This window comes from Lepidochelys olivacea (assembly GCF_965140295.1).
Source record: "Lepidochelys olivacea isolate rLepOli2 genome assembly, chromosome: 6".
Taxonomy (NCBI): domain Eukaryota; kingdom Metazoa; phylum Chordata; order Testudines; family Cheloniidae; genus Lepidochelys; species Lepidochelys olivacea.
The window spans coordinates 22,304,181-22,438,203 of record NC_140416.1 but is presented as its reverse complement, the minus strand read 5'-3'; the positions used below and the strand labels follow the sequence as shown (position 1 = coordinate 22,438,203).

At 43.9% G+C, this 134,023-nt stretch overlaps 1 long non-coding RNA gene across 9 annotated transcripts; it reads left to right on the top strand.

The window, feature by feature from the left end:
- The first annotated feature begins 31,694 nt into the window (after positions 1-31,694).
- Positions 31,695-124,259, top strand: LOC311522041. 9 transcript variants are annotated; one of them, XR_014712032.1, is made up of 8 exons: positions 31,695-32,647; positions 83,702-83,802; positions 87,474-87,593; positions 93,344-93,522; positions 106,730-106,777; positions 106,911-106,944; positions 122,141-122,260; positions 123,176-124,259. It is a non-coding gene; the product is annotated as an uncharacterized lncRNA (long non-coding RNA). The 9 variants fall into 9 exon arrangements; XR_014712031.1 differs by lacking the exon at positions 83,702-83,802 and having other exon boundaries at positions 31,695-32,617; XR_014712037.1 differs by lacking the exon at positions 31,695-32,647 and having other exon boundaries at positions 83,460-83,802.
- The last annotated feature ends 9,764 nt before the right edge of the window (positions 124,260-134,023 follow it).

The window sequence follows — 134,023 nt, the reverse complement described above, 5'->3', positions numbered from 1 at the left end:
ACTCTAGGCCCCTATTCTGCAAGAACTTAGGCATGTGCTTAACTTTTCAACCTGAGTGTAGTTCCATCAACTTCAGTGGGATTACTAATAGCGTGGAAAGGTAGGCATACGCTTTTGCAAGATTGGGGCCCTAGCATTCACATCAAGGTTTGTGTGTCATTCATGGAGTCTTTTTTGGTCTCCCTCTACCACTTTCTCTCTGAAGGCTCACTGAGGCCCCAGAGGCATCCAGTGGGACTATTCCCATGTTTGAAGTTTGGCACAGTATCTTGCTGAATCAAGGCCTGCATGAGTTTCCTCAGAAGCAATAGCTCCATGACTGATCATCTCCTTATCCCACTCCTTCCCTTGCCTCCTCCCTTTTCAAAAGGGTAGGCGCAGACTCTACTCCACTGTGATCCTCTTACACCATTCCAGGACAGGTGGGCAGAATGGTCCCTCAGGGAATATCTCCAGCCTAAGGGGTAGAGCTGGCAAAATGATTCTGTACCATCCTTCCTAACAAGCCTGGTCTAGGGAGGATGGCATAGAGAGGCTGCAGTCAAAGCTCGCTACATTCTGGTTATTTTCACTTTAGGGGACCATGGAAAGTCTGAGTGTAACTTAGAGCACTAGGCTGCTCTGATTAACACTGGAGATGGGGCAGACCCCTGAGACAGCCACATAATTCCAGAGGTGCAAAGGTGTTTTTTGCGCCTACTGCAGAATCAAAGCTGATGCCTAGGAGGGAGAGGAAAGCCAATTAGCTTGCCGAGGCTCAACACCGGGGTGAGCAAACAGGTGTGTGAGGTGGGTAGAGGGCTGTAAAATAGGTTGGTTTAATATATATAAAATCTCTCTAGGAACCATAAAAAGGGGGAAATCAACTAAATTTCCCTCTGATATACTCTCATTTGCTAATAAGATGGGGACACTCTGTTAACCAGTCCTGTACTTGCTTTGCCTTATATAGCCAGACATTTAAAACATTTTTTTTTAAAAAAGAGACTACTTGAATTGTATTCTATTTTGTGGTTTTGGGGAGTGAGTGGGAGGGGCTGAGAAGGGGGAGGATATTAATGTATAATCCTTTTGTTTATTAATATTACCTTGCAACGTTGAGCCATGAAGCCTTTGTTTTTAAAAAAATGGCACTGCAATATACAACAAAAAGCAAATCCTTTATTTATTTTATTATTAAATATATATGAAAGAAAACTAAAATTGGTCCAAATTTAAATGGTGGTCTGGGAGTGGGTGGGGAAGGCACAGAGCAAAGAACTGATTTTTCTCTGTGTGTCTTTTTAAAAACATAGTTTTTATTTTTAAAAAGAGGGGGAAATGGAGAAAAAAAAAAAAGCTTTCCTGGATGCTTTGTACCAAAAATAAATATTTTTCTTAAAAGTGGAAAATACCTATTAAGCAAATAAATATCCATCTGGAATATGAAGCATGCCTTTTTTCTTTTCACTTTTATTTATTTTTGCTCTTGGGGAAGGGGTGGGGAGAAAGTTGTGCCAAGGGACAATATTCATAAAGGCACAGAGGAAAATTCTTTAAATATCCTCTCTTTTGGCTCAATCCTGCAAGATACTACATATACTCTGGCCCTGATGTAGCAAAGCACTTATAAGCAGATGAGGAATCCAACTGAAGTCAATTGAACTCACGCATATTGTTATCATATGCTTATGTGATTTGCTAGATCCCTTTGATAGGTTTTGCTAGGGCTCAGCGCTTCACAAGTTTTGGCCCTTTCTAAGGACCCAGTAATAGCTAGAGTTCTGGCTTACAAGAAAAGATAGGCCTAAGGCACCAAAGTTCAGACTAAGATTTGAACTTCCACGTGATTTGGGGTCTTGAATATTGTGGGCCTCTCTGCAGTTGTGTGGGCCGAGTTCACAGGTTGCCGCTTTGCACCTTGTGTAGGCATTTGCACCAGTGCAAAGTGGAGGTAAAATCCTACCACTCTCATTTGGTTGCAGTTTCTACCCATGCATAAAGTGTATGCAGATGATGATAAGAGCCAATGGTGCACCAGGTCCTTGGGTCCCAGTTCAGCAAGATACTCACACACATGCCTAAGTGAGTGTTTGCACAGTCCCTTTGACTTCCGTGGCACTACTTGCATGCTTAACACTAAGCCACTTGCTTAGGAGTCTTGGTGAATCCGGCCCTCAGTCTCCAAGTGGAAAGGCTCATGAACTTCAAAACTGAAGCCAGCAGTTGAAGCACCAGAAAAGGCTTTTATTTGATTTTTTTTTAAAAAAAATATGCTTTAAGAGTGGATTTTCTGGGAGGTAGTATTCCTCTTGTGCTTTATGAATATTCAACTGGGTTTTCATTGACATTCACCCAAGAGTATTCTGAATAGTTGCCTCCCTCTGAACACTTATTTTGCTGTCTGCACAGGGAAAGGGGGTAGTTTCAAGACATTTGGTTTAACTGTACCAAAAGATATTTCTAAAGACTACAACGACTCCTTACTTGGTTGCTGTTCCTTGTGTGAGCTGCCACAGGCTCAGTCCCTCCATGTTAGAGGGACTTTTTTAAGGCTTCAGTGCTGAAACTCAGTAGCACTATAGAATTAGCGTAGCGCACAGACCTCCTCTCCTGCACGGTATGGGCTGTTTACTCCGTGGTAGCTCTAGGGAATAAGGGAAAGTTTTAACGCTTTCCTTGCTTCAGAAAGAAGGCTAAGGCATCTAGAGATGATACAGATAGAACCTAAAACGTCAACCAAACCTTTTCCTATCTGCGGTCCCTGGTTCCCACGGGGAGCATAAGCAGAAGTGCTGGAAATACCAAAAGAAAACCCTCTCATGATGTTTCCAGCTCTGTATTGAAGATGCGAGAGGTTTGGTTCAGGTTTTGAGTAAGCATTCAAATTCAACCTTTGAAGTTTGGCCCATCGCTAATTGCATGTAGTGGGTGGAGCTGTGACGTAACACAGGAACTAAAAGGGAGTCCTGCAGCCATAATTTGATCAAAGTCATTGAGTTAAACAAAGTATCAGTAGGTGTTTCTCCTTTTGGCTGGTTCACTTCACTTGGCCAGAAAGACTGAACGGGTTAAGCTCCATATGGAACTGGGCAATGCCTGGTATCTTTAAGGAATGAATGACTTACCCTTTTCTGACACATTATGTTGCTGGGGGCTTCTGTTTAGGGCATTGGACCAAATGGGCTAAGCTACAGAAATATTTTCTCATCGATAGTGTGGATGGGGTTGGAGTCAAGATCCTGCAAGTGAGAACGAGAGGGATTTCAAACACTATTTAGAAGTTCTCTTGTTAGTCCCACTATCTGATTCACCTTATCCCTATGCCTTGCAGAGCACTGAGGTCTGCTCCAGGTTACATTGGTGTAAATGAACTCAATGGATTTATACAAGTAGAACTGATCAGAATTTGTCCTTGTGCTCCTCTGTTAACTAACTACAACAGTTATAGATCTGGTAAGGGGCCACATTTGCTTGTGTGGAAAGAACCAACCTAGTTAGATGACTAAGAGACTTGAACACCCAATTCCCATTAATCGTTTGAAAATCTCTGACCAGAAACTTAACCCAGTTGGTCCAAGTCTGTCGCACTGATGACATGTCTCACACAGACTTTCCGTGTGGAACTGTGCTCGTTCAGACAGTGCTTCAGAGAGCAGAGGGCAGGGGAAGGACAATTTTACAGCTTTTTGTTTCAGCACAGCATCTGAAACTGCCAGCACCCTATGGGCTTCATGGAATTCCTCTGGTGCCACAGAAATAACCACAAAAATCATTTCTCTCCTCCTATCCCATTGCCATTCTGGGTGATGATTTTAGGTATTGCTTCTCTGTAGGTTTGCAGGGGGAAGCAGGGCCAGCTGTTTTCACACTAAACATCTTTGTTGGCATTCATTTTCAGCATCATACACTGGGATTTTGGGGGTGCAACTCATTTATGGAAGTGGCACAACTAATTCTTTGGCTGCAGTGTTTAAAGCGTATAAGTTAGTGTCTCTGCATTTGGGGAAAATCACTTTTTCTTCGTATACATTATTTTATGGCTTGTTTGCTGGTAAACACCAGAGCTGTTCTTCCAACCTTCTGTGCATAGCAATAGCACTTTAGGGATGGAGCAGGGCCCCCAACTGGTTCCATTGTCTTAGTATCGCACAATAGCTTCATCCACTTCATCCTGCCTGATCTCAAAGGCTCAGTCTTTTGGTGATGGACCTAGCTGCCTCTGCACTAAATGAAGGGAAGAATTGTATTTGTTGTTTAAAAAACTGGTTTTGTCATTGTATGTATTACTGTCCGCTCATGTTTTATATGGTGGGGGATGGGGTGGGGTGGGCTGGGAAGGGTATTAATGTATCTTGAATCATTTCACTTGTGTGCACTCAGCCTAATATGCAAGACTCAAACTGCCCGGATTCTGCACCTATTGTACTTTTCATTTGTATCAATAAAGCAATCAGTTATAAGGTCCCCTATGGCCTCTGGTGTCTGTTTCATTTTTAATGAAGAGGTACAAAATATCACTCCCAATTCTGCAATGACATTCGTTCCGAGAGATCTCTGCACTAGTATAGAGACCCCAGTGACTTCAAGAGTGCTCAATGCAAGCACGGGGTGAGCCCGCAGTGGCGTCAGCATAATACAGCCTGCCATTAGGTACGATGCAATCAGCCAACACTTATTATGCTTACATAAGAGACACTAGTGCATCAACTTAGTTCCAGGACCACTCTATATAATGACTTCCTCACTTTACCCTGGTCCCCAGTGAAGAAAGGGTTAAACCTGGCTCAGTTTCTCTCTGCCTTTTGCAGAGGATGAGCAGGAAAAGGGTTGTAAGCATGGCTTCTGGGGGTAGCAGAAGAACCGTAATGCCTTTGGGTGGCAAGGCTCTTCCCCCAGGTCTGGGTTGAACCTCCAAGCTGGGGCACCCCATCTCGCAACTTCACATTCTGCTGGCTCACTTATTTTTATTTGTTTGAAGCATCCCTCAAAACAAGACCTTGTGGACTGCAGCTGTAATTTTCTGCTGAGTCCATTTCACTTGCTTTACAAACCCCTGTTGCCCCATGCTTGTGTGTGCGCGTCTGATTCCCAGCCCATGAGGGTCCTCTCAGCTGGCAGATTCAGAGCTTTGGCCCTTTAGCTCAAGCTGTACCAGCTCATGCGTTTACCTATGGAGGCCCCCGGTTCATTCTCTGGTGTTTTGGCCAAGATGGTGGCTGTCACTGAAGTCAGAGATCCTGCAGAGAAGGAGGGAAAATGGGAGCCCTCAGAGCCAGTGGAGGTGTTGAAGAAATCTGCTGGGGTGCAGTGACTATTATATGATGGATGTGCAGCAGTGTCAGCTTGGGAGACCCCACGGCACAGGGCACATTCCTGGTAGGGTTAGTGGTGGTGGGGAGGCTAGCTAAAGGGAGGGATAGAGGGAGGGAGAAGATTGGGAAGACCATTCAGGGTGGATCTGTGTCCTGGCACTTCTGTGCCCTTGCCATGGCCCATACAGGCAATATGAAGTGAGGGCTACTCTAGCCTGAATAGAGGAGGTACGACCTACCTCCGCTCTGTCCCCGCACCAGCAACAGGAATGCATCTGGCCCCCTCCGCCTGCATTTTTTTTTCTGCTGTGAAATCGGGATCGTTAGAATAATTTCCACTTTACAGGAATTTAATGTGGAGGTGCTTGTGAAAAGTCTTCTGATGGAAAGCTTTAGAGAATTGCTAATATTGTTTATGCAGGAAACACAGCAGCACCTCAGAGTTACGGACACCTCGAGAATGGAGGTTGTCTGGAACTCCGAAGAAGACTTCTGCCACACAGGGGATTGGGTCTGCAGCTGCACGGAGGGGGTCAAGACTCTGGGTGTGGGGGAGGGGGAGTTGGGGCGTCTGACCCTCAGGGCCCCAGGTGTGGGGCTTGGGGCTTCTGCAGGAGCACTGGGGCTCAGCACTTTAGACCTGAAAGGAGCGCTGGGGCTCGGAGCTTCAGTCCCACAGCTCCATTCCCCTGGCTTCAGCCCTGCGGGGGGTGCTAGGGTTCGGGCCCCGTCTCCTGTCCCAGCTTCAGTGGGGGACGGGGCACACCAGGGCTCAGGGCTTTAGCTATAGGGGGAGTGCTGGGGCTGAAATCAGTGCTCTCCTTGTGCCTAAAGCCCCAAGGCCCAGTACCCCCTGTGAGGCTGAAGCCAGGAGCAGAACTGTGGGGCTGAAGCCCTGAGTCCCCCTCCTACACCGAGAGCCCTGGTGCACACCCCCTGACAGCTGCATCCCCAACCTCCCGTGGCTAAAGCCCCGAGGCAGTACAGTATTTGTTTGTTCTGGGGGCTTTTTGGTCTTTGCTGCTGCCTGATTTAGGCCTTCTGGTTCCACAGGGTGTCCGGTTGAGCAGTAAGTCCGTAACTCTGGTGTTCATATCTTTCAGGTTCTGCTGTATACACTACTATTTCCAAGTGCTCCACTATTTAACAGAGGAGACTCCAAACATATTTGTTGCATGTGCAATTCAAAAAATGACTCCCAAGTAGTTCCAAGAGAGAAACAACAGGATCCTGTGTCCTAGGATAAAGGCTTCCTTGGCGTTTTGAGGATTCAGGCTGGCTGCTGCTCTTTTTGCTTTCCCAAGGATTCTCTGGCTCTGGGTGTCAGTGGGGAGTACTCTGCAGCAGACATGACTTCAACCTGCCGGAAACGCATTGGCCATTTAGGAATCTTGGCCTGGTTCTCTGTTGTGCTACCCACTGTGCATATACTTAGAAATGTACTTGCTCATTAAATTCATGCCAGCATTTGCAGGGAGCCTCTCGAGAGCTTCCTCTATCCCACTGCCCCTCCCTTCTGTTTCTTCTTGTTTTGGCCAACAGCGAATGGCAGGCTGAAAGTTCCAACTTGCTATGCTCTTTCTCGACCACATGATGTAGGCTTGATACAGGAATTCAGGAGTTCAGACCAGATGACCATAATGGTCCCCTTCTGGCCTTAAAATCTATGAAGTTTGCTCTCACTGCATCTTTCCAGAGCATTCATTCCACAGTTTAGTGCTCTAGGATGAATAGTGTGAGATACGGGTCAGATGTGTCTAATGAAGAATGTTGCATGGCAAGTTGAGCTGGTTGGACAATGTTGAATGTATCTCAATTTTGACAAAGTCCAGGAGGAAAGAATCATGAAAAATGCCCTGGGTTTTGGCCAGCTCTAATGGCAGGGTAATTGACACATACCAGTACAGAAGAAGGAGCGAGATCAAGTTCTATCCGTCACGCCAATAACAGAGTCCCAGCACCTTTTTTGTCTGGGATTTTTTAGTGATACTAAATAGATGTGGTCAACATTAACAAAGTGTCCGTGACAATTTCATGCACATTTTCTAACACATTTCAACTCATGTTAATAAAATGTCTATTCACAAAATTGTACATAAGAATTGCGGGCATGCATCACACACCCACTTTCCCCAGGCAGAAGTAATGGACTGTTACCTCTCCTCAGTACCTCCCTAGCATCATGTCCATCATCATTTTCTTCACATAGTACGTGACATCCTTGCCCTGCAGTTCTTCACATCTTACACAGCATCCTTCAGTTTTCTCATAGATATTCCTAGGAGCAGAGGTCTCGCATGTCAACATACCAGACCTTCTGAGTTGGGGGCCCGGCAATTTTCCACCTGTTGGATCAATCTCTTTGCACAAGCAAGTGCTCTTACAGGCCATTTGCTCAAGTATGGATGAAAAAAAGAGTCTTATATCAACAAAGTCCTGACTTGGCAATGATTGTCTCAGACAAGAAGTCCTGATATGATCATTCTTTGGGGGAAGAGATTTCATGCTGATGCAATAAATGCCCTCCACAGTCACTCAGCAGGAATATTCCTTTGTATTATGTTGTTTTACCCCCCCCCCCTTCTCCGCATAGAAGAAGGCTGAAATTTTATAAACAGACTAAGGGAGCTGTCTAGGTATTTGACTTCCTTAGGTTCATGTGAAACTCCCAGCCCAAACTCTGTAAAACCACTCTCCATAAAGAACTCCATGTTGGTGACTGATATTATTGTTAATTATCCCTCCCCAGTATAGTTTTTTTGCAAATGGGAAGGCAACTTCTCCAAGATGGCACCTCCAAAACCATGAGCAACATTTCACAAACCACCTGTGAAATGTGGATAATGTAGAACTGGTCAAAATTTGTCAAACAGAAATTGTTAATCAAAAATAGCCTTTTATAAAAAGGAAATTCATGAAAAATTAAGAGGGTATTTTTTTAAAGTTTCACTGGGGGGAAAAAAGCCCTAGGAAACTAGAAAGTGAAACATTTGCAGTTTTTTTCCTTCCTCCTCCTTTTACAGGGGCAAAAAAAGAAAAAGTGGGTCAAAACCAAACAACAAATATTTTTTTCCAAAAAATTTTCAAATAAACCAAAATTCATTCCTGATAGAAGCCCACTGAACAAAAAAAAAATCTTTAAAATTTTCCACACAAAATATCGGCCATTTTTGGACCAGCTCCAGGCTAACAATACTCTCTCACCTTTTTGAAAGACTTAGGGTGTATTAAGAGCACGAGGCAGGGGTCAGTTTTTATAACTGTGACTTTACTAATTGCTGCAAGTAGATAGCATAAGGCAGCATGGGCCTGTGACACTCCTGAGGGGTAGCCCAGGTTGTGAGGCACTTCACCATCACCTGCCTGTAGCATAAGGCAGTTTTGTCTGCTGTGGATTAGCCCCTGAAACCACCAGCCTCAGGCACCACAAGCACTGCCTTCCAGGCCTCTGCAGGCCTCTCTCTCTCTGTGCAAGTTAGCGAAAGACACACACCAGTCCCTGAGTCTTTGGAGCATGCTGTGAAGTGTCCAGCTCCTTGTCCACTGAACACTCACATAATTAGCAGGCTGAGGTTGAGAACACACCAGCTTGTAAGGTTCCACGCAGGATCACCACTTTGCTTAAAACCACAGCAGTTAGACATATTTCTAGTGAGAGTAGGAATAAGTTTATTACCAAAGAACAGAGCTCCAAGTGATAGTGGGTAAGAATATTGGAAACATATGGTTACATACAAAAAATCATAACATGCTTTCTGGAAACTAAACTTTGCTAACAAGTTACCCTCCTATCTATAGAAGTTTATCTCACCCAAAGTTCTCTCCTGCATTTTCAGCCAGGCCTGGCTGAGACCCCATTTTCATGCAGCACACTTATTGTCTGTTTACTTCCTCAGTGAAGGATGCCAGGGCGTCTTCTTTGTCCCCCAGATATATTCAAGCAAAGTTGTGCACCTCGAGACAGGGGTCACCCCCCCGCCCACCTGCTACTGATTGTTACTTTTCTCTTCTGTCTTTGAAGTTTTCACAATCTTTCATTAGCAATAAGTTCAGACTGGTGCGAGGAGACCCCTTGTGAACCATATAATACGTAACTGACATGTGAACAGCCAGATAGATAACATTTCTTGGCTGGCAGAAAACCTGTTTTTCACCTTTGCTGGTGACCAATCCCTAAACACAGACCTTAAGAACATAATTTTCAGTGTATATACGTAACTCCTTACATAACATGCATACACGTTTCACGGCAATATTAGTGACTAGTGAGACACCGGTTTTTATTTGAGACCTTTCATGACACTCTTTGGTGAACTAGAATGTACTTGCCAGACCCAGGAGATCCCGATGTCCCCTCCGTGCCCCCTTGCCAGAAGGCATTAAGAGCTTCTTGGGTCAGAGTGTCCAACCTCCCTTGTGCTTGTCAGCCTTCATAAAAATTCATTGTGAGCAATGTATATGGCACAGCAAATAGCAGTAGCTAGATGAAAAGTTCAGGGTTATATAGGCATTCTCCAAAATTACACCTGTTTCTGTCCATGGATGAAGCAGTGTACCATGGGATGTAAATATAAAAGATCTTGGGAATGGCAAAGGAGCCACTCACTGGAACTGGGAGATCCCAGTTGCCATAAACAGAGCTGTCCAAATCCCTGTCATGACCTGGCAAGGCATGAGAAAAGCTACTATTTTCCCCAGTAGGGGAGAAGGTCCATTACAGAACTGGGTAGTGGGAATCTAGGACTGAATGAAAGTTGGAGAATTACTAACACAAGAACAAAGTAACTCCAGTTCCAAGTAGAGTGTTCATTGTTAAAACAGGCTAGAACATGTCAAGATAGAACTTAACCAAATTCCATCGTTCACATGGTCCCTCCAAGTTAGAATTGGGTTGTATTAGAAAGAAACCCACAGAAGAGTATAGCTGGATTGAGGCAAATTTGGGTACAAAACTAGGGCAAACTGGTTCACAGTGCCTGGAAAGCTGATAGCACACCACCCACACAATATTTTGCTAAGGAAAAACAACAACAAAACACAGGTGGAGAAATGAGTGTGGGGGAATCAGAACTGGGGAGAAGGTATGGGCAGAATGGCCTGTGTTTGATTCATCATATGCATATGACCCAGCCAACCAGCCTCTGGTAATGACTGAGGGGAGCAGTCTTCATAAAGAGAGACAGTTAGAAGCGGGAGCATTGGAACAATTTTTAGAGCAGGGGTGCTGAGACCTATTGAACCAAACTGTAAGCCCTGTGTATGATGGAAACCACTTCAAGCCGGGGGGTGCGGCAGCACCCCCAGCATCCCTAGTTCCAGCATCTATAGTTACAAGCATGACCCTGTTCTTCAAATGGACATGAACCTGAAGTGCTCTTTGGGTTTACCAATCAGTAATTGGAAATCAGTTAGATTTACTATCAATGATTCTGCACAACTTCCGTGTGAGTGTGTGTGTGTGTGTGTGTGCACACATGCACACAGAGTCCTAAGAGTAGCGAAGGTTACAAGTACATATTGCTAGGGCAGAGTTCCTCCCCACATCTCCCTCAGTAACAAATCTGACCATGGGCAGGAATTTTTGATACTTGATTCGTCAAATCAGAAGGGATACACTGGCAAAGGTAATCTTTGTTTTCTTCACAGCTGGTGCCTAGCTAAGGGAGTGAGGTGATTAATACAATAATATACTAATGCTTCATCTTCCAAGATGCTGTTGCTTCTTTTCTGCCTCCCTTTCCCCTATGCTATCTGTGCTTAGTGAAGAGGCAGGGATGTAATTTCTCAAGGCCTAGACGTCAATATGCAGGGTATTTATGTATGAAATTGAATCTAACAGCGTGGGAGGTTAGACTGGAGGAAGAGGGATCCACAGAACTCGCCACTGCCAAGTTATAATACAGCAATAGCCTCCCAACATTCTTCTACTCTCTTTCTATGTTTGGGATAGGGTGCCCAGAGCTTGTCGGGTGCAACGAGACAGAGAAGGGATGCTTGCCATTGGTAGACTGCAATCAGAAGCACCAAAGAAAAGGTGCAGTAAGATTACTTTGTAGCTAGTGACCTAAACTGGTAAGCAACAAACCTCTGCTTCTGGCTCTGGGAAAGTCAGCTTCATTGCTACCTTCCCAAGGGCCTGATCCAAAGCCCACAGAAGTCAATGGCCATTGATTCAATAGGCTTTGGAACAGACTTTAAGAGTGCTTTTATCCTAGTTAATTCAGTCTTCACCCAAAAGAACGACAGGTCATAAGAAATTCTACCTTAATCACTGTTTTTTCCTTCTGACGTCCCTTAGTCTCCATCTGGCTTTAGGGTTCAGGGGCAGCAGTACAAGAAGCCCAGAAGTTAGTTAAGCTGGAGACTGACTTCTCCTTTTAATCTCAGTGGAGAGATTCCTCCAGGCCAGAGATTTGGACCATTGATGTCACAGTGTGTGGAAGCTCAAAAGGTTAAAACCAACTAATTAGACTAATATCCTCTCTTATCTGTAGGAGACATGTCCTCCCTGGGTTAGGATACCCACTAATGCTTGAACATGGGGAAGCGTGGTATTAAATTAAGAATGGATCGTCATTTCAGCTCCTTGCACAAGACTGAATATGGACATAAGTTTCTTCTTCCTGGAACTCCTCTTGCTCAGGTGAGGTATTGGACGAGAGTCCCAATTTTCATTACCACGGTCCCTACATGAAACAAAAGGCCTGTCTTTCAGAACTCATTTTTGAAGGGTCAGATTGAATGAATATGATAAATATATAAAATCTTCTCACCCAGAAACAGACAGTCCCTTCAGATCCTGGAATAGTACTGGGAATCTCAGGAATAAATTAAAATAAAGGCCAATTCCCTTTGTTTTTTTCCCCAAAGAGGCTGATTACTTCAGGTTAGTGTTGAGGTCTAACACTTGCAGTGGGATGAGGGGAGGAGAAAAGCAGGCTAATATGAACATGGGAGCCAAATTCCTCCTCTCACTGCAGCACTCTAGGCCTTTCCAGTCAAGGTAGAGCTTCTATTGTTGGAAAAGTGAAGAGGGTGATTCACTGCTCAATGATCATAGAAACTGAGTTCCTCTGCCATCCCAGAGGAAAGCCTTCTGATTATGTCTGAGGCATAACTAAGGAATCCAGCACTGCATACCTTAAAGTTATTTACAAAAGCACATTTCCAGGAATTCCAGTCCTGATTTCTGCCTTTCTATCACAAAGAAAAGGTGATGCCATAAATTATCATTTGTTGCCAAGACTTTGTTTGTGCCCCTGAATGTGTTTCTTGCTCTTATAAACAGCATCAAGGTGACGGCCAGACCCATCTTGCTGTTTACCCAAAATAAGGGAAGACAGACACGTTCCAGAGATCTGTTTACGAGTCAGGCCATCTATAGTTATGTAATTATACAAGCCTCCCTGCCAACAAATTGTTGCTTGGTGGAAGACAATTAGATCACGTCTCAGGGCTGCAAAGTTGCACAATACAGGCTTTGTGCCACTGTGCCATAATCCTGGAATGTGGCGTTCATGGCATGTGAGACTGAGCCTATTTTATCAACCATCTTGGGAGGAAGAGCCAGCAGCAGAGGAAAATGAAGGCACAATGGCAGAATGCCAGCTCCTCATACTTGGTATTAGTATTAGTTAGAACAAAGTTAGCCAGCCCCTAAAGGCACATACTAATAATGGAATTACCATTAAAGGATATGGAGTGGTTTTGGTTCTGGATCTTGTATTGGAACGTTTCCTGTGCTAGAAGCAAAAGAGAGGTGGTAAATTGATGCTCATGCCCCAGGGCAAGGACAGTTTTGACCCCTCCATGAAAATATGATGGGAAGTTTAGATGTTTCACTTCCTGCATTTCCTGGCATGCTGACAGATTTAGGATTTGCTGGAACTTCTCGGGGAAAAAATATCCAAAGTCTGGAAATATCACGCCACCTTGGAAATGCATTCATTTGGAGGGGAAAGGTGATTTCCTGAAAACAAATGAAGGAGCTGGATGAAAGTTAAAGATAGAAGCAGATTCTTGAAAATGAGGACTACACCCTGTTTCTGAGTGTCATGTCTCATGTATGGCATGAACTTTAGCACTGTCCATTTCACAAATGTACCTTGGCCACTGTATAACAGATTACCTTTGGTGGTCTGCAATCTAAACCAGTAGAATTTCATGCCAACACGAAGGGGAACAACCATCAACCTTAGGATTTCTCCTTCACTAAACTGATGCAAGCAGGAGTGTTCAGGGAGGGTGGAGCTATACCTGAAAAGCATTCTACAGGAGGCAGGGCTACATGAAGCAGAACTGGGTCCCTGGTTTCAGACAAGAATGAAGCACAGAAAGTAATGGTAATAATAAACAAAGTACCTGATCTCCTCAATTTCAAACAGGTTAATTCACTGATGAGGAAACTGCTCAAGGCCACAAGGTATTAGTGAAGCAAGGAAATCCAGAAAAGGATTAGACATGTATATGGGGTCCCAGGGTGCAACATGTACTGTGTGACCACTGAGCCTTCTGTCCCACTACTGTGGGCTCTCTCTCACATTGTGATGCTGTTGGCAAGCTACAAACCTCTGGCAGGTACTGCACTTACACAGACATCTACAGGCAGGGACACACCCAAATGAGTTATATGAATGCTTCTCCCATCCACTCATGAACCAACAATAGAGAGGCTCTAGATATAGGCGCTCACTCCATGGGTGCTCCGGGGCTGGAGCACCCACGGGGAAAAATTAGTGGGTGCTCTGCACCCACCGACAGCCAAATTCCCCTGTTTGGCAGCATTAGCATGCTCTGGGAAGGAGGGAGGAGCAGGAACATGGCACGCTCAGGGGAGGAGGTGGGGAAGAGGTGGGGCCGGGGTGGGGATTTGGGGAAGGAGTTGGAATATTGGCGGGGAGGGGGTGGAGTTGGGGTGGGAACTTTGGGGAAGGGGTTGGAATGGGAGCAGGGAAGGGGTGGGAAGAGGTGGGGCCTCATGGAAGGGGTGGAGTGGGGGCAGGGCCAGAGGCGGCGGGGGAGGGGGAGTCGAACACCCACAGGAAAGAGGGGAAGTCAGCACCTATGGCTCGACAATTCCCCCCAGCTCCCCAGTCTTGCACCCCAGAACTGTATCATCTTGCCCAAGACAGAAGCCTGACCAGTGTAAATTCATCATCCAGCCCGCACCTCCCTTGATGTGGAGAGGACACACGCTAGCCTTTGTAAATGGAGCTGAGATTTCCTAAGCACCTAAACCAAAAAATACTGTTTTAGGTAAAATATAAAACAGATTTGTTAACTAGAGAAAGATATATTTTAAATGATTATAAGCAGAAAGTGTAGAGATCAAAGTTGATGACCTAAGAAATAAAAGTAAATTCACAATCTGAGTTCTATAAACTAAACAGGCTTTGAATCAAGTAGTATCTTACCCTGATAGATGGTACAAACAGGTCACAGATCTTCAATACACAGGCTGGAACTCTCCTCCAGCTCGGGATCACCCTCCCCAGTGCAAAGTCTTTCTCCTCCTTATGTGTTCCCAGGTGTTGAATTGTAGGGGAAGTGAGGCCAAGTCATGATGTCACTTCCCCTCTTTTATAGTTTCTTCCAGCTTGCTGGAAAGATCTATGCTAACGATGTGGGAGTCTTCTCCCATTGGTCAAGCATTCTCTGTTATCTATGTGCTCTCTCTCTGAGATGGTAATTGGGAGACTGGATTCCATCCAATAGGCCATCAGCGCATCTAGCTACTTCATTGTTGTACCTGAAAGGCTGTTTGTGGGAGTTCTCAACCTCACAACATCTCTCAGTAACACACACATAGCAAAACTTCATAACTCCACATAAAATGCTAGCACATACAATCCAACAGGACATTAAAGTTCAACATATCAGGACTTTCAAAATGATACCTCACAAGGCATACTTTGTACAAAACATATCATAATGATATGTCAGTGGTGAATATGGGGATTCCAGGGTGCTGCTTCAAGTACAGACTGCCATAATGATTAACAAGAATATTAATCATTACATTATGTAGGAGAAACATGTATAAAGGATGGAAGCTATCATGCTTCAGGAGCAAAGCCAACCACTAGCTGCCTACTCTTCAGAACAAACTTCCTCCATAGGCATGTTAGTTGCTCACATTGGAGATTTTACACCCTCCTTTGAAGCATCAGGTATTGGCCTCTGTTGGCAACATAATATTTGACTAAATAGACCATTGATCTGAACTAGTATGGCAATTCCTATGTTCCTATACTTTTTTTTTATTTGGATAAAATTCTGTCATGGTGACTTTTTACCATTAACAGGAAAACAGGTGTCTCTAGTACTAGAATAACAATTTGATACAGTTCCACATGATAAATTATTAGCTAAATTGGAGAAGGTGGGGATTAATATGAAAATTCAAAGGTAGATAAGGAACTGGTTAAAGGGGATACTACTGTGGGTCATATTGAAAGGTGAACTATCAGGCTGGAAGGAGGTTACTAGTGGAGTTCCTCAGGGACTGGTCCTAGGGCCAATCTTACTTAACATTTTTATTACTGACCTTGGCACAAAAAGTGGGTGTGTGTTAATTAAATTTGTAGGTGAAACAAAGTTGGGAGGTATTGCCTATCTGGAGGAGGACTGGAATATCATACAAGAAGATCTGGATGACCTTGAAAACTGGAGTAATAGAAATGGGATGAAATTTAATAGTGCAAAGTGGAAGGTCATGCACTTCGGGATCAACAACAAGAATTTTTGCTATAAGCTGGGAACTTATCAGTTAGAAGTGACAGAGGAAGAGAAAGACCTAGGTGTATTGGTTGATCACAGGCTAACTAGATGCTGCCAAAGTGATGCATCCGTGAAAAAGGCTAATTCAGTCATAGGATGCATCAGGCAAGATATTTCCAGTACAGACAGGGAAGTGTTAGTATTCCAGATGAGGTCTCACCAGTGCCTTGTATAATGGTACTGTGTGCAATTCTGGTCTCCCATGTTTAAGAAAGATGAATTCAAACTGGAACGGGTGCAAAGAAGAGTTACTAGGATGATCAGAGGAATGAAAAACTTACCTTATAAGAGGAGATAAAGAGTTTGGCTTGTTTAGCCTAACCAAAAGAAGGCCGAGGGGAGATATGATTGCTTTCTCTAAATAAATCAGAGGGATAATTACCAGGGAGGGCGAGGAGTTATTTAAGTTAAGCACCAATGTGGACACAAGAACAAATGGATATAAACTGGCCATCAACAAGTTTAAGCTTGAAATTAGAAGGTTTTTAACCATCAGAGGACTGAAGTTATGGAACAGTCTTCCACAGGGAGTAGTGGGGGCAAAAAATCTAACTGGCTTCAAGATTGAACTTGAAAAGTTTAAGGAGGGGATGGTATGATGTGACTGCTGGCAGCAAACATCTTCAGTGGCTGGTGATGGGACACCAGCTGGGGAGGGCTCTGACTTACTACAGACAGTCCTTTCCCAGGTGTCTGGCTGGTGGGTCTTGCCCATATTCACAGGGACCAACTGATCGCCATATTTGGGGTCAGGAAGGAATTTTCCCTTAGGTCAGATTGGTAGAGACCCTGAGGGGTTTTCACCTTCCTCTGCAGCATGGGGCACAGGTCAAGTATAGGTTTCAAGGAGTAGAAATGGCAGATTCTCTGTAGCTTGAAGTCTTAAAATCATGATTGGAGGTTTTTAATAACTCAGACAGAGGTTATGGGTCTATTACAGGAGTGGATGGGTGAGGTTCTGTGACCTGCAATGTGCAGGAGGGTCAAACTAGATGATCATGATGGTTCCATCTGACCTTAGAGTCTATGAGACTAATCATGAAGCTTATTGGAACTCATAAAAGAGTGCAGCCGCAGTGCAGATTAATTCCTTCACAAAAACAGTACATTCATGTTGACCAATGGAACCAGGGATAGGATAGCTGTACCCCATTCTTCTGATTACATATATGTTTTCCTCTCAAAACATCCCAACCACGCCTCCAGTTAGTGTGATCAGTGCATCTCAGCCAATAATTCATTAAAAAAAATTAAGCCTCTTTTTCTGATTGAAATTGTCCGAGCAGTTTAAGGTTTTGAATATAGTATACAATATTTGCCATATAATTTATATAAACAATTCCTGGCCTATACACTGTTCCCAAATAGTTCATTGCAAGTACTTACTAGTTCACAGTTGGAACTGTTTTAGTTAGTTTTGATTGGACAAACAGTTCACATGATGTTTTGTTCCCTGATTGGATGCGTTTTAACTCAGAATTATATTTACAGTGCTTTGAAGAGCAGTGAAATAGTTAATAATGATACAGTTAAAGTATCACCTTTAGCATCTAAATTAGCTCCCACTGAAACTAATGGAGCAGTTCACACCTTGGATGTATTGTTTCAGACTCTCTGCAAACTCAAGCAGACATTACTTCATCATTTATACTTGGGGCATGTTTTGAAGGTTTTCTTTGCAATCATAAGAGCTAGAGATTTACTTTTCAGAAAAATGAATGCTAAGACTCTGCAGAAGAACTGAGAGGTCTGTCAGTGCTCCATTCACACACCCTTCCTAGCAGTCCTTTGAGCCTCCCCCTCCTAGGGGCTCATACCTCACACTTAGGAAAACATTGCATTGAGCCATCAGGTTCCAGAAGAGTAGGGATATCTGAAGAGTACGTTAACAAGACTGAGATGAAAAATGTACATATGGAGTTAATTTACACTGTTTCCAGTTCACAACAGGGTAGAGTTTCAGAGTAACAGCCGTGTTAGTCTGTATTCGCAAAAAGAAAAGGAGTACTTGTGGCACCTTAGAGACTAACATCCATGAAAATAACTATTTCCAATCAGTTATGAATTTCAAGCAGCTCCCTATATATTTCTGGGAGCTACGTACAAACTACTCGGTGTTGAAACAAGCCTAATCAATTGGCATGAATTCACGTGCTCTGTTTTCAGTTGTGCATGATTATTAGAAGGTTCACGGCAACACAGAATTTGCTGGATCAGAACTGACCATCTTACTTTGCGATCCCATTTCTCACACTGATCATGCATTCTTTAGAATGTGGTTAAAAAATAACCATGCTGCACCCAGAAAGTTTTGGAAATGTATTGCTGGGGCGATGGGTGGAGATGGATTCTTGCCGTATGCGACAATCAGCTTGTTGACAGTCTTTGTCATTTTTGTTACTGTTAGCGTAACTGCAGATGCTATTCTTAGCAATAAGGAGTCTAATCTTTGGGGAAAAAAATCTTATTGTGTTATTACTACAACAATAACTTGTAGCAGGGAGGAAAAAGTGCAGGCCAAAAACATGCAGTCCTGTTAGCCAAATAAGGACCCTTCCAAAAACAGCTCTACATTTTGGAGGGCTTAAGGAAGTGCTTGGGGGTGGAAGGGTGAATCAGCACTCACATGTCACACCCACATGAATAATACCCTCTCACTTTCCTTCAATTGTACATTGTGATAAAGACTAAGCTGCCCTTTTTGGTATTTCAGTGCCTGCCCAAGAAAAATCAGAGACGTGAAGTTATATTTCCTGAACCTTCATACATTAATTTAATTCAAACTAAACATGCGAATGTGGATTGGCAGGAGTCAAGAAGTTTGCTTTGATGGGTTTAGCTTTTTACTTTGTTTGTTCAAATACTCAGAATACAGACTAATTTTGTTTGCGCTATATTTATTATTGTTTCCTCTACCTCTGAGTGCTTTGATAAATGGATCGAGGAATTGTCTAGTATTACTGCATCACCTGGAAGTCCCTGATTCAGCAAAATCTTAAAACATGCTTCAACTCCACTACCATGAGCAATCCCATTGATTTCACATGCAGAGGTAGAGTTAAGTATAGGTCCATAAGTGTATGCAAAACCAGGGCCTAAATTTGTAACTTGTGAGTCTCAAATTGTGCTCTTCTGAGTGGTCCAGGAAAGTGTTTCTGTAACACTGCATAAGCATCTGCTCATATACGTGCAGAACACCCTCATTGTTGTATCTTGTCCAGAATTTGCAAGATTTTTGAAGGCCGTTTTGACTTTCTGAATTATAATCACCCGCCTTCAGGCTCTACTTGGCACAGCTGGCTCACAGCAGGACAGAAGCAAACTGAATAAGTGACAAATGGATGTTGGAGCAGTGGGGACTGTTGGCAATAAGAGAAGATTAGTTACACAGAGAGAGAGAGAGAGAGAATTATATACCAAGTAGAGGAAATAGGGGGATCACCAAAATGGGGAGATGTAACCAAGCAGCAAACACTCATCGTATGAAAGTAAATTTATTTTTCATCTGAGATGCTTCATACTTTTTTGACTCCATATAAGCCAAGCATCATAGCTACCTAGACTGTGTGGAATCAGGTTTGAACATCTGGAAAAGGAGACCATTAGTATATTAAGGAGTGACCCACCAAGTATGACATGTTTAAAGATCTACTGAAGTCCGCTTAGTATCTTTGACAGTCCTGACTGAACTTTCTCACTTAGCTGAGTCTGGTGCTGATTGTTTAGATAACCTAAAACTAGAACAACCTGGAACACTAGCATTAACCTTAGGTCATGGGGATGATGGAACATTGGTGCCATTCACATATTGCCCGCATTTTTCCTTTTTGACATTAGATTAGGGTTGCACTATGAATGTTACTGATCTAGACTTCAGTTCAGGAAGGCAAGGTGTTTTGCTTAAGTGCTTTCATGAATGGGGATGAGAATAAGTGAGACATTGCTGTTTTCTAAGGATTCATCTGCATCAGGGAAATTGTTCTAAGGCATGTTACCTAAGGTTTAGAAACTTATTTAGCTAAATGGGTTCCTTGGTTTGAACACTCTTATTTCAGTTAATGAGTGCCTTTTGTAGGCATGTCCACACAAAGCGAATTATACTGGATTATTTAAATCCATTTCTCAACCCATTTATTTAAATCAGTAGCTTTTTCTCAAGCAGATAAGGCCAAAATCCAGCCATAGATTATCTGGAGTTTCACACATACCTTGTTTCTGTTGTTGCAGTCTGCTTGGCTGCAGGCTCATCGGGAGCAAGTGAAAAAAACTTTAATTAGCAAAGTTGGACTAGGGGAGGACAGGGGAGGACTCCCTTGGCCTTTATATTCATTGGAAAGTAGAGGGAGAAAGGCCACTATTAGATTTTGTTTTGTCTTCCTTAGAAGGAATCTTGGAGAGACACAGACCACTGGGCTGCTGTTAACACAATAGTTCTGTCTTTTTAAACTCCTAATGTATGAATTAGGTTTAGAGCCCATGCAAGTGAAGAAGCGATGCATCAGTTACCAGAGTGACAGACCTGAACCACATGAGGTATATGTGCCCACTTAAAATTAAATACATTCAGGAGTCAATTCACAAAGAAGAGTAGGGGTACTAACCTGGGTTTTAGTACAAACCCTCAGAAGGCGGGGGGAACCCTGCATTTCTATGCCCATTTAGAATGGGCTGTAGGAACATTCTGGGGACAGAGAAGAGAAACACACCACCATGCCCATTGTGACTTAGGGTGACCAGATAGCAAGTATGAAAAATTGGGACAGCGGGTGGGGCATAATAAGTGCCTATATGAGAAAAAGCCCCAAATATCATGACTGTCCCTATAAAATTGGGAAATCTGATCACCCTATTGTGACTAGATACCACATTGTCTTTCTATTTTAAAAAAAAGCCAGTTCTACAATTTTTTTAACACAAAACTGGTACCTAGATTTGGTTTACAGACTCAAGAGTGGTTCACTGTCACACTTCAGAGATCCTGGTATGTGATGAAAGTCTTTCAAATCCCAGATGGAGTTTTAAGGGTCACCACCAACTTTCTTCTTTTTCCCTTTATTATTCTCCAAACCCTGACTCTCCTGGAGGGATAGCTCAGTGGTTTGAGCATTGACCTGCTAAACCCAGGGTTGTGAGTTCAATCCTTGAGGGGGCCATTTAGGGATCTGGGGCAAAAATTGGGGATTGGTCCTGCTTTGAGCAGGGCATTGGACTAGATTGACCTCCTGAGGTCCCTTCCAAGCTTGATATTCTGTTCTATGATTGCCAGAACAATGAGATCTGAGCAAAGATTTCTTCATATTTAAATGATATATTTGAGGAAGGGGGAACATTAAAAACCTAGTTTGACCTCTGATTTAAAATTCAAAACCTTTAAATCTATCCCCACGCACATTTCTCCAGCCTCCATTTCATTTGATGTTGTGCCACTTGGCTAATCAAGAGGCCAAACGGCTTAGATTTTCAACGCTGGGTTGTCAGCCATTTTAAGGCCTCCAAGTGGCAACTCAATAAGCCAATGCCACCACAAAAGGAGACACTGAGGGTAGGTCTACACTGAACCTGGGAATGAGGCTCTGAGCCCTGGTAGACAGACTTATGCTGCCAGGGCTCGAGCTAGCACATTAAAAATAGTATATTTTCCTATGGCAGGGGGGAGTTCAAGGTATGTCTACACTGCAGCTGGGAGAGAGCTTCCCAGCCCAGACTTGCACTAGTGAGACTTGAGTTAGCTTGTTGAAAAATAGCAGTGTTGACGTTGCAGCTTGGGCTGCAGCTCAGGCTCTCAAGCCAAGGGAGTCAAGTGGGCTGCCTACCTAGGCTGAGAAGCTCTATTCTAGCTACACTGGAGACATACCTTGAATTTCCACTGCCATAAGGAAATACTGTTTAAGTATTGACATGGGCCCTGAATGAAGCAACCAGGCAGGACATCCCCTAAAGATGCATCTGATGGCATATGTCAACTCAGCTGTGATAGAAACAGAGGTCATCTGTCTACCCTCAAGAGAACAAATGCAAAAGCCCTGAAAAACGTTTACTTCATCATCAAATTAGAATGTCACCACTTCTGATAATGAAGCTGAACATTTTTTTGCTTTATTATCTCACCTGATTATAATTAACGATAAAACTCCCAGGTCATTTGGTGACTGCTGCTTAACATGCTTACCTCATTGTTTTCTTGGTCTTCCCCATCTGTGCCGGTATCCATCTGTTCTCTCACCCAACAATTAGATTGTAAGCTATTTGAGGCAGGAAATAATCTTTCTGTTCTGTGTGTGTACAGCACCTAGCACAATGGGTCCCTGATGAATGACTGGGGCCCCAACATACCCCAGTAATATGGGCTATTCATAATTCGCAAGTGATTCTCCTCAACTAATTGGAAGAAGATGGTGTGGTTCATACACCTCTTAGCCCCCTCCCATTCCCCGCACTTTGTTCTTCTCAAGATTATATGTTAAAAATCTGAGTTATGGAGAAAGGAATAAGTACAAAACAATCACAGGACTGCTGCTGGGATTTTATCCTGGTGCTGTCAAATGAAAGGAGCTGGAGAACAAGACCAGCTACTGATGATTTCCTCAGAAGTCCTGGAATTAGAGTGCCATGGGACAGTGGTTGGTGCTTCTTTCCGCATAAATGATACCCAAGAGTCAGTCTCTCTCTCGCACCTCTCTGCATCATCAACTCCCGTCACACATTGATATGAATGTGAAACATTTCTTTTACAAATAATTCTTCCTAGCTCCAATGCTTGAGTGTAACCAGTCTGAGCATGCTCTGTAAAGACTAATCAAAATGCTATTGACAGGTTTCCAGGTCTTTTCCCTCTCCTCACATCAAGGGGAGCCCACCTTAATTATTATTTAGGGAAAGACAGCTGCTTCTTGTTTGTATCATTAATTTATTCTGTTTCCTGAAGGGAAGCTTGGGTGAAAAGAAGCCATAGATAGCTGGAATGCCGCTCAATGCCACTGACTGTACAGTCCAAGGTTAAATACAATAGCTACGTTTATTTTTAAAATTATTATTATTACTGCTAAGCTCATGCAAAAGGTACAAAGTAAGCCTCCTCTAGTACAATGTAACTAAGCTTTTACAGTAAAACTACTCTTCATCACAACTTTCTCCTTACCTCCCACACATGAAGGGATGAAGTATTAACTAAAGATGCCTAAAACTAAAAGCTCAACTATTTCAGTCCATTTCACATAAAACCAAGGAGATGTGTGAGGAAAAGTGGGGTTCTGTTTCTAGCACTTCTGACCACCACACATTTTGGTGACCCTGATGCTAACACCAAAACAAAACCAAAACAACCTCATGAGCTCCAGGAATGACTGGGAACCTGGAGCCCAGTGCTTTGCTCATTAATGTCATTGAATGTGTGAAGCAATAAGTGTCGAACTCCACCTCACAAGCATTAAGACTTGGTGGTTTGGGAAGTTCAAAGGGAAATGATGTAGGCAAGTTCCAAATCGCCATTTAAAAGGTTTCTTGAAGTTATGTTATTTAAGCAGCCTAGCCCTTTTCGTCAACTTTGTCCCTTTTCTGTGATTTCCACATTTGAGTTAAGAGGGATAAAAATAAGGCCAATGGTATTTGATAGTTTCATGATCAGCAATCAGCTTGTATATCTTCTTATCCACCAGGTTAAGGTGATGGCCAATGATTAGATGTTTGCCCAAGTTTACAACACATATGATGAATTTCTGCCACATCTCAGGAAAGGGTTCTTTTGCGGGGAAATGATATCATGTTACCATGTGTGTTGATTAGCGTGGTTTAACTCAGCATACACAACGACCATCAAGTTTAAAATTGTGTCATCTGGTTGTGATTAAGTTTAAGGTTCTCCCTAAGTCTAACCATTACCTGGTGACAATTTTAAACATGACGGTTGTTGTTTACACGGTACCCAGTATAGTGCCAGTTAACACATGCTATGACACAATGGCATTTCCTAGTGTAGAGAAGCCCCAGGTTTGCACTCCATTGCTACAGCAGTGTGAGGTGAAACCCTGGAATTCCAAGAGGTACATTCAGGGACGAACTCCCTTCTCAAACCAGGAGAAGGTTGGGGGCCTTTTGATGGTACCATTTCCTGTTAAAAGGATAGGACTGTGAAAGATAAACTAAACTGCCCACTCCGTCAAGGAGGGAACAGTCTTGGCACCGACTGCTGTGCTGGGAAGCTAGGAGTGTTCCCAAGTCTATGTAAAGCAAGGTCGGCAGCAGTCTCCAAGATATTAATCTTTCACCTTTCATTCTGTGCCATGGATAATTAATCATTTGATTGTGTGACTTCTTGTAAGACAGGAAAAATAGGACAGCTGCTGCCAGAATTTCGAACAAAGTTATTATTTCATGTACATTTAAACTTTCTTCCAGTTCTTTGTGGGGTTTGATGGCATTGAATGAATCTTATCCAAACCCTTCCCCACCCAGGAAGAAGTAAGATGATATGGAAGTGCTTGTAGCTCCAGCGTGATACTAGCGTAGGTGCCAGTGATAGGGTAGCCACCATGGCTACAAACACCAGAAGAGCTTTGCAGTCTCTGAGTGGGAAGAGGAATTTGTAGTATGAAGCAGAGCAGCTCGTTCTAGAGGAAAAAGCTGAATGTGGCCCACACTTCAGTGGTGTTACTCTGCACTGACAACTGTCTATAACTGCAAGTAGAATCTGGCCAATTTACTGTTAACTCCAGAAAGCTGGAACTCATGCTGGAGAAGGAAATGCTGGAGTTAAGTCCTAAAAAGGGAACATTGTTATGCAAGAATTCCCTGGGAAATACTCCTGCAATGCACCCAGCTGTATTAGATCTTTAAGAGATGAAATTCATATAAACCTTTAAGGGCTGTCAAACCAAATGGATTCCTGGAACAGCTGACTATAAACTAACCTCACCTCTAATACCTCATGCTGTGGGGACTTACTTAGACTTCTAGGGATACATTAAGTGGGAAAAAATGATTTAAAGAAAAATTAAACTTCTGTCATATGAGGTAATGAAAAATGAAATAAGATGCCCAGCGGCTCCCTTGGGTAGTCTCTGGTGTTTCAGTTTGTCCAACTTAGTCCCACTGCATTTCCCTGCACAGTCCTGTAAGCCCAGGCTACCTGGAGGAGAGGCTGTGTAATACCAATAAAGGTACCTTCTAGCAATGTGTACATTTATACTGGAGTATACTGGGAAATCCCAGAGCTTCTAGGTTGGCTGCCTTGGATTTGTGTTCTTTATCTCCAGTCTCTTGGTTCATTTTCAAGGTGGGTAGGGGACTAATCTTTTATAATGCTGCACACACTCACTCTTAATGCACTGCAGAAGACCTAGGAGACAATGCAACGTAACAGCTGAGAATTCAATACCGGCTCACTTTCTCCCTCAAACACTTCTGAGCATATTCTCCTAAAGCCAAGTCTTAGAAAAGTCATAAGAAGTTGATGACAATTTAAAAACTATATAGAGAGGTTGTGTGCATTAAGTCAATTCCATATCTGGTCACCTGTTTGGAACAAGGCTGGACTGGAGAGAAGTGGGAAGGAAAACGTTTTAGTTACAAGAACTGAAATTTGAACCAGTTTACAGATACAGCTAGTATTGTCTAGTGGTTATAGCAGAAGACCTGGCTCTGCCAATAACTCACCCTGTGACCTCAGGCAAGCCATTTAACCTCTCTCTGACCTTTTGTTTCTCCTTTTGTAAAAATGGGGAATTAATGTTTATCCGTCTTTAAGTGCTTTGAGATCCTCAAGTAAAAAGTATGAGAGGTACATTATTTAGCCATCCTAATTCCAAAGTTTTAAAGGCAGTGCCACGTGAGACATTTAGAATATTGGCACAATGAAATAAAGTGTTCAGAAGCTACATTTGCTGATGGAGACATTGCTTTTTGTGGCACAGGAAAAATGGAAATCCCGTCAGCATTCAATATCCTGCACACAGGCTGGCGCTGCTGGTGTGGTGTGGTGTCTTAGTTACGTTTCTTCTATTCAGAAGAAGACTGATGGTTCCAGTAGTTCTCTGGTAAGTAATTGGGAATCTCACCTACAGTAAGAACTTTCAAAAATAGAAGGGCGACTAGTGTTCAGTGGGATTATAAAAGTCAATACTGAGTGAGAGTCAACTTTTTCATTCATTCTGCCAGGATATTTGTTTTCGGTTTTTAATTTTCTCCTCCCCACCCGTAGATCTTCCAAAGGATGAAGGCTTTGAAATTTGAACTCTGTCCCCAAGAAAGGGCATTGGCAACCAGTGGTAGTAGATGGAGGCTCACCACCTAGGGAAAGGAGGGGAAAGCCAGATCATTCTACACTGTAGGGCCAAAACCTGCTGGGGGCACGAGGGGCAAGGCAGCCACACTGCAGCAAAATAGCGGGGTCATTATCAGTGGATTGCAAGATCCTTCATTATGAAGTCATCGTCGAGAATACATGAAGACAATGTTTCAGTGACACCCCTCATGCTAGGGGTAGTCAATGCTGAGGATTGGGGGTTTTTGTGAGAAATCGCTTGTCTTTTTTTCTTGACCAAAGCTCAGCTCGCCTCACTGTCAGCTACCTTCAATGTAGTTTAGGAACAAGAGTGGTGTATTCTGCATAGATATCCCAGCAAGCAGGTCAGTGGTCTAAAGTTTATTTTAATAGGATGTCACTGATGATACCTTTTACCTTATCTTCCCTTCCCCTCCCCCTGCGAAGGCTGGATCTTGAAGACCAGTGGCCAGGATGTGAATGAATTAGCCTGCCAGGGCAAAGCACAATTTAAAATGTTTGCTTTGTATAGTTTCTTGCACATCAAACATTCCATTTTGACAGAGTAAAGGTTAAACCACTCTGGATCATGTGGGCACATTTGTAAGAATATGTGTATGTGTGAGGGAAGGCAGGAGTTGTTAAGGACAGCATAATTAGGAAAGCTAAAGGTTGCATAATGTCTGGAGTCTGCAAGTTAATACGGTACTGCAGCAGCCTCATGCATTATAAATATGCTGAGGAACTCTGTAAAGCATCAGTGGGGGGCAGGGCTAGATTTCATTTCTGTTATTTATAGCTTTATTTCTACTCTGGTCACCAACGAGGCAATCTGCAGCATTGGTAAGTAGCCCACAGAGTCCACAGACAATACTCGTAGTCCAGAAGCAAGAGTATTCCTGAAGTCCCTTTTGGGGATAGGGAATCATAGAATCATAGAATCATAGAATATCAGGGTTGGAAGGGACCCCAGAAGGTCATCTAGTCCAACCCCCTGCTTGAAGCAGGACCAATTCCCAGTTAAATCATCCCAGCCAGGGCTTTGTCAAGCCTGACCTTAAAAACCTCTAAGGAAGGAGATTCTACCACCTCCCTAGGTAACGCATTCCAGTGTTTCACCACCCTCTTAGTGAAAAAGTTTTTCCTAATATCCAATCTAAACCTCCCCCACTGCAACTTGAGACCATTACTCCTCGTTCTGTCATCTGCTACCATTGAGAACAGTCTAGAGCCATCCTCTTTGGAACCCCCTTTCAGGTAGTTGAAAGCAGCTATCAAATCCCCCCTCATTCTTCTCTTCTGCAGGCTAAACAATCACAGCTCCCTCAGCCTCTCCTCATAAGTCATGTGTTCCAGACCCCTAATCATTTTTGTTGCCCTTCGCTGGACTCTCTCCAATTTATCCACATCCTTCTTGTAGTGTGGGGCCCAAAACTGGACACAGTACTCCAGATGAGGCCTCACCAATGTCGAATAGAGGGGAACGATCACGTCCCTCGATCTGCTCGCTATGCCCCTACTTATACATCCCAAAATGCCATTGGCCTTCTTGGCAACAAGGGCACACTGCTGACTCATATCCAGCTTCTCGTCCACTGTCACCCCTAGGTCCTTTTCCGCAGAACTGCTGCCTAGCCATTCGGTCCCTAGTCTGTAGCTGTGCATTGGGTTCTTCCGTCCTAAGTGCAGGACCCTGCACTTATCCTTATTGAACCTCATCAGATTTCTTTTGGCCCAATCCTCCAATTTGTCTAGGTCCTTCTGTATCCTATCCCTCCCCTCCAGCGTATCTACCACTCCTCCCAGTTTAGTATCATCCGCAAATTTGCTGAGCGTGCAACCCACACCATCCTCCAGATCATTTATGAAGATATTGAACAAAACCGGCCCCAGGACCGACCCTTGGGGCACTCCACTTGATACCGGCTGCCAACTAGACATGGAGCCATTGATCACTACCCGTTGAGCCAGACAATCTAGCCAGCTTTCTACCCACCTTATAGTGCATTCATCCAGCCCATACTTCCTTAACTTGCTGACAAGAATACTGTGGGAGATCGTGTCAAAAGCTTTGCTAAAGTCAAGAAACAATACATCCACTGCTTTCCCTTCATCCACAGAACCAGTAATCTCAACATAAAAGGCGATTTGATTAGTCAGGCATGACCTTCCCTTGGTGAATCCATGCTGGCTGTTCCTGATCACTTTCCTCTCATGCAAGTGCTTCAGGATTGATTCTTTGAGGACCTGCTCCATGATTTTTCCAGGGACTGAGGTGAGGCTGACTGGCCTGTAGTTCCCTGGATCCTCCTTCTTCCCTTTTTTAAAGATTGGCACTACATTAGCCTTTTTCCAGTCATCCGGGACTTCCCCGGTTCGCCACGAGTTTTCAAAGATAATGGCCAATGGCTCTGCAATCACAGTCGCCAATTCCTTCAGCACTCTCGGATGCAACTCGTCCGGCCCCATGGACTTGTGCACATCCAGCTTTTCTAAATAGTCCCTAACCACCTCTATCTCCACAGAGGGCTGGCCATCTCTTCCCCATTTTGTGATGCCCAGCGCAGCAGTCTGGGAGCTGACCTTGTTAGTAAAAACAGAGGCAAAAAAAGCATTGAGTACATTAGCTTTTTCCACATCCTCTGTCACTAGGTTGCCTCCCTCATTCAGTAAGGGGCCCACACTTTCCTTGGCTTTCTTCTTGTTGCCAACATACCTGAAGAAACCCTTCTTGTTACTCTTAACATCTCTGGCTAGCTGCAGCTCCAGGTGCAATTTGGCCCTCCTGATATCATTCCTACATGCCCGAGCAATATTTTTATACTCTTCCCTGGTCATATGTCCAACCTTCCACTTCTTGTAAGCTTCTTTTTTATGTTTAAGATCTGCTAGGATTTCACCATTAAGCCAAGCTGGTCGCCTGCCATATTTACTATTCTTTCGACTCATTGGGATGGTTTGTCCCTGTAACCTCAACAGGGATTCCTTGAAATACAGCCAGCTCTCCTGGACTCCTTTCCCCTTCAAGTTAGTCCCCCAGGGGATCCTGGCCATCCGTTCCCTGAGGGAGTCGAAGTCTGCTTTCCTGAAGTCCAGGGTCCGTATCCTGCTGCTTACCTTTCTTCCCTGCGTCAGGATCCTGAACTCAACCAACTCATCGTCACTGCCTCCCAGATTCCCATCCACTTTTGCTTCCCCCACTAATTCTACCCGGTTTGTGAGCAGCAGGTCAAGAAAAGCGCCCCCCCTAGTTGGCTCCTCTATCACTTGCGCCAGGAAATTGTCCCCTATGCTTTCCAAAAACTTCCTGGATTGTCTATGCACCACTGTATTGCTCTCCCAGCAGATATCAGGAAAATTAAAGTCACCCATGAGAATCAGGGCATGCGATCTAGTAGCTTCCGTGAGCTGCCGGAAGAAAGCCTCATCTACCTCATCCCCCTGGTCCTGTGGTCTATAGCAGACTCCCACCACTACATCACTCTTGTTGCACACACTTCTAAACTTAATCCAGAGACACTCAGGTTTTTCTGCAGTTTCGTACCGCAGAGAGAGGGAAGGTAGCTGTAACTGCACCATAAGGTTTGTTTCTGGCTGTTCCATGAATTATTAGATGCCCAGAGAGAGAGTGTCATCTCCTGTGGTGGTGTAATCCTAGCACATATTTTATTGTTATTTATTTTTCACCTAGGACAGTTGCAAGGAAATCCCAGATGACTAAAAAAAAAGCCAATCCTGTTGCTATCTGGTTACTAAAGAGTGGAGGGCAATCTAATGCCTCAAGGCAATTCACTGCTCTGGCAACTGCACGTCAGATGCACTCGATAGAGGGAAAGGTCAATGTCTTAGCTAGGTCCTCAAATTGTTTCCCTCTCCCAAACTCCATGATTTCTTTCTCCCCTGGTTCGAGCCTCAGAGGGATATTTTTCATGCTCTTGCTGGCATTGTGCCATCTGTGTGGTGGTCTTGGTCGCATCAGCTAGGAAGGATAAGGAGTGTCATCAGCAAGCTAGTGACACTGCAGCCTATGGCATTGGTAGCAGGTCTCCCAAGGAGGTTTGCACACATACAGAAAAGTAAAAGACACAAGATAAGGCCTGGAGGGAATCCACATAGGAAAGCTGTTGAGAAAGATTGTTCATCCTCCAAACCAGGATGTGAATGATGTCGATACAGGACAACTACCTCCGTAGAGCAAGAACTTCACAATGAGATGTTACAATAACAGCCACTGGGTGATGTGGTGACAAATGCTGCTGGTGGTACCATATCGCAAGGCAAAACCTACATCTAGCAACTTTATTTAACAAGGTAGCCTGGGATTTCCATGAGTCTTTCCGTGTCTTTCCAGAGGCACCTATGGGTAATTTGGTTCTTTTCCCTGTATATCTCAGGCCAGAGTGTTCCTAGATCCCAAGGCCAGAAGGGACCATTGTGGTCATTTCATCTGACCTCTTGCATAACACAGGCCATAGAACTTCCCCAAAATAATTCCTTTCGAACTAGAGCTTATCTTGTAGAAAAACTTCCCATCTTGATTAAACAGTTGCCCATGATGGAGAACCCATCACAACCCTTGGTAAATTATTCTGATTGTTAATTACCCTCACTAATAAAAATGGACATTTTATTTCCAGAGAGAATTTGTCTTGCCTCAATTTCCAACCATTGAATCTTATAATACCTTTGTCAGCTAGATTGAAGAACCAATTATTAAATATTTGTTCCCCATGTAGGCACTTACAGACTGCGATCAAGTCACACCTCTACCTTCTTTTTATTAAGCTAGAGAATTTTTTTTATTTGGGTGAATTCAATGCATACTAGGAATTTGTAAGAATTCAAGGAACTTTGTTCAAAAGGAACATGTCACTACAAAGATGTCAGTGCACTGGGCTGGGTGGGTGAGCTGAAGATTTGGCTCCCAATGCTCAATAACCAAGAAGAATCAATATTTTGGTTAGGTAAATTTCAGGTTGCTTGCTTGGAAACACTAAACTTCCAGTATTTTGACCACCTGTCATTAACCCTCTCATCTGCCACACCCCAGCCCATACTCATGGGAACTGGAGACCCAGTCTGAGCTGATGATGGAGTACAGCTGTGGAGTCTAAGCTGGCCTGCAGTGGTGAACTTCCCCCCGCTAGCTCTGCGGTAGAGCTCCCTGCTAGTGGAATTTCTCTGATACCTCAGCAGCAGGGTCTCCAACTGGCCAATGCCCCTGGAACTATTCTGTTGGCTCAGGGGCATAGTGTTTACACAATGTAATGTATTCTGCTGACCAACTTGACCTTTACAGAACAGCCGCTTCCTGTCTGCAGTGCTGGCAGCTCATTCACAAGCTGGGAGAGACAAGCCTTAGAAAAAAAAGTTTGTCTTTTGAACCAGAACTTTGGGTAGTTACTTTGTCTTGCAAGTCATAGAACTGTGACTCCAATCCAGGGGAGACTAGAATCTGACCTTAACCTTGGCACCAGGCTTCTGAGGTCATATCCCACCAGCTCTTCAGGGTGTGGTGCCTTTTGTTCCATTTCTTCAGATGCCAGGAAAAATGGAGGCAAAAATGGAGGAAAAAAAAGGTATTAAACATGGGATTTTGCTGCCATTGCACCTTGCCTCTGAGCTGCTGTGGGATGAGTGGGGAGAATGAGATGTGATGGCGCCTTTCTTGGATCAATATATAGCAGCACATTTTAAAGAGTGAGTTTTCTTTTTACCAAAGAGAAGTATCTGTGACTGGGTGTATAAACACTACACCAGCATGGAAGGGGTTCAGGAGCTGCTTTGGGCTGGAGTTGCCTAGCCCACCACACCTGCAAGTCATGCCAGGAATGGAGGAGGCGTTCAAAAGGAGAAAGCGCCACTTGGCCATGGACAGCCCTGGGATGGAAGCAGGATGTTGAGCTTCCCAGCCCCCAGGAAGAGGCCTTGTGGCTAGCAGAGTATTTGCCCTCACAGAAAGCGGGGATAGATCCCCTGTGCTACACAGGGGGGAAACAGACTAAATCCTACAACTTGTGCTGGAGGCCCAACAAATTTGGATCAGATTGTGGCCCATCCAGGGCACCTCTGAAGAAAGACAGGCTAATATGCTGGCTAGAACTGTCTACAGGTTTCTTTTTTTCCCTTTGCCCTTTTGTTTAATCTCTTTTGCGGACCTTGGTTTGTTGGTTTTACTTGGAACTCTGAAAAGGGGAGAAAGAATCTGATGGCCTCAGCGGGTGAGCTGAGAGTCTGTCATTGCTAGATTTACGCCAAATGCTCCTGCTGGAAGGACTGGACTTCTGTGAGTACACTTTCCATCTAACACCCAAAGGTAATGCTTTAATGGTGACAGATCCCAGACAGTGAACCTTTTTACAAGCCCTTCTGTTTACCCTGGGTGCTAACACTCATATACTGTGCAGTTCACAGTGCAGGACACATTACATGGTAAGCACCTTAGGGCAAGGACCGTGCCTTCCTTTTTGTCTTGTATTTGTTTTTAAATCACACTGCTGGTGTTTCATTATGATCTACATGCTAACAATCCACCTTATGGATTAATGATCATTAAGTTGTTATTTTCAATCAAATATTGAAAATATTTCCCTCAGCTATAGAAACACAATCAGGGCATCTGCTGCCACAAAGCTTTTATATCTTTTCGATTTCAGAAAAAGGCTGAAAAGTGACCAATGTCAAAAGAAAAATCCATTTGATTTTATTTTCAAACAATGGTGTTAAAAACGCTTTTATGCCCAAGGAGACTTCAAATGAAGAAATTTGGCACAGAGGGAAATGTTAAAGGCAAGTTACAACTCCCTAAAACTAGAATATAAGCTTTTATGGTCCTTCCCTCTCCACCCCAAAATGGTGCAAAGCCACCCCACGCATATGCATTTGCCATCTGACTCTTGTCTGACTTCTACAGAAAGGCTTTCCACCAGAAGGGGCACATCTCAGTCATAAGCCAGGACCCCATTGTAGGAGCTGTATATTTTATGAAATTTGAAATAATAAATTTGCTTCCCAGCTCTCCATGCCGTGACAGATTTTAATCTGTCTGATTTTATAAAACTCAGGGGGAATGGGGGAGGAGATAGTCATTGGGTAACTGTACTGTGACCACATCCAAAATGCAGATTTTCTACATCTTTAGTATCCAGTTCAGGTTGTGCTAGAAGGTGCTTTGAGAGAAGCCTGTTGGGAAAGAGGACCTGAAAAGAACACTAATGCTATTGCTTGTCTGTCACTTTGAAGTTTTATTGGGGCCATCCCATCTACTTTGGAATGAATGGTCATTATTAACAAAGCAATCTGCTTCTACCAGCCTTTGGGCATCTCAATGCTGCCATATACCTCTCTCTGTGACCCTTGTAATTCCCACCACACAATGGGTGGTGTTTAGACTGATTCCACAGAGCCACGCTGTATTATGATCTTCACTTATAGGCCCGTGGTGACCAAGAGGCAGCCTTTGTATTTTAGTATAGAAATGTAGCCTCTACAAGGTGCCACTCCCTGTATGCCAGGTTATCTGGATTGAGATGAAGCATACTTTGCTTCATTTGGAGACCTTTGGATGAGACCTGCTTCTCCACTTCATGCAAAGCAAACTTGGCCTTTGGCTGATGTCCACTTCCTACAACAGTGCCCCCATTACCACCACCATAGACCAACATGTCTGTGCTGATATAAGGTCAGAAGGAGGTTAGAAACCTAGGCACACAGAATTGAAGAAGTAGCTATCACTGTGGAAACAATGGGCTCCATTGTAATAGGCTCAATGGTAGCAACAGGCTTCTGGCATTGTCACATCCATTGTTGTTATAGCTCTCCCACAAAGATGGAGAGAATCCAAATGTATCTCAGTGAGGGTGGTTAGGGTGTCACTCCGTGCAGAAGTCACTGTATGCAGAAGGAGCATCAGTGTAGAATATGACAGGAGCTGCTGGCTATAGAACAGGGCCCTGTTGTGCCAGGCATTGCATAAGCACATCGTACTGCCCCTATCTCCAAAAAGCTTAGTTTAAATAGACAAGACAGAGAAGAAGTATTATTTTCCCCATTTTGCAGAGGAGGCGCTGAGGCCCAGACACACCAAGATACTTGCCCAGGGTCTCCCAGGATGTTTGTGACAGGGCAAGGAAAAGAACATGGCTCTCCTGTCTCCAGCTTGGTGCCTTGACCACCAGAGCATACTCTTTGCAAGGGATGCAGTGGGTTAGGACTGAGCTGGGCCAGAAAAGCATGTCCAGTACTTTCCTATGCACTGACGTGCCATTGGTGCCATGAAGCAGTAAAACTACAGCAATGTTTTGAGAGAAGGTCTGAAAGCAGTGTGTGTGTAAGGCAGAGAGAGAAAGAGAGAAGGTGGGTGAGGTAACATCTTTAATTGGAACTACTCCTATAGAAAACACATTGGGTGATGGAGCTGGGATTGTCTTTACTTATCTGGGGAAATCTTGATTTCTGAATACACTTGAGGTTAGGACCCTGACTTGTTTATCACGTAACTTTTAGTGGTGCTACCTCATCTAGTTTAGCATGAGTCACCCACCCCACCCCCAGTCAACGTTCTGCTGTTCTAACCATTCTGCTCTTCCAGCTCAAGTTGCTGAATCTCTTTCCCGTTAGAGAAGAAAGTAAAAACCTTTACAGAGTCTTGAGCAGCTTTAAACCATCCTTCTGGAATTGATGATTTCCCCCCTTCTAGTGAAACAGACACAAAAGCAGCCAACAAATAGAATGAGGGCAGAGTAGGAAACGTGGGGCGGGGTGGGAGGGGAGCCCTCAAGGAGCTGAAGTCAGTTCCTTCTTTCCAAAACAATAGAAATGACAAGCACGTTCCACAATTATTCTCCCACTGCATCAAATGAGGGTGCTTGGAGGAACATCAGATCGTGTGCCAGGATAAACTGGTCTTGGAGGGCTCAAGGATGTGACAGGAAACGTCGAAGGTTTCACCAAGGGCAGTAGAGCGCCAGTCGTGTTAAAAATAAAGAGAGACTCTCTCTCTCAACCTAAACATCCCCTGTGGGGAGTGAGAGGAGGGATGTCAGAGACAGACAGTAGAGGCCACAGCTGCTCCTGGAACTTCCTTTCTGCCTCTTAAGTGTTTCCCTTCTATTTTCTCATTTGCTGTAAACAATTAATTTTGTTCCACTTTTTTCTGTCACCCAGCGACAATGACTTCCCCTTGCTCAACCTCCCTCCTTCCTTGGAGATGGTAGAATTTTGCTGGTTGATGTTAGCCAGTAAAATTGCTGCTAGAATTTTACTGGCTAACATCAAGCAGCAAAATTCTGCAAACAGCGTTTGTCCAGTTAGTTCCCCATTCTGGCGAAAGTGGGATAGAGAAGTAGGAGGAGCGAGAAGAGGACCTGATGCTAGCGGAGTCAACAGCATGGCAATGATGCTTGAACCCAACTTTCCATTTTTTCGATCTAATTTGACATTGCATGACCCAGGGGTGGATGTGGTTTCCCAGTGACCTGTGTCTGGACATGAGGTACCACCACGCCCAACCACTCAGGAAAGAGTTCCTCCCACCTTTAAGGTATAGATTACAAGGCTCCTAAAGTACTGTACAAGGTGTGGAGCAAATTCTACCCTCAGACTTTGACAGAGTTGCACTAGGTGTAACAGAGCAGAATTTGGCAGAAGGCTACATATGTGAAGGAGACAGAGTCCCTTCAACTGCTACCGAAAACGTTTTTCCCCCAGTGTTTGCAAATTTCCTTGACTCCCCTAGTGGAAGAAGAATGTTTGCTGTCTTTAGAGAATGGAATTCCCTCCCACCAAATTTTGAGCAAATCACAGGGCATAACCAAATCCACCATAATGAACTGTACCCACCACACTGGCCTTATTGCCATCAGCAATAAACATGGGGGGGGGAAGGGGGCGGGGGAGAAGAGGTTCAGTTCAAACTTCCCATCTATCATCTCCTCCTGCTTCTGCAACCGGTGTGATGTTTGGAAACTGCACGTGCACCTACTGGATGCTGCTATCAAGCTGGTGGCCTCCACCTTTCCCTTGCCCAGAGCTGACCTGAGCCTAGGTAGGACCCATGTTTTGCTCTGTCACCTCAGTGCAACTCCAGTGGAAGAGCAATGTGCTGGCCCGATGTGTCAGTGGCCTAATAATTGGCCCACATGCCTGCTATGATTGTGAGGTGAAATGTCTTTTTTCCACATCCCTTCAGAGGCGTGCCAGTAACTTGAATGCCAGCCCATTGTATCGGCTTGGCAATAAACAAGAAGATCATGGAATTTAGGCCAGGATCGGCAGGCAGGAGCAGTAGCATCACCTGGCTACAAATGCTACCAGCAGCAGGATCAAAAGAGCAGGCAGCGTTTAGACGAAGAAGTATAAGCAGAATTGCCCAAAGAGGACAGCTGATGCACGTATACCAACAGGAGAATTAGACCCTGCTGCCTAGTGCCCAAATAGCATCGTCCGTGGTCTGCATTGCTGGTGTTATGGAGTCTGAACAGTGCACTTGCAACCAGTTAACTAACAACAGGGACACCTGTGCAGCTTCAGCCCTTTTCCAGCGTGCCGTGAACAGGTATGGCAGCGTCAGTAGTGACAGAGGCGAGAGAAAGCAGTAGCGTCTGCAACAGTGGTCGGAGCAGTTGGAGTGTGATGGGGCTGCTCCATCTCCTGAGCCACAGAGCTGCCTCCCCTGACTGAGGTGGCTTCACTTTCACTCTCATCCTCTTGCTGGTGGGTCACTACTCCTTTCCATGTCCTCTTGCTGCTGCCCCCCTCCCCGCCGCACACTGTTATTCATGGACTCTGGGGCAGGTGAATTAACAACTCATCGGAATTCTTCTCTCCAAATTCAGCATCAGAATCTGGGAAGCAGCCTTAGCCTCTATATTTGAGAAATCTACAAGTGACTGCTTGATTTATCCCCTTCCTTTGTCCTCTGAGATCTGCAGGTAAAACTCTCTTACTGGAAAGTGGCCAGCACCGAGGGAGGCTATTCTATATCTTCTGCATCTCATTCTTCACGTGCTGCTTGAGCTTTCCTCTGGAGAAATGCCTATTCATCTAGAACCACTGCCGCTCCTGACCACCTTGACTTTTCATATGAGTACCCTGCTGCCACAGGAGACACTAATGAAGAGGGAAAGGATCCTTTACAAAGGAATGTGGAAATGATGGCTAAACTTCCAAAAGGCAACCATCCTCCAACCCTTGCTGAAGCAGCTGTGGGAAGCGGGAGTTATACGACCACACCAGAGGCTGAAAATCAGTCATGGTCCTGCCTCCAGATGCCACCATTTTGGGGCCAAAATTTTGCTGCTGGGGTTTGGGGACCCTTGCTGAGATATTTGCTGCTGAGTCTCCTTCATGTGAACTGACTCCCAAGAACTTTGCTAAGTGATTAAGCAAGTTCATTGCTATAAAATGGACCAGGACAGCATTGCTGTTCTTCTTAGAATGGCCTAATAAAACCTGGGAATCTTGGCAATGGAGAAACTTGCATTTTACATTAATGACATTCACCAGAATTTCTTTACCACCCATTTATTTATATATAAAATAGCCTGTTGGAGATCAGTAACCTTAATATTGCCCAACCTTGACCCAAGCAGTCCTTTAAGTATGAGAAGAATCCCTATTACATGACACTGAGGGCTATGCATACATTGGATAGGTCTATAAAATAAGTAGACAACAATAAGTCTAATGCAATTAAATACTATGGTATTGGATGCTATAGAGAAAATGGAGATCATGGCCTCCAAAACCAGCCATCCCTTGCCACCATTGCAAGGTTTGAAGTAGAAAATGAGCTATTGAGCTGCCTGCAATTTCCACTTCAGTATTTTATTAGCTTTAATTGTGCTGTTTTTTGGTTTATAAATATGCTTACAAGACAATAGACAATGGGAGAAGTGGCTTAGGGCTCCCAGTGGACTTATGTTGACAATGAATGCCATTGAGGGAAACACAACCTACGTTCCCAGAATAGCAGAGGAGAGCTCATCAGCTGAACCATGACATGCTGGAAACAAACGGCTATAGCAGAGTTGTCTGAAGGACTCAGACAATGTCAGCTTGGCCCAAGAAGACAAATTTTCCAGAAATCTGATCACTTTATGTATGTAAGGATATGACATGTTTCTTCCATTGGTAATGCTAATGTCTATGTGAAGGTCTCTTTAGTCATAAATGTAAAGTCGTTTAAAAGTATTTGAAGTTTAAAGAGACAAAACCACTCTGGATTTCATGGTGTTGACTAGATTCCTAGGTGCTACTGCAATACAAAATAATAAATAAGAGACTGCTTCAGAAATGCCTGGCTTAACATCTATATCCAAACAGTGCGATGAGTCCATTTACTGAACGTGCTCAGATGCTGATGAACCTTGGTCTGGAAATTGTATGCTGAATAGGTATCAAGATGGGAACTCTTCTTCCTTTGGGTAGGAAGGTATCAGGAAGGGAACTTTGACTATCCTTGTGATGGAAAGGTATTGGTGTCTAGAGATGACCAGTTGCTTTATTTCCTCCACCTAACATTTATTTCCTCCACCTAACCACCTTTATTTCCTCCACCATCATGCTCCTCTCTTTTTACAGTTTTGTTTCTTAGATTTGTCTATTGCTTGCTCCAGCTTGATGCTTCATATACAATTTTTTTAAGTGGGATATTTATTTGTATAAAGAAACATGTTTACTTGTCACCAGTTAGTAGCTCTCCTTCCCCACTAAGTAGAGGGCCTGTGCTTTCCTTCATCTTTCTCTTGCTCCTAATGTATTTAAAGAACCTCTTCTTATTGCCTTTTTTGTTCCTTTCTTGGTGTAAGACATTTGTGCCGTAGCCTCTCTGATTTTGTTCCGACATGCTAGTGCTATACTTTTGTACTCCTTCTTAGCAATTATTCATGTTTCCACTTTTTTAAGGATTCTTTTTTGATTGCCAAGTCACTAAAGAGCTCCTGATAGGAAAAACAGTAAGATGCCAATCTGACTTTATCTTTCCTTTGCGTCGGGATTGTTTACTGTTGTGCCTTTAATATTATTGTTTCCTAGAAAAACTCCCAGCTTCCCTGAACTACTTTTTCTCCTCAGATTTTCTTCCCATGGGAGTTTACCTACCACTTCTCTGAGTTTGTTAAAATTGGCTTTTTGAAGTCCATGTTCCTTATTCTGATGCTTATTACCTGCAGCTTTTAAGTGCTTTCTACATAAAAAGATACAAACCCAACAAAAGAACCCAGGCTAAACATGCAGCATATCAGCCCCACCCATCCAGCCACGCTTCAAATGAACAGCCAGCCCCATTCTGCCATTGCTGCCCTCAAACCAGCCCATGTCCTTCTGGAGAATAAGCCTGGGTCTGTAGTTTGTTTACTGGACCAAAAGGGCACCATCTAGGTACCTCTAGAGACCCTATCATCATGGTTTCCAAGTCCCTCACAACACTCCTAGGATGAGTATTATCTCAAATGGGAAACTGAGGCATGGAGAAATAAATGGTAAAATGGGAAGTCTGGGCAAAATGGGTAATTTAAACCTTGTCTTCTGAATCACAGCCCAATGCCTTAACCAAAAGACTGATGATCAATTGAAATTCAAGCTAAGAGACTGGTTCTCTAAGTCCTACGGCATATTTCTGCCTCAAGGATGGATGAATGTGACCCTGATTCAGCCCCAAAGCTGGTACAGTGCAGATTTGACATTTGCTCTCTGGACATTCTTCAGCATTGTGGTTTTTTTTTATAGTTTGCCATTTCCATAATATCTTTTTATGAATTTTCCTGCTAACAGCTGAAAGGTGGGATGGGTATTTTTCAGAATTCCAAGTGATTAGTTACAGAAGATTGTTTTAAGTATTTGCCGGGGTCAAATGACAAGCCTGTTTGCTAAACAATGTTGCTTGGATTTGTCTTGTCCTTGTTTAAGTCTGAAGGAAGGCCATGCTGCTCAATAGAATCTTTTATTTAAATGAAATAATGTTCAAAAATAATGGCCTTCAGAATAATGAAGAGAAATAGCAGCAGCAGAAAAGCAGTTACTGTCAGGCCTCCTACTTTTCCTTACTCTAGGGAACCGTTTTTTGCAAGATTTTAATAGCCTACTGGCTGTTTAATAAGTGAACATACTTTGTGGATGTGAGAATGAGTTGGTCATGTTTCCTGTCTGCTGCAAGAATCCTTTGTATTCTAGGCTTTGGGAAGTCCTTTCCTTTGTAGACTGTATGACATAATAGTCCATTTGATAAGGAGCCTAATTCTGCACTTGCCCCAGTATAGTTCTTTTTGCAGTCTATGCCCTATTTTTCACTTTGGGATGTCTCCAGGAACACAACTGTGTCCTATCTAACCAGGAAAGGCTTTTTTTTGGGTGTGTGCATTTTCAATTCACTGGTTCTCAAGCCAGCCACAATAACGGGAGGTGAGGTGCAAGCCTCCCACTCCCTGCTCCAGCTTTCCTGTGCACCTCAATTCAAATCTGCAGCTCCCCCTGGTTTTCTGTCACTAAACTCCTCTACAGCTCTTCAAATTCTGCCCTAATCATGCTGTAGAAAACGGGCACTACCCTTCCGCACCAGCTGAAAATGCAAAACTCCAGAGAGTCTCCAGTTTACTTATTTTAACTATGTCATGTCAAGAAAACAAACATCAGTGTAGAGAGACTAACCCAAGATCTTAAACTAAAATAAGAAAACTAACCAAAACAACGTGCCAAAAAATACAGGTAGCCACTATTAAGCATAACCTGGAATAAGCTAATTGGGAATCTTCAGGAGAGCTTTCTACAGGTCTGTCCTCACTCAACATCTCAGCCTAAATAAAAGCAGTGGGTCTATGAGAGGGCTTTTTTAGCTAGGTAATTGCCAGCATTCACCTTTTTAAAGGAACCATACCCTTTATTTGTATACATTAAAAAAACAAACAAACGGAAAGACCTCTGGTTTTGTAAGGCTCAAGACTGTGTGTCAGCTGTAATAAAATTCATGCCAGTAGGGTCTAGCTTGTGGCCTCCATGGATCCTGAGCTGCGGAAGCCACAGCAGAGCAACTTGTATCCACCACAGTCTCAGCCTCTTGCTAAATACAGGCAGTTCTCAGGATTCCACGGGCCTAGTACCTAAAAGCAAGTGTTCCAGCCTGCAGCAGCCTGGAAACTTGCCACTCACCCTAGGTTTCTTTCGTTATCTCCCTCACGTTTTCAGACAGGACATAATGAAAGAAAAAGAGGTAGGTGAATTGATCAGAGCTTTCAGCTAGAAATATAAATGGGGGCAGGAGGAGAAGGGGGAAAGAATGAAAGAAAGCTGGGAACAGAGCATCCCCTGACACCAGCTTCCCTCTAAACCGGAAAGAAATACACCCTATGCCCCAAGGATATGCAAAAGCTTTTGACACGGTCTCCCACAGTATTCTTGTCAGCAAGTTAAGGAAGTATGGGCTGGATGAATGCACTATAAGGTGGGAAGAAAGCTGGCTAGATTGTCGGACTCAACAGGTAGTGATCAATGGCTCCATGTCTAGTTGGCAGCCGGTATCAAGTGGAGTGCCCCAAGGGTCGGTCCTGGGGCCGGTTTTGTTCAATATCTTCATAAATGATCGGGAGGATGGTGTGGATTGCATGCTCAGCAAATTTGCGGATGATACTAAACTGGGAGGAGTGGTAGATACGCTGGAGGGGAGGGATAGGATACAGAAGGACCTAGACAAATTGGAGGATTGGGCCAAAAGAAATCTGATGAGGTTCAATAAGGATAAGTGCAGGGTCCTGCACTTAGGATGGAAGAATCCAATGCACCGCTACAGAATAGGGACCGAATGGCTAGGCAGCAATTCTGCGGAAAAGGACCTAGGGGTGACAGTGGACGAGAAGCTGGATATGAGTCAGCAGTGTGCCCTTGTTGCCAAGAAGGCCAATGGCATTTTGGGATGTATAAGTAGGGGCATAGCGAGCAGATCGAGGGACGTGATCGTTCCCCTCTATTCGACATTGGTGAGGCCTCATCTGGAGTACTGTGTCCAGTTTTGGGCCCCACACTACAAGAAGGATGTGGATAAATTGGAGAGAGTCCAGCGAAGGGCAACAAAAATGATTAGGGGTCTAGAACACATGACTTATGAGGAGAGGCTGAGGGAGCTGGGATTATTTAGCCTGCAGAAGAGAAGAATGAGGGGGGATTTGATAGCTGCTTTCAACTACCTGAAAGGGGGTTCCAAAGAGGATGGCTCTAGACTGTTCTCAATGGTAGCAGATGACAGAATGAGGAGTAATGGTCTCAAGTTGCAGTGGGGGAGGTTTAGATTGGATATTAGGAAAAACTTTTTCACTAAGAGGGTGGTGAAACACTGGAATGCGTTACCTAGGGAGGTGGTAGAATCTCCTTCCTTAGAGGTTTTTAAGGTCAGGCTTGACAAAGCCCTGGCTGGGATGATTTAACTGGGAATTGGTCCTGCTTCAAGCAGGGGGTTGGACTAGATGACCTTCTGGGGTCCCTTCCAACCCTGATATTCTATGATTCTATGATATAGAACCCTAGCCAGGGAAAATGAGGGCTATCAGCTTCCCTCTTTGTGAAAAACTCTCATGACACCCTGGAGGGATGAAAAAAACAAACAAACAAACCCACCCTTTATTAAGTGAGCTAGTTGAAAAAATTCTGACAAAAGAGTTTTTTGTCAGAATTTGCTGATTTGTTGAAATTGAAATGTTTCCCCAGGAAGGTTCGATCAACAACGTTCCTCGGGAAACCAAGCAGCATTCAAAAGGATTCTGATAGAAACCTGATTGCTTTCCTCCCAGCTCACCCACACAGCTCCTGAGCAGCCCTGGGTGTTGGGCGGAGCCCCCTTCGGGGAGGCGGGTCCCCCTGACCGCACCCTTTCCACTTGAGCCCCCTGCCCCCGCACAGCAGGAAGACCCCCGGGCCGGCTGGAGCCCCCCACAGCTGCGCAGCACCTCCACTCCTGAGACCCCAATGCGCCCTGTGGGAAAAATCTCATGTCTCTCCCAGAGAACCTGAGCTGATGAACCCAGGAAGCTGAATAGCACATACCGCCTCCTCAGCCGCCCTGGAACCTGCACGGTGCATGAAAATAAGCAAAAATTTCCCCTTGCAAACCCCACAACTGGCAGCTGGTGGCTGCAACTGTGCCAGGGGAGGCTTAGCCTGCCCTGGCCTATTACACCCACCACCTATGTCAACAGCCCACCTGGTGACCTGCTGGATCCCTTGGGCTTCCAGGGTCCACGTGGACTGCCCCAAGATCAGGGAACCAGGACTTCCAGGATCCACCGCTTTGAGCCAGTCAGCGAGGCCAGGGACCCGAGGGTTTCCAGCGTCTGTGGCTTTGGGACTGCCCACCTAGTGGATTGACCTAGGGCCAAGCCTCTATCCCCTTTCACAGAGAATTCTGAAATGTTTGTTTTCATTCCAAATCAGAGGAAAACCAAATTTTGAAATAGCTAAATCCTCCATGAAACAGAATTACCTTTCTCCAGCAACTGCTACTTATTCTTCAGTTTATTTGCAGTGCCTAAAGGCCCCGTTGTGCTAGGCTCTGTACACACACACATAGTAAGAGAAAGTCCCTACCCTGAAGCACAATCTACATAGACAGGAGAGGCAGAGAGTGGGAGGCAAAAAGAGGTGAGATGGCTTGGCCAGAGTCACATGGCAGGTCAGTGGCAGGGCCAAGAGAAGAACCTAGGTCTTCTGAATCCCAGGGTGTAGCCATACCCACTGAGCTATGCTGTCTCTCGTTGCACTTGGAGGAAGCTGGTGATTCTCAATGCCCACACACTGGATCCTCCATTTGGATACTAAAGGCTTTTGATTTCCACTCTCTCCAGTTCATATAACGATACCATGGAAAGAATATGATAGATCCCAAGACAGGGGAATCAGACAACCTGTTACATCACCTCCTAGTCCTGGGCCCTGGAGAGTACCAGGGACATTGGGTTATATGATGTTTTGGGGAGGTAGAAAAACAATCTAGGCAGTAGGCTGAGAACACAAAACTCACTTGTGATCTAAATTAGATTTAAAGGCAGATCTCCCCAGTAGGGAAAAATGCAGGCCCTGGTACACCAGCTGGAGCCTTCATGAACAGCCATTTCACATGGCTGGTTGAACAAATCCACAAGAAGAACAGGAAATCCAGCCATTAATTTCCCACTTGGTTTTCTGGAGGGGTCAATATGTGTGTATCCCATAACATTCAGAGTCCCCAAAAGCACCTTTAGCATCAGTGGCTCAGGGGAAAAGAGACAAGGTGGGTGAGGTAATATCTTTTATTGGATCAGCTTCTGTTGGTGAGTGAGACGAGATTTCTCACCAACAGAAGTTGGTCCAGTAAAAGATATCACCTCACCTTGTCTCTCCAATATCCTGGAACCAACACAGCTACAGCTACACTGCATTAGACAAGGGAAAGAGAGAACTTTGTGTTTTCAGGTGAAGAAAAAAGGGCTCATGCTTGTTTGCAGCAGGGAAATTAAGCAAGGACATTTTTCATCATGAATGTGAACCATGGGGATGTGCTTCTGTATCTTCCTGCATCAGAATTACCGAACCAGGAAGGGTAGGTCTGCATTCCCCTTCCTACCACAGAGGGGGATGGGCAGGGGACCATACTTTCAAGAGCACTTCTCTTAGCTTGCAGAGTGATTTTTATGCTTCCTTCTCTCTGTAACAAGACAAGTTGCAGCCACATATGATCATTTATTCATTCCATGACCTTGAAATCCCTTTCCCTTACAAGAAAAACAACAGCTCCCCTTCAGAACAGTAGGCTTCGTAGGAAATCACACAGATCCCCTTGCTGCTTGTACTGTGTCAAATGGGAGAACCTATCTAGTTAGTGACTTTTATAAGGTTTTATTTTTCAAGGCCCAGTAGAGTAGTTAAGATTGGTAATAAGCAAGGAGTCTGGTACCCAGCCAGCCCTCTTACGACAATGATAGAGAGGAAAGAGCCAAGTAATATATTTGAATGTTGTCAGTGCCTTGTTATTTTTTTTTTTTTTTTGCCATTTATTTTTAAATTAACCGAGGGGTGTAAACACCAAGGAGGGGAAGGAAATTGTTCCAGGGTGGCCCAAGGGGAGGATAACAATGAATAATAGAATGAAATGTTAAATCAGGGGGAAAGTTAGGCGAAATGTCAGAAGAGATTTCCAAAAACTGAGCCCTGCTACTTACTGCAAGTGGAATAGGCTTTCCAAACAGGCTGTCAAAGCCCCCTCATTTCAGTCTAGAGCAGAGAAAGCCTTGGAGAACAGACTGTGAAGAAGTAGCCTCAGAAAGACAATGGGGGATTCGCCATCTGTTTGCAACAGATGAGAGAGAATTGGGCTGCAAAATGCCCTCCCCACTCCCGGATTTCTAGGGTGCTGGGCTGATGTCAAAGTACAAGCATCTCTGAAGTGAACGGTTTAGCATATGTAGAATGCTTGGCTGCTATCAAAGTGCAACTGTGTATGCAGTCATTGGCTCGACACCTCTAGCTTACTGATGTGATGTCCAGGGACAGGTTACTGTGATGTCACTAGCCCTGCAACTTCGGCTTTCTGGTCTTGTGTCAAGTATCAGGCCTCTGACACACCAGTAGTTCAGCATTCCTAGCCTGGCAGGATTATATCAAGATACAGGCCTCTGATGTTACCGGCTCAATATCTCTCCCGCCGATGTCTGATGTCATGCCTCTGTGACATAACTGGCTCAGAGCCTCTAGCTTGCAGGGCTTGTGTGAAGGCCCAGACTTCTATGAGGCATCTGCCTCAGCACATCTTGCTTGCTGACATGATGTCAAGACAAATGCCTTTGTGATATACCTGGCTCAGAAGCCTAACTTACTGGGCTGCTATGAAAGGGCAGGTCCCTGTGAGTGTATTTGCTCAGGTGGGAGGATATGTAGTTGCTAGGCAGAGCTGGCTGGGAATTTTCCATTGGCATTATTTTCTTTTCCCCAAATCCACGTTTTCTGCAGGAAAATGTCAGTTTTGCCCCCAAATCTAAGCTTTTCATTGGGAAAATCAAAACAATGGCACCCTCGCTCCGCCTGGGAGGCCTCTTTCAACTCAAAGTTCTCCCTGAAGGGCGGTTCTCCCGGTGTGTGATTTTTTTTTAAATTTCTGTCTAGTGAAACATTTCTAGGTTTTTACTTTTCATCCAAAATCAGGACAATTCCACCCCCCCCCCAAAAAAAAACCTTGGAATTTTCCATGGGATGGAGATTCTGTTTTCTGGACGGTGCTATTGCTAGGGTGCAATGTCAAAACTGAGAAGGGAAATGTCACCCCCCTCAGGGGAACAGGAGTTTATCAGGAGGGAGAAGGTGCTCCTGTATCACTTCTGTGTGCTAATAGAGGCTCACCCTAGAGGAACGCTAGAGCCTTGGAAGCAGTAGTCATTAGCAGTAGCCCCTAGAATCAGTAGACACTGAGCCTTGTCATGGAACAGAGCATAACTTTTAGACCCCTGACCTAGAGGGTGATACTGTTGCCAGAAAATAAAGTTTCTGTTTTCTGCTAGCACTCCTACGTATCAGGCCCTTATTACTGGAGTGAGCTGTCTCTTTTCTAGGATTACACCAATTCAGCAAGAATCCAACCCTCACTAGAAGGCCTCTTTGCCAAATACAGTCAGAAACCATCCTACAATCCATAGCAATCATCCCAGCTTATCACCTGGTGCTGAGGGTATGATGCCTGTCAACAAGGATTGAACCCAGGGCCTTCGGAGCTAAGAGCACAGCTGCTGTCGCAGATACGTAGCCTCTGGGAATCCAGCAGAGAGGGAGACTTTTCACCTACACTGAACAGTAGTTACAAACACGTTCCCCCCCCCCCCCAGATTAAATACAGTGCACATTTCCAATAAAATAAAACAGATCCTGTATTAGAGATTGCACAGAGGGGGATTTTGCTGCTTCTTAGGTGTGACAGCCGTGCTAACAGATTTCCAAACACTTCCCGAGTCAGAGTGCAAGAGGGTTGCATAGAACTTTCATAATATCCAAAGCTCGCTCTTTCAGTTGACCTTCACGGACTACCATTTGAGCCAATTGCCTAGTAAAGGACCACAATTCTTAACTGACCGCTCAGTAGCAACTTTTACTCCATGTGCAGGGGACTGCGGCTGTTTCCTGACAGGGAGAGGAGTAACAAGATACCGTTCGATAATTCCTAGAAAAAAAAATCCTGTTGAGCTTTGCCCTCTGTCAACTGAAAAATATGATTGTTTTGCTCCATGGGAGAAACATGGGAATCCAGCACTGATAACAGACTTGGCCAGAGGCCTTTTGGCTTCAGTGTCCTTTCAATAGCTATCTTCCTGCCAGGAATGAGTGCAAAGGACATCTTTGCACACCTGATGATATGCTCAGTAATTTCTTGGCCTGGAGATATCTGGTCCATGCAGAAGGAAAGTGGGAGTACTTCCATTTATCAAAAGCATTCTTCTGACCAGCAATTGCTTCCGCATCACTATAGTTATACCAGAGCAGAGGGCTGATGCTTTATCGTGTGTGAAGGAACAGAATTCTCTGTGGCCTCAACGATGTGTAGGACTTCACAGAGCTCAACAGGTGGTTGACGTCAGAGACATCCTTGAACTCAGAGACCCAGCCTTATCATGACATTTCAGGGCAGAGACTCACAAATCGCCAATATAAACCAGATTCAAAACACAAATAAAACAATCCGGAGATTCTAAATATAAAACAAATTGAGGGGTGTCTTAAGAAAATATAAAACAAATTGAGGGGTGTCTTAAGAAAAACAGGAATAGAAAGTTAGAGAAGGTAATAAATGAGATGGTTCATGACAAACGCCATGTATGAAAAAGAAATGGTTCTAATGTGCTTCTTAAAAATGGAGAGAGACAACCTCCTCATCAAAACAGAGGCTACAGGTAAGGCTTTCAAAAGCCATTAAGTGACTTAGGAGCCTAAATTCCATTTTCAGAAGAAGTGGTTTTTTTACCCACAAAAGCTTATGTCCAAATAAATCTGTTAGTCTTTAAGATGCCACCGGACTCCTTGTTCTTTTTGTAAGCACTTGGGTGTAGATCTGTGTGAGTAACTAATTTTTCAGTTCACTGGCAGTTCTGAAAGATAGAAAAAAAATTGTTTGGAGTTGACCTGAAGCAAAACATTAACAACAGTTTTGGTGAACCAAAAAGTCAATAAAAGATTTGTTTCAGGTCAAATGAAGCAGTCTGTTTGATTTGTAACAAAATGGTTTGTTTCAAGTTTGAGCTCATTTAAGGGTTTTTGTTTTTTAAATAAAGGAAATTTCAAAACAAAAGGTAATTTTGAAATAAAAGTCAAAACATTTGTTCAGAAAATGTTGAAACAAAACATTTTGATTTTGTTGTTGTTTTTTTTTCAACTGAAACAATTTGCCAAAATCGACACGAGTTCACAAAATGCTTCAGTTGACCTGAAGTGGTATTTTTTACTGAAAAAAAAGTATAGATTGAAAAATTTCACCCAGCTCAACGTAAGTTCTGTTGATTTTCAACAAGACTCAGATGCTGAGGTGCCTGTCCCTTAAAAAATAAGACTTCGGCTCCTGCGTAACTAAAGGTACAGCTACACAGCAAAAACCCAAACAAACCAAAAAACAAACCTTGCAGCAATGAATTTCAGAGTCTGGGTCAACTGATTCAGTCTTGCTGGGCTCGTGCTGCAGGGCTAAAAATAGCCGTGTAGACCTTTGGGCTTGGCCTAGAGACCAGGCTCTGAAATTCAGTGAGGAGAGAAGGGTCTTGGAGCCCAGGCTTCATCCTGAGTCTGAATATCTACATTGCTGTCTTTAGCTCCATAGCGCCAGCCACGCAAGCACAAGTCAGTTGACCCAGCCTCTGAGACTTGCTGCTGTGGGGGGTTTTATTGCTGTGTAAATGAACCCTAAGGGACTTCTGAAAATCCTCCATGTAGCTTTCAACAGAGTCAACCATGGGATGCTACTGACCTATTCACAGGACAGAGCTGGGGTAGACAGCACAGCACTCCATCTGCACCAGTCATTCCTCTCCTCTCAAGAGCTACATGAGACCCCTTGGAAAGGTGGTGAGACGACACAGGCCCTAGTGTCAACAATACCCCGATGACCCTCCATAGTACACTGAAATTTTCACGGATGCAGCCAGTGCCGTCAGCAGCATGTCACAATGCTTCCAGGAGACTGACGAGCAACTGAGCTTAAAGCAGAAATCAAGGGAACGGCTTCTCTAGGCTTCTATGTTTGTGCTTTGGTTTTGACTGCCGGGACTAGATTACAATCTGCACTGGGTGCCTGTGATTGTTCCAATGGTCTCAGGTGCCTGACAGGGATTCTCATCTTTTCTAGGATCAGTTCACAGAGCTTGAAAAGATTAAGAGAGTCAAACATTATTCACTTTCTGGATTTCTGAACCCAATATATTCAAACACACTTCAAATACTGGTCCTCATAATGGAATATGTGCAGACCACATCTGAGCATTTTCAAACCAGCCTTGTTAGTGTTATAAGTGGGCAAAGACTTAGTCAAAACTGTAATTTATCTAAATTCCATGCTTCAGACATGACATCAGATTTCATTCAGACTTCCCAAAGGAATTCTCCTCTGTCCTGAGAGCAAACATAAGAAAGGTCATAGAAATATAGGAATTGCCAGTGGTCCTCTTAGTCCAGTATCTTCTCTCTGACAGTGATCAGCACCAGATACTTCAGAAGCAGGTGCAATAAACCCTGAAGCAGGTGGTGATGAACAGAGGAAATTTTCTCCTGGCCCCTCATAGTCAGAATTCATGTCCTGAAGCAGGAGGATTTACATCTCTTCCATAACTCACATTTTTGTTTATAATCCTTATTATTGCAACTCTGGACATTCTTGTGATCCATATAAATGTCCAAACCTTTATTGAACCCCCCTAAGCTCTTTGTCTCTGTGATATTTTGTGGCAATGAGTTCCACAGACTAAAATTATTGTACTTACAAAGGGGGCAAAAATATAGCTTGCCATGTTAACTATCTTTCACTTTTAACTATCTAATTACAACTATGAGTCTGTAATATCCCCTAAAGAAACATAAAGGAAAAGTTTTCAGGGGGGCTCACATCGGCCTCTAGTTCTTGTGAGCAGTTTCGCATCCTTAAGCACCTGTGACCATATTTTTTGCACCTGCAATTAATTATGAATATAAATACTAATAGTTTCAGTCAGCATCTCACTGTTTGTATAGTAGATAACAATTCAAGTATACAGGTGGCTCATAGTTATTGTAAATGACCGTTCTTCAACCACAAAGCTTACACTCTAAAGACAAGACATAATAGGTGGAAGAAACCAAACAAGTGGATGGGCGAAAGGGAAGAACAACAAAACTAACAGGATGTTTTTGCACCAAATAACTGTGTGAACAATTTGTAGCCAGTCATTAGCTGTAATCAGAGTACTCAACAGCATACCTGTTATCCGTGGGCAGTTTTCTGTATGCATTATGGCAGAGGTGAGTTTTAAGGAGGGACTTGGAGAAAATGGGGGTGCAGGGAGGGCTGTATGGATATTAACTGGGAGTTTTCCCTGTGCAGAAGGAGAGGTTTGGGAGTAAGTGTGAAGCGACTTGCAGGAGAAGGGGATAATGTACAATTGAGGCTGGCATGGTTGATGGGCTGAAGGCCGTATCAGGCTCCTAATAAGATGGATGAAATCAAACTGTGTTAGGCACCTAGATGCTTTTGAAAATCTTGGTAGGTGCCTGTCTGCACTTTTAGGCACCGAAATACCTTTAGAAATCTGACTATATGTGCCAAAGTCTCTGAATCACTTAGGTCCTGTTGAAAATGTTCCTCTTAGTCTCTCGTCAGTTCCCTAAGTGGGGTTTATAGCATTTTCCTACCTCACAGATATGAGAATCAATATGTTAAAAGTTGCGAGATGCTCAGGCACTACAGTAATGGGAGTCACACAAGCACCTTAGACAGATGAAATCCCAATTTGAATGAGAGAAGCAGCTCACATGTCACTATCTGGATACGACCTGGGCCTGTGGCTCTTGCTCTAGCCAACATTTGCAAAATCTGGTGCTAGCAAGAAGCTAATACAGAAATTGAATATCATAAAGCAAGTTTATTATTGTCTATTATTTGTATACCAGAGCATTTAGAGGCCTTGACCCAGGTCAGGGCTCCATCCAGCGGTTCTCAAACTTCATTGCACCGCGACCCCCTTCTGACAACAAAAATTACTACATGACCCCAAGCGGGATGTGGGGGAGAGGAACTGGAGATGGAGCCCCACTGCTCTTGGTAGGTAAGGGGGGCTGGAGTCCGAGCCCCGCCACCCTGGGCTGAAGCCCTTGGGCTTTGGTTTCAACCCAGGTTGGTGGGGTTCAGGCTTCAGCTTTAGCCCCAGACCCCAGGGAATCTAACACAGACCCTGGGGACACCATTAAAATGGGGTCACAGCCCACTTTGGGGTCCCAACCCACAGTCTGAGAACTGCTGTGAGACATTGTACAAATGTATCATGACAGTCCCTGGTCCAAGGAGCTTACAGTCTCAAGGACATGCCATAATAGGCGGATGAAGCAAAGAAATGGGGAAAGAAAACAAGCACTGATTGCCCACTCATCTTTCATCCTGTGGGAGGGGGGGCTGGGCTCTCCTAATCACAGTTAAGCTCTTTTGCTGGAGCAATGTGGCACGGATAAAAACTCTATGAAAAGAAAAGTTAAAAATACGCTTCCCACTGGAGAATGCCCCCCCCTCATTTGTGGCCCAGTGCTGGAGTAGTAGGAGCGATTCTCGATACTGAACAAACAGGACCAGGGGATCCCATTGGCTCAGTGTGTGGAAGCTCTGACCACTGCATGAAGCATAGGAAATACGGTGAGGTGCTGATTTCAGTGAGTTAAGTGCACTGAGCATCTGCCCGATTAGATACTTAACCGAACTCCAACGTGTTTGAGGTCCCCACACTGCTGCTCTGCCTACTCACAGAATTTTAATTTCTCTCTTACTGTAAAGCAGCCGATATCATGACCCACCTGACATGGATTCAGAAAGTGCCAAGCACAATGGAGCCTTGGCCTGGTTTGGGCACGTAGGCACCACTACAATATAAATTTTAAATACATAAATAAAACGTGGCATATAAACAGAATATGAGAAAGAGTGGCCCCCAGGATGCTTCTACTGCTCATTTGAGACCTTGGTCCTGATCTGAAAGGCCATCAACGGCATTAGCACCTACATCTCCCTGTGAAAAACACCAAGACTTCCACACTCTTCTGAAGCAAAGCAATCAACAAAGACCAGAATGCAGCCACGTGAGAGCTGGAGATTAAAACACACTCAGTCAAGGGGATTCAGCTAGGAGAATTTCCATGGAAAAATCAGACTAATGCAGAGTCTGGACACTTTCAGGACCTGCTGTCCAACAAAATATTTCCACCACATCCAGTATGATGATAAAAGCACAGCTTTCTTATCCGCAAAGAGGGGAAGAGCAGAAAACTCCCTAGTGCACTTAAAGGACACCTCATTGTTCAGCTCTAACTTACCTAGGAAGCATTTACACACTACAGAAAACACTAGATAGATGGACAGACAGACATTGTTTAGCCCTAGGCACTGACCTAGGCTGCTGGTTTATTTACTCAAATGTAAAAGAGTGAATCAAAAAGTAGGGGCTGGGATTTCAAAGCTGCCCAGTTTGGGCCAACCCCATTAGGCAGCTTTGCAATTCTGATTCAGAATATTTCCTAGTCTTTACACCCAGAGAGTACCAAAACCTTGACAGGTCTCTACTGACCAGAGCTACCTATAGCAGGTTACATGGAGGAAAGTTGTACATTCTCAATAATTTGGTTAAATCCAACATATATGGTAGAAAATTACATCAAATGGGTTAGATAGAGATTCTATCCCATCACATAATATAAAATAAGGGATATTTAAAGAGTGGACAAAAATAAAACCTACTTGTTAGGTCACTCACTCTGCCCTAAATTCTGATGTTTGCTTCAGAGTTGCAATTAATTATTAATTTTTTTTTATTGTGCCCAGAGGCCAACCACTTGATGCCTCATTGTGCTAGGCACTGTACAAACGTGTTGAAAAATGATACTCCCAGACCCAGAGAGTTTATAATCTAAAAGACAAGATACAACAAGGGAATGAAACAAACAAGCAGGCTGGAACGGGAGGGTGTGGTGACCAGGTAACAGATATAATAGGATGTGTGCAAACTTTAGCCAATCTGGAGCTGCAATCGCAACTCACCACCTAGCTAGTACCAGGTTACCAAACCCAGATGAGCAGATATTTATGTTAATTTGGATTATATACATCTATATCTCCCAGGTGCATAGCAGGTTAAGATAATCATGGAGAAATGGATAATTAATTAGTACCTGTTGCAACAATTGTGGGAAACAAATTTTACTTCTCCTGGCCAGCTGTAGGCTTCTGTAGGCCCCTCAATGAATCAAGGGCTTCAAGTGAGTGCAGTTTTCATGATCTTATGCAGAGCATGAGGAGCCCTGTATCAATGTTTGGGGCCTAGTATAACTGCAAGCCAGCAGTGTTACTACCTGCCCAGCTGCTTTTTCGTGGAGGTAGAGCTGCGGCAATTGCCAGAACTATTTATGGCCCTTTCCTCTTTCATTGTTCTAGTCACATCTGCCATAGCTTCATAAACAGCAGGGAGGTAGCAGGGGGGAAAGAATGTTTCCTTTCAAGAATTTTCATATTATAAGCCTCTGAAAAGTTCAGATCAAGCAGTTCCATCCAAATGGTAGGGACTGTTTGTTCCTTGTTTTGGCAGGATTGTGAGTGATGCATGAGCAGCAGTATCCCTTCATTAGACTAATATGCTGTACCAGTTCAGCATGGCAGGAAGCAGTGTGTGTGTGTGTGTGTGTGTGTGTGATATTTTTCTTTAAAGGATGAAGGAATGAACAGAAAACACTGAAGTTTTGTTTAGGTTGGTTGGGGAGCTGACAAGCTATGTTCTGATTGGCTGGAGACTGACTCACTAGAGAGCTATGGTGGAATCCACACTAGGCAATGTAGTAGCCAATGCAGATGTCGGCTTGGCAGCCATCCTGAGCAAAAGCCTCCTTGCTTATACAGCAGACTGTTTTTGCTGCCTGGATCTTGGTGTAATAATAAGAAAACAAGTTTGTTTCCTTTGTAGGTATTGGCCTGTGAGAGTGTGTGCATATATGTATATACGCTTGTATTTGTATGTACAAACACACACACAGCCCTATCATTATAGCAGTGCTTCCCATCGACTAGAAGACTTGATACTTATTTACAAAAAACCCTTTACATCATTCTAGTGGCCCTCTAGTCAGCACAATAAAACCACTTCTGCGAGAGGTAGAAGCTATGTCGGTGGGAGAAACTCTGCCAAAGACATAGCCAGTGGCGGATTAATGATTTTGCCACCCCTAGGCCCAGAAATAATTGCCGGCCCCCCCACCCCCAGCTCACCTCCGACTCTGCCTCCTCCCCTAAGCGCGCTGCCAGGTCCTGCTTCTCCCCGCTCCCTGCCAGTGCTTGTGCGCGAAACAGCTTCGCGAAGGAGGGGGGCAGGGGGGAACGCGGCACACTCAGGAGAGGAGGCGGGGCTGGGGTGGGGATTTGGGGAAGAGGATGGGGCAGGGAGGGGGCAGGGAAGGGGTGGGGTTGGGGCGGGGTGGGGGGCGCAAACCGGCACCGGGGAAAGTAGCCTCTGGCTGCTATTATAAAATTTGTCTCCCCTAGGCCTAGGCCTTGTCAGCCTAGGCGTTAATACGCTGCTGGACATAGCACTATCCACGCCGGTGCTTATGTCAGTGTAAATTACATCGCTCGGGAGGGTGATATATTCACAACCCTGAGCTACATAAGTTATGCTGACATAAGCTGTAGTGTAGATGCGCGAGGCTCTGTCTACACGTAAAACACTACAGTGATGGGCAGGGTTCTCCCAGCACTGTAGTTAATCCACCTCCCCAAGAGGTGGTAGTTAAATTGACAAAATAATTCTTCCATCGACCTAGCGCGGTCTACACTGGGAGGTAGGTCAGTTTATCTACGGCACTTAACTACTATATTTTTCACATCCCTGAGCAATGTAGCTGGGTTGACCTAACTTTTCAGTGAAGACCAGCCCTAAGTGAGACTCATGGTTTAAAGTATCTATTTATCTATCCACATCTCTTTCTCTCTCTCTCCCCCATTTGCTTTGGTCTCGATTTACTACTAGGTTAGTCTGGCTTTATGCTGAAACTGGAGTAATGCAGCAGTGAATCAGGCCCTTCCTCGTCTCTATTTATCTATCTGATGTATTCATCCGTCCTTCCTTTCACCCCTTGCCTACCTGCCTGATGATGATTTATAATGTGCCCATCATACCCAGGCCATCAAGAGCTACATTAAGAATGTCATTATTTTGACCTCAAAGGAAATTTACTCTCCACCAGTCCTGGTTCCAGTGGCTGTTACTTATGGGAAGGTTTTGGTGTTTTTTATCCATGAGCAATGTTCCCGAGCCATTCCTTTGCCCCTGTCACTGAGGGAAGGCTTGTGCAAAAGGATGGGTCTTGTGGCCTGATGACAGTCAGCTGTAAGCCTGGTCTACGCTAGGAATTTACATCTGTATTGCTACATCACTCATGGGTGTGAAAAATCCACACCTCTGAGTGATGTAGCTACACTGACCTAAACACTGGTGTAGACAGTGCTAGGTCAACGGACAAATTCTTCCATCCATCTAGATACCATCTTTCGGGGAGGTGGATTATCTATGGTGACAGGAGAATCCCTCCCATCAGTGTAGGTAGTGTCTACACTGAAGTGTTGCAGCCTCACCGCTATAGCATACTAAGGATAGCCATACCCTTAGGCTCTTCCAGGGCTCTTGGGATGAAGGGTTCCATCACCAAAGAGTTGTATTTAGCTTCTCTTTCTCGGTACATGCATTTATTGCTCTTGCTCTTTCTCATTTGGTACGTCTGCCTCCATCTATTTCTTTCCCTCCCTCTCTTCCTTCAGCTGATCTATTTATTTGTCTGTCTCTCACCATCATGACACACACCATCTTTCTCTGCATGCATATGTTTCATATTGTCTTTTTCCACCTATGGGGCAAATCTCCGGCCAATGGGAGCTTTGCCATTAACTTCAAAGGGACAAGGATTCAGCCCTATTTCCCTGTCATCTGACTCACTGGCTTCCCCAGTCAGGATATTTTGACCTTTCTTTCCTTTTGATCTCTCTTTCTTGAGGGCCTGATGCAAAGCGCATGGAAAGACTCCCATTGACTTCAATTGGCTTAGGATCAGGCTCCCATTGAATAGTCACACCATCCTTGCTTATTTCTTCACCGTCCCATTGCACAATAAGAGATGACCTCCCCCTGGCCTCCCCTTCAGAACAGGGCATGGGTATTGTAACATGGATGATAAGCAAAGGGGTGCAAGGGAGGGCAGAATCTTTCCATCTGTGGAGTGAAACGCTCTGGATCAGAGTGGCACCAGGAACTCCAGATAGTGTGGAAAGAGAAAGCTTTCTCCCACTGGGTAACCCGGCAGCGACTGCTATTTCAGTAAACATATCATTTTGTGCTCAATAAATACACATTCCAGAGCAATGCTCTCATTGTTGTTTTTTCTCCCCCCACCCCCCGTAATGCATTAATGAAGAAAGAAAATTTAGATTGTGTAATGGTGACAGCTTGAAATGATTTTGCCTAGTGATATTTCTCAGTGAAGTTTTGGAACGGGAGGAAGGAGAAAGACAACCGGATTTTATTCAAACTTACCAGCATGAAGAATTCTCCCCCCACAAAACAATTAACTTCCACCTCCCCGACCCAATAAAACTATCTCTCTCTGAACTTTGTCACGTATGGGGCTGTTTGTGGAGGAAACAACACCAAGTGGGTTTATACGAGGCTCCTGTTTTAATTTTTGTTTTATATCCACTGGAACCCTCGAGTAGTGAATTCATTTCCTGATATAGTAAACATTTCTGATGGCCAGGATTCTTTCCCTTTTCCCAAATGAACACAAACCCCTCGTCTAACTCACCAGCAGCACAGTCTCTACAAACAGACGTATTGGCTATATTTTCAAAGAATGCATCTTAAGCAGGCAGGAATAAAAATAAATAAACAGAAAAGTTTCATGAGATCATTTCAAGAGCCTGGTGCAAATAGGAAGCAAGGAGGTTTTTGTGTTTGCAATTGTCTGCTTAGCTGAGCCTTCAGTTGCACAGGGGGGCTGGGGAAGAGGGAGAGAATAAATCAGATTTTCACATATTCCAGGAAACAATTTTGTTCTCATAGTTACATACTTACCATTGCCCCATTAATTGCTAAATAACGTACACATTCCCTTACTTGTGACCGCATTTGCACTGTGCAAATGTCTTCTGACAGCTCTCTTTTCCTCCCATTGAAACAGACGGCCCTTGTAACCAAAAAAAAGAAATCAGTAACAAGCAAAAGCTGATTTTTTTTTTCTGGTGCTGCTAATTACCAGAAATGCTGCTAATTACCTTGAAATAGTCACACATTTTTCCAAGCCTCTGTTTGCCAGGAGCTGGGAATGGGCGACAGGGGATGGATCACTTGAGGATGACCTGTTCTGTTCCATTCCCTCAGGGGCACCTGGCATGGGCCCCTGTCGGAAGACAGGATACCGGGCTAGCTGGATCTTTGGTCTGACCCAGTAGGGCCGTTCTTATGTTCTCGCCAAAGCCCTTCTTACTTGGCACAATGGTGATGCCCATGTCTGTAAAATAGTTATTCTTCCGAAAGAGTTAAAAGAAGAAAGGACACTGCTTGGCAAGGTAAGAACACCTTCTGTCTTCGCTTTTATACATCTGACCTGATCGAGAGTTCTATAGACAGCTTTTTAAATATTTACCCCAACTTGAGGGGTAATTTGAATATGGCTCTAAGAAGAGGGAAATATTAATAGGTAACTAAGGCCATGTCTACATTAACACTTATGTTGGCAAAACTTTTGTCACTCGGGGGTGTGAAAAAAACACACCCTTGAGCAACATAAGTTTTGCTGGCATAACCACTTGTGTCCACTGCACTATCTTGGTGGGAAATGCTCTCCCACCGCCATAGCTACCCCCGCTGCCTGAGCTGGGTTTTTATATATATATATATATATATATATATAGACGGGAGAGCTCCCTCCCATCGGCATCATGTGGCTGCATAAGCGCTCTGACAGCGGCACAGCTGTATCGATACAGCTGTGCCACTGTAAGCTTGTAAGTGTAGACATGGCCTTAATCATTAGCCCAATCCTGAGAGGTACACAGCTGGGAAAACTCACCTCCCATTAAAGTTAATGAGGGTCTGATTTTGGACCACTCAAGTATATGGGAGTTTTGCAACTGATTTCAATGGAAAAAGGATCTTCCTTTAGTCTGTTAAATAACATGATCCTATGTTGGGCCTGAGTGTCCACTCCAATATGCCAGTTTTATGCCAGGGTAACTTCATTAAAGTAAAGGCTGGTGTAACAGAAATGAAAATCAGACCCATTGCCTTTCACTGTCTTTTTTTTTTTCTTCTTCAACCCTTCATTTTTGTTTGTTTGTCTTGTGTGTTCACTTCTGGTTGTGCTTTTGCATGGCTGTATTTTTAACTTTGTAACCACTGACTTCTCAGAACATTTGAAAATAAAGCAAAACGGAGAGGGGATGGTTCAAAATAATGTTTCCATCTCATTAAATGCATCCATCAGTAATGGTTCGGGAAGGAAATGAACAGTGAAAAAACCACAACCAAAGCAGAACACAATGCTTTCCAGCAAATCCTAGCTGCTTATACATTTCAAAGATATTGATCACATGTAAATATTCCATTGCATATCTATGTTGGGGAAAATACAATTCAGCATTTAAACAGGTGACCACATGCACATCCCAATCACCTCCTCATCTCAGCTTTTTGCTTATAAGGGCCACCCACTGGAAACAATCAGAAGTGTGGAAGTACACCCGCATGCCCAAATAGTTATCCAGTTAGTAGCTCCCCCCAGAGAACTACCCAATTGCACATTTATTCACGCAATATTGCTACTTAATTCTTAATTTTTTTTAAATAGATCTATTATCCATATTGATAACAGAGGAACTACAGCAGGGCAACCTGTTCACAGAACACAATTTATTAAATAATGTAACAGCTTTTTCTGGCACTATTTTAGCCAGATCCTTGAGCACATATCTAATCTTAAGCACACAGGTAGTCCCGAGTAGCTTTCTGAACTGGAGCCTCTGTTTTCAAATTATCCAGGAGCAGACTTTCCAGATGTGTTTGATATTTAGCTATTCCCCATGAACGGTTTGTGAGACCACATGTCAGCCTATGGGTTGTTTGTAAACTGTTCACCTATTGCTCAAACATACCTCATTTGCCATTCTTTATTTGTGCTTCACATGGTATCATTTCTCATCCTTGATTGGATGCTTCCCAAATCCACAAAAAGCTTTCAAAATGGTTACATGAATACTTCCGGCTCAAACAGTCACATGAAAATAGTATGTGTTTCGATGAATAGTTACAAAAGTTTTTGCAACACTTTTCCTTTCCAGGAGTATTTTATTGAACAAAATTTTGCCTGCTCCATCATTCACCAAAGAAAATTAAAAGGATCACAAATACTGTCCAAGTAAATTCACGTCTGTAACAAGGTGCTGCAGGGCCTTCTTGGCTCCTGCTGATAAAGTCACTTGGAGACCCTGGGTGCAGTAACCACTGGTGCAGTTTATTTACAGGTTGTGCTCCCACCACCTTTTCACCATACAAGTAGCCCTTTACCACCTGCAGGGAGGACTTCAGTCTCCCCAAACCTGTCGAGTGGGACCCGGATCTTATCTTCCAGGGGTCCCCTTACAGGGAGTTTGGTGGGGCCCTTCAACTCCACTGAGGGCCCTGGGGCAGATACCTCCTCTATCTCTTCCTTGTCCCATCCTTCCTGGCTCAGGCTGCGTTGTCTAGGGTTTTCAGCTTCAGGGACCCCTTTCCCCTTCCTTGGGGGGGTCTCCCCCTTTTCTTACCGTGGGTTTCCTCCCCCGACCTCCTTTCCCTATTGGTCAGGGGTTCCAGTCGATGCCCACCACCACTGGGTGTGGCAGGCCCAATACTACCCCAACCTGTTTCCAATGGAACCTGCCCCAGCCCTTAAGAGGCAGCTGGGCCATGGGGCACTGCCTCTTATCCCTGTGGATACATTCCAAATTCACTTTGGCACCAGGAATCAGCCCCCTCCTTACAAGACAACAGGCCGAGACCGTTTCCACCAGACCACGCTGGGGTCTCCTCCCCACCATCACAGAATGTTGGACAGTTTCCACCCCTTCCCCTGCCCTCCAGAGTTGGTCCACCCACAAAATTCAGCAAAGACACATGCCATGTCCGGGTAGTCCCCCTTTTTATGTCCTGGTCACCTGCAGTGCCAGCAGACGAGTGGCCTGGTCCCAATGGAAGCTCTGCAGTGGGTCTCCCGTTTTTTCCTCCGGACCCTTCCCAGTCAGGGGTTCTCTGGATTTTCTCCCGGTTTTCTCTTCCTTATATGAGTGTCCCTCCTTCCTGGGGAAGTCTGCCTCTGCATACTCCTCTGTCAGCTTTACTGCTGCATCTACCATACTTGGTTGGAGTCATCTCACCCATACCCTTATTTTCTCACGGAGGCCCTGTAAAAACTGTTCCAGGACAAGCATGTCCATGATTTCCCCCACTGTCTGGGCATCACGTCTCAGCCATTGGGTGGCCCAGTCCATTAACTCCTGGGAAAACTCCTGGGGCTGCAAACCCCCTGTCCACTTTGCCGTCCAGAACCTCTGGCAGTACTTTTCGGCTGACAGCTCCGCCCGACCTAGGATGGCCACCTTTACCACATCATAGCTCCTGGCCTGTTCCTCAGTCAGGGCCAGATAGGCCACTTGGGCTTCGCTGGCCAGGTAGGGAGCCAGCCGCAGGGCCCAGGTTGCCCTATCCCATCCTGCTCCCACATCTGCCCACTCAAGAGTGCCTAGGAAGGCATCGGGGTCATCTGCAAGGCCCATATTACAAAGTCCCAAGCCCAACACCCACATGCCATCCCCTACCATGGGACTCGCCATCTTCTGGAGGAGCTGCTGTTGTATGCTGACCTGCTCTCGTATAAAGTCTTGGAGCCTCTTCTGCCGCTCGGCTTGCCAGTTGAGCAAGACCTGCCTCTCCAGCTGGTGGGACTGCTGAAAGGATTGCATACCCTTCTGCACCTCTTCCTGCTGCTTTACCAGCCACTGCAGGATCTCCTCCATCTCCAGGCTGCCAAACTCTTGCTCTGGCACAAGATATCCCAGACAAGCCCTCACGTGTAACAAGGTGCTGCAGGGCCCTCTTGTCTCCTGCCCCTGTTGGGCTGATAAAGTCACTCAGAGATCCTCGGTTCAGTAATCACCCATGCAGTTAATTTACAGGTTGTGCTTCCACCACCTTTTTGCCATACAACTAGCCCTTTACCATCTGCAGGCAGAAGGGGAGCGCTACCTCCCTGCTTCCACTCCCTGCCTTTTCCCTTTCTCCCTGCTCCCTTCCCCTGAGGCTTTTATACAGCCCCAGCCTAATTAGGTGTCAGCTGTCTCTGCTTCCCCAATTAGGGCCAGGTGGTCTAACCAGCTCCAATTCACTGCCCTTAATTGGAGCTGGAGTGACAGAGGGCTGGCTCAGTAGTTCCTGTTCAGCGCCCTGTCACAATGTCTTTTATTTGCATGAATATTTGCAAATACTTCTCCCCCCCCCACAAGCATTCTAAGTGGCATATACTTTCTGGATAGTGTACTCTGGTTACAGTGAAACGCCGTTTGTAGTGAAACAGAATAAAATTAATGAATTCTTTCAGTGCATTGCAATGTGTAAATTCCAGTTAAAATATATCTCTGCTTCTGCTGAATTTATTGTGAGAACGACACAACTCCAGCATGAGAGTATTCTGCTGTAACACATGCTGTTGGAGGGAGTTCCAGTGTTGTCTGAGTAGGAAGGGTGCAAGATAAATGGATGAGGGATCTCCTCTATTAAGATGAAAAATTCTGGCATCCTCATCACAAACACGAGGACCTTCTCAGATCATCACCAGCTGCAGATCCATGATATGTTCTCTGGCAAAATCATAAGACATGAATGCCTATAAATGCAAAGTCTGGAAGAGGTGGTCCCAGGAATGGTGAGAATGCAGATAAATTCCAGTTCAGTCTCCCAAAGGGAGTCCTTTCAGGGAACCATTGAGGATTATTTTGCTAGGGGTTGTGGGATTGCAATTCCAAGAAGTAGCACAGACTGCAGAGTGAGCCATAGGCCCAGCACAGAATCAAGCTGATTGACACTCTTTATCCTAAGCATGGTCTTTGCCACTTTGGGCTGAATACTCAAATGAAGTGGGGCTCCTAACTTCATTTAGGCTCCTCATTTATATTGAAATCAACTCCTTTTGGGCCTTCAGTGTTTTGTTTCTTCATGCTAAAGGCAGCTCCTCCCATACACAGAGACAGCTATATTTTACCACTGATTTCAGCATCTTACAATAGTGAGATCTGATTTTATTGTAAGCAGCCAGGGCAAAAGGCACATTGTTCTCCCTGGTTTCTCCCACTTTCACTGAGTTCCAGAAGTGTCAGAACTAGGGAGGAATTGCTTTGAAGATTGCATGTAATTACACTGGTGAGGGAGAAGGGAAGGCTGTGTTCTATGCAAATACATAGCAGCCCTTATGGGCCATAACAAGTGGTTTCTTGGATCAGACCGTACCCAGGTGTCTCTCAGACTGCAGTTACCCGAAGCCAGGCGTTTGTGTAGCTTTAACCTATGTTGAGGTCTTTCCTCCAGTGAAATATCAACATCCATAAAGAGGAAACATTCTGAGTATGTGGATCCCAAAGGAAACTCCAAGGACACATTATAAACCATGCGGTTTGTAAGTATTCTCACTTTAGGACCACATGCTGTACTTAATTATGCTGTTATAAATCCAGAGCAACTCTAATGAAATCAATGGAATCACTCCAGATTTACTCTGAGACTAGAATCTGCCTTTGCAAATTTGCCCAGCTCTGTGATAGTTTCACGCATACCTCAGATGCAGTCCTGGCCTGTGGCAATCGTGGCTTGTGGCAAAGCTAAGTGGCTTTCTCTGATCAACAGATACAGGGTTACCTAACAGTCTGGTGCTACGAACTCTCACTCACCTGAATAGTTCTTGCTCAGCTAAAACTTCTCATTAACAGAAGAAGGCCTCCTGGTTGAAAGGTGGCAGTTATCTTTACACTCAGCATGCTAACCCTCTTCTTCCATTGGATGCGGCCTCTTGCCTTGCCCCCTATTTTCTTTTTTTCACGTATTAAAAACCCCACTCCTTATCCGTCTACATTTACACCTCTTCTTTTTAATGCATTGGGGCAAATTGGCTTGAATGCATTTCTTACCTTAAAAATTGATTGTCCTACTGCAGTCAATGAAGATAGTGTGGGGAAAATGCATTCATATTTTCATTGTTATCGCTAAGGACAACTATAAATAAACCGTCCCTTACAGTATTTATACATTATTACATCATATTGCCATTTAAAAAGAAAAGCCATTGAAAGTGCTGAATAATGTAAGAATAATTGCCTGTACATTAGTTCCGCTGTCATTGCCATTATGTTTGGGTCTGTGACATTGCCATATTTGTCATTCCACCCAATGTTGCGTGGCATCCATGGTGACATTATAATATCTGTGTGCTTTGTGTAATAAAATGCAGTGGCTTTCATGGTATACTGGGATTAGCTATTATATAATGAGAAGGCTTTTCTGGAGAAGTTAGCCAACGTATGTTCTTTTTTCATTGGTTTCTGTTGGGCTAAATTTCTATGTACTGAAGGAAACTTGTTTGGATCAAATAGCTTCTCAAAATAGCTCATGTAAACATACTTACTGAGCCAGATTCTGATACCCTTATTCACACTGAATAGTACCTTATTCCATGGTTATTATTTGTTTGTATTACAGGAATGCCTGCAGGCCCCAACCAAGATCAGAACTCTATTATGTTAGGCAAAGAACAAACACAGAGTGCGAGACAGACCTTGCCCCAAAGAATTTACAATCTAAAGAAACAAGACAGACAAAGGGAGGGAGGGGAAACAAAGAAATGAACTGACTTGTCCAAGGTCATGCAGCAGGTCAGTTCAGAGCTGGGACTAGAACCCAAGTCCCTTGAAACCTTTATTGAAGTCCATGGGGTCCTTTGCAAAATACTATTAAAGCCAATTCACAAGATCAGAATCACCTCCATTGCTTTTTTTTCTTGCCTTCCTGCTTCCTTTTTTTTGTCTAGGGATGTGTGTTTCTTATATGACTTGGTTATGCTATGGTTAAGTTGCCTTCATGCTGAGTCTACAGATTTTAATTTCCTCACTTATGACTAGCTTCCCTTTTTTGTTTTTATGTTTTATACACCAAAACAAAAACCTTTGCTAAACTTTAATGCCACAGTGCAAGTTTTTATGGCAAGGTTGTTCAGCTTGACTATGTTGTAGTCATTATTACTTAGTGGCTCAACTATAGTCACTTTCTGAACTAACTTCCGTGGTACTTAAGACTAAGCCGAGAGCAGCCTCTCCTCTTGTGTGTTCTGGAAACATCTATTCCAAATGTATTCATTTAAGATGCTGAGAAATCACTTCTCTGAACCTTGCCCTAACATGACATATGACCATTTTATGTATAAGTTACTGCAGTCATCTTTTATTACTGCTTAGATTTAGCTGCCTCTTTGATCTACCTTTACAATACACATTCAATATCTTTCCCCCGATCTGGGAGGCCAGAAGTATAACCCCCTATGAGTATGTTTGTATTCTTAGGGTTTAGGATTTCATAGATTCATTCATAGATTCATCGAGTTTAAGACCAGAAGGAACCAATAGAACATCTAGTCTGACCTTCTGTATATCATAATCTGAGGCCATTATTGAAGTCATCAAGAGATTGATAATTCACCACTTCCTTTGGCAGTTTGTTCCCAAGGTCAACCACCCTCACTGTTAAAATGTATGCCTAATATCTAATTTGTCCAGCTTCAGTTTCCAGCCACTGGTTCTTGCTATGCCTTTGTCCACTGGATTAAAGAGATCCTTAGTACCCTGTATTTTCTCCTCATTAAGATACTTATACACTGTAATCAAGTCATATCTCAATCTTTTTGATTTGCTCTTTGATTGAACTCTTCTTATGACTTTCACTGTCAGGCATTTTGTCCAGCCCTCAAAAAATTTTTGTGGCTCTTTTCTGCAACCTCCCCAATTTTTCAACGTCTTTTTAAAAATGTGGACACCAGAACTAGATGATATTCCAGTCTCTGTCTCACCAATGCCATATACAGAGAAAAAAAATCACCTCCCTGCTCCTATTCATTACTCCCCTGCTTATACATTAAAATATTGCATTAACCCTTTCCACCACACCATCATACTGAGAGCTCATATTCAGTTGCTTATTCACTATGACCCTTAAGTCCTTTCCCAGAGTCATTGCATTCCAGGATGCAGTCCACCACTCTGCAGGCATGGCCGGCATTCTTTATTCCTGGATGTGTAAAACTTTCCTTTTCGCTGTATTAAAATGCATGTTATTTGAATAGGCCCAGTTTACCAAGTGACTCCGATTGCTCTGTGTGACTGCCCTGTTCTGATCATTGTTACCACTCTGCCAAACTTTGTGTCATCCACAAATTGCATCAGCACTGATTTTACATTTACTTCCAGATCATTGATGAAAAGGTTGCCTAGAACCAATTGCTGCAGAACCCCACCGGAAACACCCCCATTAACAATTACTTTCTGAGATCCTCAGCCAGTACTTAGTCCTTTTGACATAAGCTTTACTGATGCAGAATAATTTTACAATCAGAATGTTAGGTGATATTATGTCAAACACCTTACAAAAATCTATTATAGCTACACAGTGACCTTTATCAATCAACTTGTTGTTTGATATGGCTTCGACTAAATGATCCTCTCCAGTCAGAAATTTTATCTCATTAGATTTTAAGGACTATTTTAGGTAGACTGCTTCTCTCTGAACTGCAGGACCCAATCTGTCCTCCTTATATACTTTATACCCACTTAATACAGTTTCTTGTTGATCTCACTGGTTTTTTTTTTTATTCCACCATGTTTCCATGAATACCACAAGGTTTTCTTCCATTGCCAGGCATGCTCATTCTCTAATTTTTACTTTTCAGATTATTTTACTGGTACATGGACATTTAAAGTAGAATTAATGTTAATTAAAATTGGGCGTCCAAATCCCCTTGGCAGTTTTGAAAAATCTCTGCCTTAACGTTTGTATTTTTGGCCACGTGCCCTTTTTTGATTGAACTCCTTTAGCTGACAAACTGTTATTTTGTTGGAATATACTTCTGGGATCTCAACTTGACCCTCCCGCAGTTCAGCTGTGATTACTGCCCTGTCCTGGGTCCTTTGTATCACTGAGAACCCCAGCAGATGTCTTAGCCTGATCTGAGTGTTCCTCAGGGCCTATCAGCCTCTCTCAGTTCCTCATGTACATAATCTGCCCCAAACCTTGTTAATCTTCTGCACCAGAGTCCTAGCTCCTGTTTGGTTAATAGAAAAGGAGGACTTGTGGCACCTTAGAGACTAACCAATTTATTTGAGCATGAGCTTTCGTTAGCTACAGCTCACTTCATCGGATGCATGCCAAGATCTGTACGAGTTTTTTCATGAAGTTGATAGATTTCCACTCCATACGGCTAAATTCAGTGCCTTGCACAATGACAGGTTTCAGAGTAGCAGCCGTGTTAGTCTGTATCCGCAAAAAGAAAAGGAGGACTTGTGGCACCTTAGAGACTAACCAATTTATTTGAGCATAAGCTTTCGTGAGCTATAGCTCATTTCATCGGATGCATGCTCAAATAAATTTGTTAGTCTCTAAGGTGCCACAAGTCCTCCTTTTCTTTTTGTGGCTACAGACTAACACAGCTGCTACTCTGAAACCTGTTTGGTTAATGTGGAGGATCTGCCTTCTTCAAAGAGAACAGAGGGTCCTGTAGGATCTGCCATCCCTCAGAAGTTACCAGTAAAGGATTTGCCTTCTCCAAAAGTTCCCCACTTTCCAATTAACTTAATTCCCTCCTCTTTACTCTATTTTCTTATCACAGGCCTTGACGTTTCCCCTATTTAGCTATGTGCATGGAACAGAAGCAGTTCAGAAAAGCTACCATAAAAAGCCTGGACTGATGTCTTTTTCCTAGGAATCTAAATTTAGCTTCCAGGACCTCTCTCCACACTTCCCAGTATCATGTATGATGACCACAGACTTCTCTACAGCACTAAGCAGAAGCTGATTTTGATATCTAGTGAGATCCTTCACCTTGGCATCCAGTCACCAAATCGTGTTCTTCATTACCCCATACACAGATACTGTTACTTCTAAAGATTGAATCATCTGTCACCACAGTCTATCTACAAAGATAGAATCCTCTGGTGCTACAGCCATCTCCATCTCCTGTGGGAGCCTCTTTGGTGCATTAGATCTGATCAGACTTCTCAGTGTCTATTGGAAGGCAATTCCTGTCTAAGAGAATTTCTCCTCCATACCTCCTATTATGCACAGTCATAGAATATCAGAGTTGGAAGGGACCCTCAGGAGATCATCTAGTCCAACCCCCTGCTCAAAGCAGGACCAATCCCAAATTTGTTTTTGCCCCAGATCCCAAAATGGCCCCCTCAAGGACTGAACTCACAACCTTGGGTTTAGCAGGCCAATGCTCAAACCACTGAGCTATCCAGCAGGTATTCTTACCGTAATATCTGAGTGCCTCACAAGCTTAAATGGATTTATCCTCACAACACCCCCATGAGTTAGGGAAGTGGTATTATCCCCAGATGGGGAACTGAGGCACAGAAAAGCTAAGTGACTTGCCAAAGGTCACACAGGAAGGCTGTGGTTCAACAGGGAATTGAACCTTCATCTCCTGCTAATGCCATAACCACAGGACCATCCTTTCTCCTCAGCCTTCAGATAGCCTGGGGAAGAAAAGAGTTTAGAGATGGGCCAAATGCCATGAAATGTCTATGGGGACCTGGCTCCAAACTTCTCCAGCCTTTGAGGGGCCTTGGATTGGGAGTTCCAGTTCAGGCCCATCTCCAGAAGAAAGGGTTGTAAAATAGCCATGAAGAAGCCAAGGCAGAAGTGTTTTTTCTCCTTCTGCCGTTCACCTGTGCCTTTGAAACCTCTGCAAGATCATTTCCAGAATTCTAGGCCTGTCACTCAACTCCCTTGCATGCTTGGGACATCACCACTTCTCCTCCTCCCCGACTCCAGAAAAGTCCAGCTACAGCCTTGACCACGATGCCCAAGGGGCTTTGGAGTTTGTCTGAAACAAAAGGAAAACATTGCGAAAGGCAGTGGTGTCAAATAATGCTTCCATTTAGTAGGAATTTTTCTCCCCTTGCATTTCCAGGCAGCACCTGCTGCGTGAGGCTGCTGGCCAGCTCCACTGAGCCTCTCTAGTAAAACAAACAAAAGCATCAGGAAAAAAAATCCTCTTTATAACGCCTGTTATCCTCAGGCTACCTTCCAACACTCTCCTTTTCTCCCCCATCCCAATCACTCCCTCCAGGGAAACTGACTATTACAAAGCCAGAAAGCCTTGTACAAATGGCCAAATGACTGATGCACAGCTCTCATCTTACTGAAAACAAGACTATTTTCTTTCCCCCTCTGCCTTGTCTAAGCCGAGAGACGTTTTTATTGATGTCCCGGCCAAAACAAGAGAAATGAAATGTTATCACTTCAATAGCAACAGCAGAACAGAAACGGGCCTGAAACAGACAGAATGAAAAGGGCTGAGGAGGAGGCATAAAGGGGAGTGAGTGAAGCTGAGCCCTTGGTGATGTTTATTTCCTAATGATCCATTCTCTCATCATAAATGTTTATATGCTCCTCCCTGTGACTTGTAGCTGCAATACAATGTATTAGGTAGTTAGTGATTTGGGCAGAAGATTATGTTTTGGAGCTTGGTGGAATTGTTGGAGAGTTATTCTTATCTATCCAGTGTCTGGGCACCTGCTCATCCATTCACTCTGCTGGAAATGTTGGTTAGGATCTGTGCTGTGCTAAGGAAAGAGGTGTCCCTATTCTTTCAAGCCACAGAAAGTTAAAGAGAGAACTGGTGACCTGACTCTCTCTTCACAATCTCCCCATGAACTCCACCATCTTGACTTCGGCTCCCACTTTAGCCTTGGAAGAAAAAAAGAAAACTTGCAGCATCATGTGTTTGTACTTTAGGCACCATCTTATAATGAGCTTCCGCTAAACAAAGTAACCCTGTGTGCAGCATGAATACAGAGTCATAGATTTTTAAAGGGACTGCTATGCTCATCTATTCTGACCTCCTCAATAACGTAGGCCATAGAATTACATCCGACGAAGTGGGCTCTAGCCCACAAAAGCTTATGCTCAAATAAATTGGTTAGTCTCTAAGGTGCCACAAGTCCTCCTGTTCTTTTTGCGGATACAGACTAACAGGGCTGCTACTCTGAAACCTGTTGTTATCCGGAAAGTGGATACAAACAACCATTGGAAAAGAATGTGGAGAGAAGGTCTCAGAACTGTGTGGTAATTGAAATCACCTGCAGACATTTGAGAGGGGAGAGTGGAAGCACTGACTGTATTTTCCTGCTTCAATAGGCTCTGAGATGATATAGTTACAGGGATATTGTTATGCAAACGAGGACAGCAGCAGCAAGGGAATAAACAACTGCTAACTGGAGTAGTGGGTTGTTTCTTCATTGGTCTACTTTGGCTCTTATAAACTAAAGTTGACTCTGTGTTCATCATATTCAAAGATACCAACTGAGAGCCAGATCCTACCCTTCCTTCCTTCCTTCCTTCCTTCCTTCGCTAGGTATAAAGCCCTATCTAGCTAATCATTGGCACAGGGAACTGCTAGGGCAAATTGATTTGTGTGCCCTTTGGCTCTCACTCTCTTTCTCCACCAGATCATGGTTCTAGCCTGTCTGGGTCTCTGTTAATCTTTACTCTGCTCATCTGTGCCCTCTTGATCCATCCCAAGATATTTCAATAAGGCACCAAGTCAAATTTTCTGTGCACATTCTCAGAACTGCACTTATAAAAATATTACCCCCTGCTTTGTGGGGTCCATAAGTGGTAGCGGGTGCAGGAATGCATGCATATGTTTGGTGAATCTGAGGTTTGTGGGAGTGTAACACTGATAGCTCTGGCTAGAGCCACACATGTGCTTTTCAAGTTTCTCCCCAACCATAGCTCTCTGGCCAAAATCTATGTGAAACGCACTGCGGGAGTGTTAGTTACAGGTCCCAGTCTGTGCCCGATCCACAGAGGATGTAAATCTGCTACAGCCCCAGCTAGAGGAGCTTGGTTCTTTGGTGCATAGAGGAATCTGACACTCAGGCAGCCACTTGCATTTTCTTATTTTCACGCGTGCATCTAAAAAACTAAAACCAGAAACTCAGGCCCCACCCAGACACTGACCAGGGTCTGACAGCAGGGCCTAGCCTTTGAGAAAGGCTGCCTTGGGGAGACCCTTTATTAGTACATTCACCATGCTGAATATTGTGATATCATTGTTGTACGATCTGAGTCTAGAAATGGTGTTCAGTGCTGGTGCTATGACATGGCCACCACCCCGGGACATTGCGTGGGAGGAGTTAGCTATATTCCCACCCTCCCTGTGGTCACCACATACCCCCCCCCCCAGTCAGCATCTCTAGATTTAAATCAACACTGGGTGTCCTTCTGAAAGAGATGCCCTCAGTATTGCCAGCTCCAAATGTTCAAAAACCATGAGATCGTCTTTAAAATCATGAGATCACATAAAGATAATAGAATTGGGTGTTCTTTTTATTTGCCTCCTGCCTTTTGAGCCTTTAGGGTGCACTGGGGTCACATTTTGAAGCTTTCTCCCCAACCATGAGGGCTGGACACTTACTTTCTCTTTAAGAATGAAGGCTGAAATCATCACTCATCTGCCTGATTCCATGAGCTGGGGCTTTACAGAACACAATAATTATCACGAGATTCATGACAAAATCATGAGAGTTGGCACCAGGTAAACAAACATTAGCCTGTGTTTTGTTTGTTTGCACCGCCCCTCAAGTCAGACTTAGCACATTTACCTTGCTCTGCAGCTCTGTAATTTCAGGCTAGGGTTAGCATGTAACTAGTGTGACAGGGTCGGGTCATATGGCTGTAGGAGAGTAATAGAAGGCAGATATATTAGCCCCAGGTTAAGTAAGTCCCTTTTCCCTGGGTAAGATAACAGGGAAGGGTCCAGAACAATCAGGAACCTTCTGGAGACAATTAAGACAGGCTGATTAGAACACCTGCAGCCAATCAAGAAGCTGCTAGAATCAATTAAGGCAGGCTAATCAGGGCACCTGGGTTTTAAAAAGGAGCTCACTTCAGTTTGTGGTGTGTGTGTGAGGAGCTGGGAGCAAGAGGCACTAGGAGCTGAGAGTGAGAACATGGACTGTTGGAGGACTGAGGTGTACAAGTATTATCAGACACCAGGAGGAAGGTCCTATGGTGATGATAAAGAAGGTGTTGGGAGGAGGCCATGGGGAAGTAGCCCAGGGAGTTGTAGCTGTCACACAGCTGTTCCAGGAGGCACTCTAGACAGCTGCATTCAACAGGGCCCTGGGCTGGAACCCGGAGTAGAGGGCGGGCCTGGTTTCCCCCCTGCAAATCCTCCCAACTCCTGGTCAGACACAAGAGGAGTTGACCTGGACTGTGAATTCAGAAAAACGGCCAGGCTGAGGGCTGCCAAGGTAGAGCAGGAACTTTGTCACACTAGTCAGATTGGGGCAAGCCCTTATTATTATTGTTCTGCTTGTGCTGTGTGAGCCTCGTGCACAGAACACGCCTCAGAAAACCCAGCTTGAATGTCAGAGCCGCCTATGGTGTATTTTATTCCACACACTGGCTGTGGGAGGGTTTGCCCAGCGGAAGTTAGTATAACAAATGCCCAGTAGGACTCCATTGCATTAGTGACTCTGGGGCATTGACTACAATGAGATACTTCATATGGTTGCCTCCCATACCAGAAATCATGGTAGGGAATGCTGTAAAGAGGTGAATACTTCTCACCCTTTTCCATATTGTGACCCATGTTACAGTAGAAAGGAGGTTCAGGACTGCTCCCTTTCTTCCCCTTAGCCATAAAGCAAGGGAGGCCAGGTGCAACTCACAGACTGAGAACCCACCTTGTATGGCCTTCAGGGGTCACTAGTGAGAATGCGATTGGATTACTGGCTGTGGGGAGCTCACGGTTGTTCCCATACCAGACTCCCCCACAAGAAATAATTGTAGACAATACTAGGGATACCGCCTGTCCAGGTTTTCCCAGGACTGTCCCTTTTTTGAGGTAGCTGTCATGGGAAATCTCTACAGGTGCTCAGTACGCACTGCCAGCTGTCCAGTTTTATGGGCTCGGGCTCATCCCAGATGTTCCGTTTCTTTGTACCTCAGAGGTGGCAACATTAGACAATATCGATGTACCTCTGTTTCTGTGGAGGCACCAGTGAGTACAGTTCCATTGTATCCCAAGACCCACCAATTCCAAAGCTCACACAGAGGACCTACAGAATTCTCTTCTGAACATCATGGGGCTATGAAGCCCAACACCAGGAATCTGTAGGATTCCCCATCTATACCAGAGTCCTGAACCCTATCCAAAACTCCCTTGTGAGGGACAGAGGGTCTTCCATGAAATGTCTCTCCCCTCTCTTGTTATCTTGCTTTCCTTGTCAGTCAGTGAACTGTGAAACAGCAGAAGAGAGAAAAATGAACTCTGACCTCATTTTTTCTACAATTAGCCAGAACTGGGCTTTTATTTTTTATTTTTTCCTCTCCACCTTTTAAATGATTAATAGGATAAGTTGGTCCTTAGCTTCTGCAGCGAACCGGGTGTGCTGACAAAGCATTACATTGCCTCTTCCAGGTCACCCAGCAGCAGGCCACATCTTTGTGAAAACACAGGAATCGGATGGAGGAATTCAGAGACTGACATGCAGGAATTTTTGCCCTTCAGACCCTGGCAACTGTGTAGTCTGCTGCGGTCTCCAGGCATTAGTGACTGCCGCGGGAAAGGAGCAGATGGTGAACCGCAACCTGCGAACTTTTCAAAACAATTTTTTTTCTTTTTAATGTGCAGCCAGTGACCCTCATTCTACTTTACATAGTCATGGTCTCTGGTGTGCAGTAAATTGTATCGGATGACAAAACACAGGCCTGTAAACACCCTTCAATTTCAGTGCGCAAACAGAACCTCACTCCAGTTAACCCAGCATCTGAACATGGAGTTCAGGCTATTTCAGTACAGCACATACACTTTCCCCCACCTCAGAACATATTCAACTTCTGCTGATGTGTGACCCAAGCACTTACAGTTCCAGGAGGGATGAGTTAGCTCCTTTCCTGGATGGTCCCCTTGACGTTTGTGTTTGTGATGCATATTGCTAGATATCACTGACCAGTAGCACCGGAATGCCCCCAGATGGTCTGGAAAATTCCCAAGCCACTGGATGTTCAGGCAACTTGGGCAGAGCCAAACTCCAGCTTTGGGGACCCCCCCCCATGGCATCCCACTCCCATTTGAACCTCCAGGCGGCCACCTGAATGGCTCCCACACGAATGTTTGAAAATGGTGCCTTTAACTTCTCTGTGCAGCAGTTCTCCCAGCTGTAAACAGGAAAGGTGGTGTCTTCGCTGAAAATAATCTGAGAAGGTGGGCTAGGCTGCTCCCACACTCTGTAGCCACCTGCCACCTGCATCAAAAGGCCTTTCCATGGGAAGCCGTGGCTGTCCTATTGACTGACACATTTGAGATGGCACTGGACAAAGCCCTGAAGAAACACATTGTATGGAACAATCCTACATTGGCCTCTAGTGGATGGCTTATTAGTTTTTCCATCTCTTCTACTTGTCTACTTCTATGGCTGCAGATAATGCATCCTTCAATTTTGTCAGTTAAAAAAAACAAACCCACAGCTTCTTTCCAGGCAGCTTCAAACAATTCTAGCCAAGTTGGGATACTTTTCCCAAAGGGAGAAATTTACCCCTGTACAGAGGGCTACATACCACTTAGGTCCTTAAAATAGCGCTTTTATAGGACTGAAGCGGTGCATATATAATCATCAGTGGGCAGGATTGAACGTGCGGCCTCTGGAGCTTATGCATGAGCCTCTACCGCATGAGCTAAAAGCCAACTCGCTGTTAGCTAAGGCTGTAGAGCAGACTCATTTCATCTGTTTCTCTACGTGGTCTCAGTGACACTAGATGGGACAGACCACCAGACCCAGAAGGTGTGTGGATTACACATAGGTCTTGTGTGGCTTGCTATATAGGGGTGAATTTCACCCCTTCAGAAAAATATCCCAACTTGGCTGGAATTGTTTGAAGCAGCCTATAAAGAAGGGTCAGCTGCTGTGCTTTATTGTTTTCTCTTAGGATGCATACCAAGGCCAGAAGAATGGCTGGGCTTTTGCCCTTATGAAAACTCTTCCAGCATTCTATAGTAATGGTCCAATACCCACTGCTTTACCATAACGTTACTATAGTCACCATTGCTGTAGAATTTTGTACCTCTCCAGTGAGTGATGCTGCCTCTCGGTGTAGCCCAGTGTCACTGCAGGATCTCACTAAATTACATGTCCCCAGCAAGAGCTGGATGAGAGGGAACGTGCTGTTGCATGGATTCTGGACACATGTGCCTACTAATGAGGCACGTGGGGGTGAAGCTTTGAACAGGGGAGAAAAAGGGTGAACGACTCAATAACTTCAGAGCCAGATCCTCAGCCGGGGCCTGATCTAAAACCCCTTGAAGACAATGGAAAGACTCTTACTGATTTAAGTGGGCTTTGGATTGGGTCCCTGGTATAAATCAGCAGAGATCCATTGACTCCAGTGTCGCTGCACTGATAATCACCAGCTGAGGTTCCGCTCCTCAGTGTTTTTAGCTTTCCCTATTTTTTTGAATGGCTGGGAAGTGTCCCCACAAAACAAAGATGGGAAGCTCTGGAAAAGGAACTTCCCATAGAATTTATGCTAACCCCCAGTTAAAGGGCTGTCATCACCCGTAAGGGGTCGGGAGTGGTTCTTTAGCTCTGGACAAGCATTTTAATTGTTGATGGATTCTTGAAATCTTTTCGGAAATGAGTGTAGGTGAAAGGCATCAGACTGACACAGCACAGGAGACTGACTGAAATCCTCTGTTTATCCACCTATCCGATATAATATGGGCAGTAACTGTGTAAGCCCCCAGTATCACCATGCTAATGTGCCCACACTCTGGTCTAGAGAAGCAATTATCTGTTCGGTAATTCAGGCTCTATGTTCAGTTCTGAGATACATACCTACTGCTTGCCGACCTATCTACCCGTCTATCTCCCATGCCATTAAAGCCAACAAACACCTCTGTTAGGCACCAGTCCTACAAGGTGATGTGTGTGTCGTAGGAGACCCACAACTCCTTCAATTTTCAACAAAGGCCATAAGAGTTGAGACAGTTCAGTACCTCGCAGAATTAGGCCCTTAATATACTATACATTTAGGGCTCAATCTTGCTGCTGCTGAAATCAATGGCAAGACTACCACTGATTTCAATGGGAACAGGCTCTAAATTAAGATTTCTTGGCTGAATTCAACCCTCTAGTCTACAGATGAAAGCCTCTGTCATCCTGTTCATAATTCCTGAGCTTTCCAGTCCCCGAGCTCTGAACTGTTTCTAAGTTGAGTGTTTTTAAGAGATTTCAAGGAGGACTGGCCTGCTCTTAAACCTTCCTCTGAAGCAGTGTTATCTGTCCAGACGTTCAAGAGGGGAGGAATTTGATTGAAACCTTCTTCATCACCTCTAACAAACACTCCCATTATCTGGCAGATGCCTCCCATTCCTCTCACTCCACAGCTGGGCAGCTGTGAGGAACATGCCAAGATACATGGGGTGGGGTAGATAAGGCATTCTGTGGAGCCAAGGCAGAGGGAGAAGCAATCAGTGCCCCAGCACCGATGAGCTAAAGTAACAGTGATGGGCTGTTAATTTACATAGGGCATTTAACTTGTTTTAATGCATTAAAACCCAAGTATTTAACTTTCTATTAAATGCTTATTAATTATTATTATTTATTACAGTAGTGACTGCAGGTCCCAGCTCTGACAGAGGTCCCATCATGCCTCGCATTGTGCAAACACATAGTGAGAAACAATCCCTGTCCTGAAGAGGTTTAACAGACAAAGGGTGGGAGGAGAAACACAAGCCCACAGAGGTGACATGACCTGCCCAAAGTCACCCAGTAGCTCAGTGCCCCAGTCCGGTGCTCTATTCACAGGTGCAGTATGGTCCAAATTAATTCCATTAGACACAGAACTTCCATCATAGCCCTCCCAGTGCCATTGCGTTCTTCAGCTTGTGCAAATAAGAAAACACAGATAGATGAAGAAAGATGCACTTGGGCAAATGTTACATTTTTAGGACATTGGTTCTTCAGATTAGTAAATTTAGAAGAATTTTGTATAGATTATCTAAAGCTGATATATATAAAACATATCAGTGATATCATGAGTTAAGGGTCATTGCTCCATAGATTTTGATGCTGAAGACTTGAGGTTTGGAGAATTTATGAGTAAATGTCCCAGAGGTGCTCACTAACTTCCTTCCCATTGCATTCTGGGAGCAGGGGAAGCTGAGTCTAAGATGAAAGTGAAAATGATAGTCCTGAGGGGATCTCGGTGAAAGAAGAACCCTCTTTACCAGAAAGGAAATCAAGAGCAATGGGAAGATGGGTAGAAAAAGATACCATCCTATTGTGACTAATGATGTCGAAGAAATCAGAACTGGTACATAGCCTCTCTCTCTCCTCTCTTTTGCTCCAGAGTAAATAATCAGGTGTAACTCCACTGCAGTCAATAGATATATGCTAGAGTACAAAACTGGTGTAAGTGAGAAGAGAAACAGGCCCTCTGCATGAGATGCTGTCAAGTGCTATATCAGCCCCTGGGTATATGTCCACACTGCTATAAGCAAATACCAACCTACAATAGCCTGACTGAAATTAAAATGATCTCCTTCCCTCAGGGTATAATCTTTATAATGGAGCTTGCCAATGAGCACTGTGGCATCATGAGAATGTGTTTGTGAGAATTAGCTGGAGGCACTAGTATTCTTGTTTTTACATTTGATGAAATATTCTTTCATTAACAGATGTTCAAACTAGGATTTTCCTTCCGTGTTATTTTCATCTGTAGCACAAGGGAATCTAATCTGCTCATTTACAGGGTTAGGAAGGTGGAATCCATTCAAGCAGTCCTGGTTGGCTGAAACATCTTTGACTGTTTTTAATTTTCTATAGAATGTATAGTATCTCTCTGTATAATGTATTATTTTGTTTTGAGGGTCCTCTGAGGACACTTGACACTTCGATAGGGTCAACTCTGCTACTATTAGACCTACCTGACTCCATCAGTGGGGTTATCATTACAGTAAGGTGTTTCCCAAGGCAAGACGGAGTGGCAGCGTATGAAGGGGCTAGTTAAGTGATTTTCCCAAGAATTTAAAAACTTGGGAAAAGAACACAGGAGCCCTGACTCACGCCCCAATCACTAAACTGCACTCAGGCCACGGGACGACGGTGGCACTGTAGTTGTACTGCAGTGTAGACTCTCCTTACAATGACGGAAAGGGTTTTTTTCATCGCTGTAGATAACCCATCTCCCTGAGCGGCAGTAGTGAGGTGGAAGGACTCATTCTTCCATCAACCTATCTGCATCTACACTGGAGATTAGTGCAGAGCAGGTCTCGTTCCTTTGCATACAGGAAAATCAGAATGACCCATTGTTTTTCTGCACTAATTCACATAAGCCAAGGTGGAATCAAGGGAATGTTGAGTCAGTTCTTGTCCGATAAAATAGGAGGAGAAAAAGGGAGAAAAGAAAGCATAAAGCTGGTTATTATTACTAGCACAGTAGCTTAAGAACAGATTTCCACAAGAGCTCAGGGCCACAGCTGGGGCCAGATTTTTGAGAGCTCATACCCTATCCAGGATCTAAATCAGACTTAGCTTTCCAGATGCACTCAGCACCCAGCTGCTCTCATTGGGGCATCTATGGCCAGCTTTTCCAAAGACCACAGTACCCAGCCTGCTGCTTTGACAACCTAGCTGCTTGTGGCTAAACTGGAGCTGTGCTCTCCTGAAAACCTGGTCCTGACCATGAAAATTCAGGCCTTAGTGTAGAATGACTTTTTGTTTTTTTAACACACGAGTTCAAGGTAGACAAAACCAGTTGGGATGTGTAACTCTGGCCTAGACTGTAAATTCCTTGTGTCCCAATCTGATATTTTTGTTTAGCGCTGAGCACCCTATTAACATTCAATTAATGTGAAATACTGTAATGAATGGATTTCAAAAGCTTCAGCAGTTTGGTGTAGTTGAGCAATCAAAACTTTAGAGGCCAAATCCTCAGCTGGTAACAAACTGACATAGCTCCATTGAAGTCAATGGAGCGCCTTTGACTTATACCAGGCTGAGGATCTGACCCTAGATGTTTATTTGAACCTTGTCTGAACTTCTTCGGCCTAGAGATCAAGCTGCAAATCTTAACAGAGTTAAGCAGGGTCAGAAATACTGGTTTCAGCAGGGTCAGAAATACTGCAAGACAGCATTCCTCAGGGTATTTCAGTGCTCTTACCTCCAGTCAAGTCTCAGAGAGGGCAGAGGAATGTGAAAGTTTTTTTTTTTTTAAATGTTAACTGAACTTTTCAAACTTGAAAGAAGGGTCAAGTTCAGAATGGTTCAAGTTTCAGGTTAAGGTTGAGTGCAGATCTTACTCTATCTGAGCAGGTTCATACATCCCTGGTTCAAATATAACTTCATGATTATTAGTCAGAAGTAATAGTGAGCTTCTGGACTGAACTTAGCCCTCACTGAACATTTGACTGTAATAGAAAAACCAACATTCAGTTTGGCAAATTTGCCACTATCAGCAGTCTGGTTCCAGTAGAGGACTAAGACTGCAATTTAGCAGATCAGGGCCACAGCCCCCCAACTGGTGGCACATCACTAGATCCTAACGTACATGTAGAGTTCCAGGCTGGTGCTAGGGTCCGATCAGGGCCCAAGACTAGCAATAGCAAAATGCAATAGCAAGTTTGGACTGTGATATCTTAGTGGATCTATGTGGGGCTTAGGACTGGAGCTGCAGGAGAGATTGCACTTTGGATTGATATCTGTTGGTGGAGCTGTAGGTGCCCAAGGTTGAAACAAGAGGGATGCTCCAGACTTAGGATGTGGGTACATTGGCAGGACTGTGTGGGGCCCAGGACTAAAATAGCAAGGGCATCACTGATCAAGCTTCCCTGACCTACTCAGCTCCTCCCACACTCTACTTATTTCTAGCCAGTGTCCATAGCCCTTTCCCCTCATCTGCACTGACAATGCTTCTGAACTCACCTATTCACAAGCCAAATAATAGATCTTAGAGAGGGAGAATATGCTACCCGCAGGATACTTGAGGTGCTGCTTTAACAGGCTGCTTGCCTAGAGCTGTAGAGAGACAGAAACAGCTTTTTCAGGGAGAAGGTGGTGATTCTTATTCAAACAGCTCCCATCTGTGGGGGAAACAACAAACCATTAAGGAAAGCGAGCTTAACCATTAATGAGGATGGGCAATGATTAGGAATGTGGCTAAGTTCTCTGTAACTTAACAGCCTCTTTCTTGTCTCAGTGTAGTTGAATTATTTTTGGCGGGCCAGGGCTGGTTAAAGTGTTTTCAAGAGTTAATGAGCCAGAGGAGAGCCGTTTTCCAGGGGGCACTGTTTGGAACCCTCAGTTTTAGCATCAGGAACACATACAGGCAATGGTGTTACAGCACTTGGCATGGTGTGGGGGGGGGTGGTTCACGGTTTGGGGGAAACAGTGGTCACACCATTTCAGTGTCGGGGGGGACCTATACTTAGACTAAAGATTTTCGGTCAAACCCTCATCTATGGCTAACCCCTGCGGTGTTAAGCAAAGGTGCTTTAAAACACTCCATTGCACTTCCTGGATCCTGCTGCTGCCTCCCCCTGCAAGCCAGCACCCATGCACCACGTTAGAGCAGCCTAATGGATACCCTAACTTACATCAGGCTGCAACAGCCACAGGGGCTGAAAACATAGCAGAGGACTGGTGTGATATAGGAGAATCCCAAATCATGGCAAGAAACAAGTGCTTTATGCCATTTGAAAGGGGACAGTCTCACTTCCCCAAAGGGATACACCCTAGAAGAACCCAAGATAATGCACTTTAAAACTGTGACACCTCCCCCCCCCCACCCACCCTGCTCCTGAGCCCTGTACAGTGGGACTGCTGGTAACCAATGCACATGTGCTTACAGGGATATACGAAATAAGTCCATTATATTTTTTAAGATCCCTAAAACAGTTTTTCTGAAGCATGTGGCACAGACGCTATACCTGATGGTGTGGTGTGGTAATATGGTCATACTGGCATTCATTTGGCATGTCCTGCAGAAACCACCCTGGCTTCAACACTCACGAGTATTATGCCCATCCTGAAGTTATGTCAGCAAGACTTTTTTTTTTTTTAATCGTTCGTGATAGATAAATAGATAGATCCGAAACTCCCCGAGCTAGGCTTCACAACTCCCCGAGCTAGGCTTCACAACTCCCCGAGCTAGGCTTCACAACTGGCCAATTTTTCTGTATGAGGCCAAAACCCAAATCCAAGATATGAACTCTCCCAAGTTTAGATCTGGACAGATACGGCTGGATGTGCACGTGTATGTCCTATTGTAAATATACTATGTACATGCAAAATACATAATCTCCTCAGCTATCCCTGAAGTGCACTGAATGGGAATGTTACTGCTGTTTAACTGTGCATAGCAAATCTACCGACTACATAACAGGAAGTAAAGAGGAATGACACATCCAAGGGGGTAATTGATGTAGGAAGAATGTAATTAAATTATCCAACTGAGAGTTGGCTCAGACACCAGGCTTGGTTGGCTAATTTACCGGTGGGCAACAGGAAATGATTGAAAATGTTTTCGTTGTTCTGTTTTGTCAGGCAGGGCAGGAGGAGCCAGTGGTGGCAACTTGCACTGTGGTTTTGAGAAAGTTACCACTCAGCACATTTTACCTCATATTCAGTTGTCTAAACTCCAGTCAGCTGTGGGGAGGGGACAGATAGCACATTTCTAATGGATGCTGTGGCATTTGTTGCTGTTCTGCCTTCCAATGGGTGGCCAGAGAATGTAACCAACTGGTGAAAATCCCTATTAAGTGGCTGGACTCACTGTATGGGCATATTCTGTGCATTCCCAAAGCTGAGCCTGCAACCAGGATGCTTGTGGGTGACAAGGAACAGCTCTCCCAGGAAATTCCCTCTGGCCCACCTGTCTCAGCTGCAAGTGTCTGATCTTAAGAAAAGTTATCCATATATTTTCTTTTTGTGTATGAGTCCACAACAGAGTTCCCTTTCCCCATCATGTCATCACTTCCTTAATGTGACCTGCCCTGGCTATGGAATGGGTGGAATTTCTTTCAGAGCCCATCACCATCACGCTTTGCTGAGGCACTGTAGGGCAATACAAGTTGCTCCAGTGAGGACACTTGTAGCCCCTGCTAACCCAGAGTGAAGGAGGCAAAAGGTTGGAATCAAACCCAAGCCTTCATTGGACACTTCAGTTTGTTAGCTACAGGGTTACTTGGCAAGCCTCGGTATACTCCTTGGTATTAAAGCAACACCAGCAAGGTGTTCTGCCCTCACTATTATAGCTCGTAGTTATAGGAACACAGGAATTGCCAGACTGGGTTGGACACATGGTCCAGCTAGTCAGTATTCCGCTTCTGACAGTGGCCAGTGTCAGGTGCTTTAGAACAAGGTGCTAGAAGCCGGTTGGTAGTTAGTTATGGGATAAAGCTGCCTACAGGGAAAGCTTCCTTTGGATCCCAATAAGTGACTGGCTTATGTATTGCAGCATGAGGTTTTTTTTTATCCCTTATAAAACGAATTAACCTATCTACTGTAACTATGGATGAAGTCAGAGACACTGTGACCCAGGAAGCAAATATTTGAAATTACGGCGGATGGTTTTGGGCTGTGATTTGGGAAAATGTGAACTTCATGCAGGACATGGAGATTCTGTCCAGTATAATCATTTTTTGTAAAAGGTAACAGTAGTTGACACTTTTCCTCTTCAAAGTGCTCTAGAAACACTAACTAGTTAATCCTCCCAATTCTCCTGTGGAATAGGTGGCGTTATCTCCATTTTTGAGGCAGAGAGGATAAGTGGCTTGCCCAAGGCCATAAGAGAAGCATTAGACCTGAGATAGGAAGTCAGCGTAGCCAATCTCCAATAGACAATGCCTCGCTCTCTCAACGTGTGGCACAGCTTGACAATGTTTCCACCAGTTTCTTTGTTCTTTGTTAGACACAGGCCCCTTCATGCACCCACTTGGGTGATAGAGAAACAATAATGGGAAACATCACTGGCAAAAATGAGGGCCAGTTCCTCAGCCAGCATAAATCAATGTAACTCCATTGTCATCAATGGAGCTTCACCAGTTTATTCCAGCTGGGATTTCTTTCAAGTTTTCACAGACTTGGAACAACCTTTCCCCACAGAAACCACCTTGTGGCTGACGTACTTTGAGAGAATCCCTTATGGAGTGAGGTTATGGTCAGTCAAAGGTCTCTAAGCATGACTATTCTGTGTTCCATATCAGACTACTCCCCTTCAGTGATTTCTGTCCAATATCAAAGTTGCTCAGTGTTTATAGGTTGAACCAAGGTTTTTGTAGCCAGAAGCATTGCAAGTTTCACCTGGTATCTGAAAGATAAGATAGGTTCCTTCCAGCCATGTATGTAACTCAGAAGCCTGAATGTATTTCCAAATGTTTCCAAACTATATGAAACTTTTTGAGTCAGCAAACTTGGACAGAACTTTGCAAATGATTGACTTTAGGTTTAGTTTACATTCTGAGCAAAGGCACAGGGTGGTTCTTATTTTATTCATTCTCTTTTAATCACCCCTTCTGCTCTGCAGTCATCCCCCACAGTGAAGGTGCCAAGATCAGGACTTAGCTAGTAGCTTTATTGATGGGGAAAGCAGACTGGCACACAGCTCCCCCTTCTAGCATTGCATTGGCTCTGGAGTGGTGACTTGAGTGAAAACCTGTTTTTGCAGTATTTGGAGCAGTTTTCATGTTACTCAAAAGGCACAGAGGGAGCAGATGCGGAGAGTGTGTAGTCAATTCTCTGATCACAAATATGAAACTTTCTCCAAAGATGCCGACTTGACTTTGTGAAGGAAGGCAGAACTGACCAGCTGCAACCCTCCTGCTCACCCACCATTGAACTCAGCTGACAGATGGCTTGGCATTTTTTAGGTCAGTGAATCAGCCTTTCCTACCCTCACCGCTTTCCTAATATGTAACAAATATCAGCTAAACACCATGCCGAAGCATACCATAGAGTCCTTTTTTAATCCTAATACACTTGAGTTGTTTGAACATACTATTGCAAAACAATCCTAGTTCTTAGACATATGTGTGCTACTGTGTAGCTCCCGGCCCTAGCACCTTGGCAGGTGATCTGGTCAACTTACGTGAGCAAGATTTCATCAGTAATTTTATGGGAGACCTCAAAGGAAAATCCAGTTGCTGCAGGAAGCATTGCTGGTAGCACTCTTGCCTTTGGGACAATGGTGAACTAAACAGTACAGCTAATGGTAAGAAACCCCAGATCAGAACAAACCATAACAGCGAACACCCGGCTCTTGACAAAGGATCAGATTCCCCAGTGCAGCCACTTTGCACCATTCTGTTGGTATCTTCTGGCCCTACAGCCCAGGAAGGATTGCTCCAGGCAGGGGGTGACCCCACCCTCCTGTGACTTAGGGCAGCTCTACACTACCGGTTAAGTCAATCTAACTTACGTCGCTCAGGGGTATGAAAAAGCCTTCGCCCTGCCTTGAGTACTGCAAGTTCCGCGCTGTCCACACTGGTGCTATATCGGCGGGAGACGCTCTCCCTTCGACATACCTTCCGCTTCTTGCCACGGTGGAGTAATTATGCTGATGGGAGATTGCTCTCCTGTCGGTATAGTGCGTCTTCACCAGACATGCTGCATCAGTGCCGCTGCGCCGATGTAGCGCTGTGGTGTAGACTTGCCCTTAGAATTGATGTCACCACTTCTCTTCTGTGCTGGGAGCATAGCAGAGGAAAGGGGGCTGACTTCAGTGGCAACTGTTCTTAGAACCACTGAACATCAGGTGCAAAACTTCCCGTTGCCCTGGACTGATTTTCATCCAGCTAAATGACTGTGATTTGGAGAGAGAACCCAGATGGGAAAAGGAAACCTTTCCGTGGCAGGTTGATTTTGAAAAACGGCAGCTGTTTGAAGCAGCTGAAGAGGGAGACATTGGGAATGTTAACAGTTGTGCTGCTGGAGAGGGAGAGGTAGGCAGAATGCAGGTGAGGCTACCATAGGAACACTTCCTCAGATGGATGACACTGTCACCGATGTGGTATCTATATCAAGTGTGTACACTGCTGCAATATCCTTTGAGATGCAACATGGACGTAAGATAATATTGTTGATAATGATGAGAAGTAATTTACCACAGTAATCTGCAAAATCACATTCACTGCTGGTGTTTACCACTGAACTTCCTAAAAACGTTGGTGCTGACTTGAAAATCTAGACTTTGTCATTGATTATTGGCTGGCTGTTTATTTGTTTTTCTTCTTGTATCCTATCCTAGTGCTAAATCCTGCAGTCAGGGCTGGGTTTACAAGTAGGTGGCATAAACCTAGGGTGCTGAAGTTTTAGGGCCTTCCCACTGGCCCCATGCCAGCTGGCATTAGCGGCAGCCAGGGTTGGAAGCCACGGCTCCAACATGGTTCTAGGCCAGCTTTAAGAGTAACCCATTATTACTGCTCCACACTGTGCTTCTGGTGTCGGACCGTCTAGCAACCAGCCCTGCCCGAGTCCTTCATCTGTGACTTTAATAGGAACTTTGCTCAAGCAGGGGCTGCAGCAGACCATGGCCTGAGATTTCACTTCTGTTGGTGCAAACAGAGTAAATGAATAACAGGAAGCGGAATTGAATCAAAGTGAGTGAATGTAGAGATAGGGCTTGAACCAATGATGTGCTGAGCAGCCTCCTCTCCCATGGGAGCCATTCGACTTGCGGGTGTGTAACAGCCTGCTGAATTGGGCACCTGCAGAATGCTCAAAGGCTTTGGGGTAGGGAGAGGCATGTTTATATAGTTATACACTGCTGTTTATACAGTTCCTGAAATGGCTGGCCTATCTTTGTCTGCCAGACTTTGGACTGTGTGTTTTGGGCTAAGAGTTCTGTGTTTTCCTTGTGGGTTAAAATTAGAAAGAGGATAAAAAGAAAACAGCTCTCAAACACAGATTAGCCAGAATGAAACCGTCAAGCTGCTATGCTGGGGAGCATTGGGGAGGGGGAAGCTTTGCATCATCGGTAGCAACAACAAGCCATTGGTCTTCTGGCACTTGTATCCACTCCAGTGTTATTTACTCTGGAAAGACCTATCCGTTTCTTCTATCCCTAACTGAACACAATAATGAACAAATAACAATAGCATAATGCAAATGATTATTACAGGCCCCTGCTAAGTTTGTGCTAGGCACTCTACAGACTCATAGTGAAAGAGCGTCCCTGCCCAGAAAGCTTACATTCTATCTTTGGTAGAATATGAGTGACTAAACAGAGGAGCAGTGAAATCAAAGGGTTAGAATAAGACAGTATAACCTGTGCCTACATCATCCCAGCTCCTTAAACTACGAGAAGATTCTCAGCCTCAAAAATGTGCCAGTTTTGACAGTCCCAGCACTGGGATGAGGAGAAGAGGAAAGATTTGATGTCACTGTGGGTTTCCGGGACCCACAAAGAGCAAACCTGCTGTCCAGCTAGGCCTTTTAGTGTTGGGAGGAGCCAGCCACAAGGAGCCCAGTCAGATACTCAGTGGACTAGTGCAGCAATTCTCAACCAGAGGCCTGGGGCCCACAGGGGGGCCACGAGCAGGTTTCAGGGGGTCCCACAAGCAGGACCAGCATTAGACTCACTGGGGCCCAGGACCGAAAGCCGAAGCCCTGCTGTGCAGGGTTGAAGCCCAAGACCCTGAGCCCTGCCACCCAGGGCTGAAGCCAAAGCCTAAGCAATTTAGCTTCGCAAGGCCCCCTGTAGAATGGGCCCCCGGGCAAATGCCAGACTTGCTGTCCCTTAACCCGGGACCCATCAAATGGGAACAATAGATCTTTCTCACAAAATGCATTAAAGGTACTTAAATACTATAGTTTATGAGGAAAGGGCAGTTAGCTATTTATTTTTCTCTCAAGATATATCTCTTTGTCACTTTTTCTTAATCTCCCTCTTTTCTCAGTTTTTCATTCTTTCTTTCCGCTAGCTTACCCCCTTTCCTCTTTCTTATTCCATCTTCCTTGTGCACCTGTCACAGGCTCGCAATCTTAACAAATCAACTCTTTCTCTGACCACCTAACTGAAGTGAATTTGATTCTCAGGATATTATGGTGCTGGTGTCACCCCAGGGCCAAGAGAGATAAGCAAAAACAAATACGGTGGTAGCTTCCCGCTTAGACCTCAGTGCTGACTGCAGCACCCCTCCATCTCCAGCTCTGGGCCTCCTTACGGGGCTCTGCCGGTACAGACCTCTACATACTATTCCAGGTCGATCCATCTCTTGAGCAGAGTAACTACTCATAGTACCAGAAAGTGTCACGTTTTGTTAGTCCTTTCTAAAATAGATATTTTCCTGTCTGAATGGAATAGCATTTTCATTAATAAAGCACTGGTTATATGCAAGGCAACCCATTGGTTTCTCCAGTCAACACACAAGTGCCCCAGGCATTTGGGGCATGGCCTTGGGGGCTTGACCTCTGAGCCAGTATCACTGTTTAAGCAAATGAGACGGCCTCCTCCCGGCTGTTACAGGGAGATAGGCCTTTTGTGAGACCTTGGCTTGACTGTCCTTCCGGTGATCTTGGAACCAGATTTTTTTCCCTGCAGCTGAACAAATCAACACCAGGGTGAGGATGTGGGAAGAGAAAGGAAAGTGGACATAGGAGCAGACTATGCTGCAAAACATTCACTTTCACCACGGTAGCAGAAGACTTGCAAGCGTCATAGGTGAGTGAATTGGGGTAATTAAAGTAGGCTGCTGTTGGCAGGGGAAGCTGTGCTGTCCCCCCCAGTTAATAGCAGTAGTAAATAATAAGAGTTTGCACTCCCTGCCCCTTTCGTTTGATCTGGGGACCTCCAAGGGCTTAACAAAGGTGGGAAAGTGTAATTGTCCCCATGGAATATTGATCATAGTGCTGTCAGAGGACATTCTCCGGATTAGACATTCTCTGTGTGCTTGAGGCTGTTCCTGAGAGCTCAGTTAATATAGCAGCCGACTGAAAGGAAAAATTTTCTCCGTGGGGAAGCTGGTGCTTGTGCTGCTGGTGAGAAGTGGGAGGTAGGGTTCCTGCTGTTGGTGTTGCAAGTGAGCACAGGTGAGATCAGAGATGTGGGACTCACAATATGCAGGTGCGTAGGCGGGGCTCCTGCTGCGGGTTGGGGGGGGAAGTGGGACTTATCATGCTGGAGGAGGAGGCAGGTCTCGCATCATGGGTGAGGTAGGTCTCGTGTTGCGGCAAAAGGCAGGGCTCATGCTGCAGGTGCGGTGCGGGAAGTTGGGCTTGTCGTGGGCCTGATCCACAGTCATTGAAGTCAGTGGAAAGGCTTCCCAGTGCCAGCAAAGGTGGGGAAGCATGATTATCTATGTTTGCCATGCAGATGCCATGCAAGTAACTCCTGAGGTTCAGCAGCACCTGGCTGGAACCCCATTCACAACGCTGAATATAATCACGGCGCTTTCTGTGTTCTCTTTACAGACTGCAAACGTATAGAACATGACCATATAGATGACCTTCCAGGCATGCTGTAAAGCCTCCCTTTTTCCCCACAGGCATCTGGAGAAGACAGGGGTTTGCAGACAGAAGAAGAGGGTTGTATGTTGGAGATGGATACAGGCGCAGTCTTGCAGCTTTCCTGGGGGAATAGAGGGTTATTGGCTAACTGAAGAATTGTGTGATTGGATTTTGGAAGGACTGAATTAGGATAGTGAAAATGTAAAAGATTGTAGTTGTGTGTGTTAATCAATATAAGATGCCCAGAGCTTAGGCTAGGTTCTGGATTCATTGAACTGATTAAGTATTATAGCTGGTGTTGGTCGCTCCCACTATAGTTAAACAGTTTTCACTGTAACCCTTTGAATTCACAGAGTCCTTTCCTAGATTCACCTTTGAGGCTGAAATTTTCCAGACTTGGTCTCTGCCAGAAGGTGAACTTTTATTCTAATTTGAAGCTGTATGAGCTTTTCTTCAAGGCACCTTGTGCACTCGGGAACCCCTTTAAACGGGTGATCTTAGAGGCCAGGGAGAATTCCAGTGGGACAGCCCTGCCAGGGCATGGAAGCAGAGCCGCAAAGGGGATAGGTCCATGCAGGGGCATGGAGAGTCTCAGCAGATGATCTAAACCCCAGTGTATGGTTTCAGAGTAACAGCCGTGTTAGTCTGTATTGGCAAAAAGAAAAGGAGTACTTGTGGCACCTTAGAGACTAACCAATTTATTTGAGCATGAGCTTTCGTGAGCTACAGCTCACTTCATCGGATGCATACTGTGGAAACTGCAGAAGACATTATATATACACACAGAGACCATGAAACAATACCTCCTTCCACCCCACTCTCCTGCTGGTAATAGCTTATCTAAAGTGATCATCAAGTTGGGCCATTTCCAGCACAAATCCAGGTTTTCTCACCCTCCGCCCACCCCCCCCCCCCAAACTCACTCTCCTGCTGGTAATAGCTCATCCAAAGTGACCATCTCTTTAAAATGTGTATGATAATCAAGGTGGGCCATTTCCAGCACAAATCCAGGTTTTCTCACCCCCCCACCCCCCTCCAAAAACCACACACACAAACTCACTCTCCTGCTGGTAATAGCTCATCCAAAGCGACCACTCTCCCTACAATGTGCATGATAATCAAGGTGGGCCATTTCCAGCACAAATATAGGTTTTCTCACCCCCCCACCCCATACATAGCCCAGTGTATGTTGAGGATTTGACAGGGTTTTTGGCCTGGACCCCTAAATACTTCTGTAAGGAGAGGTGGACAAGTGATGCCCCCTAAAGGAAATATGCAGAGGAAGTTCTATAAGGGCCTCGTGGATTTTTCTGGCCCTCAGTCCCTAGGACCCATGAATGTCCAACAGGGGTCTACTCTGTGTCCCTCCCCTCCCCCCCAGTTAAAATCATGAGTAGTCACTGGATCAGGTCCTGTGAGAGTCACTATAAAATCTGACATGCTTAGAAGAATATTAGACCTACCAACTTAGTTTAGATGATGGGAAGTAGTAAGGGCCATTTTTATGTATGTCACAAGAAAACACAAAGGTACCAACATGGTGTTACTTGACTAGCGCTGTAGTATTTTGTATACATATTTTTTTCTGGTTAAATATTTTGCTTAATACACATTGTTTTATTTTTCTCATATACTCTAAGAATACAGGCTGTATGGTGCTGTTGAATTAACCTTGCTGTTGGCACCTTAACTTCCTGCTTATTTGTGATTTTTAACTGTGCATACTGCACGTTACAGTAAACTAACTGTTTGCCTTTAATATATATTGTATAAAAAACTACCTTAAAAGAACATTAAGACTGCAAGGTCAAGTACTCAGAAGGTAGGAAGTGCCAGAATTAAGGTTGTCCATAGCCACTAATTGTGTGTGCCCAGAATACATAGGGTTAGATTTTCAGAGGATCTGAGCACTCACAGCTGTAACTGAAGTCAATGGGAGCTGTTCTTTGACCGCAGAAAGTGCTATCAAAAAGCTAAGTGTTCTGAAAAATAAAAGCCTGCATGTCTCCAATTGGGCACGCAACATTTGTAGAAATGTCTGATAATTTTTGCCTTAATCTCTCTGTGCCTTAGTTCTCCAGCTGTAAAGTGGGGAAAATTATAACAGCTAATCTCACAGATCTGTTGTGAGGATAAATTAATTAATGTTAGGGTCAATGCATTTTGATAGTTTGGTGAGAGCACCATAGAAATGCCACAAAGGAAATGAATAATTCAGTGCAGAGTTTGGACAGTGTAAAGAAAATAAGGCCTGGGGCCACATAGTGAACACAGAGCACAAAAAAGTCTTGAATAACTACCCATTTGCTAAATAAGGCAGGAGTCCTGTGGAAAAAAATGGCATGTGATTGTGTAATTAAAGACCGTAACATAATGCATACACAGAAGGAAGCAACCTTAAGCCTGGCATTTCCTAACTCTTGAGCACTCATCTTTGCAACCTTACTGTTCTTTTAATTTAGTTTTTTAACATAATTTATTATAGAATATGCTGACTCCTCATGTGGCACAATATGTTTTGAATCTATAAATTCACCATTAAGATTTTGTATGAGAGTGCAATTTGGATGTGAATGCCTTATGGAGTGCAGGAGTGCATTATTAATAGCATTGTAGGCGATGTGAAGGCGGCAAGCAAAAAATGCTAGAGATTTTCCCCCTAACTTCATATTTCTGTGCTTTTAAGGTTTCTGGTGGGCAGGGTGTGGTGTGATGAAACCTTAGCTTGTCACTAAATGTAATTTTTGGTTGTGTTAATACATATTTATGACAGAATATGCCGACGCATCACATATACAATATATTTTAAATGTCATGCAAATCAGCCAGTTTGGTGACTGGAAAATACACATTGCATATTTGAGAGAGAGGATGTCTAAGGGGTCTAGAACATCACCATTACAAGATCACAGTTTTCTGAAGCTAGATTAAAACTAGAACCTGAGATAAGGCAATATTTTTCAACTGAGACACATTGATCCTGTGACATTGTTTGGTGACAGTGACTTTATCTCTACTACAGCAGTCAGTTTTGATCACTGCATTTGATGGATACTGGTGGAGTAGAACCACAATTTCTCCTTGTCAACCAGATCAAAAGGGCTTCAGGGGGCACTGGATCAGGTCCTGTAAGAGCCACTATAAAATCTGACATGCTTAGAAGAATATTAGACCTACCAACTTAGTTTAGATGATGGGCAGTAGTAAGGGCCATTTTTATGTTGGTCACAAGAAAACAAACTCATCCTCACACCATCATGATTTTGCTTCACAAAGCAAAGCAATCTTAACAACACAATGAGAGATGACATTGTGCTGGTCTGATATAATGTTAAGGGAATGTCATAGAATCATAGAATCATAGAATATCAGGGTTGGAAGGGACCCCAGAAGGTCATCTAGTCCAACCCCCTGCTCGAAGCAGGACCAATTCCCAGTTAAATCATCCCAGCCAGGGCTTTGTCAAGCCTGACCTTAAAAACCTCTAAGGAAGGAGATTCTACCACCTCCCTAGGTAACGCATTCCAGTGTTTCCCCACCCTCTTAGTGAAAAAGTTTTTCCTAATATCCTAATGTCCACGACTCTGCACACCATTTTTGGAGTACTCTGGACTGCCCCATTTAATCTGTCATCTCACAATATTGGGGAAACATAGTAATCCTTAACCCATAAGAACATGTTGAACCTCTGCTGCTCGACCCACTTATGAGGCCTGGCATAAAATTTAAACACACAGAATTCTGTCGCAGATGTAAGCACGTTGTTTCTAGGAGCATAGAAACATCGGAATGGCCACACTGCATCAGACCCATGGTCCAGCTAGTCCAGTAACCTATCTCTGACACTGGCCAGCACCAGATGCTTCACAGGAAGGTTGATGAAGACCCTACACTGGGCAGATGTGGAATAATCCAAATCTCTAATAGTCCGAGATGGTCTTAAACCCTGTGGCATGAGAGGCTTTTTTTTAATCTCTTTCTAAAATTATTGTGAGTGTTAACTATATAAATCCGGATATTTCTGTTACCCATATAAATGTCCAGTCCCTTTTTGAATCTAGCAAAGTTCTTGGTCTCAACTACGTTCCTACTATTTTTGCTCTAGTATTACTATTTTTATAGTGCCATAGGCATGCTTGGCACTTTATAGGTGTCAAGTAAATTCTTACCCTGAGGAAGTTACAACTGAGTTGAGAGTTTGAGAATCCAAGGACAGAACCATACCTTCAAATCAGAGAAGGAGAGATAAAGGTGAAGAGAGAAGGAGAAGCAGAGGGAGAAGAGTCAGAAAAGAATGGAGGGCAAGTGAAACAAGAAAGCAGGCAAGGAACAGAAATTGAGGGAAAGCCACGGATTTTACCCCAAGCTGCCAGCACATTAACATTGAAATCTCGACTTGGATCTGGATCTGTTGACACAAACCAGATGCTTGCATAGGGGTTGGAAGCAATTTTACCTGTTACATTCCAAGTGCTTTCCATGTTAGCAACATAAACTTCATGGCCTGGAGTGATTGTATTACTTCTGCCTGTCCCTTATCTGCTATGTAATCTCATGGCCTAAAGACATTATGTACTCTCTAGCCTCTCTCTGATAAAAATAAAGCATATAAAAACACACACACACACACACACACACAATCCCAAGCCAAAAATTCCCTTAGGGGAACATGTTGTGACTAGATAAGAGCAGGCTAGATGGCACAAAGCTACCTCTTGTGCTGATTGGGACAACTGGTAAGGAGGGGTGGAGGACAGAGAATGGAATGAGGTGGTTGGGGGACAGATAACGAGAGAAGGAGTAGAGAGGATGGGAAAGAAACTAAAGAGGGAGGCAGAATGGAGCAAGGAGAAGGGAGCCAAAGGAAGCTGATGGGGACATTATTGGTCTCTTGGAATTGTAAAAAGTGGCTTTAAACGTAAGTATAGTGGCTGAAAAGTAACATTTAAAAAACTGACATTTCAGGAGCATGTGCAACTGGCCCTTCTTGAGCTATCACTGGAATATGAAAGCAGGACCTTCAAAACCAAAAGGATGAGCCTCTATCAGTTGAGATAAAGAAATACATCCCATTATAGGCACGTATAATGGACTCATTATGTGGACCTGCTACTAGAAGGCAATAACCCTTGTGGGTTACACAAGTATGTAACAACTTTCCCTGATGTTCTTTGTGCCACATCCTAAAACCAATGCTTTATTATGTGTAGTGCATGGATCTGGTTTTGGGGCAGATACTCCTGAGTTCTAATTCCAGCTCTGCCACTGATCTCCTCTTGGGCCTTAGGCAAGTCTCTTAATTCTGTGTGTCCATATCTTCTGTTGGAAAATGAGGATAATCTATACACTTCAAAGAGGTGCTGGGAGGGTTCTTTAGTTAAGGTTTGCATAGTTCTTTGAAACATGATGGACTAAGTGTTACTGAGGTGGAGGGGAGGAGAATGAGAGGTAGGGACGGAAGGATAGATGATAGAGAAAGAGATGGAGAAGGATAATGAGAGGAGGTGGGTTGAGACAATGTGAGGAAAGAAAAAAGAAACATGGATAGCTCAGCACCTCTGAAAATCAGGCCACTGGTCTATGCCTGAATTTCCACACCTGAGTAATAACACATGGCCAGATAGCGCCTTTGGATATCAATATGCTACACTAAGGTTTACTCCCAATTTAAGGCCCTTTTGCACCACCCAAGCAGTGTAAAGGGGCCTTAGAGTACCTGAGAATCAGGCCTATTGTGAAGCTTAATTGGCCAGTAGTTGGACAGTGACTTTAAAATGTAAAGAGCCATCAAAATGCTTATTACTTGATCATGTATCCCTATAATGTGATTGTCAATGATCATACCATTAGCATAAACTTTTCCTAAAATAGCAACCCTGCTCACTTTTGAAGTGTGCTTCATTCAAAGGCAGGTAAGCACTGTATTGTCAAACTCATTCCCATTCCCCTGCTCTAACCTCTAGACCAGGTGCCCTCTCTCATTTCCTATAGTAATTGAAAACATCTGAAAATTCTTCCTTGGCCCTCCCTCTGCTTTGCTTTCCTTTCCTGTCCTTATTCTTCAATATTTTAAGGAGAACATTAATCTAAAACTTGGATTACATCCTTATTTTATCACACTAACAGTCACCACCATGCAATAACTTGAGTTGCAGTTTGCCTGCTCTTTGACAAACCACCACAAGAGAAGAAGACAGTCCCTCAGTGGGATCTCAGCCGCATGCCAGTGGGATATTTTATATTTATATACTTGACTCAACCGGTGGGAGCATGTAGTTAACACAGAAGACAACTATTAGTGGACAGAGCTATGTGAAAACATTCCCACCTCCTACTGGTTTCACTGATGGGGGATGAACAATTTTTTCACATATGTTCTTTGCATAGAAAAACACTTCTTGTTTTTGTCTTGAGCTGAAAATGCAGAAGGTGTGATGGTTTTGCATGGATCAGTTTATGGACCTTCCACTGCCCCCACTCCCTGCTTCCATGCACTTATTAATATTCATATTGCAGTGGAGCATAGAGATTTCCACCACTATTAGGGCCCTGTTGTACTAAGTGCTGTATTTACCCGGCAGAAAATGTCAGTCTGCCCCAAAGAGCTTACAATCTAAGTAAACAAGACAGACAAAATGTGAGAGAAAGAAAGGATTTATTAGCCCCATTACAGAGTGGGAACTGAAGCACAGAAAGATCAAGGGACAGATTTTCAAAAGAGCCCCTTTCCTAACTAGGCACCAAAATAAATGACCACTGGGTGCTGAGCTCTGAAGACCTGGCCATAAGTGTCACAAAGGGAGTTGCAGCACTTTTTGGAAAATGTTGCCAATTTTTTTGGTGCCCAAATGGGAGCTGAGTTCTTTTGAACACCTGACCTCACCTCTTGGATGCAGGACAGCTGAGTGGCTCCATGTGACTTGCCCAAGGTCACACAGGTAGATTAGGGCAGAGCCAGCAATTGAGGCTCAATCTCCTCAGGCCCAGGCCAACACCTTAACCACAAGAACAACCTTCCTCACCATTTTTGCCCACCATGTTATGCCAGTCATTTGTGCCAGGAAGGCCCTGCCATACATCTGTTGCCATGGGAGAAGGTTATCCAGCCCATGGCATGCTACTGTGACTTATGTCCATCTCCACTCCTCCTCTGGATATTCTGCATGAGACTGTGAGAAAGGACACAGACCGGGGACAATGATTAACAAAGCTTTTCTTGTAATCAACAAGCTTCAGGCCATTCTGAATTAGTGTAGCGTACATCCCCTGGGAACGAATAGTCCTCATTAACTCAATGTAGGACCAGTTAGAACAGACAGTGACTATAATTAGCATGCTCAGGAGAATACATCTAAAGCTGTTTGGACACATTCCTTAGACCAGTCAGCAGCAAAATTGTTCTCACAGCTGTTCCACCCCCTACCTTCCTCAAAAATAAAGCTCTTTGGCCTTAACTCACCAACCCACAAAGCCTGCCATATCAACTCTCAAGTCCTTTAGCTCCTCTTCTGGTTCTCAGCCTCAGACACTTTCCACAGACTCCTAGGGTATTGTATATTCTCTACACGTGGAGTTCCAGTCTGAGCCCCACCATGTCCCCTTTGTTCTGCTTTGGGCCCTAGAGCAAACCTAAACTGCTAGTTGGGAGTTCCCCAAGTGTAAGAGGAACCAGCATACCTGGCCCTGTGTCATCCACCTGTACACAGTACCTTTGTGCACACAGAATAGAGGCATTAGACTAAAGAACCACTATTCCAGCAAACAAAACCATTTTACGTGAAGAATGTTTCCCAAGACTGAATATTAATGGCTCTGAACATATCTGACGGAAAGTGGAGTTTAGAATTTGAAGAGATATTGGTCATCACTATTTTTGCAGAGTTCAATCAGTTCTATTCTTCACCCTGTTTATGATGTAATAATACCTACCAAAGCACCCTCACTTGGGGGAAATAAGTAAGGCTGTGTGAACATGGCAATGTTCTTTCTTCATGATCTTTCCTTAGAATTATTTCTTGCAATTCTGCTGCAGGCCTTTGTAATGGAATTTTTAGCAAATGGCAGTTTCCAAATCAAATTTCAAGATTTTGCATCTTTTTGTGGCAAAATACCCAACCCTTTGGGTTTCCCAGAAAGAATTTTCAACATTTTTTTTTTAATTTAAGGTGGTCACTTGAAAATAGCACTTCTTCAGTCTTATGTGCAATTAAATGGTCCAATTTGACATAATAAGCTACCCTTTCTCAAACAACAGCAGCAAACAGATGGCACCCAACCAAAAGGACATTTTGGACCAGTTTTTCAAAACTGAAATTAAACAAATCTATTTTCAAAGGTTTAATTTTGTTGTGATGCTCTCATTGCACACAGCCATTGAAATAAACAGAAGGAGCAGGGGAACAAAGAATGAAAATATATGAGAGGGAAACAGATGTTCTTTGCCTGGTCACAATCGTCCTGCCCTTCCCACCTTGCCAAGTGGGAGATGGGGCCCAGCTAGATCTCAGCTATATGTGAAAGGGGTGCTGGCAGGAAGCAGATCCTTTGTGTAAAAGGTGTCTGGTTGGAGAAGACTGAGAACCCCAGCCTCTTTTGCCCCCCTGAGGGACAGGGAGAACCTAGCTCGGACAATTCTTTTCGCACTGGTTGCCAGTGCTGCTCCACCTACTGGAGGAAAGGCTTAGAGCCCTAGAAACTCGCCAAACAGTCACCAGCTCCTCCTGCTGGTCTCACTTCATATTCTACCACCTGAGTCGTCCTCATGTCACCAGCCAGTGAAGAGGCAGAAGGAAGGAGATGATGCAGTAGCTGAGTGCCTGCAAGACATGGAGGCACTTCAATCTTCCTATGGCAGACACCAGGAATGGAACTGGGGACATCTAGAGCTAAAAAAACATGTATCTGTGACTTCAGCTAAAGAGACAGCCTCTTTTGCTGAGAGCTTTAATAGAGTCCCATTCTCTGTGGATCAGGGACAGACGGGGACACCTAACACATACTGACCCTTGGGTTATATAGCATTATGGCCAGTGCAGGGACCGAGATGGAAGGCTTTGCACCTTCTCTATTCAGCAGCAGGCAGGGGCTGGATCTGGCACAGGCTAGACTCCCCTAACTTGTGCCCATGGCTACCCTCCCTTCTTTGTTGCTGCAACCAACAATCACCTGAGCACTAGACTGCCCTGGTCACACCTCCTCTGCCTTTGATCCATCCCCCCTCTGCCTTCAGTATACCCCCCACTCCATCTTGAAGTTCTCCTTGCAATAAAGGTTCCAGTGAGGAGCTGGTGAAGAGGCCCTCTCTGGCAGTGTTATTCATTATGAGAGTGTGTGTGTGTGTGAGCGGGGTGGGGGAAGAGAGACACCCCTTAATTCCCACTCCTTTGCAATGCTCAGTCTGTCCCTGTGAGTTCAGCTCCGGGAGCTACGCCACTTCTGAGCCATTAGAATTGCCATAGGCCAGCCGAGATGGAGCGCGAACAGGCTCAGGCCCCCTGAGACAATGGTGATGCTGTAGAGTGGGCAGACCACAGCAAATACATACAGCTCAGCAGCAAGGAAAAGGCACTTTGTTCCTTTAAGTTTTCCACTTTGAGGTGTCAAAACAAATCCAAAAGAGTGTGCATGGGGGGGCATAATCTCTTATCCGGAACACCTATGAGCAGTGCTGTTTTTCAGGAACATGGCTTTCAAGGTCTTCCTTGCAGTGGCAGCAGCTTGCAAAGAGGCTATGTTGTTATTAAATTAATGGATTACATTTGGAGACCAATTCAGAAGAAGATACTGGGTGCTAAAGCCATAGGTCCAAATCCCTGAAAAGAGCCTGCTGCCAAGCCCCAGTGTACTGAGCCAAAGCACCTGGCTGGGTGCCCACTCCATGCCTCTGATTCCACAAGTAAAGGCACACCGAGAATTCTCAGAACCAGGCTAGGACAATATTTGCTCACAATATGTTAAAGCTTAATTCCAGTGATCCCTGGGGCTTCCTGAACATGTCCCACATATGGCACATTTCCAGGCTTTATCTGACCCTCCACCTCCTCACACGTTCACAACTGGGTGATGAGCACGAAGCAATATAGTGCCTCACCCCTCGGGTTAGATGGAATGAACGCCGCCGCCTAGCTAAAAACAAAGCCCTGCACTAGATCTTTGTATTTGAAATGGTAAGAAATCCCAAAGTATTTCTTGGGGACCAGATGGCACTATGAAATTAGCTTGGATTGAAGCGGAAGGATGGTCTATAAGGCACAGGACAGGAAACCTGCATTCAAGTCTTGGCCCTGCACTGATTGCCTGTCTGATCTTGGGCAACTGCCTCAGTTCCCCATCTGTCAAATGGGGATAATAATACTTCCTTAGTCTGTCCTGACTCTTTATATTGTAAGCTCATCATGGTAAGGGCTGTCTCCTGACTGTGCATAACCAGCACCTAGCACAATGAGGCCCTGATGCTGATTGGCTATGGAGCTCTCTTTCCCTCCCTCCCTCCCAGAGATCATCTTTCTCTGTCCACTCTCAGCCAGACTTCCAAGCTTCTGAAGCCTTTTAGTTCCTCTGACCCTTCTGAGCACTCTGCAGCAACAATAGCAGTGAAGGCCTTTGTCAAGAATGGGATGCATCTTTTGGAGGGCATACAATGAGGCACTCAGAGTAAAGACTAACTCACTGGCTGAGGCTATGCCCCAAGTAAAACCAGTGTATGCCAATTGAAGAATGAAACAATCTAATCAAAGGTCTGAGGTGACAATACCCCTATATTCCAGCCCTGAAGAGAAAAACGGCAGCCATGCACTGGTCTTTGTGGTGGAGAGAAGGAAGAATCCAAGTCATAACATTCCCCCCTGCTCCCATACAGGAGATGTACCGTCGGAAATAACCCTTGAAGACCACCACTGATGAGATGATCGGTCACCTGAGGGACTTAGAATAAAGGCAACTCTCACAAGGCTAAGATGGAAAGAAGGTGGAAGGAGGCTGGGAAGTGACAGAGGAAGGATATGAGTGGCACTGGTGACCTGAGATCAGCTGACATGGTGATAAAGGAACTTCTGTTGACCTGGCTGATAGCCAATTAATTAGTGCTGCCTCACCATATCTGAGAAGGTGGCAGGGGACAACATCAACTTCCAAGCACGGAATCATGGAGAGATGCGTTTCACACCATTGCATGCTTGGAATGTTGCAGAAGGCTAGAATGTTAAGATGGCCACATGATACAAGGAGCATCTTGCTGATCCGCAGCTTGGGGTTGGTCATAGTACTTTTGAGTCTTTTGCTCCAGGGCCTCTACGGGACACCTTACTCCTGGGCAATCTGACTGTTCATGGCAGGAGTTCAGGTCACTCATGGACCTTTTCAGAGCCCAATTTACAGTCCCCTTGCCTCTCGCCCCTGGTGGCACTTCCCAAGTCCCACAGCTGGAAGCAGCCCTAAAGGGCCTTCGCTTATATTGAGTTTGTAGTGTCAATCTGCCCCAGACCAAAGGGGTTGAATGAAAAGGTTAGCAGCTGCCTCTCACTGAGGCCCCTTGCTACTGGATCTCACTAGAAGTCCCCAGCAGCCTCCCTTTCCTGGGAAAATCCCACCCCCCACCCGCCACGCACACTTTCTGCTGCCAGTCTCATCCTTTTAAGCTCCACTTCTCCAGGTGAACCATGTTCTGCTGGTGTGCCTAATTGATGCTGCCTGAGTGCAGGCATGCTAGCTAGCCTTTGCACAAGTGGGATGGGGGGGGGGGGGAGGTCCCGTCACACTCACAGATAAGCTGAAGGCACAAGGTCGTCTGGGAGTTAATCCTGCCAAAAATAGTGACACCAACACAAAGGCCTTCCGGTGGTAGTGCTGGGATTAGCAACACAGAAATCCCAAGAGAAGAATTGAGTCACAAAGTCTCTGTTGAAACGTTTTTTGCTGGAAAATTGGACGTTGGGGCAAATGAAATTTTTTTGCAGAAAGTATCTGCCTTGCTTGAAATTTTTGAAGTTTTTTTTAAGTTTTTGTCCCACAACTGAAACATTTTTGGTTTTCTGATGAAAAGTTGAAATTTTCTGATGAAAATGTCTATGAAAACAAACATTTTTTTTCACTTTTGTCAACATTTTCCATGGGAGTCGGGGGACAGGTACATTTTCTGACAAGCTCTGCTGCTTGGCAAAGCTCTTTAATCAATGGGTCAGGGTCAGGGAGCAATATTCCAGCTCCTATAGCAGAATTGCTGGTACTGAAAAGCTGATAGAGCTCTGGCTTGTTGAAGTCTGGACATAGGCAAGGAAGCATTAGCTTAAGATAAAGTCAGCCAGTCCTGCCACACCAATGGTAAGCAAGACTCCTAAAGGTTTTATGACAAAATGCAAATGCACACATAGAAAGTTGACCAATACGGAATTTGCCAGATACGGAAGTACAAATTAGCCACATCTCATAACACTATTCTGCTCCCAGGGAGTGAAGCACAGAGGGGAAGTCTGTTCTGTACATCTTTCCTTGGTAACTATAACTTGATGTCCAAGGAGACAGTTCCAATAATGCATGTAAGCTGGATGGTGCAGCAAAAGGGACTAGAGAAGAAGTGACTATCAAGAGTACAGGGATGGAGCAGGCTAGAGGGATCAGTAGTGACAGTTTGGCAAATTAAACAGACACTAGACAGTGCTCTTAGCCTAAAGAAATGTACAGCAGAGAAACTCAAAAGCTGGCCTTTGTAAGAGGTATGATGGCCATATAGCCCCTCCAAAAGATGGTGTGACATACCCAGGTACCACAGAGACAGTTGTAATGAAGAATTCCCAGTGGAAAAGCAGACTGGGGAAGGGGTGGAGGGAAACAAAAGGCTTGATGGGCAGGTTTGTGGGAAGTGGCAGTTTCTATAGCAGATAGCATGCCCCTGTGGGATGCTGAAGTTCTGGGAGCTATTTAATGCCCTGGCTTACAGGATATTATTCAGGGTGCATGCCTCCTCCAGGATGGAAAGAGGTGGAAGTAGTTGCTCTGTAGATGGTAATCTGTAAAGAAACGAAATACTCTTGGTTGCACTAAATTGTCAAAACAGAGGTCCGCCCAAAGCAGAGCCCTGGCTCAAATAGTGCAACACTGCTATTGGCCTCCAGTGACAAGCTACTACAGAGCTTGCGACCTGCACCAGAAGATAGCAAACATAGCCAGATGTACCTCTCATGATCGGAATCCACATGGTAGCAGTCAGGGCCTGGATTTGGAGGAAGAAAAGCAAAAGGAGAGTTTCCTGAGGGAAGGGTGTGGAGAGAGGAGCCACAGTGTAAAGGGGCCTTAAAGGGGGCAGAAAGAGCCGCTTGAGAATATCCCCTGCACTGAGGATCCCCCACCACATCTGGTGAAGTGCTCACATGAGCTCTCTACATTAGCCCTGCTCCCAGCTTCGGGCATTGGGGACATGGCCAGAGAGCCATGCATTTCACCATTCTTTGCTTCCTAGGGCCAACAGGAGCTCATGGGAAGCAGAGCATACTTTAGAGGATACCTGAGACTAACCTACACTGGAGGCTAAGCAGGCCCATGCATTACCCCGGAATAAAGGAAACATAAAGGTGGCTTAAAGCGGGGCTGTGGGCAAAGACATTTTTGCCAAGTGATTTGCATGATAATTTTGTGGAGACTTATCCACGTAGTATACACTAGATGCCAAAAGGTTATGAGACAAACAAGTAGATTTATTCACAAACAGTGCCCAGGGGTGAAGGCGACCAAATATTAAGTATACAGACATGGCATAGAAAGAGACCAAGAAAAATAAATATACACATGATATTTTTAAAAGGCTTTGATAAGGCAAAATAGGTCAAGGACCAGTGAGGTTTTCACAGAGGCTGTTAGAATCCACAGGGCAGTAGGGGTTACAGAGCTGTTCTCCACCCTGAGCCTAACCAAGCTGCTGTGACACAAGAAGTTAAATGGTTAGATTGCCTCAAAGGCATTAGAGCTGCTGGAAACTTGGTGGTTCTGCTCTGCTGGAATTCATACAAACAATTTCTTGGGTTTCAATTATTCTTATGGGTTGGCTTCTGAACCCTATACCCACTCTGTTTTTTTAAGTATGGATGATCCCCAACCAAATCCCTTGATCCTGATCTAGGTCTGGGATTTGAGTTTTCAGTGCAAAAGTGTAGAATGGTCTGAATCCAAAAACTGATTCTAAATACCTGGAAGATTGGGGGGAGGGATAGCTCAGTGGTTTGAGCATTGGCCTGCTAAACCCAGGGTCATGAGTTCAATCCTTGAGGGGGGCCATTTAGGGATCTGGGGCAAACACTGGGGACTGGCCCTGCTTTGAGCAGGGGGTTGGACTAGATGACCTCCTGAGGTCCCTTCCAACCCTGGTATTCTATGGTCTTTCAAGTTTATTACTAATTGAATGTATTAATGGTGTATCATTATAGTATTTATTATTATTTATAACAATGGCTTATTTTATGTTATTATTTAGTCCCTGTATAGGTCCATGCCCCTAAGAATTCATCTTTTATAATATAGTGTAAACAAGAACAGTACATGGAGACAACAACACGGGGGGCAGGGGAGGCATGCAAAGGGAGGAGAAAGGTGCTAATAATATGAGTATGCAGTCAGTTAGGACCCTAATGCACATATGTTACATGGGAACCTGGGACTTGCCATAGTGGATCAGACTTGAGGTTCATCTAGTCCAGTGTTCTGACTCTGACCCTGGCCAGTACCAGCTGATTCACAGGAAAGTGCAAGAAACCCTTCACTTGGCAGTTATGGGGTGACCTGCCCCCAAGGACAGTTTCCTCCTAAGCCCCACAAGTTAGAGTTGAGCTTATGCCCTGCAGCATGAAGGTTTATATCCCTTTCCAACCTCCTGTTTATTTTCTTAATATTTCCTCATAACCTCTGATTATTCTTGCAAATTACATTGTAGCTTGTTTGGAAGGTATTTTTGAGTCACTACAAATTTTGAACCCACCAGTTTGGAGTATTTGGATCCAGTAGATTGGTTTTCCCCATTAAAGAGGCATGAAGCTTGGATCCTTGGTTTTGGTTCAGCTTATCTCTAGTTTTAAAACCAAATTCCAAAAATGCAAAGCAAAACTCATTCAAAACTATCGGTTTCATCTGGTGCCAACCATAAAGCAACCAAGGTTCATTGACATCTGGAGCTGAGCCTGTTTCCCACCTCAGCCTACTGCAGGGTGCCCCCACCCACTTCCAGATGACTTCCTTAATATATGGTGCTGGTGCAGGACCTGTAAGAACTACTCCAGGGTCTCTGTTAAGCGTATATACCCTGGAGTAAAACCAAGATCTGACCTCCATTCTACCCAGCCTTCATCTGGAACTTGAACCTGTAGGTGGTTTAAAGACTTTTGGATAATAAATAATAATAATAATAATAAAAAGAGCAAAAAGGTTTTTTTGTGCAGCTTTAGTCTATGCTTTCCATTTCCAGTTTGCCCATTCCTAACAGACATAGTAAAATAGACCAGTATATGACAATGCAGTTCACTTCATTGTGTTGCTAAAGGGCTAGGTCCATCACACTTTTATTTTGCTTTGGGGTTTAATTTTATTCTCTTTGGCAGTGGAAGTTAGCGGTCTAATTAAAATTGGGTTAAAAATCATTGTCTGTCACCGAATGATGCCGAAATGTGACCTTTTCCACAGTTAGGGACACACACCTGGATAGGTATAATTGTGTATAGAAAGGGTGCCATCTGCTGAAATGTCTTATGCTTCACAAGACTGCAAGGCAGTTCTTTGCTTCCTTTAACATCAAGAAAGGAGAGTGAGAACATGGGGTTAATGTACATAATGCGATCAGGATGGAGGCAGCTAATTTTATAGTTCAATGACAAGTTTACAAATAGCCATGGATAATTTTCCCAAAATGGTTCTTACAAGCAGAACAGTTCATGCAGTGGCTAAATGCACAATCTTTTCACCTATGTATAGTGATTTGGGCAAAAATAAGAACAACTGGAATCTCAACCCAACCCTTATACAGAACTTGCTCCTATTTGAAGGTTTAGATACTTGATCCAAGGTGCGTTCTGACCCAAAAAAGCCCCGTTAACATTCATGATTTCCTGGGCTAGATGCTGTCTTCAAATCTCATCTTTGTGGCATCACTAGGTTCACACCATGGTGTACTTGATATGCCACTGCAGCCAGCCTGGGCCCCATCGGCTGAGATCCTACAACTGGAATATCAACAAAAGTAGGGATCCTTTCTGGGAAGAGAAAAAGGGCCAGGGGAGGCGATAAAGTGAGGAACAGAGAATGGGGACTTACTAGCAGTCCAGGCCAAGGAACTCAGCCAAAGGGCTGATATATTGTGGGGGAGGAATCAGACCACAGGAGTACGTTGGGTGTGAGAAGGAGTTGATAAAGGAAGTAGGTGGGAACTGGAGGAGTTTTAACTAGAGCTGGTTGGAACATCATTTTGTCATTACATGCGGTTTTGTGTGGAGATCTATCAATTTCTATGAAGTTTTCCTCTGGCAGGTTGTTTTGGAGGAAGAGGGGGTGTGAGCCGGAGGCTTTATAGCCCAGTTGCACTGGCCTGGGATATGGGAGACCCAGGTTTAAATCTCTGCTCTGCTTCATTCAGAGTCATCTGGAATGAAAAACACTGCTCTTAACCTGGGTCTTCCATCACCCAGGCTGGTGCCCTAACACAAAGCTAGAAAAAGAGACATCACTACCTCTCTTCACGAATTGAAAAACTCTAGTTTCGATCCAAAACCAAAGATTATGACACAATTCTGCTTTCATGAAAACATTCAAAAGGTCTTGGCTTCATTTCAATGTGGAATGAAAAGAAAGGTCCAGAGCTGCCACAAAATGGAATTGTCATCTTCTAGACAGTTCCAACATTAACCCTTGTCAGACACATTAGGTACTGGCTGCTGCTAAAGACACTGGACTAACAGAACAATAGTCTGATCTGGTATGATAAATCTTACATGTTCTTTTTACTCCTTGAATTTATATATTCCCTCCCGCACCTCTCCCCAAAACATTGTTAACACTGAGTTAAGGTTTCTAGACTGCATGTCTCACCAAAACAAACATCACTGCAAACGTGTACAGCATGTCTTGGTCTTAGGAGAGCTACTTCTGCTGCCAGTCTCATACAACACCCCCTTAATGGAGTGAAACTAGGGGTGGCAGAACTTTCCCACAGATGGAGAAACAACTGCTTCCATTCAGCCCACACTCCCTACAATATTGTATATCAGTAGTGCCCCCAGTGTAGTCTGTGAGCCACTGGTGGTCCGCTGAGACCAGGTGATCATCACATGGTTCTAATTCTCCTCCTTGTTATCACCTGCTAAATTACATTATAAAATATATGCCAAAAATAGGATCCTTTTTATTTTCCTCCTAGTGTTGGAGTGTTTAGGGTTTTCATCAAGCTTTGTTCTGCACCCAGAAGGGCTAGATTTTTTTTTTAAATAAAGCTGAGATTTTCAAGTAATAACCTTATTCCAGGAATTGAGGCTTTAAGAGAAAACACCAAATATCATGAGACTTGGGATGAAATTAGGAGAGTTGGCAACACTTGGATTTCAAAAATGTTTTCCATCCTGAACTGGGAAGAAAAGATTCAATCTTCAAATGTTCACTAACTGAAAATCTGAGAAAAAAATTGAGGCAGGTCAGCTGAAACATATTGTTTCAATTTTAACTTTTCAAAAATATTTATTAAAATGTAAATTAACTTAAATGTTAAACCAAAAAGTCATTTTGACCCAAAACCCAGAAACCTTTAGCTTATAAAATGTTGAAACATTCAACAATTTTGAACCTTTAAAACACACACACACACCGTTTTTTTAAAGAGGAAATTTGTCACAACTGACCCTTTCCTGCAGTTTTGGTTTGGATGAATTGGCATTCTCCAGTAAAAGAAACGTTACATGGAAAAAGTCTTGATTAGCCCTAATATATAAAGAGACATGCTGTACAAATGTAGATGTTACATGATTGCAAGTGGGAGGGAGGTATCCATGAGACATTCCATCCACTAAGATATAATCCACACTATGAAAAAGTGTGAGAATACCTTTTTTTTTTTTTTTTTGGTGTTACTGTTGCAGGAGAAACACAGAAACATGAACTCAGGTCTTGACAGATTTTGATCATATGCAGCAACTACTCAATGACATATCATTAATTACTCTCACTATTAAAAAATTATGCCTTATTTCCATTCTGCATTTGTCTAGCCTCGACTTCCAGCTCCTTGAGTCTATCATATAAGGCATGTTTTCTAATCATGTAATCATTCTTGTGTCTTTTTGCTGAACTCTCTCCAATTTATTAACATCCTTCTTGAATTGTGGAAACCAGAACAAGACATGATATGCAGCAGCCGTCGCACAAGTGCCAAATTCAGAGGTAAAATAGCCTCTTTACTCCTACTCAAGATTCCCCTGTTTATCCAAGGATTCCATAAGCCTTTTGGCCACAGCATCACACTGGGAGCTCATGTTCAGCTGATTATCCACCACAATCCCCAAATCTTTTTCAGAGTCACTGCTTCCCAGGATAGAGTCCCACAATATGTAAGTATAGCCTACCTTCTTTGTTCCTATATGTGTACATTTACATTTAGCTGTATTAAAACACATAGTGTTTGCTTGTGCCCAATGTACCAAGCGATCCAGATCGCTCTGTATCAATGACCATTCCTCTTCGTTATTAGTTTTCTTCCGGGTTGTTAATAAATATGTTAAATAGCGTAGGGCCAAGACCAATCCCTATGAGACCCCCACTAGAAACATAACTGTTTGCTGATGATTCCCCATTTACAGGTCCATTTTGATAACTAACTGTTAGCCAGGTTCAAATCCATTTACTGTGTGCCATTTTAATTTTATATCATTACTGTTTTGTAATCAAAGCGTCCTGTGGTACAAAGTCAAGTGCCTTACAGAAGTCTATTACATCAACAACTCTTACCTTTATCAACCAAACTTGTGATCTCGTCAAAAAATCAAATTCATTACTATCAACTTGCCTTTTCTTCCGTTTGTTATATATATATTTTTTTTAAATTTTTTATAGCTGCCTTTACTTCCCCTCTAAACCAGGTCAGTTTTTTAACCAATGTGTCCTTCTTTCTTTATTCTTGCTTTTTGGTCATCTAGTAAAGTGTTCTTAAACAATTCCCAATTAAACAATTCCCAATTAAATTAAGTGTTCTTAAACAATTCCCAATTATCATTCATTTTTTTCTGAATAATTTCTTCCTCCCAGATGATTTGGATAATTATTTTCACAATTTTGTGAAATTGGCCCTTTTAAAGTACCAAGAATATATATTACTGGTCTGGACTTTATTTTGCTTGCACTTTTTAATCAAATGATGATCACGTGTACCTAAGTTACTAGTTCAGGCCCTGTGTGCCATATACAGCGAGAGATGCATAGGGCTTTTTTCCCCCCTTGCCTGGGGTGGGGTGCAGGGAGGGGTAGATTTGCTATGCAAACAATGAAGCAGTTAAAGTTGAAAATGAATGGGCCACCCAGCTCTCCCTTTAAAACCTACTCCAGTAGAAAAGTCGTCAGGGGCAGCCAAATCTCAGCATTTCTAGGAAATATAAAAAAACAACAACAACCAACAAACCAAAACAACCCCCCCCCCCATTTTCACAAGAATCTGTCCTTGATTCAAACAGAAACATGGCAGTTGGGAGAGAACTGATTGTTCAACAGAAGGTTCAGAAGAACAAATAAAAAAGCATATTTGTTCAGCGTGTGATGGAGAAATTTATGAAGCTCAAGGAGACAACTGTAAATTGTATCTATTAAAGTTCAGACATTTGCCACTAGGGTGAGGAATCAAAGGGGAGGCGGTGGAACAGGGAAGAGTGGAGTGATATCCAGGATTGAGTGTAAGATGTTTCTTACAAAATTATTCCATGGATTTGTCACATATTGTATAAAACATGTGCTGATTTCCCACTCATGCAGTTCTCTAATGAAGATGTTCTTCACAAGAAAAGGGGCAGAAGTCTGCTAATGAGACCAACACATTTGCCCATCAGACTCTTCCAGAAATGCAAGGGGTATCATTAACATGTACCAAAAATGTGAAGTAATGGGAAACTGCTAAGATCTTTTGACAAAACACTGCAATGACGGTGTAGAAAACATTCCAATTCAGCAAATCCAGTTTTTCTGCATGCAGGAAGTCAGCAAAATGTCGAGGATCATCTTGCTCCTCTTATTCCAGGCAAAGCTCAGCTAGGTAGCAGTAGAACCATTTTTATTGGCTGGTTTGGGGAGTGCCCACTATTAAGAACCATGTCTAATCTCTCTCCTGTTCATCTGACCCGAATTTAAACCAGCCAGAGCTGAGATTAATTACCCTTCGTGGTAGCAGATCAGCAGCCGCTACACAGAATCAATTTGGGCAATAGGGGGGGTTGATCAAAAGAAAATGCCCCCCAGGTAGCGTTTGAGTCTGCTGCTGTGTTATTGTAAGAGGCTGGGTGCCAAATTGTTGTCCAGGGATGGTAGGGAGGGTCCTGTGATAGTCATTTTCATTCAGCAAGCCTGGCAAGAATAAACTGAACATATCCAGACTTGCACAGAGGAATGATCAGGGTTTCTGGCATTCACTCACCCCGGCATTTCTTGCCAAAAATAGAGGGAGACATGTTGAAAACCAAATCCCAGTCCGCAGCAAAGCTCTGTGCCACTCAGTCTGTGCCACTCAGCCTCCCCCTTCCCACTGCCCTACCCTACCCTGAACACACTCCACATGCCCACCTGTTGGCCTTTTGTATCTACCATATGAGGCCTTAGCATCTGCTCCAGTGCAACCACAAGTTGTGGAGATGGAGGCAGGAATTACTGTTAGAAATTCTATGGCTCATCTTTCGCCAAAGATCATATTCTATTACCATAATGGTCCCTTCTTGTCATCAAATGTCTGAGTCTCGGAGCCTAAAATATGGCCTGCAGCCTCTCAGGTTTTCTTTCTCAAGTCCTGGCACTTCTTAAATACTAAGAGTCAGGTTCTCTGCTGGTGTAAATCAGCATGGCTTCACTCAAGTCAATTGTGCAATGCCCGATGTACACCAGCTGAGGATCTGGTGCTAAGGCTCTCGGATACGAAGGTGGTAGGTACCTTTTAAATAATAACTGGGTAGGTAGACTTGTTATGCTTATATCAAGCCCACGAGATTTTTTTTACAGGGGAGATGGCAACACACTGCATTTATTGAAGATATAATAATTAGCATATGCTTTTTAGTTTATATATATACACACACACACACACACACACACTATGCACACTGTTTTACCAGTTCATGTTAGATCTATCTCTGTTCCTTCTGGGGGAACAGCTTCCATTAGCTGTATTGCCCTAATGAGGATGGGCTTAAGAGAAACATTTTGTACAAATTTAACATGTGCAAAGGGAATTTAGCATTTCAGTTGTTTAGTGGAAACCACAATGAAAAGCAAGAAATGCCAAGTCAGTCCCCAAAATATCAGTGAAGGTCTTTGTGGTTGCCCAAATGGCCACTGATGCTTTGGTGTACTATTCACAATGGAAACAGACCTTGTGACCCCAAAAGGAAGCATGGTAGTATGAGGCAGAGATGCTGAAATAATAGGAAAATGTATTCAGGGAGGACAGGAAAGATGGTCTAGAGGACAAGCTGCTGGACTGGACCATGAGACCCAAGTTCAGTTCCAGGCTTAGCCACAGTCTCCCTCCATTATCTTGGGCAAGTCATTTAATCTATCCTGTGCTGCAGTTCCCCACTTGCAAAATAGGGATAATGCCTCCCTACCTCACAGGGATGTTGGGAGGATACAATCCATTAATGATTGTGAGGAATGGAGCTACTATGATGATGAGGGGCAGATGGGTAAATGATTCTGCAAATGATTTCATTCAGCCATATTTTTGCCACTTGCTATTCATTTTTCCTTCAGTGTTTAGAAGTTCAGTCTCTGTTCACACGAATATTTGTGGAGATGCTGTTCATTATACAACTATCTGTATTCACATCTGGATAACATTCATACATGAGGAAGCTATTCACTATCCATTATTTGTTCTTTGTTACTTGCCACTTATTAAAAAGTTCCTTTTTAAGAAGTTCCAGTCATCCAATCAGGAAATGGAAACAATATCATGTGACTTATGCACCTAATCACATTGAACTGTTAATTCTAGTGCTCAGTTTGTCAGTAAACCACAAGCTGCAATTTGTTTGGATGACTAACTCAACAAACAACTTTGAACAATGAACACATTTGGGAAGTTCCTCACACTTTGTGCCCAGGAAAAGGGAAACATTGGTCAAATAATTTATTCATTATGAATATTTCACCAAGCTTTAACAGGAAGCTTTGTTGGGTAACAAGAGAGCACGAATTCCCTGACTAGCCAAATCTCACTCACTATTTAATGAAAAACAAAAGCTAGCATTTGAGGTATGGTGCATAAGGAAAAGGAGGATTTTTCACATCCATAACTGCTGGTTTAAGGGGGCAGAACAATGATCAAATATTATTTTTAATACGGTAGCACCTAGAGGTCCCATCTAAGATCAGGATTCAATTGTCAGGCACAGTCACTGCCCCAAAGAGCTTACAATAGAAACAAATAAGACAGAAGGAGTGGTATCCTCCTTTTACAGATGGGAAACTTATGCACAGAGAGATTAAGTGACTGCCCCAAGGTAACACAAGAAGTGTGTGGCCGAGCTGGGAACTGACTCCCAGGTCTCCCAAGTCGCAATCCAGGCCTTAACAAGAAGTTTATTCTCCTGAGAGGCACTGAGATGTGAGTGTCCTTTCAGCCCTGATGCCCCATTTGGCCACTTACTGAAAAGGCTTATGAAGGCTATCGCCGGGTATACAAACTAATGCAATCCCTGCATTATTTAATCAGAATCACTAGTATAGCTATTTATTGATTACTTTTTGCGGAGGAGGTTGAGCGGTGAATAGATTGCTGGGTGAAGGACTACAAGATAAACTTATTTATTCACACGCTAGATAAAAGCATGAGAGAGGCAGACATAATGTGGGTCTCCTTTCCACACCCACCAGAAAGAACTTTTCAACCGTGCCCTAGAGGGATTACCTTCTCTCCAACTAATGATAGGGGAGATCAGTTTCCATGATCCTTTATTCTTGGGCTTCTGCACAGTCTGCTTCACAATGGATCCCAAACCATGATCTGAAGAAACCACCTTCCACTAAAATGAAAGGGGAGTTAAATTAAATTAATCCATACGCCACCAGCATGAACATGCACCAACTCCACCCTAGTTACAGTTGACCTTTGCTTTCAGTTTAAAGGTGGACAGCTCTATGCTTCTTTGGGTTGTCTTGAATTTTGGATTGTCTTTGGATTGTCTTGAATTTTGCTGATGCCTCATGTGGGTAGTGTTAGTAATCCAAATTTGGGGTTGCTTAGGAAGGGGTTCCTCAGATACAGCCCCTTTCATGCACCCACAAAACAAGAATCCAGCATTTTACAAAATAGATTCAAAATGATGGATTTTGGACAAGGGTACAAGTCATATCTTTCCTGAAGATTCTTTAGCGAATCACAAGGTATTCAGCTCAATACAGCAGTAACTGGATAAAATTCTATGGCCTGTGTCACACAGGAGGTCAGACTAGATGACCTATTGGTCCCTTCTGGCTATTAATCTATAATAAGAACATATGAGGAAGCAGTAATAGAATGTGTTATTGCTTGTTACATTCCTCAGATTTGAATTGCAGCATTTATCTGCATGTACTCCAGCTGGGTTCACTGTTAGATGTCACTGTACTGACTGGTGGAGGGATTGGTTGGAGCAACTTGGCAGAGCTATCACTGTGAGGTAATGAGAGGTCCACATATACCCTGAGGCATTGATTATGCCTCATTTCAGCACTGTGGTTTGTAGGTCATATCCACAGAAGTGCTTAAGGGTTGTTGGTTTTTTTGCCATCTGGTGGCCCATAGGACACTGGTCTCCAGGGTTTAGGGAGGAGTAAGTGAAGGAAATGTCTCAGCAGGACTCCTCAGGGCACGGGTGAAGGTGAAAGGATGATGACATTTAGTACGCCTGCAGTGGTTTTTATAGAGTTGGCTCAGTGTTTGAGTGCAGGACAAGTGTAGGTAGTTCCTGTTTGCTACACTTCACCTAAACCCACTTTTTGTCCTACAGTTCTCATGTGCTCTTGTCCCAGAGAGTTCTGTAGCGTATGTGAAGAAAGAGTGCTACTAAGTGTGTTGTTGGCATACTGGGGCCGTGATCAAAGAGGGCATAGGTAAGGTGGCATTACGGGGGTGGCATGTTCCTGGTTTTCAGAGGTTTAAATGTGTGTTACCTTAACTCTTCATTTCCTGGTCTTCAGACCATTATGTTTTGCCATTCTTCGCATTCTGGAAGGGCATGAAGTACCACAGCACAAAAAACTTAATGGTTCCTGGTTCTTTAATTTAATAGTCACTAACCAATTTGTGCATCAAAAGCCAATGGTTTGCACACTCCAGTGAAAAGCTAGAGGCAGTGTGATCCTTGGGTAGGGTACTGAATTGGAAACATGATTCTATTTGTGTGACAAGGGCTCTATTTGCAGCACTGCCATTGGCATGCTGGATAATCTTAGCCAAGTCACTTCACCTCTCTGTGTGCCTCTATTTCCCCCCCCCAGCCCCCCCCCCCCCCTCTCTCTCTCAGTCTTGTCTACTGCACTTGTAAGTTCTTCAGGGTAGGCGCTGTCTCTCCCTATGTGCTTGTCCTGCACTTACCAAAAGGAAAGTTCCCACAAGGGAACTCCTATCTTAGTTGGGGTGGCCTTCAAGATGCTACTATAACACAAATCGTTAGCAACACCAATAACTGAAGAGTTAAGGCTAAACTCTGGAGGATCTGCAGTCTTCTTCTTTTTCCTCCACACCTTAAAAAGACTGTCTATTTTAGAAACTTCATAGGTGTCTCCCACATGACCAGAGGAGTGGATTTCTCAAACAAAGGGTTAAAATAGCCAACTCCATTAGATAAAGAAGAGAAAGATCTAACAGGGATGCAGCTCATATGCCAGTCTAGGTACCAGCTAATCAGTACTATTCAAAGGTGAAGGCCAGACAGAGGAGCCAGGAATTGTTGCACAAGTTAAGTAAAGTTTAGTGAACGGCAAACCTGATAAAGCAATGGTTTGACTCTATTTTCTGTGAAAAACTCCACTCTTCCTTTAACCTGGCTCTGGAACAGGGGCCACGTGGACTGATCCTCCCAGTGAATCAATCTCAATCTGTCAATATATATCTCCCTCTCCCTCTCCCTCTCTCTCTCTCACACACACACACACACACAGGTTTCAGTGGAAGTCCTCAGACTTTCCCACGGACAACACCCCCTTAATACCCTTTTAGTTCATACACTATCTGTTGCATGTAATTGCCTGTTTAGGGAGCTCTGGATCCAAACTCTTCTGGTAAAAGGGCTTGTGAGCAGTTTACTTTCTCTGCAATGACTTCATTGCAAAGGATTTTTCTTCTGTGTCAAGTTTGCCACGTGCTGGCTTTCCCTCCTCTTGTTCACCGGAGCGTCCCAGTTTCTGGAAATAATTTGTGGTTTGGAAATCGCCTCTGAGGCTTCAAAGATCTTAAAATTTACCATACCAGATTGGATTGTTGGGTCCATCTAAGCTGGTGTCCTGCTTCCAGACATGACCAATACCCAATGCTTCAGAAGAAGACAGAACTCCTTCATAACAACAACAACCCTTCACTCTTACATAGTGGACCTAGCCTGACTAATTTAAGGAATTGGCACCCCCTTCACACACTACCATGCTAGATTGCACTAGACTTTTGGGGAAGGTACCTCAAGAAAGCACACAAAACATCAGTGGGGGAACCTCACAAAGATGAATAGATTGAAGGGAGACACAGATTATCAAGGAGGACTTCCCAAAACACAGCACAGCATTGCATAGTGCCTTCCAGGCCTGTTTTGGCTCATTGTCCCTCATCAAAGGAATTGGCAAGCAAATCTTTATTGTAAAAGACAGAAGAGATGCTGTGGGGGAGGTATTGAAATCTGGGGATAATTCACAAAATTCCAGCCCGTATTATAGAAGAAGCCTAAAGTTATATATCTCACTGGTTCTTATTTCTTTGGTTGATGGATTTAAATGGACAAAAGCAACCCATTAATGGCAACATCCCATATTCAACCACCATCCTCCCCCACTCCTCTTACATTAATGGAAAGCATGTGCAATCTAAGGCTGGCATTTTATGACCCCATTACTCATGCTGAGGTAGTGCCTCACTCCACAAAGTCCTGTTTCCTTCCGTTGGACTACTATTTGCCGAGGAAGGTGCTGCTCGGTGGGAGTAAGGCTGTCAGGATCAGATCCTAGGGAAAATGACTACCCTGGAAAGAGGACTGCTGCTGGTCAGCCCTGGCACTTCTCTGCAGCAGTCATGCATGGCATTATCATATGGATGTCTACGAGGGTCACCTAGAATGGACTCTGAGAATAGCCCTGGGATGACAAGGACCTGAACTGGATTTCTCTGTCCCGGTGACATAGATTTGGCACCACCCTGAGAGAATATTGTCTGCAGACTGTCTGGACTCCATGAACATGAACTGAGTTTGTGTTCCAGCCTGGATTGGATTCAGGGTACAATTCTTGGCAGCAGAGAGACCAGCATGGGACTTCTCTGCCAAAGTGGAGTATGTGACGTGCATGGTGTTATATTGCCACCTAGAGGTGAGAGTGCATAGGCTACAGCTGAGTAAAGATGGCTGACAAACAAGTCATGTCCGTGGCTGTGCTGTGGTTAGTACATGCTGTAAAAAGTGGGATTAAGGATTTTGGATGCTCATCACTCACCTAAAAAGCTACGCCCTGTTGTGAGTGCTCACAAGTTGCCATTGGTTTTCTTCCTGGAGGTGAGATGGGGCAGCTCTGTGGCAGGATGGTAAAGGCTGAAGGTTCAGAAATATGGAGATTTTATGTCAATGACTTAAGATCTGGGTTTGCATATTTGATGTTAGCGTCTAACATCTTGCTAGCCTATGTGGATTTCTGGTCCCACCCCCCCACTTAGGGGACAGGCCTCTGCCCTCAGAGTTCTCACTAGTTGATCCCTGCATGGGGACCCTCGTCTCCATAGAAACCAAGAGAGGATGGTTAAACTTTAGTCATCCCAGATCTTCTCCACAGGAATCTGACAGAGCAATAAATGATAGAATATGCATTTTGTTTTGTTCAGCGTGGAAGAAGTCTCTTGCTGTGATGGGCTTTATGTTAGCTGGTGTCCCAGGATACAGACACGTGGTGATACAAGAAGCCTGCTATTGCATGATGGAGTGCTGTGGTGACAGACTGGAAGACAGTTGCTACAAGTGCAACGGCTCACTGTCGCAGTGAAGTCATGCACTGATTTCCATCTGCTCAGATATGCATTCAAGGCCGCCTTGACACTCCCTTTTAAAAATCTGTGGCCTGAGTTTTTGGAATGCAAAGTATATGGTGTGGTATAAATAATAAACACTGCTGAGAGGCTCATGACATTCCATAGTCAATTACAAAAATCACAGAACCCTGTCCCCGGACTCTTACAATCTAAATTAGACACAACACACCAAGAGAGGACAATCAAAACAGGGCAGGGAGGTGGCTATCAAAGGACAAGACATATAAACCGCGAGACATGCTGTTGTTATTCAGATAACTTGTTACTGATTACATATACATCATAGATTGGAGGTCAGTGTGGAATGAAGGCTGGGAGGCACTAAAAGACTGATAGCACTGGGTAGAGCATGGTATAGTGCAGATGGGTTCTGTGAAAGCTTCCTCCATACATCTCCCCAGTAGCAACCTGCAACACCCGCTGCCAATCAAAGGCTCCATTCTCCTAAGAAAGACCCACTCAGAGGGGAGACTCCATTTCTGGGAAGTCTTCCATCTGCAGGGCAGGGTTCACTCTGCTGTCCACCCCTGGGGAAAAAGTCATACTTAATAGTCAGCCTACCCAACGTCCTGCATGAGCCATGCTTCAGGGGGTTTCCCCTTCCATCTCTGCCCCTAACTAAGGGTTTCACACCATGCAGTGGGGGTACTTTATAAGTAAGAAAGCTCCTTCCATGGATTTAGGGGTAGAGGGAAGATTATACGTACAAATATTTGAAGGGATTTTCAAAGCCACACAGGAGTTAGGCTCTTTGAGTTTCAATGGGATTTGGGTGCCTAACTCTCTTAGTCTCCTTTAAAAATTCCAGCTATAAACATCAATTACCATGTATAAGTTCTGGAACTAGGGGTGCTGCTGCACCCTCTGGCTTGAAGTGGTTTCCATCATATACAGGGTTCACATTTGGTTCAATGGTTCTCAGCACCCCCACTACAGAAATTGTCCTCCCATAGAAGCCAATAAGAGTTTTGCCATGGATATCAGTGGGAACAAACTGAGGCTCTAAGGATTTGATCCCGAGAGATGGTGAAAAGCCACAATTCCCGCTGAATTCAACTCCTCCCAGGAACAGCCTTTAAGGAGGAGCAGAGTTACCTGGGATGGTCAAAAAGAGTATAAAGTGGGTGTTGGAATCCCCATTATGACAAAAAGAAAAGGAGTACTTGTGGCACCTTAGAGACTAACCAATTTATTTGAGCATAAGCTTTCGTGAGCTTTGCGAATACAGACTAACACGGCTGTTACTCTGAAACCCATTATGACAGTTATTACCTGAGGCAGTACCATTTGCTGCAGAATCCATCCCACTCTGCAGAATTCAGCTCTAGAACCTACGCTTTCATTTTTTAAAACTGCTCCCATATTATTTTCCAAAGTCTGCTAAAGGTGTTAGACTTTCTGTTTAGGGGGATAGAATTCTACCCTCTGGGCAGATATCCCACCCACCCCCTTCTCCTCAAGCACATAGGAACTCTGAACCTATAGCCAATAGGGGCAACAGCTCTGAAAGGTCTGAGCTCACCTCCCCCACCCTTCAGCACCATGGGATAGTAAGTCTAACACCGAAAGCTGACAGTTTGAATGTCAGCATTGGTAAGGCTGATCACTTTAGCAGAAATTGCCAGCTACTGTGATTTTCCCAGATTCCAAACGGTTTCCAATGCTTCCCCAGGTCCTAAAAGCCTATATTGTGCCTACCCAGATGGCTAAAGCTCCAGTTTCCTGCCTGACAACTTCTACAATGCAGTTCTGCATTCCCAAGACATAAATCTGCAGCATACTGAAAACGGATCATGTGGAGACAGCATAAAATGAACTGAATCTCAACATGACACAGAGGACACTCTACTGAGTACATTATTCATTCCCATCTTTAATTCATTACATTTCTCCATTTTTTTTTCCAATTTACATGGAGCTGCAACACATTTTCCAGCCTGCTGTACTAGAAAGCTGCAGAGCGCATGGACCTTGCTATTGAATGTAAGACCTTCTTGTCATGTTGTACCTTGGGCCTTTGTCCTCAGAAAACAAGATAGCAATAGGTAGTAACCAGTTGTTATCTACCTGGGAGCTAAGTGTTTGTAGAAGCAGGTACTGGGAAGTAAAAGCAGGGATTCTGGCAGCAGGGGGAAGGGCAGGATTCTTGCCTGGAATAAGAACCACCTTTACTGAACCTCCAGTCTGCATTCCCCAGATGGTCTGTCCTACCAGTTCTTGGCCTGGAAGGGGAGACCCAGTTGTGGCTCTCACAGCGGGTGAAGGAGAGATGTTAGGTTGATTAGGAAGGTAAGATGAGGCCCTTGCTGCTGTGGGGAGGGAAAGAGAGTACATTTGTTCTGGATTGAGCTGTGACTTTCATTACAGATCCTCCAAGGGTTAAAGCTAGTTTGAAGCACACAATGTAGGGAAAGACTGTTACATGGGTTGCAGGGAAGGCTAAATTGGCCTAATACAGTATTTTTTCCCATCCTTGATTTCCATGATTCCGTAATAAACATACTCTGAATCAGCAAATGATATTTCCCATTCACATTCGCTATTTCTTCTCTGAATTCACCGCTCGCCTCTGGAATGATCTGCAGCTTTACCTTCCTCCTTGGAGAGAGACAGCTGGATGACTTCACTCCGTGCCTGGAAGCTGGCAATGAAGTTATCACCCCTTTTTGAGCACAGTACAGTTTCTATCACCCTCCGCTCAGGATCCACTGAAGCTCTGGAAATTCTTTTATATCCTTACATGAAATAACAACACAGTCCCTTGGTGACATTTTGTTCCCATTAGCACATGCAAAAGAGAAAAACAAAATACTTAATCCTGGCCAGATGAAAGAAAAATCTAACTGGGCTCCTGCACTGTCTCGCATGGACCAGAAGTCATCTTCTGTTGTCAGCTGCTTGACAGATGGCTATAAATGTAAACTGAAGTTATATTAGCTAGTCTTCTGCTTAAGAGTCGGATTCTGCTCTTATTTTAGTCAATGGCAAAACTTCCATTACAACTGGGCTGTGCTCAGGAGAATCATGTCTTAACTTTTTCACAAATCACATTGCTAAGTGTAGATTGTGTTTAGATGTGGGTAGAGAAGTGGTATTTGGATCTGGAATTGAATTAGGCAGGGGTTTCAGGCTGGATTCACTGCTATTGAAATCTCAGACAGTTTTGACCCTCAAATGGTGGTAACTTTGTAAGAACAACTAATCTTGCGAGATTTCTGCCCTATTAAAAATGGTAGCAGTCTCATGAAATCAGCTGTTTTCTTTTATGAAATTTCTGCCATTTTTGGCAGAAATCTCATGACTTACCACTCTTTTCAAAAGATTGCAGTAGAGGTGGATGGGAAATTGTTTTCCTATTCTGAATTTTTCGAAAAAGATTTAGAAAACTGTTCCTATTCTGAATGCAGATGAAAAATCAAAATCTCAAACATTTTCACAAACCAAACATTCAAAATTTTGTTTGGATCAGATCAACCTGAACATTTAGTTTCAATAATTTAAAAATATTTCATTTTGATTTTGACCTTTTCAGAGGATTTTTTGTTTGTTGGGGGGGGGGGTTGCATTTTTTGCTATCATTGAACCTAAATTTTTAAACAAAAAATTATTTTGAACTGAAACTTTGATTTTTTTTGTTTAGAAAATGTCAAAAAAATTCAACTTTTTTGAATTGGGAAATTCATCAGAACTGATCCTTCCTTGTGAACAGTTTTGGATTTGATGAAAAGACATTTTGCTGAAACATTTCCCCATGAGCTTTAGATTTCAGCTCAGTCCAGATCAGAGCAGGGGGGAAAGGATCTACTATTTTTAGATCTGACCTAGAACCAAAACTGAGTAAGTTTACTTTGGAGCTTAAATTTGAAGAGGTCAGGATTCTGGTTTTGATCAGTCACTGGTTCTGTTGTCTTTGTAAGGGAACTTCTCTAGGACTCTTTTGCTCTGATTCTTCAGACACTGAACTTAATTCTGTAGTCACAGTCACTTTGCTGATTATTTATTTTTTCTGTTTCTAAGATGGCTTCCTGTTTTGTTTGATCCTTTGTTATTGTCCAATTACTGTATTTCCTGTGCCCACTCTACTGATTTCTAACTTAATCTTCCTGGTATTCATAGACATTTCTGTGGCAGGAACACTTGATTTTGCTTTACAGCTTATCGTTGGCAGGAATTTGACTTTGTATCAAACTGCAGTTTCTGTCATGCAAACTGATGTAGCTCTGTTATCTTCAGTGGAGATACATTGACTTCCATCAGCTGAGGAGCTGGAATAACATTGGCTGGAAGGATTTCTAATACAGTACGGGGCCTAAAGGGAAGTGTAAAAGTGGTTCAAGGAAGAATGATGAATTATTGATTATTAATAGTAATTAATGAAAGTATACAATACTATAAATGCACACAGCACTTCTAAGACACATTGTCCCACCCCAAAAGCACTTAGCATCTGACACAGAGAAGGCAAAACATGGGATCCCAATTCATTTAAGGAATAGTGAGTAGCGATTAATGGGGAAGAGAGACTCACATAGTAAAAACTTTAGGAAGAAACAGGTTTTAGGGAGGGATTTGAAGAAGGGGACTTGGTGCGTAGAATCAGGGAATCTCTTCCAAGCACACAGGTCTGAAAGCTGGGAGTGGGAGGTCACTTCTGGCAGGAGGCTAAAGAGGTACAATCAGGAAGATATTTGAAGTGTATTACAGCAACTTTATTGACCCTTCTCAGCCATGTGACATATTTTTACATGCCAGCTGGAAGCGGCAGCCAGTACATCCCTTGGCCCGCTCCGCTTCCAGCGGCTCCCATTGGCCTGGAGCAGCGAACCGCGGCCACTGGGAGCCGTGATCGGCTGAACCTGCGGACGTGGCAGGTAAACAAATAGGCCAGGCCCACCAGGGGCTTTCCCTGCACAAGCAGCGGAACAAGTTTGGGAACCACTGGATTAGATGTTACTTGCAGCCCCTTCAAAACCTATGATTCTATAATTCTATGATTCCAAGGCCAGAAGGAACCATTGGGATCATTGGGATCATCTAGTCTGACTTCCTGTATAACAGAGGCCACAGAACTTCCCCAAAATAATTCCTAGACCATCTCTTTTAGAAAAACATCCAATCTTGATTTGAAATTTTCAAGTCATGGGGCATCCACCCCAACCCTGGGCAAATTGTTTCAATGATTCATTACTCTCTCTGTTACAAATATACACCTTATTCCCAGTTTGAATTTGTCTAGCTTCAGCTTCTAGCAATTGGATCGTGTTATACCTTTCTCTGCCAGACTGAAGAGCCTGTTATTAAATATTTGTTCCCAATGTAGATACTTATAGATGGGAACCAAGTCACCTCTAGACCTTCTTTTTGCTAAGCCAAATAGATTGAGCTCTTTGAGTCCATCATTGTAAGGCAGTGGTTTTCAAACTTTTTTGTGGGGATGCCCACAACCCAGTGGAGCTGGGGATGAGGGGTTTGCGGTGTGGGAGCGGGCTCTGGGCTGAGGTAGGGGGTTGGGTTGCAGGAGGGGGTCAAGACTCTGAGCTGGGGTGCAGGCTCTGGGGTGGGCCAGGGATGAGGGGTTTGGGGTGCAGGAGGGGGCTCTGGGTTTGGGGGGGGGGGCTCAGGGCTGGGGCAGGGGATTGGGGTGGGGGCTTACCTCGGGCGGCTCCCAGTCAGCAGTGGTGTTAAGGCAGGCTTCCTGCCTATCCTGGCACTGTGGACCGCGCTGCACCCTGGAAGCGGCCAGCAGCAGGCCCGGCTCCTAGGCGGAGGCACGAAAGTGGCTCTCGCCCACAGGCGCTGCCCCTCCAACTCCCATTGGCTGGAAACTGGCCAATGGGAGTGCGGAGCTGGTCCTTGGGGCAGGGGCAGTACGTGGAGCCCCGTGGCCCCCGCACCTAGGAGCCAGACCTGCTGCTGGCTACTTCCGGGGCACAGCACAGTATCAGAACAGGTAGGGACTAGCCTGCCTTAGCTGGGCAGCACCGCTGACAGGACTTTTAATGGCCCAGTCAGTGGTGATGACCAGAGCCGCCACGACTCAGTGCCTTACATTCCATGACCCAGTACTGGGTCACGACCCACAGTTTGAAAACCATTGCTATAAGACATGTTTTCTAATAATTTAATGATTCTCGTGTCTCTTCTTTGAACCCTCTCCAATTTTTCAGTATCCTTCTTGAATTGTGGACACAGGACTGGACATGGTATTCCAGCAGTGGTCACATAAGTGCCAAATATAGAGGTAAGATAACCTCTCTACTCTTACTCAAGATTCCTCTGTTTATGCATCCCAGGATTGCATTCGCACTTTTGGTCACAGTGTCCCACTGGGAGCTTACGTTCAGCTGATTATCCACTGCGATCCCCACATCCTTTTCAGAGTCACGGCTTCCCAGGATACATTCCCCCTTCCTGTAAGTATGGCCTACATTCTTTGTTTCTAGATACGTACATTTACATTTAGTTGTATTATAACACATTATTTGCTTGGACCCAGTGTACCAAACAATCCAGATCTCCCTGAATCAGTGAAATGTCCTCTTCACTATTTACCATTCCCTAAATTTTTGTGTCATCTGCAAACTCTATCAGTAATAATTTTATGTTTTCTTCCAGGTCATTGATAAAAATGTTTAAACAGTGTAGGGTCAAGAACCGATGCCTACGGTACTCCACTGGAGACACACCCACTCGATGATGATTCCCCATTTAATATTACATTTTGAGACCTATCCATTCGCCAATTTTTAATCCATTTCATGTGTGCCATGCTAATTTTACATCGTTCTAGCTTTTTAATCAAAATATTGTGCAATACCAAGTCAAACACTTTACAGATTATTGCCTTTATCAATCAAATTTGTAATCTCATTAAAAAAATCAAGTTAGTTTGACAGAATCTATTTTCCATAATCCCACATTGATTTGCATTAATTATATTACCCTCCTTTACGTCTTCATTAATCAAGTGCCATATCAGCAGCTGCATTAACTTGCCCAGGATCAATATCAAGCCTATAATTATCCAGGTCCTCCAGTTTTCCCTTTTTAAAAATTGGCACAATATTAGCTGTCTTTGAGTCTTCTGGAGCTTCCCCAGTGCTCCAACACTTATTGAAAATCAATATTAATGTAATGGTCCAGTGAGCTTCCCAGCCAGCTCTTTTAAAACTTTTGGATGTAAGTTGTCTGGACCTCTAGTTTTAAATTTTTTTAACTTTAGTCTGAAGAAGAGCTCTGTGTAAACTCAAAAGCATGTCTCTCTCACCAACATAAATTGGTCTAATAAAAATATTACCTCACCCATCTTGTCTTTCTAATATCCCCAGATTGACATGGATACAACGCTGCTTATAACTTCAGTAACTTCTGTTTAACATCCTCCAGAGATACTAGTGGAAAGATTATCATCATCACCATATGATGAGACTATATCATCTGTTTTTCCCCAAATACAGAAGAGAAATTTTATTGAACATTTCTGCCTTTTCTACATTATTATCAATAATGTTACCTTTTCCATCTAGTAAGGCACCAAGACCATTGTCAGGATACTTTTTGTTCTTAACGTATTTTAAAAACTCCTTATTGTCCTTAACTCTGCTGGAATAGATGTCTCTCTATGTCCCTTTGCTTCCCTTATCAATTTTATGCAGTTCCTAGCTCTGATTTATATTGATTTCTATCAACTTCCCCTTTCTTCCATTTGTTTATATATAACAAATGGAAGAAATTATGTTACTGTGCCTTCACTTCCCCTCTAAACCAGGTCAGTGTTTTTTTAACTAATATGGCCTTCGTCTTCGATTGTGGCATTTTGGGTATTTACTAAGGTGGTCTGAAATGATTCCCACTTATAATTCCCAAATATGCATGTCCTTTATATAGAACTCTGATAATAGGAGAAAAACAGAAGATGAAGGGAAGACCTTACACCCCCTTGCCCCCAGCAACTGCAAGTTTCCACTCTCGGGCTCCTTCTGTTCCCCTTCTCATCAGTTTTGTTTTGCCCACACCACAAATTTCCCCTTCCCATTTCCTGAATGGGAAAGCTAGAACTTTTTAAAATTAAAACAAAGACTCTCCTTTTGTCTGTCTCTGTGGTTTGATCGGCTGAAGAGGGGACAGGGCAACGGCTATGCTGTAAGAAGCTTGGGGCCAGGTTTGAAAAATCCTCGGTATCATAGCTAGAAACTACTCATTTGAAACCCCATATATGTAAGTAGATCAGGAAATGTCTAGGAAGATGCGATTAGGTTTCTCTCTTTTTATTTCTTTATGGCTTGTGGATTCCTCTGTGCTAAACCCAGGTGTTTTTGTTTTGCTTGTAACCTTTAAGCTGGACCTAAAGAAAGCTATTCTTAATGCTTAATCCTTGTAGATTTTTTTTTTAAATCTAGCAAATGCCTAAGTCCCCAGATGTATTTTCTCTCTCTTTTTTTTTTTAAATAAAATTTACCTTTTTAAGAACAGAATTGGATTTTTGTGTCTTAAAAGGTTTGTGCACATGTTGTTTAATTAGCTGGTGGCAACAGCTGATTTATTATTTTTCTTTCTCAGCTCTTCCCCAGTGGGGGAGAGGGGTGAAAGGGCTTGAGGGTACCCCACAAGAAGGAATTCCCAAGTGCGCCTTCCTGGGCTCTCAAAGGGATTCTGCTCGTGGTTGGTGGCAGCATCTACCCATCCAAGATCAGAGAAAAGCTGTAACCTTGGGGGTTTAGTACAAGCCTGGAGTGGCCAGTATTAATTTTTAGAATCCTTGCGGGCCCCCACCTTCTGCACTCAAAGTGCCAGAGTGGGGAATCAGCCTTGACATTGTCCTTCACCCTCTCTCATCTCTGCATCTTCTTCCCCATGTGCCCTTCCACCTGGAACCTCTTCCATCACCAGTTTTGCCACATCTCCCCCCTCCTTCAGATGTGCTTTTTCCAACAGGCCAGCTGGTCTCTATCCCTCCCTTGAGGGAATTGCTCAAAACAATTTTGTAAAATAAAATTAATCCATGCCAGGCATTATAGTACTTAACTGCTCATTCATGCCCTTTCCCTGGGTTTGTATATTGCTTGCCCAAATTGCAAGCTCTTTGGGGCAGGGACCCCATTATTGTGTGTGTGCAGATCCTAAGTCATGGTAAGTAACAGCAGAGTTTTAGACAGGGATGAGAATCTTGTAGATGAATTGCAGCTTGGATATGGTGAAAGAGAGGAAATCACTGAAGGAACTGAAGGATGAGGTGATGTGGTCAATGCAGGGAGAAAGGATGATGACTTTAGCAGTGGCATTTTAGAAGGACCAGAGTGGGAGTATCAGACAGATGGGGAGGAAAAAGTTTATAAGGAAGAAACATAACCCAAGGGAGGACAAGCCTGTTGGGACAGGGAAGAAGGGCTGATTTTTGAGAGGTAGTGTCGTGTAGTGAATAGCCCAGCGACCTGGTTTTTATTCTCCGCTCTGCCACTGACTTGCTGTGTGACCTTGGGCAAACTTCTGTATGCCGCTCTTTCTCCTTGCACCCCTTTTTCTATTTATAATAAGCTGTTTTAGGGCAAGGATTGTCTCTTATTATGCGTTTGCACATCACCCTGTCACAGGCTTGCCTGAGCGATGGGAATGTCTCACAAAACAAGCTGCTCTGATTTTACAGCAGTAAATTGATATTTAAATCAAAATGGCCCCCTGAGCTTTAAAATTCTACAACATAAAACAACAGCCCTTCATTGACCTAATCAGCAGGTGTGTCAGAGTTAGTCCCCTAAACAAGCCCGGGTTCTTGGGTTAAGATAAGGGAGATTCTTCCATCCCCCATCCCACTTTCACCTAGAACTGGCCCCTGGAAGAAGCAGCCAGCCCCTTTTATCTTGTCTGCTGGGCCCTGATTGGCTTCTGCCTATTCCTGGCCCTTCTAGCCACTGGAACCAATCTTCATTGGTTCTGCCTGCGGCTGATCCTGGATGGACTCTCTATGCAGTTCTTGGAGGACTGAACTCAGTGCTTCTCTTCTACAAAAGGACACCTTCTTTCAGTGGGGTGTGACAAGTGAATGGGACCTCCAGCAGGGGGCAGCAAATGCCTGGTAGACCCCATCCCAGGCCTGAAATGCAATTTAGGCCCCTACGCTCTACTGTATTATGAATAATAATACTGATGATATAGCTGGGATGTGACGGAGAGAACAACAGAGAGAAGTCACATATTACACTGACAATGTGTGTCTGGAAGATAGGGAGAATAGACAAGATGTCAGCTGCAGCAGAGAAGGGAGAAGACAGAAAGAAAGATTAAGGAGAAAGATGAGAAGCTCATTTAAAAGGAATGGATTACCCACTCAGAGGGAGGGAGAGTTGACTACAGAGGGATTGTAGAGAACCACAATAGGGACAAAGAAATGGAAACTCCACCACTAGAGGGAGATAACCCAAAGCATTCTGGGAAAAATACTGGAGCTATCAGTTCTCTGCATCCATGTCCTCCTGCCTTTTAAATCCAGCATGCTTCCTGTTTGTTGGCCACTGAAACACTAGGTTAACAAAAATAAACCTAACTTTATTATTTCCATGCATCCCCCAAAACTTATTTCTAACACAGTTGTCATACAACTGCTGATATCTACTCTAAATCCATATAATATTTACAGAATTAAAAAAAAGAAAGAAAGAAAGAAAAGATGTGTTTTTAAGCCAGTCCTATTTTTAAGCACACCATTGGTTTCAGCAAGAAGTATCTTTTTATATTGTTGTGTTCTTATGGAACACATAGTGTTCAGTGAATCCTATGTTTATTCTTCTATTGTGACATAAAATGTATCAGATAAAAGTCAATCACAAAGCAGTGCACATGTTGTAATGGATCATCTATGCTGAAAGCCACTGCAGAGGATGCGTATTTTACGTGAAGTACTTGAAAAGAAGATTGTTTGGTGCACAAAGGATATGATCCAAAGCCTATTGAAGTCAATGGCAAGTTTCCCATAGAGTTGAGTGGGCTTTGGATCAGAACTAAGGAGAGGGAGCTAGTTCCAACCATAAAGGGCACCATAAAAGGCAGCATGAAAATTAAAAATAAATATAATGGTGAAATCCTGGTTGAATTAAAGTCAAAAGGAGTTTATCCATTGATTTGAATGGGGTCAGGATTTCTCCCAGTAAGCCATTAAATGATACTGTTAGTGACCTACTGATAAAATTATTCATATTGGTTAAAGGTCCCATGAGACATGCAGTGGCCATACAAGTTCCAACATACATGCCTCATCCCCCACTGGAGAAACCACTCCTAATGGTGAGGAGGTCATTCACCCTCTCTGCCTTCTCAGCAGCTTCTCTCCTGAGACTGCCAAGGAGGGTGCCAAATGTGATGTGTGCACCTGTCCCCCTAGAGTAAACTGCAAACATATAATAGAGGCCACTGAATGGTGATCAGGTGTCAATGGCTTGCACTCACCACTGACCCAAGCTGGATGTGAGCTAGTGACTTAGGGTCTGAGTCAATGCCCATAGAAGTCAATGAAAAGACCCATTGGCTTTGATGGATATTGGATCAGTTCCACTGACTGTGATGGACACTGGATTAGCTCCTTGGCGGTGGAACTGTACTGTGTTACCAGTCCCTTGAGCCATCATGGCTCACTGCTTTTGTCTTTCCTACCTTGTTTTGTGTGTGTGTATGTATACTTTGCCATGTACATCTCTATTTTTCTTTTATTCTCCCTCCTTTTCCAGTAAGGAATGTTTTTAAAAGCAAGTGTCTCTATCTGAGCTCCTGTGAACTCTGACTCTCTTTGAGAAATGTTCGTGCTGTTTAACTTAAAGAATTTCTGAAAACGTATAAGGAAGGAATTTCATAAACTGTTCATTGAAAAACATTCCATACATTCCCTCTCCTCCAGAGACACCCGTGTGTGGTCTCTGTCGAGGTCAGATTAGGGGGCTACACAATAGGGACCAAGATTCCAGCACTCAGAAAACAGCATATTGTCAGCTGCTCTGCCAGGATGGAGAAAGATCTGATGTCTCCCATTGCCCAAGGCTGGTAAAGATCAGACATGACAAATGGATGGTAAATATATAGGCTCTCCCAAGGTAGGAGCAGGGAAGTTCCAGCCAAAATGCTCATGAACACTACAACATAACTGTTAACAGATTGACATTAGGCCACTCTCCAAGCATATCATATCTTCAAGGGACAGCAGGTTGATCTGAAAGCAAAACAGACATTTTCAGTTATGGTTTTACCCATTAAAGATAGAGACATTCCAGGGCTCACTCAGAAGTCAGAATGGGATTCCTAGCACACTTGATGGCTGGACAGATGTGTGCAGAGTGGGATGAACACAGAAGCTGGGTATTAACCAAAAATAGGAAGATACGCCCAGAAGAGGATATAAACTTGTTTTAAAGCTCCCTACCCCATTTGAAAGTCACTTGCACTTGCAGCATGGTAATCTCGCTGAACAGTCTGAAGCTGCAGAATGCAATATGCTGCCAGTCCTCGCTATCCACTATTTTAAAACACCCATGTCTTTGTTATTTCAAAACTCAAGTACTCTGAAACATGCCAAAGGTACCACTCCTAAGCCAGTGCAATGGAAATGACACATCAAAGGTTTTAAAACAAAGCTATCTGAGTTAAAGAAAAGCATCAGAAAAATGCCTTTGGTAGAAACCCCTTTTCTGTTCACCACTGAATCACTCCAAAATGGACTTTTCTGAAACTTCCCCCTAGTTCCACCAGGAGAGGTTCTGAGAAAGCTATACAAACTGACAAACCTGAACTGAAAACCCAGATTTGAACAGCCTGAACGTTGGGGAAGTCTGAATCCAAATCTGGACCAACGGCCTGATTTGCCACTGCCCTGCACCTTGTGTCATCATTTACACCTGTAACAGATGCCACTGGGCAAAGCATACAGTGGCCTGACTTGGCAGGGCTGTACACCTTCTTTGCACTCATTTTGCTCATTTGTAAATAACAACGTCTAGGGAGGTGGCATATCAGGCCTCAGATCTTACACTTGATCCCCAGCTCTGGAATTTGGTGAAGAAATCTCCTTGCACTAAACAGTCTACAGAAGTTTGGGAAGGTTATAGCTCTAGAGCCATACTTTCCAGCCAGGACCTCTCTCTAGTTTTAAGCAACTGGAAAAAGAGACTTAAGATGGAGATCACTTTTTAATGTAACTATAATATCACAGTGGTGACATTACAATAAATCTATCACAAACAGTGGCACAGGTTAGATTTCTAAAACAAAGCACATGTAACATGGGAGATAGCTCTGTAGTGCCCATGGTATATGTAATAAACATCAAATCTTATTCTAAAAGCAATGGACAACTGAGCCAGCAACTTCTGGTAGAGACAAAATAGAAAGAATCCTTGCAAATAATTAAACATTGTTTTTCTGAATTACCTTGAATGAAAGAAGTGGCTGGCACGAGACCCACAGAACCTTGGAATGATGTTTTAATGTCACAACTTCCCTGCTGAAGGTTATCTTCTGCTCTCCTGTTTGTCTTCCCCTAACTCTTTATAAATTTGATCCAGCTATTAACAATGTCCATTAGCTTCCTCGGAAGATTATCTCAGCTTTGGAGACTGGAATGTGGGGCTCAGAAAAAAAGTTCAGTTTTGTTTCTAATAAAAATGTACATTGATTTAAATTGCTGGCTTTTAACATCAGTTGTGCAAGCCTTCGTGGTAATAGCCGTGAAAGTTGGTAGATAGAGAAAAAAGGGAGAGAGTGTGCAGTAGGTAGGTAAGTAGGTAATAAACTTAATTAAATAAAATGAATAATATTCTGGAAGGGGAGCTAAAATGGAACAGAGTGAAACTTCCACTGGTTTAACAATTGCTTTAGAAGAGCTAAAATTCTAATATTTTATGGGGAGAGGGTCAAAGAGGGAAGCAAAGGTGTCATGTTACTAAGATTGGCTGTGGCTATGCAAATGAGATGTATAATATTAGTATGGGAGTGGCTATGCCAGTATGAAGCTTCTGAGCATGCCCAATGTGAGATAGATGTTTTCAAAAGCCAGAGCACAGTCATGCTGAGCTGGGTGCACATTCAGTTAATAGAAGTGCTGGGTCTTCACTCCTGACAACATTTCCTGGAACATTGGAGGGTTGTGGGGATGGAGTGGAACAACAGGGTGAGGTTTGGGGAGCTGTTTTGACCGAGCACGGTAAAGTTGCTCTGAGGGTCTGGAGGAGGCACATTTCATAGCAGAAGTAGTCACAAGTTTTCTGTAGAAATATTTGTTTGTTAGACAGAAAACGGCTTTTCAGTGAAGTGGAATTGTCACCAAGAAAGTTCTGTTTTCATCAACATTCTTGGGGATTCTTGTTGAAAACAAAAGCAAAAATTGTTCAATTTTCAATCATTTCCCAGCCAACTGTGTCCTATAGTGCTCCTTACTGCTGTTTCAAAGAGAGGCAATGGGTGCTTCCGCCTCATCTTTTGGCAGATGAGGGCCGTTGAGCTGGGCATCCATTCCCTATATCAGCTGACCCTGCCTCTCTGAGGCAGTTCACTACCTCCCAGTGCATTAGCTTGCCTCATCACCTGGATTTCAGAGTCGTGGAAGGTCAGCACTTTGCCTGGCTCCCGCATGCATAAACTTTGAGGAGAAGAGGACAAGAAGCTCCTGGCTGCCCTTTCTCCTGCCTTAACATCCCCACGCAGGATGGAGCCAGAATGTAGCCCTTTGAACACAGTACTAGGGCAAGCTCCACATGTTTGGGAAGAGAGTCCGAGCTCAAAACTTCTCTTCAGAAAGCAGATGAAGGGCGTGTGGTTTGTGCCAAAGCATGTTGAATCAAAAGCATCTGAAAGGTTGATCTCCCCGTGGCTTTGCGGTGATTATAAACATAACACCATGGGAAACACTCTTCAGACAGTTCTAAAGAATCCCTTTGACACTTCCTGCCCTCAGCTGGAGAACGGAGCCATTTCCTCACAGGCAACAGGGTAACAGGGGCCTAATGAATGAGATCATCAACCAGGCATCCGCAGAAGTTGGAGGGGTAGGGTGGATTTTTCCCATTCTTAGTGACTGGAACTAAAACACACACACCAATATATGCACATGCAAAGGAAGCAGCTGTTCAGATGTAAAGGTGAATGGAGCACCTGTCTGAGGCTCTTGGGTCAGTCTCTCTCTGGGTCGAGCCTCAGTTCTGATCCATACCCTCTTTCTTTTCCAGGATTTCTTCTATTTATAGGGACTGAGAGCTAACAGCCCAAACTGATATTAATGGAAGCACTGTTTTTCTACAAATGTAAGTGCAAATTATGCTGTCTCCCCAGTCTTTACTCAGGCAAAACTCACATTCAGAGCACTGGTTAGACCATGTAAAATGCTGACCCCAGATGTGACAAAATTTGACATCCATCCGGATGTTGATTTTTGAGATGTACATCCTTACCCCTAATCTCTGCTGTGTTTGGAACAATAGTACTTAAAAATTCCCAATTATTTAGAAAAAAAAACAAGTTGATATCAAGAAGTGTATGAGATGTAGAGAAGAAATTCTGGGCTTCCACAAAGCTCCACCCCTTAAACTATCAGATTATTAAGTGACAACACACTCAACCAATTAAATGCCAGGTTAGAAATACGATGTAACCAGAGCAAGCTCTCAGTGGATGAGCATACTGTGAAGCTGGCCATTACACCATTTCCTGAAGCTTCAAAAGAATCTTTTTATGAGATCACCTACAACACAGGTTCACTCCTAAACAGAAAGACTACATGGATCATGTTAAACCTGCAACTGCACTGTCTTCATTCGGATTTTATTTCATGTTAGTTACCATGGGTTAGCTAACACAAATTAAGAACACACCTTTTTTTCCTGGTGAAGACAAAGCTGCAGAGAGAAGAGGAAGAGATTGTTTGGTAATTTGTTTGTTAAAATCTGAGTAACAAGGCATGTTTGATAGCAAATTACCCCGAATATTTCATGCAGTGAAGCTGTGACACTTGTGTCATATTTTAAAGGATTGAGCTATCTCTTGGGTCAGAGAATGTTCCGTTGCATGTCTTCTAACATCATTCTTCATCAGCTTTCCCCGGGCCTCTTAAAGGAAGCCCTCCTGCCTCATAATCTTGTCTCACATCCAATTCTGTCATAGCCAGGAGTCTCCGAATCCTGCCTGGTCCCACAAAGCCAATACTCTCACCTCATGGAAATATTTTCTATCTTTCGACAATCTTGCTGCAACTCTGCTTGCTGCTGTGTGAATTTCTCTGGATTCTCTATACATCCTTCAACCTTAAGTCAAAGCTATACCCATTTTGGGCTGGACTATGTCTTATAACTAGAGCTGGGTGAACATTCACGTTTTTTGTCAACATTTCAAATTTTGTTGAAAACGGGGAAAATGTTTTTGAAGGGTTTATGAAAAATACTTCCCTATATTCGGACCTACTTTAGAATTTCAAATTTCAACGTTTTGATTACATTTCAAATGTTGATCAAGAAAACGGGGCATTTTCCCCCTACTAAGCCAACTTATAACCTTAGCTTTTTCAACCACAGATAAGATGAACAGGTTGGGCAAATGTAGTATTCTTTACATGAGACGTTTGACAGTCTGTAGAGATCAGGGCATTTAGTAGCCCATAGCCAGGGTACGCCCTGGATGGTCTTGTCATCTAGATCCCAGATCACTCTAGTAAACAATGCTACACACTAGCTCTGGGAATGACAGCACAACCTTGGAAGTTATGAATAGCCAGTTTTGTGACATCACTGCTGACAAGGCACTGAAAGATATAATGGAATTGCGGGCAGTTATTTTCCCATTGGGTAGCGAGTATTTTCACAAGCACTTTGTTTTTTCCTTTGGTCTCCATATTTTCTGAATTGCGACAAAGCTTCTGAATCAAGTTCTTGAGACTGAAAGCCGAGTGCATGTACCTTCACGCCACTGCCCCGTGAAAGACCCAGGCTGATGAGCAAAGTTGGGACTTCCAGGACAGGCAGCACCGGAAGGGCAGTGCTCGTGAGCTAGGCACCAAGATAGAGTGGGTCTTGCTTCAGCAGCTTTTAGTGATCAGATCACTGTCGGAGACTGGCTGCAATTGGCTTTACCCTCCTGGTTGCCAGTGGTGTAGCCGCTGAGAAAAAAGGGGGAAGACAGCCATGAGATTAAATGGTGAAAACATGATAATTAACAAGGGGATGCATGAAAGCCTTAGGACTTCCACTTGGACCAGCAAACTCTATGATCCAATCATAGGTTTAATATGAATGTCTCAACTCTCCCCAGGCACATACCGTTGCCAGGGCTAGTGGTATAAGATGCCTGGGAACCCATGCCGCAAAAGAAAGAAGAAATCTCAGCAAACAAGCAATTGAGGAGGACATAGAAGCTTTTCTTCTTCTTTTATCTCTTCTTAATAGTCTAACTGGACTGTAATGAGTTTGGGGTTGACCTTCCTTGCCAGATTTTGCGCCTTTGATGTGGCTTTGGCCTCAGTGCTATGAAAATGTGGAGGGAACCAAAACCAAGATATTACACCTCCATAAGTGTCTCTGGGTTTACCATAAGATTCCACCATGTGTTCCAAAAGACCTAAGCCACTAATAGGCCCCTGCTAGCCAAGATGTTTGGGTAATGAATAAGAAGCCGAGAGAGATGCCACTGGGAATCAGAACTGTGTACTAACAGCGATAGACTTCAAGCTGTAATGAGGAACAGAAGAACATTGGGTATTTGTGTTTCTGTACTGCAGTGTCATGCAAGAGCAGATGGTAACATTTGATGGGTTTTGGTGGGTGGGAAGTATTTCCAAAGGTATGCAGCGGAGTTGCCCTCTGCAGCTATGGAACATGAAATTAATACTTCAATCAAACACTTATTGTGAATGGCCATGATAGGTTTATGGATGATCAGCCCTTCTGCTCCATTTAGAGATCAGGTCAGAATAAAGGCAGTGGGGGCCTCAGTCATGCATGAACACACCTTTAAAGACCTGAATGGACAAACCCTGGAATGTTCAGAAGCCTGGTTCTGAGGAGGAATCATAAGAATGGATGCTTACCTGGACTTATCCAAATATTGGGCTCATGTCAACAAACGTTATCTGAACCCGTTCACCCAGCCCTAGGAACTGTAGAAACATCTACAGATAAAAGAAACACCCAAACTCGAGCTACAGGATGTCTAAACTT